The sequence below is a fragment of the Lutjanus erythropterus genome, chromosome 8 (assembly GCF_056507025.1).
Source record: "Lutjanus erythropterus isolate fLutEry1 chromosome 8, fLutEry1.hap2, whole genome shotgun sequence".
NCBI classification, from domain to species: domain Eukaryota; kingdom Metazoa; phylum Chordata; class Actinopteri; order Lutjaniformes; family Lutjanidae; genus Lutjanus; species Lutjanus erythropterus.
Window position 1 is genome coordinate 17,080,288 of NC_139324.1, and position 143,128 is coordinate 17,223,415.

At 39.7% G+C, this 143,128-nt stretch overlaps 8 protein-coding genes across 12 annotated transcripts in view; 7 read left to right on the forward strand and 1 right to left on the reverse strand.

The window, feature by feature from the left end:
- Positions 1-12,141: 12,141 nt before the first annotated feature.
- Positions 12,142-40,328, forward strand: aff3 (AF4/FMR2 family, member 3). The gene is made up of 19 exons (XM_084724731.1): positions 12,142-12,576; positions 16,552-16,596; positions 23,711-23,785; positions 24,401-24,434; positions 24,546-24,603; positions 26,103-26,154; positions 27,606-27,640; positions 27,808-28,000; positions 31,817-33,805; positions 33,950-34,074; positions 35,226-35,388; positions 35,481-35,584; positions 35,711-35,774; positions 37,136-37,272; positions 37,395-37,466; positions 37,584-37,677; positions 37,809-37,858; positions 38,822-39,027; positions 39,451-40,328. The coding sequence occupies exons 1-19, from the start codon at positions 12,505-12,507 to the stop codon at positions 39,570-39,572; spliced, it is 3,690 nt and encodes a 1,229-aa protein (XP_084580857.1). The 5' UTR covers positions 12,142-12,504; the 3' UTR covers positions 39,573-40,328.
- Positions 40,329-44,422: 4,094 nt separating this feature from the next.
- rev1 (REV1 DNA directed polymerase) lies at positions 44,423-60,090 on the forward strand. The gene is made up of 22 exons (XM_084724732.1): positions 44,423-44,733; positions 46,196-46,271; positions 47,193-47,325; positions 47,665-47,833; positions 48,750-49,259; positions 49,763-50,577; positions 51,591-51,689; positions 51,806-51,922; positions 52,056-52,182; positions 52,273-52,401; positions 52,493-52,647; positions 52,724-52,843; positions 53,065-53,285; positions 53,387-53,559; positions 55,240-55,469; positions 55,558-55,751; positions 55,842-56,126; positions 56,744-56,843; positions 56,926-57,131; positions 57,242-57,392; positions 58,201-58,303; positions 58,407-60,090. Exons 2-22 carry the CDS (start codon positions 46,206-46,208, stop codon positions 58,516-58,518), a joined length of 4,215 nt encoding a protein of 1,404 aa, XP_084580858.1. The 5' UTR covers positions 44,423-44,733; positions 46,196-46,205; the 3' UTR covers positions 58,519-60,090.
- Positions 60,091-61,004: 914 nt separating this feature from the next.
- On the forward strand, positions 61,005-64,860 carry txndc9 (thioredoxin domain containing 9). Of its 2 annotated transcripts, none has more exons than XM_084724733.1 (5): positions 61,005-61,096; positions 62,427-62,625; positions 63,215-63,333; positions 64,251-64,505; positions 64,615-64,860. In XM_084724733.1, the coding sequence occupies exons 2-5, from the start codon at positions 62,452-62,454 to the stop codon at positions 64,733-64,735; spliced, it is 669 nt and encodes a 222-aa protein (XP_084580859.1). In that variant the 5' UTR covers positions 61,005-61,096; positions 62,427-62,451; the 3' UTR covers positions 64,736-64,860. The 2 variants fall into 2 exon arrangements, with proteins under 2 accessions (XP_084580859.1, XP_084580860.1); XM_084724734.1 differs by having other exon boundaries at positions 61,017-61,070.
- A 2,186-nt stretch (positions 64,861-67,046) lies between these two features.
- mrpl30 (mitochondrial ribosomal protein L30) lies at positions 67,047-69,355 on the reverse strand. The gene is made up of 5 exons (XM_084724737.1): positions 69,053-69,355; positions 68,381-68,467; positions 68,100-68,246; positions 67,487-67,560; positions 67,047-67,264 (listed from the first exon to the last, which is right to left on the reverse strand). Exons 1-5 carry the CDS (start codon positions 69,092-69,094, stop codon positions 67,132-67,134), a joined length of 483 nt encoding a protein of 160 aa, XP_084580863.1. The 5' UTR covers positions 69,095-69,355; the 3' UTR covers positions 67,047-67,131.
- Positions 69,356-69,711: 356 nt separating this feature from the next.
- On the forward strand, positions 69,712-73,992 carry mitd1 (MIT, microtubule interacting and transport, domain containing 1). 2 transcript variants are annotated; one of them, XM_084724735.1, is made up of 7 exons: positions 69,712-70,110; positions 70,209-70,313; positions 71,177-71,313; positions 71,929-72,015; positions 72,107-72,219; positions 72,342-72,402; positions 73,465-73,992. In XM_084724735.1, exons 1-7 carry the CDS (start codon positions 69,966-69,968, stop codon positions 73,558-73,560), a joined length of 744 nt encoding a protein of 247 aa, XP_084580861.1. In that variant the 5' UTR covers positions 69,712-69,965; the 3' UTR covers positions 73,561-73,992. The 2 variants fall into 2 exon arrangements, with proteins under 2 accessions (XP_084580861.1, XP_084580862.1); XM_084724736.1 differs by having other exon boundaries at positions 69,726-70,110; positions 70,212-70,313.
- A 2,809-nt stretch (positions 73,993-76,801) lies between these two features.
- On the forward strand, positions 76,802-90,974 carry cracdla (cracd like a). 3 transcript variants are annotated; one of them, XM_084724739.1, is made up of 10 exons: positions 76,802-77,019; positions 80,735-80,794; positions 82,589-82,733; positions 82,843-82,978; positions 83,068-83,229; positions 85,583-85,825; positions 86,425-87,583; positions 88,695-89,671; positions 90,246-90,366; positions 90,454-90,974. In XM_084724739.1, the coding sequence occupies exons 2-10, from the start codon at positions 80,746-80,748 to the stop codon at positions 90,648-90,650; spliced, it is 3,189 nt and encodes a 1,062-aa protein (XP_084580865.1). In that variant the 5' UTR covers positions 76,802-77,019; positions 80,735-80,745; the 3' UTR covers positions 90,651-90,974. The 3 variants fall into 3 exon arrangements, 2 of the variants coding, with proteins under 2 accessions (XP_084580865.1, XP_084580864.1); XR_014771306.1 differs by lacking the exon at positions 76,802-77,019 and having other exon boundaries at positions 80,544-80,794; positions 88,695-89,678; positions 90,454-90,590; XM_084724738.1 differs by lacking the exon at positions 76,802-77,019 and having other exon boundaries at positions 80,550-80,794.
- Positions 90,975-92,004: 1,030 nt separating this feature from the next.
- On the forward strand, positions 92,005-96,992 carry creg2 (cellular repressor of E1A-stimulated genes 2). Its single transcript, XM_084724740.1, has 4 exons — positions 92,005-92,515; positions 95,288-95,457; positions 96,277-96,390; positions 96,514-96,992. Exons 1-4 carry the CDS (start codon positions 92,084-92,086, stop codon positions 96,653-96,655), a joined length of 858 nt encoding a protein of 285 aa, XP_084580866.1. The 5' UTR covers positions 92,005-92,083; the 3' UTR covers positions 96,656-96,992.
- A 1,781-nt stretch (positions 96,993-98,773) lies between these two features.
- mgat4a (alpha-1,3-mannosyl-glycoprotein 4-beta-N-acetylglucosaminyltransferase A) overlaps positions 98,774-143,128 on the forward strand; it is a 47,440-nt gene continuing 3,085 nt past the window's right edge. Inside the window, exons 1-16 of the mRNA XM_084724743.1 lie at positions 98,774-99,317; positions 116,135-116,302; positions 119,109-119,249; positions 131,631-131,764; positions 131,871-131,917; positions 132,008-132,121; positions 134,017-134,092; positions 135,647-135,761; positions 136,286-136,416; positions 137,111-137,218; positions 137,310-137,384; positions 138,545-138,663; positions 141,012-141,090; positions 141,405-141,465; positions 142,639-142,751; positions 143,085-143,128. The exon at positions 143,085-143,128 is cut by the window's right edge and continues 3,085 nt beyond it. Coding sequence (XP_084580869.1) covers positions 99,224-99,317; positions 116,135-116,302; positions 119,109-119,249; positions 131,631-131,764; positions 131,871-131,917; positions 132,008-132,121; positions 134,017-134,092; positions 135,647-135,761; positions 136,286-136,416; positions 137,111-137,218; positions 137,310-137,384; positions 138,545-138,663; positions 141,012-141,090; positions 141,405-141,465; positions 142,639-142,751; positions 143,085-143,111 — 1,602 coding nt within the window. The 5' untranslated portion in view covers positions 98,774-99,223 and the 3' untranslated portion in view covers positions 143,112-143,128. The remainder of the gene's footprint in view (positions 99,318-116,134; positions 116,303-119,108; positions 119,250-131,630; positions 131,765-131,870; positions 131,918-132,007; positions 132,122-134,016; positions 134,093-135,646; positions 135,762-136,285; positions 136,417-137,110; positions 137,219-137,309; positions 137,385-138,544; positions 138,664-141,011; positions 141,091-141,404; positions 141,466-142,638; positions 142,752-143,084) is intronic.

Sequence of the window (143,128 nt, forward strand, 5' to 3'; positions counted from 1 at the left end):
TTCCAAACAGTACATGTTCCCTCACAAAAAAGCAGCAAGCACAAGTTAAACCTGCCTCTTTGAAGTCCTAGAGCAGCTCTAATCCTCCATCTTGCAGTCCAGAACAGGGTAAATATGACTATTGTTAAGACAGTTTAAAAAGGTGTTTCAGTTTGGGACTAGTTATGGGCCTTCTAATGTTTTTTTCATTTTATCTGATAAATAATGTTATTATTAATGCTTGTTTATTAATTTGCCTCCGGTCTGCTGTCATTTTGACAGCGTGGGCTTCAGGCAAAACAAGTTGAGTGTCCCTGGTTTACAGAATGTTAAGGCTGTTTCAAAAAATTAGCCAAAGTGATTGAGAAAAGCTGGAAATAATTAGCTATTATTTTGTAGTTGTTCAACATGAAGATGCACAAATCATTAACCAGCTAAAATATGAAAATAAAAGCCAAAAACAATAGTAAAGAATAGAATAATAAAATAGAACAATAAAGAAATGAAATGAAGGAGAATAAAATATTAATACAATTTAAAAAATACAGAAATTCAGATATCTGATATTTGTTTTATTTAAATTCTTTATGAAGAGACACATTTTCTTATTCAGCTTTCTTTTCTTTTCTTCAGAATGCCTCTGAAAAGTTGGTGATATTGAGCTGAGCATGTGGCATCCAAAGGCCTTTTGAATAGTGTCCAGATTTCAAAGTGACCTGTCAGACATTATCAAATTCAGGCAGATTTCTTTGATTAATTTAACTAATTCTTGATTCTTATTTTATTTGGGGTTGTCAAATTTACATTTGGACAAGAAAAACTAGCCTTTTGACTAAATCTGTCAACTTTACAGTAATCTGCACTGTCCCCAGGAATCACTTACTTTAAATGAATTAACCCCACACACCTGTCACCTATTCTTCCTGACAACCAATCACTTACCGGTTTTCGAGTAGTCGGCCCACGTCTCTTCCTCGAACAATGAAGGTAAAAGTCACATCATCGTGTCTGAACGCCGGTTAGTCCTCCGAAAAGTTCAGATATCTCGGGAACCAATAATCTCCCTCCACGGCACGGTGAGTCGGCAAAAGCTAGGTCCTCATTTCTGCCTTTTTTCTTCTTTCACAAACTTTTGGGGTTTGATTTTCTGTTTGAGAGAGAGCTGAACTGAACAATTGTGAAATCTCGAAGGGAACCCTTGATTTGTGAAACTCGCGAGATTTGCGTGTATGTTTCTTCATTGTGCACATTGTACGAGCCAAGTTGGTTTTAAATGTTAGAATGCTATCGTTAAATACATTTTCTAGGTTTAACGACAGAAAACACTCGGTTATGGTTTTGAAAAAAAACATGGTTTGGGTTCAAATGGTCACTCTCGCGAGATCTTTCGTGGATCTGGGGTTCTCTTATCGGATTCTGATTAGGCCTCCTTGTCCAGTGAACTTGCAGACAAACTGGCACCTGGGGTTAACTGTGACAGTAGGTGCGCAGAATCGATCAGCGGTGATCGCCGCATAATGCATGCTGGTTAGATTTGTGTCCGACTTGATCCCGACTTGCTCTGACGTCATGCACACGTGGGCAACGGTAAACTCACGAGATCGAGGCGGCCGCAGTTTATAGAGCCAGGCGCCACAGCTGCTTTTCACCGACTACAAGCGCCTGGCTGTCGCCGGATTGATGAGCTGTCAGGCTCTGATTGGCTCTTAATTTTGACAACAAACACCACGTGTTGTATATAAATCTAATTTTCTGTGTAACTGTAATATTTAAAGCTGGATATATTAGTCTCATGTTATGCAATGAATTAATCTGTCAACAAGCAGATATCTTGTGGCTCAAAATAATAATTAAGTTTATATATATATATATGTGTGTGTGTGTGTGTGTGTGTGTGTGTGTGTATATGTGACTTATCAAAAGAACAGTTTCAAAGTGCTTTAAAAGGCAGATAAAAGAACAAATGTTCCACGTAACTGTTTCTACTTCAGTCAACGATCAAGAACACACTTTATTGCTTCAGCTATGAACGTGGTCTTCAAACTTCAGATAACCTACAGGTGAACTAACAGGATGTAACTGTCTCTTCCTGTATGCTCTCTGAAGTTTGCTGGAAACTGTCCGACTTGACTGCAGCTTTTAGTCTCCCCCTGCTGCTGCGGCCGCCTGATCTCGTCTAGTCTCCAGGCGAGGCGCAGTTCATCTCGAACAAGCCTAATGTCTGAGATTTTGCTTTGAGAGATGCATTATTAGTTTATTTGATATGTTTTAGGTTATACTCTATTTTACTATGTGTGGAAACAACTGAAACTCTCTGAAACAACTGAGATCTCTAATTAACTTTGTTGGGGATATGATTTTAGATAAAAACTAAACTGAACCACTAAACCTTTCCCACAGATCCTAATTTGATGTGTTTCAGTGAAGAGGTTTTGCTCAGGCCAAATTTTGATATACATTTGATATAGTTCTTTTTGCTTTTTATTGCTGAAACCCAGAAAAGTGGCGTTTTTCTGTTGAACTCTTAAGAGTTTCAGATAATATTTATTTTGGACTTTCATGAAAATGAAAATTGTAGTCCTTTAGTGGATGCCATGATGGGTTGTAGTCCTTGCTGCAGCCATTGAGAAGGGATATGTCTCCCCTCTTTGACACGACCTCTCATGACATCACAAAGTTTAGGAGTGAGTCAGCACAAAATATAGTCACAGCAATCCTGTGTAATGAAGAGTAATTAATACCTTGTAAATACATATACAGGAGTATGAGCAGCTGTTGCAAAAACGTTTTCCAGCTCAACAAAATATTGGAATATTTTAGCCAAAAATCCTTCTGTGAATCCAGAATTCAGGTTATTGCTGATGTGATAGAAAAATATTTTTTCTAAAAAGAATTTGACCGAAATTAAATGGAGTTCCTGAAAACTGCACACAGCACAAATATGAGCCACTGAGATACCATCCTTGACATATAAAACTGAATACTGACCTTTCAAAACCCTGAACCTGACTGCTTATAAAATGTACAGCAGAATGAACAAAATATCTACTTTTTGAAGTGAACTGGTACATTTAGTTTTTCCTGCTCATCAAGCTAGTGCCATAAGAAATTCATAAATAAAACAGAAAAATAAAAATAGTTGTATGCTGCCTCTCCAATGTCTCCACCTCGTATTTAAAGCCAGTTTTGACCCTTTGAGGCTGCTGTAGCTGATCAGTGTGGAGCGTTGAAGTCAGTAACGCGCTGCGTTAGTCTGCAGATATTAGCTTGTTTCCACAGAGGAAATGTCATTTATTTGTCATTTGAAGTCAAATAGATCAGTTTGTTTAGAAAATATTACCTTGGTTGCAGTGCTAATTTCAGTTAACATGTTAATGGTAGTGTGTGGATGTGTTAGCATCAAGCAAAGCAATAATACACACTGAAAACACAAGGTGATGCCAGAAGGATGACATTTTCATTCCATATTCTCAGGTTTCATTCCTTACATTGAGACTTTCATTCCACATATTCAAAGTGTGTGTGTGTGTGTGTGTGTGTGTGTGCAAACATTCAGTCTGTACTGTACTATGGGCTTGAAATTAAGTATGCTGCATGACTTTTGAGTTTTACTTGGATAGTTATAAAATGTAGCTTTCCTTACGTAATATTATTGTAATATCTTGACATATCGTTAAATGCGTTTGAAATAACTGCATGGCGAAGGTTGATGTTTCACCAAACCAGAGGTTGTTACATTAACTTAGGTTTACTTGTTCAAATCTGCCTGAAACTCAAACCCAAGAGGACATTAGCCGTTTTGAATATCGTGGTCAATTTTGACATTGTACATGTGTTGTTGTTTTTTTAACAAACTACTCTTACATAAATAACCTGATTGACTTCAAAACGAGAAAAGAGAAAAGTTTGTGATTAAAAGTTATTTAAAGATTTGGTCAGCGTTGAACGGTGTGGCGGTGCCATGGTGTTGAGTTTTGATGTCTTGCCATTAGACAGGAAATTGCTGTAACTTTGCTGTTATTGGACCAGTCTGCACCAAACTTCCCATGTTCGTTGAGAGTGCTGGCCTGAATATATGTACATGGCTGATCAGGAGTCATAGTCATAGCACCTGATACTGGAGGTGTCATCGAATCCCTTCCTGCGACGTCTGAAGTGCGTGACAATTCAATTCCTCGTCGACCTCTGAACTCAGTGGGGGCTGCTGCTGATCTCGGTGGGTGCTGCTGATCTTGGGTGGAGGGGGCAGAGGTGCTGATGACCTCAGTCAGGGCTGACGACCTCCCTGGGGTTGCCCCCTCATGTGGCTCCTGCCGCCCTTTTTTGTTGGCTGCGTGCCAACCGCCATCTACTGCAGTAGGTAATACACTGACTATGAATATGTACCTCATATAACCCCACTTCAGAAAATCTGAGCTATACCTTTAAAGGGACTGTTCACCCCAAAATGACAAATACATGTTTTTCCTTAGGCCTTTAATGCTACTCATCCATCTAAATAGTTTTGGTGTGAGTTGCAGAGTTTTGGAGATATCAGCTGTAGGCAAATATAATGGAATTAAATGGCACTCTGCTTGTGGTGCTCAAAGCACCAAAGAAGTACATTTGAAATATTGTGTTTTTTCTCCCTTGTGTCATGCTTACCCACACTGACTTTGGTCACCTCAGAACACGAATAATGAGCACACAAACAGAAATTTAAATTCAGTTTAATTAGTCAAGAAAAAACAGCTTGAGATCAAAAACTAAAAAAGGTTTGAAGTGCCACTCAGTTCAGTCTTCAAAGTCAAGAGGTGAAGAGGAGAGATGAAGGAGAAATGGTTGATTCCACCCAGCTTTGTAATGCAGAGTTCAGTCGTGGGCTGCAAGAAGGAAATGTGCCTCATCAGTGTTGTTTCCACATGTGGTTCAGTCTGATGAGGTGACAGTGCTGCTGTAACTTTCACATCCCAACTGGCTCACAGTCGTCCTGTTCTGATCTGCAGAGAGAGACAGAGAGAGAGAGGAAAATGTAAAACAGCTCCAGGTCACTCTGTGTAGTTTTAGAGGTTCAATAAAAACATATCATCAGCTTTGTGTCCACTAATTGCGGTAAGTTAGACAGAAAAGTTATTTGTCTATAAATAAATGGTAATGTGATTTGCATAAAGGAAAACCATTTTTATTCTCTTTTGGCAAAACGCACTGAATACAATTTGTATTATTTTAAAGACAAATAGTGTAACTTTAAGTGTGATCCAAGACTGACAGTATCTGAAAGTAAGCTGCGTTTTTGGAAAATCTTTGTTCAGATATGGCAATATTCTGAATTTGATACAGGTCATATAAACAGCATATTCTGGTTGGATATTCTGATTAAGACATGTGGAATATGCTGGTATTATTCTGATTTTAGGAGCATTCTCTGGAAAACTTTGAAAAGGTACTATTTTGACAGAAAAAAGTGGCCATAATCAGAGTATACACAGCTGTATGACTCATAAACAGACACTTACTCATTCAGAGAACATTCAGCATTAATTTGAACTCAAAACTTAAAAGTTCAATGAATTGATTAAATAAATAAAAATTTTGTGAATAAAAAGTCTTATATATATATATATAATATATGTATATAATTATTCCAGTTATTAATTTATAGTATTAAAATTAATACACTAATGCCTCTTGAAGCAGTTGAATTAGTGTTGTGATAAAAAGTGCTGATTATTACTGTAATAACAATTACAGCACATTGGTATTGCAATTAGATTTACAGTAATCATATCGTGAAATGTATTTACAGCAACTTACCAGCTAATTGCTGCCAGTAAGTTACTGAAAATTTTACAGCTTTCTTGTTACAGTCCTATCTTGAATAACTAGGTCAGGATTTTCTGGAAAAGTAGATCGCTTTTGAGTTTTTCCAAGTATATTTTTGGGGACTTTGAGCACCAAAAGGCAGACATCTCTATGGCTGATCTCTCCAAAATTTTGCAACTCATCTCAAAACAATCTAGATAGATGACTAGCACTACTACAGGCCGGAGGAAAAAAAATATTTTGGAACGAACTGCTCCTTTAATATTTTTAAATGCAGATATGTTGACCTGCATAATAGTGAGAAATGAGTGAAAACTGGCAACGAAGAAGTTATAGCATATAACCAGAAGTTTTAACTTATAAGTTAATCATTAAAGAAGCTTTAAATTAGAGCTTTTATAAGCCTTAATCATGAGTACGTTATTAAAAATGGGTCACAAATTGCCTACCTTTCCCTCTCTACCTGCAGGAATCTGGAATACCCACAGGATCTCCATGGTAACCAAAGCAAGCTGCAGACAACGTAGCCCAGGCCCACTCGTTCTCTCCCAGCACCTCTCCATCTCCATCGTTTAGGCTGTGTGTGTGTGTGTGTGTTGTCAGGAGGGCTGACTCTGGAGGCCAGTGGTGTTCTAAACAGGCAGCGTCGAGGGATGCCGTTGTGCCTTTGAGGTCCTGTCGCCATGGGTCTGTAACCAAGGGTGCTCTCTGTGTGGCTGTGGAGACTGGCCCCAGGCATCTCTTCTCCCTCCATTCCCAGCTCATCCGTGTATACATTTCCACTCTACTCCACAGGAAAACACTGCTCCTCCTATTCGCCTCCTGTCAGTGGACACTTTATTAGGTACACCTGTACAATTTAATGCAGTCCATCACAACTGTTTTGCCCTCAAGTCAATTTTTATAATTCACTTCTTTGACACCACAGAGACATTGATCCAAATATATGTTTTAGCATTGAAATCCTACTTGGCAGTGGTACTGCACTGCTTCTGGTTTCTTTGACAGTAAACTAAATATCTCGTATACAAAACAAGATATGTGTGGACATCATTTTGGGCTTTGGGAAGCGCTAATCAACATTTTATAGACCAAGCAATGACTCAGTTTTCAAATTCTCAGAGGCCTCCCCTCTGATAAAGCTTAGAAAAATGTCATCCCTTAATATCATGACCCCACAGACATACAAGAATTGAGCAAACCAAGGCAAGTAAACTATCTCGTCACGTAGACACTCAACAGATGAGCCAAGATAGAATAATACTGCTGATTGTCGTAGCATTTTTTTCTCTTCCATTTACTGATCTGTTTGGGGCCCTCAGACGTTCATCTCCAACTGTGAAAACCTCTAGATTAATCGATAAAATAATAGATTTATCGACGATTAAAATAATCATTAGTTGCCTTCCTAATTCTGACCCCCTCATGTATATAAATAGGCAGGACAAAAAATTAGACACACTTTTCTTATTATCACTTATGGCAAAGGACAGCATCAAGTCCTCACATTAGAGAAACTGTAACCAGTAAATGTTTGGCATTTTTGCCAGGCTTACAGTGTTTATAAAAAGTATTCCCTCCCTTGGATGTTATCCCCTTTTATTGCTTTTATAAATGGAATCATAGTCAATATAATTTGGCTTTTTTGACCAAAAAAATTACAAAAAAAACCCTCTTTAATCTCAAAGTGAAAACAGATTTCAATTCAATTTAATAAAATTATGTAATGTAAAATAAGTGGTTGCATAAATATTCACCCCCTTCAACTCAGTATTTAGTAGATCAACCTTTGGCTGCAATCACAGCACTGAGTCTGTGGGGATAGGTGTCAATCAGGCTGCAGTTTTACTCCATTCTTCTTTGCAAAACTGCTCAAGCTTTGTCACGTTGCACAGGGATCGTGCTTGAACAGCCCTTTTTAAGTCCTGCCACAAATTCTCTATTGGACTGAGGTCTGGGCTTCACCTTGTTGTCTTTAAACCATTTCTGTGTAGCTTTCACTGTGTGCTTCGTGCTTCTTGTCTTGCTGGAAAATAAATCTTCTCCCAAGTCGTAGTTCTCCTGCAGACTGAATCAGATTGTCCTCAAGGATTTCCTTATATTTATCTGCATTCATTTGAGCCTCTACCTTTATAAGCCTTCCAGGGCCTGCTGTCGAGAAGCATTGCCACCACCGTGCTTCACAGTGGGAATGGTGTGTTCTTGGTGATGTGAAGTGTTGGTGGCAAACATACTGTCTAGAGTGATGGCCACAAAACTCCATTTTGGTCTCATCAGACCAAAGAACCCTCTTCCACTTGTCCTTGGAGTCTTCCACATGCCTTTGGGTGCCTCATGCCTCTAGTTGAGATTTAATGAGCTTTCCTCAACAGTGGCTTTCTCTTTGCCACTTTCCCATAAAGTTTTGACTGGTGAAGAACCTAGGTAATAGGCTCTGAGTGCTTGGAGTGTTATTTTGTCTTCATGGTGTAATTGTAGCCAGGAATATTGATGAATCAGTGACTGGACCTTTCAGACACAGGCGTCTTTACTACAATCACTTCAGACACAACATGTAACCGAGCGTCCCACTACTCGACAGTCCGTGCTGATCCGTGCCAACTGAAGATGGAATATATATATATTGGAATGACACAGACTTGCTGCTGAACGACTGTGAGCCAGATTAAATGCAATTTACCTGAACCAGTGAAGAAGAAGAAAGCCCTTGTTGAAACAATGCACTTACCTGTATGCACACCTCAAGTCTGACTCCCCAAGGCTCAGTCCCCCCCCCCTTGTGGTAGGACTACATGAAAAATGTTAGTTTAGTTCAACTCATTGATTTAAGCTGATATGATTGTGTGTATATGAATCGATCAACTGATAAGATAACTTGAAGAAACTTGATTAGCTTACTTGAACTTAATGAACTGCAAGTAGTACTTAAAATCATGAACATGTTTAAATGTTGTGATAGTACTTATTTATTTATATTGTTTGGATGTTTTGCCTTGATTTACTTCAAGTGATTTTTTTGTTTAAGTTTTCAATACAGCCAGTAAATCTCAGCTCTGTGTATTTCATTAATTTTCACCCAGCTCTTTAGTTGAACCCATACTAACCCAACTCTACTTGTTGCATTTACTTAACTCTATATTATAATCTATTTACTTTATTTTTTCTAAGTATTACTAATATACATATTAAGTACTTCATCATAAGTGCTACAGCTGCATTCAGATGATTTCCATTTCACTAATTGTGAGACTAATATCACCGATTGGTTGGACCTCTGTTGAATCAGGTCAGTCACTTTAAAGGGGGTGAATATTTATGCAGTCACCTATTTTGCATGATATATTTTTTATTAATTGACATTCTCTCTATTTTTTGAACTGCTCTAACAAGTAATTTAAGTTTTTTTTTTTATATAGTTTGGTTGTTCACAATGTGTTCCTGCTGTCTTTGTATCAATTTAAATGCCATGCAATGAACTAATTCCAGTATCTAAAATGTGAGAATTTTGTTTGTTTGTTATCAGTCAATGACAATCCTTACTAAGCGAGAACGTCTCATTTCAGGGTCTTATTGACACTTGTACAAGTCAATGCACATTAAACAAAAGAAATATACTGCAGAGTGTTAATGAAACTTCCCTTTGAAAAACGGAAACACAAAAGCCACAGACACAAACATGCACTCACACAAACACACAGAGACAGACTAGGACAATGTGATAAAGTGGCCTCTAGATTGCCCTTCCAGTGGACAAAATGTGATAAAGTGCCCTCTTTTTTTTGCCCCTGCCCTTCAGCATGAGTCCACCAGTGTGCCAAACCCATAAAAAAAAGTTAAACAAAATTTTGTCTCCATAACTCTCTTAAACTTAATCTCGAAGCATCACAGTGTCACACAGTTGTCTGGGGCTGCCCCTGTGCTCAGTCTTTGACAGCTGCCATAAACAAATAAGGGACAGTGTGGTCTCAGGGGTTTCAGGTCCAACCAAATTACAGATATAATCAATTGAAAATGCTCCTCTCTCTTTCTTCTGTTTTACAAGGGAGTTGCTGGTTATGAGGAAGATTGTCCCTCAAATCAATGCAGTAAATGTTCTCCTTGTGTCCCAAACCGGGGAGACGGCTCATATTTTATCATGACACGGTTCAAAATCCCTGCAACCCAGAGTCACTTTAAAGGCCAGAATGCATTAATGAGCACAATAATAGATGGACTAGACAAGCACACAAGGCCAAGATGTAGGAAGGAGACATGATCAGACATTTACTGTAGAGGGATGTGTAACCTACAGCAGGAGCTACCAACATTAATATTGTCATTGATCCACAATATGCTCTCAGTCACATTACTGTTGCAAGTTGGAATAGAATTACATTATATATTTTTCCTTTAGATGAGAGGGACACAATACAGTCAGTGAAACTTGTAAACAAAATAGTCACCTAAGTCAATCTTTTAGCAGAGAAGTAAGAAAGTAAATTAAATTTCAATCCTTGTTCTGGAGATTTTTGGCCTTAATGACTTTGCTCAGTTGACCTGAACTGTACATAGATGTCTATGTTGACTCATTCTTGGTCTTGGAAACAGCAGTTGACAAAATAAAATCAACCAAAGGTCCACTCACTTGCTTGTTCTGACAAACATGTTTAAACGGGGATTTTGAGAAACCATTTCTAAGTCCCACGCTGGCTCCTGGACCTCATTTGGAACTACTGACTCATACAACACAGCAGACCTCAATAAATATGCTCTACCAGGTCGGGTTAGTGAAGGACAACAGATGTAGCTGTAACAGGCATACAAGGTGCTCTACTTAGGTTTTGTAAAAGTCTTTCCACCAATATATGGGAAGTGCGGCATGTTTACTTTGTTAATGTTATATCTGAAAGGATGTTTACATGTGTCACATTTGGATACAGTACCATAGACTACATGTTTGCACACTTTCCATGTTGTTTTCTCTTTCCTCTGTAAAGTGTTTTATAAGGCCATGTGCGCTGGGTCATCTTGGCTGTCCGAATATTGTGAAGTATGTAAAAAATAAGATAATTTGTTAAGTTGTTATAAAAAAATATGTTTCTGTAAATATTGTCTTTTAATTGCCAAATAAGGTGGGGCTAATGTGCATGCAAAATAATGTTTTAGTTAAAAAAGATTAAAAAAAAATAATAATAATGATTTTCTGAAGATGCACTCCACTGCTTCCTTGTTGCATTCTGTTTAAAGCTGCTCTAATCATTTTTTTTACAGTAACAATAATAGCCGATCACTGATGTAAAAGATGTTGCTGATCAGTGTTGTTGACTCTCACCAATGTCATTGTGCCATTTTTTCCAGCAACAGCAGCTAATATCTCTGATAAAGCAAATCTAATCTACCTGTTGAACACCAAACAAAGTTAGCGACCAGCTGGTTAGCATAACGGTGCATTTATGTTAGCAGCTAAAAAGTCAGGTAGCTTACTTCTCTTAGGACCAAAGCTAATAGGAAAGTGAATACTGAATTATTTGATGTTGTGGTGTATGAGGTAGGCCTGCTTACTGATAGTAAGTCACCTGCAGTAGATGGCGATCAGCACACACCCTGTTTGTTGAAGCAGAGGAGAGAGGAGGTGTCCAAAATACATTTTGCTGATGACCCTGTCCACAGCAGTGCGTTGTTTAGCTACAGTGTTGACTTGTAGGGTGAGCGATATAACGTAAAATTTATACCATGTTTTTATGGGGATGATATTATATCATAATATAATAAAAATAACAAGGCATACTCCACTTTTAATCTTAATATCTGAATATCTTAACAAAAATACTTTAAAAAACACGTGATGGTGCCCTCATATAAGGTCGGGTTTACGAGGAGAGTCCATATGAACGCCGCCCAGTTGTCATATTCACAACATTGTGTACCGCAAGTTTTCTGAAAGCTCTGAGTTTACAGCGATTTAGGTAGAAATAAATTATTTCATTTCCAATATGGATGTGTATCTAGATGTTACTAATAGAATTTGCATGCAAAATACACATAACCCCACAACCAATGCACAAAAAATTAATCTTCAACATTTAAAAGTAGCCAAATTCCACAGAAAAAAAGTCTTGGATGGCCCCACCCCCAGTCAACCGCCACTGTACAATGACTATGGATCAGTTCCCTATAAACACCAGTTCATATAATCCAAACTTTGCCTTTAATGTATTTTAATGTTGCTCAGTTTCTCTTATACTGTGCATACTATAAGCAATTGTTTCCTGACATGTCAGATCAGGTGATGAAATGCTGCGTTTACAGCTCAGTGATGCCCCCAAGTGGAAAATAAATCCATTAATGCAGGTTTAAGGGCCCCATAATTCATAGCTTCGCCCCTGTAATTTAGACTGAATATGATAAAACTTAATAATTTCGTGTCGATGCATTTTTACAGCTGTGACGGTTGTATTGTACAAACTGCGCTTTTGAAAAGATCTGAACCAGTTGAACATCCACAGGGCCACCGTGAGTCGTGATCCCTCTGCACGAGCTGCGTGCGTGTGTCATCTCTGACGTTGCCGGCCCGCCTACATCACCCATCACCCTCTGACTGCCTCCCTCCTCAGTGACACACACACAGACACACACATACACACACAGTTAGGCTCTCCCACAGCTGAAGAAGAGCCGGTCTGCTCCCACAGCGACTCCTCACTGGTATGGACACCGGAGGAGAGCACTGACCATCCAGGAACCATGCCTACTGTCCTCGGTGGCAAAGGGAAACTTTCCGTCGTCTGTTTTCTTCTCAGATGCGCTTATTCTCAGGTGAGAGGCTGCAAATTTTGCAAACAGAGCACACTTATACAAAGAATTAAGTGTTATGATCATTTTTGTGCGTATAAAGAATCGTAGGTGGGTCACAAAAAGCCTGAGTGCGTGTTTGGATGTTGTTCTTGTACAAGATTCATGTCATCAGTTTGTACATAGAGTACCTGCAGGTTATTCACCGCTCTATCATCTGAACTCTGGAATAAAATGAGAGTTATGTCCTGTGGATTTGCGCCCCAATTCATGTAGATTCAGTTTGCAGATTTTCCTTAAAGGCACGAAATACAGATAGAGGTGCTGACACTTTAAGAAAGTATAAGGCAGTAGTCTAGTTGGGTTGCATGCTGCGTTTTGCATGTGTTTTGATGGTAGGGGTGTAAGAAAGTATACACTCGAGTATCACGATATGTTTTGAGATATTGTATTGATTCTCAAAAACACTGTATCGTGATATTGTGATACAACATACATGGATACAGAGATTTGTGGGAATGGTTCATGAATACATAAAAAAGTTTATGCATGTGGTGGTGTGTTCTGTAAGTCATGACAATCTTCCTAGAATTAGCCCAAAAATAGCAATATATACATGGCTTACAGAATTGCAATATATCGCAAAATACTGACTCATAATGATCTGTGATAAGTACCATATTGCCAGATTCTTGTCAATAGACTTGTCAATAGTCTTATGTGTCTGTTCACTGAAAGATTGAGTGAGTCTTTGTATGTCCTTTGTGCACAAGATTAGTGCATGTTTCAAGCAACATTTGCAATCTTCTCTGCATGTTATTGTAAAGAATAACCCTTCTTTCATCTGAATAATAAAATAAAATGAGGGGGTAATTCCTAAGAGTTACTAATTTTGTGCCTTCATAAAGATTCAGTTTGCAGATTAAAGGTGTTTTCACATTTTTCAAGGCACTAAATACAGAATGAGGTGGTGAATGGAGCCCAAAAATGAGCATAGCTTCAGTAATTGCTGCTACTTTAAGAATGTAACAGGTGTTTAGTTGTCTAGTTGGCTTGCATGCTGCTTGTTGCAGGTGTTATGATGGGTTGTGGTTTGTTTGACCCCAAGGGACTTCTCTCATCTGGGTGTTGCACCAGAGCTGTAGCCTGTGATGTTTAGTTTAGATGAATGTGTGAAACACATTGCACATGATAATATATACACTAATGGACCTGTAAACTGAGGAAGAGCCAGGCCTGACTTTATCCTGTGCACCGCCACAGGGAAGTAAAATACTGTCTGTCTGTGTTTATGTTTTTCATTTAATGCCCACGGCCTCATAACCGCCTTGTGGCTCTGACAATCAGACAGTTTTCACACACACTGTTTTCCATCCGCAGGCTCAGAGTGCAGCCACTCAGACACTGACCTCAGTGAGTCATGCATGCAAGAAGAGACACACTCACACACACGCTTGCATGCACGCTCCACCACACACACATTTTCTAACTGTGCATTCTTACACTGCACAGATGGCACCGACATACTGGGGCATAGAAGAAAGAAACAAATCACCAAAATGAAAATGGGATATAAGCTGTTAAGTTTAAGACATCAAAGGTCAGCTCACAAAGCAGAAGTTGTTAAAAATAAATAAATAAAACAAAGCTGTTGCTGCTGGTCATTAGACTGACATTACGTCTCCATGTCTGTTTATTACTTTCTTATCAAACCTGCTCTGTTTGGTGAACCTAAGACACTTGATTATATCGTTGGTAACAGTGTTTCTTTTCTGAAGGCCACTGTTTTCAACAACATCGATACATCGTCCATCACATTGTTTTACTGTGGACATTGGCATATGCCAATTTGGTAAAAATCGCCCAACCCACCAAGGTGCCCTTTAGAAGCTGTATGAGATGCTACCAGAAATCCTTATAACAAGTGAATAATGGCTGCAGTTTGGGTAGGTTTTGGCAATAAAACTACATGGGTAGGTTTTGGAAAAAGATCATGTTTTGGGTGAAAATAAGTTATGTCACACTAGGTACATCACATGACCACATGACCTTAAAACTTTCTATAGTTCTCTCTTTGTGTGCCTCATCCAACCACCCCACCTCCTCCATAAACTGACTTCCTCACTCCAACCGGGGATTTCCACCGGATGTGGTTTGTGATGTTGCGTGTGCACCGCGGTTTGGTTCCGTCAACAACTGCAATTCCCACTAGCAGCATTTCAGATGCGTTTCAGCAGCGGATAAGCAAGCTATGTAGTTAAATCGTTTATTTTCTGTCTGTCTGTAAGATTGTGAGTCTGCACAGGGTCTTTTATTTTGAAAATTAACCGGATTCTGCCTTTTCCGTGCCTGACTTCCTACCCGTTCGACCTGCTCTGTGCTAATTGACGTGGCATCCGTCAAAACTCGGTGTGTATTCTCCACAGAGCGGAATGCGGAGCAGCTTCTGGGAAGCGTCTGAAATGCACCGCAGCGCTTCTGGTGGAAACGCAAGCATTGTCTAGAATTGCTGCGAATTGGTCTGAGTGCCGCGGCGCAGCCTGCCGCACCTGGTGGAAATTAGGGGTTACCCCTAATTTTAATAATTTTCAAAAAAGAAGACACGTGCAGACTTACGATCATAAAGACAGACAGAAAATAAACTATTTTACTACGTAGCCTGCTTATCCATGGTAGAAGCACAAAGAGCAAGGAAAGAGGACTTAATTAACAAAATCAGGTGCAGGTAAACATCAGATGAGCAAAACGCTCCACTGCTGAAACGCTGCTAGGGTGAATTGCAGTCACTCGTATGACGGAACAAAACCGCGGCACATGTCACAAAGCCGCGTCTGGTGGAAATCCCCAGTTATGCTATGTCAAAAGCCCAGTGCAGCATATACAGCTGCTAAAGGGTATCTTATGTTTCTGAATGAGAACGGGCTGTGTACAGGCGGGGGTGAGGAGGGTGTGATGAGGTGTTTGCAAGCTCACCACTTGATGCCGCTAGATCCTACAGCACTGGTCCTTTAAATTTCATGTAGAGAAACAGTTTAAGTGGTAATGATGAGGTCCATGTAGATACACAGAACAATGACAAAGTGAAACAAATACGAAGCCTTACAAATATAATGAATGTGATTACTATTACAAATAAGAACCTAAAAATATATATTTTTTGCTACTAATTTGTGCAGTGGGTTCATCTGTTTTCACACAAAACTCACAGTCAGAATGAAACTCAGTCACTCCCACACAAACAGAAAGGACCTACACACAGTTGCACAAATGGGGAAGTGTGAGTAATGTAAAGTATTTGTCCTTTATCTTAATGGTTGAGCAACATGGTTCTCTGCTCTCATGCCATGAATTTGAATTGTTAGCTGAAATGTGAAAAGAACAGGGGGAACGTTACGGAGAGAGAGAGAGAGCAGGGGGTGGGATGGGGGGGTCGCCTAACACGGATGGAAACAGAAAGTTGCTTGCAACAGAATTAGCATCCCTCTGATCATCTGCAGCTGTGATTTCAAAGATATGAGTCATCATCAACGAGCTTCAACCTCCTCACAACTCTCACAATTACTCTGTGTGTGTGTGTGTGTGAGACTGTAAGGTTTACTGTAAAGTGCCACACCGTGTTGTGACTGTTGCTGCAAAAAGGCGGGAAGCAGAGTGCAGAAGGTGACTTTTCTTTATGCTGTAATGTGAAAGTTCACATCTTGAGCAATGACTGGTGAAAGATATGAATGAGTCTGTGTGCCGCTTGTGTGTCTACATGTGCACGGCTGTGTTTGCTGTTGAATGTGTGTAGCTGTGTGCACAATGTGAATGTTAGACGAGATACGCGCTGCACTTTACTGTAGTTTTGATGCTCAAATATGGTTTGCGTGCACAGTCAAAAACAGCCCTTTCTTCGTGTGGTGCTGGTTGATAACTGTCAACCATTCTGACGTGCAACAAATCTACCTTTCTGTGACTTTCTCCTCATTTACCATCACCCGTCTCCTTCTCTTTGCACAGGTAACAAGAAGCCAACACAGCAGCTGTGCCAAAGATATTCTGGAGGTAAGGACTTACATGTGTAATAATTCATGTTCATCCCTATGGAGTCATATTGTGGGTGTTATTTTCTGCTTTTTAAAGGTATAAAATCAAGTCTCAGCAATACTGCCTGCCCACAGTACATAAAATAATATGTCAGACCAGTAAACCTAAAATTTAAATTTAAATCTAAATCCATCATGTCAGATAAATTTTCATCAGTAATGGTGATTGTTTTACAATGATGACAACAACCCTCAAGATCTCATGCTACTTCATAACAATAATATTTTGTCTTTTGTTATTATTTTGACGTAAGAGACCCCTAGCAGCAGAACTTACATATTGTACGCTTAAAGGATCTTTTTCCAGGTTTGAGCCATTTGAAACAGTCATTACTACATGACTAATATGTTGAGTATTTATTAGTCAGTTAGTAATTTACTCTGTAGACCGAAGCACTGTGACGTTGCACTGACAGCAGCCAATCACAACAGGCGCATCATTTGAATTGTGGAAATAACACACTGGTCCAACGTATCGTATCTGACACTCCCACTGTGCTTATTTTATGTACTGTGTTGACTTGCTTGCATCTCTGATAACCACCCAACAGTGATATTGCACCTCTGGTCAGAGTAACTGCTAGTTTGGGTAAACAGATAAATTTACTTTAGTCAAGGTAATGTGGTATGAAAGCATAAAACATGCATTTTGCATGAATGAGCTGTATAAATGTTGTAATAACATCATGAAAAAGAAAACATTGAAGTTGTTGCTGCCATTAAATTGTATGTACACACAGTTTCTTAACCAAGAAGTTATAAACATGTAATTAGTTCTATAAAATGTCAGAAAAAAGTGAATAAGTTTCCCAGAATCCAAGTTGTCTTTTTCAAATGTTTTGTTTTTTCTGTCCCACAGTCCAAAGGATGTTCAATTTGAAATAATACACAGAAAGGTATAAAATTTGAGAATTTATCCTGTTGACAATGCTATAATACAGAGAAAATCAGCAAATCCTCACTTTGGAGTAGCAGGAACCTGAGAATGTATGAGTTTTACTTGAGAAAAAATTAATGATCACTATTAATTGATCATTAAAATAGTTGCATGTTAATGATCTGTTGATTGACCATTCAATTAATCAATTAATCAGCTCTAATCTCACAGATATCTCAGTCTGAGCTCAGTTGTTTTTACGTATTATTTGTGTGGAGGTTTTTGTATCACAAATGATCACTACTCTCTGCATCCTGTCACACACTAGTGTGGGACAGGTAGCAGGAGTGGAAGAGCAGAATCAAAATACAGAACGTGGGGTGGGGAAGGGTGGGAGGAAGATAGCAACACATAATGTTCCACCTGGGGGACCTTGTTGTTGTTGGAGGAGGAAAGGGGTGAGGGCTGGTGCTGTGTCCTTGGTGACTGAGGGAGGAGAGATAATGAAGTGAAAGGATGAGCAGAGAAAGGAAACACTTGCCCTCCAGGGCTTACTGTACAGGGTGGGAAGAGGAGATGAGGAAGAGAAAAGCTGTAGAGTCGCCTGCCAGATTCATAAAAATGTGTCATCTCAGGAGCGTCTTTGGATGTTAGTGAATGAATTAAATGAATTAATATCTGCTGGGGGGGGGACATTCCCTTGAGAAGACAAAGATAGATAACACTTTCATGTCCGTACACTAAATATGAAACTGCAGCTGGAAGCTGGTTGGCTTAGCTTAGCAGTAAGACTTAGCAAGTGACCGCCCATAAAACCACAGTGTGTCATTTCTATACCTGAGTTTGTGTAAGCATTTAAAAAGTTAATAATAAAATATTTATTAATGTGCTTTAGAGGTTCTAGTTGGCAGATTTTGTTACCTTCAGACAGAGCCGGGCTAGCTGTTACCCTTGTTTCAAGTTTTTATGCGCAACTAAAATCTGCTGGCTGTGGGTTCATATTCTATATGCAAACATGAGAGTGGTGTCAGTCCTCTTATCTAAATCATATAAATAGATCAATTTCCATAATACTCTCTCATCAAGATTTAGATGAGATGATTGATACCACTCACATGTCTGTAGCCTACACTAAATGTCAAGTGACAGCTAGTGGCCAGTTAGCATAGCTTACTCAACTGTGCCCGGCCAATAGACTGGCACATAAACCCTCGTAAAACCCCAATGTGTCATTTTTACCCTTCAGTTTCTGTAAACATTGAAAAAAGGGACTAAGTGTAACATGTTAATGAGTTTATTTTAGGTTTTAGTAAGTAGATTTTGTTACCCCAAGACAGAGCCAGGCTAGCTGTTCCCCGTTTTAAATTTTTATGCTAATCGAAGAGCTGCTGGCTGTAGGTTCATATTTAAAATACAGACATCAGAGTGGTATCAATCATCTCATCTAAATCATCTAGAGTGATTATTTTCCATTGGGAAATACACATTATAATCAGTAGGCTACCACTCACACATCTGTAGCCTATGCTAAATATAAAGCTACAGCCAGTATGTGTGTGCGTCGCTTAGCTAAAAAGCCACTGTGCCCAGCCAAGAAATAGTCTGGCACACAACCTCCTGTGTCAATTTTACGCTTCAGTTTTTATATACATTCAAAAAAGCTAAATATAAGATCACATTTTTGAAGAAAATGCTCAAGGGGCTCAACAGAGATCTTGATAGTAAATTGAGGTGGATCGCCTTAGTAAGGTGGGTAGTTTCAGCAGTGTATAAGTTACTGTCCCTCACCTCTTCTATCAAGCATCAATGGGGGAGGGACTTGGTTGTAAAAGTGGTCCATAGGACGTATATCACGCCACATAGATTACAGAAAATTGATCACTCCCTTTCAAATATATATTGCTGTGGTGAGGCAGGGACACTTATACATGTGTTGTGGCACTGCTGCCCAGTGACAGATTTTTAGGATAAGGTAATATTAAGTTTGTCTTCTGTATCGGATATGAAAATACGTCAGTGCCCATTAATCTGAGTCTTAGGCACAAGGAATTTGGTTAAAAGACTTTATGGATTATTATCAATGGGTAGCTTCAGACCTTTTTGAATATGACCATGGAGATGATGGACACTGCATCTTTTTAAGATCGTATCTTGAAAAAATGGTATATGAACTTTACTGTATTTTAACAAACTGTGATGGAAGCAGAGAAGGATGATAGATACAGAGATCAGCTGACTCCAGACTGTAATCTGATGTTTTCACATCACACACGATGAAGAAAGGCATTAAAACAGCTCGAAAAATATTAGACTCATGTAGGCTGATACTGATCAGCAGATAGTTGGTGTGAAAATGGAGCTATCGTGGCTTCACAGGCTTCACAGTGGCACACGGAGCGGCGCCATCAGCAACCAACACTCACTCAGTCCAGCTAACCAGCTGCTGGTTTAATGTACAGACATGAGGGTGGTGTCAATCATTTCATCTAAAGCCACTAGAAAATACACTTTCTCAGCAAGATTTAGGTGACATGACAGACACCACTCACATGTCTGTAGCGAACAGTAAACGTAAAGTTACGGCCAGGTTGCGTAGCTGAGCTAAAAAGCCACTTTGGCTGGCCAAGAAATAGTCTGGCACATAACCCCAGTGTCATTTTTATGCTTCAATTTCTGTATACATTTAAAAAGCTAAATAAAAAATGTTTATTATTTTTTTTAGCTGCTTTCACACATGCTGGAAATAATCCATATGGTTTATGCAAAGGTTGCTGCCGGCAGAACATGCAGGAGTAGGAATGTAATGATGGCTGTTTTTGTGTTGATATCAAGACAAACTTAACTTGGCACATGTCCCACCATGCCTTTGCCATCCAGGGAAAAAAATAATGCTGCCCAGCAGAAGAGACACTTTGTGGACATGCGGTGCGCTGCTTGCAAGACACACACGTCCTAATTCTTCTCATTGAATGCGATGCATTAAAACATGAATTCAAAAAATATTAGACTCATGTAGGCTGATACTGATCAGCAGATAGTCTGCATGAAAACGAAACTATCAGTGGCTTCACAGGTAAGCAGCAGCACACCACACAGTGTCTTTGACAACCCCACTTACGTGCTCCAGACACTGCCTTGCTCTATTCACACATGCAGCTCACCTGAATTTAGGCCTAAGGAGCTGGCAGGTTTAAGTCCAGGCCACACATACAGCTCCTCTGGGTAGTTTCTCGATAATTGCAGAGTTGCAGTTTATGTGAGAACTGGGTTTTAGAGTTTTTATTAGGCATGTTTTGTTTCCTTCAGATAAATCCAGGCTAGCTCTCCCTCCTGTTTCAAGCTAGCCAGCTGCTGGCTGTAGGTTCATATTCAGTGTACAGACTTGAGAGTGGTATCTGCCTTCTCATCTAACTTGGCAAGACAGCAAATAAGCATATTTCCTAAAATGTCAAGCTATTTCTTTGACTCAAACTATACGTTTAGATCCTGACAGCAGTGCTTGAGCTCTGATCTGCACTCAGCCCACAGACACACACACATACTCACGCAAATCCTCAGACATCCGAGCTGATAAAACATGGCCTTTTCCAGAGCTTGTTTATTGTTTCAGCAGTCAGACAACCTCGGGCCCTCCCTCGCTCCGTGGTCATCACACACATGTACATTACACAATGATGCTTCCACACAATGACGCTGAGGAACCGGATCTTGGTAACATGGCAAACGAATGGTACAAAATCAGGCCATTTTGTCAGCAGTCATGAGGCCTGGTTTGTCTGAGTGTGACTGTGGGCAATCTAATCAGCAGAGATTATAATCAGAGCAGGAGCAAAGACAGTGTACTGTGGATGCAGAGCTCGCTCCGTGTGGCTGGTTTCCTCTCAAGTATGCTGCAGAGCGAACAAATAAGAAATCGGGTAAATTCTCATAATAGTCCAGGTGTATCATCATGTATAATCAACACAGACTCTTCTATCCTCCTTCAGGGTGAGACGTGCACACAGTTTGACACTGACACTGTCACTCAGCTGTGAGCATCCACCACATGTATTTGAAATTTGGAACGATTTGTAATTTATCATGTTTTAGTAAACACTAAAATAGTAAATATCTTTGGTTAATGCAAAAGTGTTCAGAGCATGCAGTCTGTATTATCCTCCCTTCTTATTTAATTTAATCTGCATCAAAAACACAGTAACAGACAATCATATTGATTGTGAGATAGCAGACATAATTTTTCTCGAATATTTATTATCATATGTTGGCATTTTAGGAGTTTGTTAAAGGAAGAGAAAAATGCACAGTCTTGTGACTTTTTTGTGCATTTTTCTGCAAAAAAAAAAAATGCTTTGTTGTCCGGAACAGTGTTCAACTTAATTAGCAAACATCAGTACCAAGATAATTATTGCTTATTGGAGCAGTGAGTTTGATTTACTTGCAACTCGATCCACTCAGGAACATCCATACTGTGTTTTCAAAGTTACAAGTATAGTTTATCAACGTGCACCATCTACTGACGGGCATATGTAATATTTTCAATTTATTCAGTCTGACCAGATGCAGGGATAATATGAATCACAACTGGACATAAAAAATAATGACCACAGGGGTGGATATTAAAAGCAGAGAGAGGGAAATCCCTCTTTTGTAGGGACTAATGCAGGTTACAACCTAATACCATATTTTACATATTACAATTCTTTGTGAGAAAAAAATTGATATGCCATATTGATTTATTGAGCAGTTTTACTTTAATCTGTTGTTGTTTCTGCATGTATGACAGACAACAACTCGGCAGGTTGTCTACCAAAACTTTAGTTGACTTTCTGAATCGCAGTTCCAACTTAAGGGGGGGCGTTCACTTGAATTTTACCGGTCGGAAAATCATCTGATTCTGATCGTCTGATTATTCACCACATTATACACCACATTAGTGCAGTGTAATTGTACAGTATGTTCAATACATTTATTTTGGCATGGCTATTAGATTAGATTAGATTAGAAATCAAGAAATGCAAGGAAAACTTCATATGCAAGAGATTACAACCAGCAATCTGTATTCTTCTTTTAGAAATGAGGAAAATTAATAATCAGTTGCCAAATTTGTCCATGAATAATTTTCAGTTTAAAGTTCACATAGTTTAGTTTATACCTATAAACTCCTGTTCAGTCCCTGCTGGATGATGTTTTAGCTGTCATAACAGCTGACATACTGTCTGTCACACACTCAGCAAAGGACCTGCAGACTGAGAGTTGACTGTGTAGGTGCCGTATCAGTGTTTCCTGCAGCTGCTGAGGGTTGATGGCTGGATACTACTTTTAGTTCCTTCCTTCTGACATCTTCCCAAACAATTTAACTCTCCGTAATTTCTGCCTCCATAATGACTGTTGTGCCCTATGAGTGTACTGTGATTTTAACTGTTGCACTGGGTACTGACGATCACTTGTTGTGGCCCGAGCCACCTGACGTCTTTTATGTTCATTTCCCCGGGGCTGCCTTACAAGCAACAAATGTTTTGATGAGCTGTCTTGTGTTCTGGTTCAGTGATTGAGCACCTCTGAGATTGCCACCTTTGAAAAGCTAAGCTGAAAACAGTCTAGTCATAGTCAGACCGATCCTCTTGAAATGCAAAATCATGCCTTTTTAAAAAGCTCACTAGATCACATTGCAGCCCGTGCTGTGTAATTGGTTCACAAACATAACAAATGAAGCTTTAGTTACTGTAGTGATACAGTGGCTGCTCTGGAGCACATAAACAAACTGATTTTCCAGAAGAGAAAACAACTGTGAAACATAATAAATAGATAAAACATATATAGCTGACACATGAGATGCCTGAAAACGCTACAGCAAGAGATCAGTCAAACTAAGTGACTGAGCAGAAAAGCACACACACCCCCACAAACCATGTAACACACATATCTCAGCTTACAGCCAACACCAGACACTGACTAGACTAACCCATATTTATACCCAGTCACACGCCCCCTGGTGGGGAGAAACAGGGCTGATAATGAGAGTCAGCTGTCTGCACTGTATGTGTGGAAATGAGAGATACAAATTACTCCTAAATGAAAGAAAAATTAGAGAAGGTTCCAATGACAGATTTAGGATGCCAGGAGTTTCTGTATGTGGACACCATCAATCACACTGGCGTCTCACAATTCACCTTTGACCCCTTCTTCTGTTGCACAGGACATGACTCAGTCCTGGCCGTCCCAGCAAGCCTTAGGGGGTGACCAGGCCCAACGAATCCTCTACAGCTCGAAGGTATGAGTGAGTGTGCGTGATGTATATGTGTTTGTTTAGCTTTGATAATTAAAAAGGCATGACCACTGACATTTTTAAAAAGATGGTTTGGATTATTTGAAGTTGGATTGTATGAGGTAGTTATCATTAGTCAGTGTAAAGTACATGGTGGTCAATATGTGCCCAGTTTGGAGAATCAGAGATGAGTACAGACACGGAGGCTAAACAGTAAACTTCTGTATGCAGGGTCAGCAGCTAAAGGTATTTTAATCACCTAAAAGTCAGTCAGTAGTTGTTTCAATTTGAGGGGCGGTTTACATAATTTTTTCCAGTCAGGAACTAATTTTTCCGATTACTTTGACATTACATGAATGCAGGATTACATACCTGAATCCCCAAAGCAAACTGTTGGAGTTTGAGCTGCACTGTGAGTAATAGAGGCACCAGGTTTTTACAAGGAAGAAAAATGCATGTAATAGAATGATAATATCTCTGATTCTGCTATGTAGATTTTGATCCTTTATTCTCAAATGTCTGCCGTGACTCTGACAATGTTATATTGAAGTGCAATGCTGACTATGTGGAGCACTAATTTATCTGAATGTTTGCTCACTTTTGTTCTCCCTCTTTCCCAAGGAAGCAAAACTACCAAGTACCCAGCAAAGGCAAAGTATGTGTTCACTGACTAATAAATTTGTTTATGTGATAAGTTCAGTCATGTAATTGGTTCTCTATTAATATCTGTTTTACTGCCTGGTTTCTTTTTCTCTCTGTCTGTAAGGTCGGGGAGATGTTCAGCTGCGAATGACCCGTCACCCTCACGTGGCACCTCACAAATCGTAAGTCGGACACGAGGAAACACGATCCAGAGAAGGTCATCAAACCTGAGCTGCTGCTGTGGCGCACACACAGACCATATAATATATCACACGTTTTTTCTCAACAGCTTCTGTGAAAATAAATACGAATCATGAACGCTGTCATCTGTACAGCCACAGGAAAAAGCATCAGTGATGATGAAAAATAGAGTAAATGGAATATAGAGTCAGTCAACACAGTGTTTCAGGCCGCATAACAGAGGTCAGGGTCAAAGGTCAGTCAACATTCTTGAATGCTGTCAGTGGAGACTGATGTGTTCCTGTTTGTTACCTCTTTACATCCTCTTTTTAGTGTGAAACACATGTTCAGTGTTGTAAGCCAGCTGCATGTTCCACATTGCCACTCTGTCTTTATTATGTAACACACACAGCAGTTTTATGATATTTCTGAAACTTCTGAGGGCGGCATGGTGGTGCAGTGGTTAGCACTGCCGCCTCACAGCAAGAAGGTCCTGAGTTCGAATCCCCCAAGCTCACTTCTGTGCAGAGTTTGCATGTTCTCCTTGTGTCTGCATGGGTTCTCTCCGGCTTCTTCCCACAGTCCAAAGACATGCGTGCTAGGTTAATAGGTGGTGGGTAGGTGTGAGTGGTTGTCTGTCTATGTGTCAGCCCTGCGATGAACTGGCGACTTGTCCAGGGTGAACCCCACCTCTCGCCCAGTGTCAGCTAGGATAGGCTCCAGCAGTTACAGAAAATGAATGGATGGTGGTAGGCCCCAGACAAACCCTAAACAAGGGTGCAAGGTGTGAGAAATAGCATATTAATATGGTCAGCTTCGGTCAGATGTCACAGGAGGTCAGGAATTTATATTTGCACTCAATTGTTGGTTTGGTATATTCTTCAAATGTCAAGACCTCACACAAAGTGATCACAAGGAGAAGATGACTCAATAGACTGCATTTATTGCATTAAAATAAGCTGTGTAACCTGTGACATTTGCAAAACACGAGCATAGCATGAACACAGTGTCTATTATTCATTGCAGTAACGTCACACAGAGGCCCTCACAAATGCAAAACATTGGTTTCCAAATGAATGGAAATTTGCCATTATTTTTGGCCTAAAAGAGAAAGATTCTTTTGGCCTGGTTGGAGTTCCCACCGGCCTGTACGATTCTAGTCAAAACACTGGTTATTCCTTATTTTACTGTGTTTGACAATTATGAAAAGCACTATTCTCAGGCAGACTTAAAAATGTTGAAAACTATTGACTCAGCTCTCTGACACACTGGATTAGTATCAGTGCCAGTGCTTTTCTTTAAACATATCAGGTATCACCCTTGATGTGACAGATTCACGTTAAATACAGTTTCTTCATCAGTGTCATTGCATAAAATGATCCTAATGAGTTCTACACAGCACAGTGATATATATAATGTGTGAAAAAGAGAAGAAGAAGTTAGATTGCTTCATCTACTGACAGTGTGTAATTCTTCTAACTGTGTGTTTCTTTGCTTACAGCATGCTTGCTGATGACCTGAAGCTGAGCAGCGATGATGATGACATTCAAAGGGTAGGTGACACTGAGATCAGATCACTGCATTTCAAAGTGCTATGAAGACAACATTTGCATATTGTTAAACATGTCTTTATTAATAATAGTTATTAATAAGAACATTAATATTTGTATAATTGTTTAGTTAGTTAGTTAGTTCGGCTGTTCATATATCAGACCATTAAATTTAAAAAAGACCTTCTTCAGGATTAACTGTAGGCTTGATGTTTTGTTTTTGTATATGCGTTACCGGAAGATGCATGTTTTGTAAAATAGTTTTGGCATGACACAAGAATATAAAAACAAACTAGTTTGACCTAAGCTGGACGTGTCTTCATGTTATTGTTCATACTTGACGATGTAGAAAGATGGTCAGAGTGGGTGTGAGAGGACAGAAATAGAAGTGAATGAGGAAACAAAACTGAGAGCATGACCGGAGTGTTTGGCAGCTCCTGCTGAAGGATGCCTTTTCTTCTGGTGTGTGAGCACCCATACTAGGGGTGTGTATCTCACTGACTGAGATGATTCAATACGTATCTCGATACATGTACAACGATACAATATATTTTATAAATCTTCAAGTGGCCAATGATTCGGTTCGATACGATTCAGCTCTGTCATGATACGATGCAGTTCAAGACAATGCAATGGGTCAGTCTTTACATTTTGATTCAACTAATGCTACATTTGTAGAGTGCTGTTAGTTGCAAAAAATCCTGATAGCTTTACTAAATATAATAACAGTAGAGACAGAGAGAAGGAGACATTACAGTGATGTTTATATCTTATTATGAGTCTCGTGTAAATGAGATGAGATAAATGAGAAACTTTAAAACTGTTTAAAATATCAGTATTTTTGCAGTAAGATGATGTGCTGCTGTGTTTAATATACAGAGTGCTGTGGTTTTGATTAGTGTGGAGGAACAGTGAAGTGTTACCTGCTCTCACAGTGACATGACGTCTCTATGGGTCAGACTCGTGTCTCTGTTCTCCGCTGTCAGACACATTTTGCATAAATGATCTGCAGCGGCATTTCTCATCTTTGTCATAAAACCCAAACTTATTCTACACTTGAGCGTTATGAAAGTTCGGTGGTGCAATGTCACTTCTGTCGCTGTTTTCAGCGCCGTCTGTTTTGAGCAAATGAAGAGGAGACACAGGAGAGGGAGGAGGGAGCGCTTGTTTTTGTGAGCGCGGCAGCAGGCATCCAGCGAGAGCAGTGCAGGCAGAGACAGGAGGAAAGAGAAGACGGAGGAAAGTTACAGTGGCAGCTCCCTGATCCCAAAATTAAACGTATGCGCATCCTAATGAGATCTATCAATTTGTTTCCGATTCATGTTCAGCGCCACGTCAAAAAGCCTCGACTATCCCTTTAAGACGTCAAGCAGCAGAAGTAACATATCAAGTGTAGCAAGTTGTTCACTGCACTTCTGTTGTGGATGATAAGTTTCTGTTTTGTGTTCCTGAAGGCAACTCATGAATCATCTTCCTGGGATGGACACAGGTACTCAGTTATTAAGATCATGTTTACACATTGTAGATATGAGTTTTGTGTGTTTGTCTGTAAACATTAAGCTCAGCTGTGTGAATAACAACAGTGAGTTTCTGCTCCGTTCGGCTGTGTACCGACACTGACCCCTCTCTGATGTTTGTGTCTGTGTTGACTGACAGCCTGTCAGCACAGCGAGCGCACACACATGGCAGGAGGGTGAGACATTCCAGCTCGGACTCCTCCGGTTCAGACTGCTCTGCTGAGTCGGGCAGCAGCAGCCTTCACTCCCGGAGCCCCAGCCGGAGCCCAGAAGTTCACCCAGATCCTCCTTCTCCTGCCAACACGCAGCCACCGTGCAGCGGCAGCAAGGAGGTACCAGCAAGGCTGAGCAACAGCCTCCGTCTTCTCTGTCCATGTCTTGCTTGTCTGTCTCTTCCTCTGGTTGTGTGCCCTCGGGTAACTTCTTGACAGGGAGTGGTGACCTGCAGGCAGTCAACGGCAGGTGTGGGGAGGGAGAGAGGAATGAGGAATGCATGTGAGCTGCAGAGGAGGAGGAGGAGGAAGAGGATGGGTTGGGGGGGGGGGGCAGAGGTTGCTTTGGGAATTAGTGCCTGGGTGTCATGTCAACAGGCTCAGACTTAAAGATGAAAATCCCTCAGGACGTGGAAGTCATCAAGACCCGAGTTCTTACACTGTAAAAATAAACAACTTGTTTCAACTTAAAAAGTTAGTGCTCGGGCTGCTTTAAACAAACTGAATTAGAAAGACAAGTTGAGGTAATTTTGTAATGATTCAAATCAAATAGTTAAATAAACATTATATTAATTCAGTTGTACTTGAGAAAACATCTTCAGTAAGCTTAAGATTTTAAGTTGAACCAACAACTTTTCCATCACACTGAAAAAACATTCATAACATTTAACATTTATCGTAATTTAATTATGATTTAATTCAAGACTATCATCATGCATTCGTAAACTTTACAGGCTGCTGTTGCTGTTGCATTCCTCTGTGTGCAATGACACGCCTAAAACCACAAAAGCTGAAACTCGTTCACCAACCACTCGTTTCACCGTCTCTCATCGATTAACCACTGGCACATGTTGTCTCAATTTATTTATTAAAATGCACAGTGAATGCAAAAGGAAAAACAAACAAACAAACAAAAAACCCTGACTGCTCAACTGAAAGAACCGACTGACTGAGAGGTCTCTGACTAATTATTAGAATCTTTGACTTTCTGGGGGCGGCTATAAATCAACCATGACTTATCTTAAAGCATATTTGAGACACAGAGCAAGTTTTCATGAATGTTTTCTTCAAACTATAAAAAAAAGAAGGGTCCAAGGAGAGTTTTAACTCTCAGAGAATGCATGTGTGGAAGTCTGATACTATGCTGATCATGTTTCTTTAGAAACTTGATTTAATGGGTTGATTGAACTCTGTACATTACATTCATTCAACTCATCATTTGAAGTCAAAACAGTTCACCTCTGAAATCAGTACTAGAAATTCTAAGTTAAATTAACTTGAAAGAATAAAACTTTATTATATACTACATTAAGTTAACAAGACAAAAATAGAATATTCGATTAAATTCCTGCAGGATTTTTTAGATCTAAAACTAAAGCTATCTTCTCTTTCAAAACAGCAGTGCACACAGACACATGGGCTACTTGAATATCATTATTTGAGATAAATATTGCATGGGTGTAGAGCATGGTAGATATGATGGGTGGTGGAGGTGTGAGGTATTGTGGGAGTTAGTTTGAGACTTTGTGTTCTGCTATGTGGGGAATGAAGGGGAAACCTGCTCCTCTTTTATGAATGGAAGGCCCTGTACGACCCAGTTGACCGTATTACTAAACATGCACTTCATCGGGCCCCTATAGAGAGGGTGGGAGTGGAGTGTGTGTTTGGGATGGGGGGCAGGGTGGGGAAGGGGTGCACACCATGTGTTTTTCATTTACGTGGACTGTTTAAATGTCTCCCAGGGAAGAGATGGGGGTTGGAGTTATGGAAGCAGCAAACCCAGAGTTCCAGGTAGTGAGAAAAAGAGGGCGGGACAGAAAGAGAAGGAGGGAGGGCAGCCGAGACGGTACAAGAGATGCAGTGTCTTCTCTGGAAAGAGGGAGAGGGATGTGGGGAGGGTGGGGGGGTTCACTGTTTGACTTGAGGAGTAGAGGTTTAATTTAGCCCCTGGTCAGCAAAGAAGAGAGGAAAACAGAACAGGAGAGAGGGAAAGAAGTTTGCTCTCCAGCCGTGAGTATCCTCTTCGTCTTTATACACTTGAGTTAAAACTCAAGCTTTCTCTTGTGCTCATTCTTACGGTTACCAAGCCAGTTGTTAAGCAAACATCAAGTGAGTCATTTGGCATAATTGGTTTGAGCTTCTGTAAGCACAGATGTGGACTGTGAGACTGTGTGTAGAAAGTAGGCTATCGGAAAGAGGTTATAATGTCACTAATTTCACTTTTTAGACATGAGTCATGATCCGGATTCGTCATTTGGAGTTTGAGTTGTTTTAATAGCAGCTGAGTCAGTGAGGTATTTGTTGTGTGCAGTGAATGTTTAGATGGTTTTATGACAGTGTAACAGTGTTGTGGTATGTGCACACACACACACACACACACACACACACACACACACACACACACACACACACACACACACAAATATGTGTCATTCCTCTCATAGCTGAATGTAAGGCTGAGTGATCCTGCTGTCTCTGCTTGCACCTAGTTTCACCTCTTTTCATCTGGTTTTATCTCTTAAAACTGGTATATAAAAAGATGTGTCCAGTGATGGAATGTAACAAAATACATTTAGTCACGTACTACACGTAAGTACATTTTTAGGATACTTAACTAGTGTATTTCCATTTTCTGTTCCATTTTCATACTTCCACTTCACTACATTTATGTTTATATTTAGCGAGTTAAGATTTTTCACTTTTTAAACTATGATGCATATTTTTCCTGCAAAAATGTCCATCTTAATAAATCATTTTAGTAGCAATGTAACAATACCAAAAACTGAAGATGCAATAGTACCACAACAAAAAGTCCATAATACACTATTATTGCAATAATGATCAACACAGAAAAATCATGACTTCATATATAGTATATGACTTGGTGAAAATATTGCAGTAAAAAAAATGCCAAGTATATATTAATACATAAGTACTAATAAAGGCAGTACTAATATCCCAATAAGTAATATGTACGGGAATGTGACAATTTCTACTGTGATATTACATAATCAATTATTTTATTTCATTATTTTTATTTAATTTTATAAAAGGACTGCTACTGCCAGAAAACACTTTAAGTTAAAAGGAAAAACATATTATACATGAAAAAATGATGTACACATCAGATTTATTATTAAATAAGTATTTTTCTTTCAAGTATTTTAATATTGCAATAAATATCAATGTAAATAAATATCATTGTGTATTATCACAGCTTGAGTGTTTGTTATTGTTACATCCCTAGTAATAATAGTCCAATAATATAATCCATATATAACTGCAAAATGAACCATTCTTCTATAGCTTTACTTTTGATATTTTAAGTTTAACACAGAAATATGTCATGATATGGAAGCTAGATACCCTCCAAATACCATTTCATCTGGACGTTAAGAAAACTATGTAGAATTGACTCTTCCTAAGTCCCGCCCCTTTTGCTCTGTGCTCCAGTGACAGTTGAGCAAGCTTGGTTCCTTGGTCAACTTTCTCCTTTCCAGTTTCCTATATTTAGATATATTTGTTGAATAGGAAACCAGAATTTTAAGATGGTTAAAAGACATTGCTGGAGGACCTTTAAAAGCCTCATATATTCACATCTTAACTAACTAGTTAGCCACTCTACATTGATCATTTGCTAGATAGTTAGCTAGTATTTTCCTAGCATTTGTTAGCTAGCAGTTAGTTTTGCTGACATTAGTCAACTTAGGATTTGACCCTGTACATCGCATTTACAGGAAAAGGAGTTGACTGAAATACCAAGTTTGCTCAACTGTTACTGGAGCGCAGAACAGAAGGGGTGGGATGTAGGAAGGGTCAGCACTTCCACCATCTTCCATGTATATATGTAAAGCCTCACCATGAGCAAAGATTCATTTGAAATTCATCTAGTTTATATTTTACATGTGTTTCTCTCTCCCTCTGTGCTCTCTGAAGATTGATCACCCCTCTGTAGCCCAGTGGCAGTTGGATAAATGGCTGAAGAAAACCCACAGAAAATCTGCCAACAGTGAACAGAATCCTTCCCAGAACATTCAGGGACGCCTCCCCTCTCCACCCACCCAACGAGCCCCATCTCCAGCCAGGTCCTGGGACAGCAATCAGGAATACAGCCCTAGCCAAAGCCCTATTCCCAGCCCACAGTTTCATTACAGCCACAACAACAGTCCCTTACCTAGTCCTGGTTACAGCTACTGCCCTAGCCCCAGCCCTTTCACCAGCACCTGCCCAAGTCCCAGCCCTAGTCCGAGGCACAGCCCGATCCCCAGTCCAGTTCCAAGTGTTTGCCCCAGTCCATGTGGAAGTCCGAGAGCCAGTCGTAGCCCAAGCCCTATACCTAGAGACCCTCCAAGAAGTCCTAGCCCCAGCCTACCTGCTCCCTCTAGGTCTCGTCACTACCCTGAGGGTCAGAACCAAACACAACCTGGTCCAACGGCCAATCCCCACAGGGGAAAGGTTAGGTCATGGATTGCCCCATTGCCTAACAAGCCTACAAACACTACTCATCTTAGGCCAACTCATCAGCACAAGCCCAAGGCTCGACCCTTACCGAATCAAGACCAAAGCAAACCCAAGGCACCTGCTGGTTTGAACGCTAATCAGAGTCACAGCCACAAATCTAGACCCAAGCCTAACTTTCATCCAAGTTCTAAACATCTTTCTGAGGCCCCCAAATCCAAACACACAGCACATTTTGAGCAAATCCAGAGTAGCAGACCAACCAACCAGAAGTCCACCCATAAGCCCAGGCCTTCGTTGCAGTCTAGCTCACAACACAGCCCCGCAAGAGCAAAGCACTTAGCTCCAACTGGTCGTGAAACAAACCCTGGTCATACTGCTCATCCCCAATCTACTTCTAAAGCTGCTACCCTTCCTAATCCTGGGTTGAACTCTAGATCAAACCCTAGTCTAAAACCGAGAGCTACAGCGCCAGCTCCTGTGCATGTTAACCATACAAAGGCATCACAGAAGAAAACCCAGGAGGTGGAACACAGAGGAGATCATCTGACCCACACAGAGGGGAGAAAAACAGAGAGAAAAGAAGAGAGACATAGGGAGAAACAGAGAGGGAAAGAAAGGGAGAGAAAGGAAGACAGGAGGCTGGCGGAGGAGCAGCTACTGAGACGTCCCTGGATCCAGAGTTCAGGAGAATCAGAGGAAGAGGAGGAGGAGGAAGAGGAGGAGGAGGAGGGAGTGATAGAGAGGCAGAGGAAGAGAGAGGAGACAGCAAGAGGTGAGAACAGCAGAAGGAGAGAGCAGCAGCAACACAGACGCGAATGGCAAACAGTCCAGGCCAAACAGAGACTGCCTACCAACAGCAAGCAGCCCTGCCTTCAAGACGACCCACACCACCATCAGGGGAGGACAAAAAAGGGCGGCAGAAGTGAGGAGGAGAGAGACCCTTCACCTCCTCCTCCGTCACGGTCTCCATCTCCTCATAGATCATCCTGCTCGTCCTCTTCTTCCTCCTCCTCTAATTCAGATTCGGAATCTGAATATCAGGTGCCAGTCACCAAAGTCCCAGCGGACTCTACCTCCCACAAGAGACTCACCAAGAGAGGGCAAGAAGGCCAGGGCACAACTAACGAAGCCAACAGGCCGAAGGTGGTGCACCCCAGAGGACCCAGTTCCAGTAATCCAAGTGAGGGGCAGCAGCAGAGTGAGGGGAAGCAAAAACTCTACACCCTGGTCCCATTTGGGCGTGGTGAAAAGGCCACAGCATACTCCCAGCGAGGGCTCAGAAATCTTGTGGTGCAGATAGACCTCTGTCTTCTCAAAAGGGTCCCGGACAGCACTACTAGCTCCCCTGTTAAAAAACCGTCCTCTTCCTCCTCCTCTTCTTCCACCAAGGAGAAGCACAGAGAGGCTATGAAACACCTGTATGTCCCTGAGGCTGTGACGAAAGATGGCAAAAGGAAACGCAAGGTAGACAACACGTATACTTGCTTTTCTTCTCTGTTTAGTTTGATGCATATCTGTACGCATTTCCATGCATGATTATGAGGCAGGAAGCATCGATATAGCCTTGGTCTTCAAAGCATGCATATGTGTGTGTTTGTGTGTGACCAGCTGGAGAACGGTGTATCGCACAGAGAAAGTAAGAGGAGTATTCCTTCTACAACTGACCTCTCAGGCCGCACAGAGTCTTCTCACACAGCTGAGCGCAACTTTGTCACTGAGACCACACACAACGGGTAAGAAAACACCAAACACAACACTTTGTCTTAGTTATACTGTATTCAGTATAAAGTAAGTGACTGATTAAAATCCTTAATTGATCATTAATATACATTGAGCCCCTCTAGCCAGAGATGCCCTACATACAGAGACCATCAATAGATAAAAACCTTTTTGGCTGGCAGTTTCTAAACATCAATCATTTCATTTGAAAAGGCAGATCAATCACAAAACAATATATAACAATATTAATCTACAAAGATTCCAATATGCAGTTATGCTAAAATACAATTCTCATCCCTAATTCCTCAATTGACCTTCACTAAGCCTTCTTCAAACAGCATCTGTCCAGTTCAAGTTCCTATTCCTATTGTGATTACTCAACCTAGTCCTATGATGAATACTAAAACTGACTCCCATCCCACGGGAATCCTGTGTCTTACTGGATTTTTGAAAAATGCCACCCTCTATTGTTCACTGGTAGCTTATTCCACAGAATGGCAGCTGAGTGCAGGAAGGTGTCCTTCCCAATACAGCTCTTGAACTTGGAGAGAGCAAGTTGTATTCCCTCTTGTGGCATAATTATGGTATTCCCTAATTCTGGTTAAGTATTTGCACAGGTACTTTTGGACATCATTATAAATAGATAGACACATTTTAATCTGAAAAATTCTCTCTTCCACTCTCAGCCTTCTGAGCTGAAAAGAGACGTGTCCTAGATTGAAGTTTAAATATCAATCAAGGGCCTTATTAAACTGTACCTTTGATTTGATAGAGCAAATAGCCTCAGTTTTATCAAGATGAATGACAGTTTATTGTCAGATAACCATCTACTAACATGAAGTAATTCTGAGCTCAGGACTTTTTCAACCTCTGATTTATCTTTGTGAGATTCCAACAATGCAGAATCATCTGCATGATGAAAAAAGTCAGAACAACTGGCCTGAAACACTTTCATCAAGGACCTCACATTTTAGGAGTTTTTGTGTGGACAGAGTCCCATCCACATCCACCATTTAATTCCTGCCTCCCTACAAATTAATCCACTTTATGGCTAAGTAGTTAAATCCAAATGGTCTTAACTTGGTTAGCAGAATTTAGATTTACATCCCATATTATGAATGTTTATGTCAGTGTGCATAATGCATGTGGGTGTGTGTACTTGCAGGTACTTGGAGGAGTACTTGGACAGCAAGAGACCATTGTCTCCCCTGTCTCCACCGTCCAAAAGCCCAGAGTCCTCCAAGTCTCCCTCTAAGACAAAGACTTCAGAGCAGCATCATGTCCCTGTCCACAAAAACAGAGACAAGAATAGAGATTCTGCTGTAAAGGTAAAACAAGAAAAATACTTGTTTAGATAATACCAACCTCATTGCTTGCTATGTTTTGACTTATTTCACTTCTTTTTGACCTGTACACTCAGCCCAAGATGGAGGTGGAATGTGTAAAAGTGTCAAAACAGCCCCAACCACCATCTGACTCCTGGGGCCCTGCAGGACACAGAGGGACTGTGGCAAACCATGAAACGTGAGCAATCATACAATGATACTACTCCTACTACAGATACAGACTCACAGGACACCTGAGTATTGGGATTTGCTGATGATCTAAAACACTGAAAGACTGTGACTGTGTTTCTGTCCATCATCCTAGTCCACACCATGCTGAGTACTACTTACATGAGGCTAAAAGGATGAAGCACCGTGCAGACGCAATGGTGAGTCCTTGATCTTTGTCATTGAAGAAATACTCAGACATTTTGGAAAATACAAGTATTTACTTTCTTGCTTAAAGGAGAGGACTGGTAAGGAAATTTCACCACTATTTATGTGGATGTCCAGTCGGTGTTGATGGTAAATGTTGCCAACTGAGGCAATATATTCCTCAGTGCTATTATATTGACAAAGAAAGCTCGGGGTGCCCTGGCAGGTCAGTTCATAGAGACACAGACTGGACATTCACATTGAAGGTGGTCAGTTTTCCCTTTAAAAAGAAGTGAGAAGTAAGGAGTACGATGATAAGTTTGTCCATGTGTTTAGTCAGTAAGTAAACAAACAGCATATTTGCATATTTGTTCCCAGGGAAGATATAATGTGCTTCATGATACTACTGTATGGACTGTATGTACTATGTACATTAAGTGAACACCCTTTGTTAAATTACCAAAGATTTTTCATATTGAAAAAGCGAGTAAGTTTAAAATAGAGAAGTAACAAAAGGTAGATTTTTTTTAATTAAGTAGGGGTAAACAACTAAAGAGTAAAACTACACACATTCAAAGGCACACAGAGGTAGCAGACTGAAAAAAACACAATGATATTAATTAGTGATTTAGTTATTTTTAATATATGTTTTCTTGAGCATCAACAAATGGTTTGAGTTCCGGGACTGAGAATAAATGTTCCAAGTAACATTGCTAACACAAGTCTTGTTTTCAAAACATGGGAATAAATAATTTCCAGTTTCACAAAAACTAAAAAAAGTAGGACTTATCAACACATTGGATGACCACCTATTCAACCACTTCATGCCTCTCCTGTCCCCAAACCTGCTGCCCTTTCACCATCCCCAGAGTCAGAGTCTCGGTCAGAGCTGCTGTAAATCACCTCAGCACTGTGACATTATTCCCTGTCGTCAAACCATCGGCTTCATAGGCTGTGTGAAATCTGGCCGTGTTCACTAGAATGCGGCTTAGCCCAGTTAATTTTCCCACCTGACCAGTTCTGACGCTCATTCATTCAACTCTCCCTGCTAGCATTACCCACTGGGTCCTCTGAGGCCCCAGGCCTGAAAACCTCTTCCTCCCGTCGGTCCAAAGCACCTGTGCTAATGGCGTAAAAACAAACACCAATGCTCCCCCAGTACAGTTACGTGCAAGTGCCCCATGTTGTTGGTGACTTCGGTGTTACAAGAGAAAAGGTCCATCTTGCTACCGTCACCCTAATACTTTCACCATGGCCCTACTGACAGGGCACAGCTTCCAACTAGAGTTGCTGTGGGGACTCCTCTCATGGTTTGGTTGGCTATTAGGGGCCAGCCCTACTTTGCTTATGTTGGAATGTTTTTTTCTTTTTTCAGGTGGACAAGCTGGGGAAGGCTGTGAATTACATTGACGCTGCTCTGTCCTTCATGGAATGTGGGAAAGCAATGGAAGAGGGGCCACTCGAGGCCAAGTCTCCTTATACAATGTACTCGGAGACAGTGGAGCTTATTAGGTGAGTTATGCAAGAACAGACACAAATAATTTGGATTTGGACATAGAGACAAGCAGACACTTACAGACACAGATACATATACGTGAGCTGGACCTCGATTATTAACAGTCCTGTGTCTTAAGGTATGCAATGAGGCTTAAGAGCCACTCCGGCCCTGGGGCAAGACAGGAAGACAAACAGCTGGCGGTTCTGTGGTGCGTATGTCATCTCCTCTGTTTATTTCACATCTATCATCATGCTGAAGGACCTGCATTTTGGGAATGATTTGTGGTCTGTCTGACTCTTTTTGACTTGTGCTTGTGTGCTCACAGTTTCCGATGCCTTGCTCTCCTTTACTGGCAAATGTTTCGTTTGAAGAAGGACCATGCACTGAAATACTCCAAAGTTCTGCTGGACTACTTCAAGGTTTGTGTCAAAACAACAAGTATGGTGTACCATTTGCAGGAAACTAGTGTTTCAATTTCTGGACAGTTGTTTGTAGAATGTAAATATTTGGATTTTGATGACTTTTAGCCTTGTTTATTGTGTCATTACAGAGTTCTCCCAAAGTGCCTTCTATACCACCCTGCTGGAATGACTCTGGGAAGTAGGTGGATAATAACTTCATATTACAGCCTCTCTGAGTAAAGCCTCTGGAAATTTGGCTTGAACTAGTAAAAATGTATATGTGATATCAAAGAGTGCCTCATTGTCAGCACAGAAATCTGTCTAGGTCTACTGTTGGTTAGTCTGTTTGTGTTATTGTGAAACTTTATTTATTTTAACACATTAGTTAACTAACGTTACTTGCTGTAGATCGCGGTAGTGGTAGACCAGCAACTTCCATGTTTTGAGGTAAAATTACCGTTCTTGTCAAACATAAAAGCTTTGATTCCCCGTAGTTGAGATGGCAGACTCAAACAGACAGATTTGAATGAGATAACTGATGCATACTTTTAAAGGACTGGTTCATGGAATTAATTGTGCAGTTGTCGCAGTAAATGTCTGATCATCACCATGGTCAACTGACCCTTCCTAAGCCACACGCCTTTTAGCTCTGTGCTCCAATAACAGCTATGGAAGCTTGGTACCAGGTGGTACATCTGTCAGCTTTCTCCTGTCACATTTTATGTTAGCTAGTTAGTATGTGTTGGTAAAGTGCTTGCTAACCAGCTAGCTAGTGATTAATATAGATTAGTTAGCAAGTTAGCTAGCATTTTGCTAACACTGGCTTTTAGATATAACTAGTGAGCTATGATTCCTGTAGTCTTGTCTTCAAAATTATGTTTCCTTTTTAACATAGACGAGCCTAGCACATAACACATCTAATGCTACATCTAATGGAACTCACAAACTTGTGGTTATGACATGGGAAATCGAGCACACAACTCATGAAATCAAAACCTTTAGAAAATTTTCACTTTTGAGGAAGTGAATACCATTAGACTGATTTCTCATTCTTTTCAGGCTATAGCAGATTTGAGTTTTCAGTTAATTAAGTTGCTTTCAGCAGCCCTGAACCTTGACTGACCGCCATCACTCTGTTCTGTGTTGTGTTTTTAACTCTCAGGGGTACAGGAGGACCCCCCTCTTCTCTCTCACCCAATGCCAAACACATCAGACAGGGTTCACACGGGGGCAGCGCCCTCCCCTCTCTCATAAGCATTCCCCAACGTATCCACCAGATGGCAGCAAACCACCTGAACATCACCAACAGTGTCCTGTACAGCTATGAGTACTGGGAGGTGGCAGACAACCTTGCAAAGGAGAATAAAGGTACGAAAGCCTCTCTAAGCATCATTGACACATCCAGTGTGTGAGATGTGAAAAATCTTTTGTTTACATGTAAACATGAAAATAAGCCACATATGTAAAATGAATGCTTCATCTGCCAATGACAGCAGAGATTTTAAATAGATGGTTTGGATTATTTGAAGAAAGATTGTTGGTGTACTGATAGTCAGTATATTAACTACAGTAAATGGCAGTCAGCACACCCACAGTTTTTAGAAGAGGGCATCAACATGAAAGCTTTACTTTGCCATCAGAGGGCCTTTTCTGTCGAGAAACCACTGTTATGTAAGACAAATATAGCTTTTTTCCAAAACAACCAAGCCAAATATGCAAAATCTCTTCCACACTACCTCATACGACCCCAAAAACTCCCTTTAAGACCACTGTCTTCCTTTTTCATTACAGAGTTCTTCAACTACTTGAATACTTTGTCTGGGCCATTGACTCTTCACAGTACCATTGGTCATGCAGTCCAATACACCAGACAGGCTCTTCAGTGGATACGCATTAGTGCCAAACTTAACTAACAAGGAGAGGATTTACTTCTACCTGCCCACTGGATCTCCAGGCCTTATTTAAAACAGACAAAACTCTGGATCTCTATGCAGCTGAGAGGACAGCACTGATACCTACTTTGCTGTGTGAAATGGAGTTGGACAAAAACCCATAGAGCCTGATTATCCTCATAGGATGCTGGAGGGCTCACCATCCGGGTCTTACTGTGTGCAGATTCTTCTGGAAGAGCCATCTTTCTCACAGATGAACTACATGCGCCTTCTTCTTCAACATTGGATTAATCTGAAGAGTTGTAGGGTGCTTTGGATTTGAAGTCTCTAATCATTTGCCAAATGTCCCATGGTGAGAGAAACAGGACTCGTTTGTATTCGGTTGTATGTGTAATTTCATGTGTGAAGCCTTTTTCATACTTTGGAATTAATCATTATCCAGCAGATTGTTTCTCTGGGGCCAAAACAGGAGAAGATGCTAAGAAAAAAACAACCAGTCATATACCACTTTCTGCAAAGTAGGAAACTGCATCTTTTTCTAATGAAGGTTTTAAGGACTCTTCTTTTTTAAATCTCTGATATTTCCACTTGTATGTGTTTTTACTGTGCAATATTTGATGGATTTTCTGTTTTTAGGAAAAGAAAAACATGAAAAAAAAATGTTGGTAAATCTAAATGCCAACATTCAAGGTCCCTTTTTATGCAAAAATGTATTTTTTGTCCCTGTTTTGAGTGTGGGATTATGTAATTAAATGAATAATGAAGTTGAAGGGGTCAGTCAGACTTCTTCTTGGTATGTTTACTTTGGGTTTGGGTCAGAAGGAGGTTTTTATAGCATGAGTCACACAGGTAACATAGCATCACTATCGACGTGATGATCCTCTATGTCTTCATTTTGATTATTTTTGTTTTACAAGGTCATTTATGGGTTAAGACTTTCTTCAAACCACTAGCACATGAAACCCTCTCAAAATTTTCTGAATGACGGTAATCAAACTAAAAAAAAGATGTTTTGTTTCACTCCACGAAAGGGTTAACCTGACAATCAAACTGAACTGCCCTTTCACTTTCTTTCATTTTCATGGTTCCAAGCAATGCAACAAACCCTAACCCTACCCAATTTCACCCCTCATACCTAAACCCACTCAGCCAAAACGACCTAAAGCAGTGAAGACAACAAGTACTAACGAGTCAGAGTCAGAGTTGGGCAAGTAATGACTTTGCTCTCCTGGGAAAAAAAATGCTTCCTGTTTCCTCTACTTAGATATGCTGTTTGCTAGGTTTGGGGGATATATCATCATATTTTAAGTTAGCGAGGTAATCTACATCGATCATTAGCAAGCTAGTTAGTTAGTAAATGTAACTAGACAGCTTGAATCCATTATTATGAACTGGATACTGGACACAAAGATGGTGCATGTGCCGTCCAATGAGAATTGCTTGTCTGTGGGGCCACTGCACAGTAGTGTTTCTCCTGCAGACCCCACCCGCAACTTCGTGCTCGTCCCATAGACTTTACATTATCATGTCACAGATTTTTAAATCACTTTTATCAGCTTTTTTACAAATATAAAACCTCAACCTTGCAGTTTGACGTGTCCTGTCAACAGTAAAGACGTCTCTTATAATAATGGCTTACGGGGAAATGCTTTTAGGACTGAGGGGGAATTTTTCACTGCAATACTGTAAGTGGACACTGGGAGAAAATGGAAGCAAGGCTGAGCGGCAATTCCCCATCTACATCATATTATACATCTATGCTAGATACCCAACTATTTTTGTAGCTTAGATAGCTAATTAACTAGCCTACTGTTTTGCTAACATTAGCTAACTAAGTAACCAATTATGTAGATTAGCTAGTTAGTTAGTAAGTGTTTTTTAACATTAGCCAACTCAAGATGTGACGATATATACTGTATGTTGCTTTTACGGGTCCTGCAGCAACATCTTTTAACCATATTCAGTACTTGGTTTTCTAGAACGAGTCCAGCATAGCATTTCTCAATACAGGGAACAGGAGCTGACCAAGGTACCAAAAAGGGGCGAGACTTAGGAAGGGTCAACTGTACAGTTAATGAGTTGTATGATACTGGTATTGTTATGCATTGAGAGAAATATCCACAGATAGAAAAGGGTTCCCTGGGAACCACTGCAGTACACTCATATTTGACATTCTGACTTTTGCATAATTTCTAGTGATCATTTTTGTGTATGTGGATGTCCCAGCATACACAAAATGATCCTGTGTCCTCAGATGACTGCAGCAAAGCCCTTACATTACATTGCGCAGCTTTCTCACTTGGGCTTGGAAACATACTCACCCCTCAGTGTTTGAGAGACGCTCCTGAGCATGTCCCTGAATATCCTGCTCTTATTGTCTCACACTGTTTTATTTCATGACAGGAGACATATTATATATAATTATATATTATGTTGATGCACGTGTCTTGGAGCAGAGGATCCTATATACGTTCTTCCTCTTTTTCTCTGGTCTGATCAGTAACACACACACACACACACACACACACACACACACGATGACTGAGTCAGACTCATTAGTCGGTCCAGTTGTGCAGAGATCTCTTGTCTCTCTCGACTCTCACACACATCAGTCTCTGCTCTGACTCTCCATCACTGGTGCAAGTACTTCCTGCTGCACCAACACAGAAAGTCGCGCATGAAACTTCAGCATCTGATGTCTGGTACCATAGCAACAGAGAACAACCAATAAGGGGGCTCTTCGGGACACGACAAGCCTTGGGTCAATAGCATCCTGGTTTCTTTGATTCTGTGAAATTGGGTCTGTTGCAAACTAATCCAGCGCCAGACTATGGACATTTTTTTATCTTTCCCTGCACTATGACCTACTTTATTCCACTGTCATCAACTTAGAGATGACAGCTATATATATATACTTAATGTAGGCCAATAGATTTGAAGTCAAGTATCCCAAAAAGCCAATAGATTGTGTCTGTTGGCAGTGACATAGAGAGCCGCAGTAGACACATACAGATGTCCTGTTTTGACTCTTCTTTGTGACTGTACCGGGTTGTCTGAGGTGAGCCGTTACGCTCCTAGCTCGTTCAATCCACACGTGCCTCTGCGTCACGGCCGTTAGTGCCGCTGTGTTTGTGTGTGTGTGTGTGTGTGTGTGTGTGCCGGGCCGTCTGAGGACAACCGAGCTGTGAGCCAGACAGTACACACACACACACACAACGAAAAAAAAACCCTAGACTGCTCCTGATCGACTGTCTACCGCAGGAAAAGCAGGCAGTGTGGGCGCACACAAACCCTTCTAATTTAAGCCACAGTCAGATACACATTTTTCAGGGTGAACGGCCTGTCAGACCGCGATGACAAACGGTTACTTCAACGTCTCAGGGCTCCTCACACCAACGGCTCTCTTGTTCCTGTCGAGCCCCGTGAGTAAATTAGTGTGAAAGTCTCAGTGTGGGCGGTTTAAAACTGTACAGGGCGTCCAAGGAGAGCCACCAAACAGTCATTTCAGGTGAAATGCGCTGGGTTGCCCGCACAGTGGCAGCATTACAGCACAACTTGAAGCTAAAAACAAGAAGCCGGGGATAAGCTGGGTCAAGCTAGCTGAGAAAAGCTACAACAGAACCGGAAGCAGCACCTATTGTGTTGTGTAAAATAAAATACAGTTTTTACCAGACAGAATGAGTTAGATTTCTGGACTAGCTATGGGGAATGGTCAGACCAAACTGATGATACAAAGAATATGCACAAAAATTCTGATTATAATTTTTAAATATTATTTGAACCTCACATTTTAATTATGCTGGGGTGGGTTGAGATAAAAATTCATGGGGTTGAGACTTTAAGGGGTGGTAAAAAATAAATATATGCCAATAAATACAACAAATAATCACAAAAGAAAGTGATCACTTGCTTGGAAGAAGCTCTCAGTGAAGATATTTTAACTCAAAAACGATGATGATTCCTTGAACAGGAATCTCTAAAGGTGGCATTAAAAATTAAATAAATAAATATAATAAATAAATAGTACTACTATTCCTACTACTAGTCTACTACTACTGCTACTAACAATATTATTACTACTACTACTACTAATAATAATAATAAACCTCAGGCATTTTTCCAAAGACATGTCTTTTTATTGACCATTCGTCAAGTCTTTGGTACATTTCCAACCAAGCAAAGTTATGTGTTGGTTACTTGTATTATGTAGAAATAGTATTTACCAACATAAATTACATATTAATCTATATAATTTAATCTACACCAACACTATGTAGGAATGTTAGCCAGCCTTGAACCAGACAAATATTCAGAGTGCATATTTTCATTTACTCTGGCACATACAGTGGTGTTGATATTAATGCAACACAATACAATGCAGTACCACACGATATGATTCACATTTGGGAAGTCTGGCGATGCCAGGCTTTACTAGATGTTAAAATTCTAGAGAAATATCTCATCATGCATGATGATTAATGTTTTATTTTAAATCCACAATAAAAGTTTAATCATTTTTAACAAGAATAATTTAAAGAGTCACAATGAATTTGATCAGAGAGAGATAAAGATCATTGACAGTAAATGTCCTTGACAAACCTGGTTATCCAGGCCGGGTTCCAGTTGAGTTCATCAGGGCAGGTGCTGACTGGTTAGAAGAAAGCTAACTAACATCTGATGACTTAACATTATTTGCTGTGGTTTACTGCTAGGAGGACAAAATCCTTTCTATGTGTATTTGTTTGTTCCGTAAGGAATCACAGCTCTGTGACATCACACTGACACACACTTCCATGTATTCGTTTGTCATGGAATCTTTTATTTTGAAATTCCTCTCCGGAACTTGTACGTTCGGCGGTGCTCGCTTGATTCTCGTTGAGAAAAGGGAAAGCAAATGGATCAAGCGGTAGAAATGGAGAGCAGAAGGACTGGGAGGGTGAGCGAAAATGTTGAAGAGACATGGCGTGGCTGCACAACAAAATAATTGGATCTCAGTTCACAGAAAGGAGTTCCCCGAAGAACAAATTCAAGGTTGAGGAGTCGAGCTAACCGCCTGGAGGATTTTCATTTCGCTTTGCTTTGCTCTTACCTCGTAATCAGTGCGCTCTCACACAACGTTAGTGTTGGGCATTATCTGCAGAGAGAAGTCTGTGGCTAACAACCCAGTCTGACAGGATAAAAGGTAAAAGCAAGTCACTTCTGTTGGCGAACAATCACTCAGGACTGTTGTTTGTTTACAGCCATGATTAACACCGCGCTGAAGTTACACAGTCATGTACTGTCTCCATTGTTTGGTGGCTAATTTTGCCAGCATTGTTAGCGGGTGCATGCAACACACTTATACTCGTATTTTTTGCTTGCTTAAACTGGCATGATGTTACAGTCGTGTCATGGCGCAGCGACATGCATCATTAACTAGCTAAGCATCGTTTAGAGTTGCTAGGCTAATGTTAGCTGCTTGCACGAAAAATGTGTCAAAGTGCCACATGGGGCTCTGTTGTAACCTTATGCTACCTGTCAATAGCAGGGGACCTGTCCGGACATGCCCTTGGCCACTGACACAGGGCTCGTACCATTACCTAAACATGTTGGCTGGATTCATCTTAATAATAAATTCTTAGTAACCTTAAATGTCATTTGTTAACATTGCCACTGCTTGTATGTGTCATTTGAAACTACACACAAAACTTTACTCAGGAATTGACTTCAAAACACCACGATCTAATATTATTTATGTTATAAATAAGTTGACAATGAAGATTATTGATACAGATTTATCTGATTGTTAGCGTTACCATTCCGCATTAAGGATCTATGGGAAATTATTCGTGACCATCATACTGGGACTGTGCACTGGCAAGAATCTGGATATACCATATGCATCACGATATGGGGTTAGGAATACACTGCAGTATGTTGTGACACTGAGAGCAAAGTGATATAATAATTTTTATTAACACCACCCTGGACATAAAACTTTTTATGCAGTCTTATTAGACAAGACAGGTAACACTGCTACCTTGTGGGGTTTAACAACAACATAAAATGAATCATTTCCAGGAATCTTTGCATGTATAATATCACCAGAGCTGCAAAGATGAGCCCATTGAAAGAAAATTAGTTGCCAACAATTTTCATCACTGTTATTTCAGTCATTTTTCAAGGTTTCAAACATTTGCAGGTTCCAGCTTCTTAAATGTAGTAATTCGCTGCCTGTCTGTCATTTATGATAGCAGATAAAGAGTCTTTGCGTTCTGAACTCTTGGTTGGACAAAAGAAGCAATCTGAAGATGTATCTTTTGGCACTCGGATGAACATTTTACATTTTTTTGACATTTTACAGACTAATCAATTAACTGTGAAAAAACAATCTGCACATTAATTGTGAATGAAAATAATTGTTTGTTACATTAATAGATATCACGATACAGCAGATGAATCAGTATCATACAAAATAATATTGCGGCACTAAAGTGTATCAATATTTTTTTGCGTTCCAAAAAGACACATTAATCCATTTCTTCTGTAAATACTTATAAATTAACTAATGAATTAATTAAGCATTAGACTGTGTGCAGTCTGGTGTTTGAAGACAGCTTTGACTTGCGTGATTGATGAATGCTTCCTCCTCATGTTCTTTCAAGGTAGCTCATTATGAGTCGAGATGGGTGGATGAAGAAGAAAGCCAATGCCAGTGGTGACAATGGTTGGGCTGACAGGGTGAGTGTGTATCTGTTATCTCATCACAATTAACAATATGTGGAAGAAGTTATACCAGTATGAGGATATGCCTGCCCTAAAAGGAAAACAGTTGCAAATATGACTGATGGAGAACTGTAACCTTAAAGGAACAGTCCACCTCAAAATTAAAAATGCATGCTTTTCCTCTTGCCTATAGTGCTATTTATCCATACAGATTGTTTTGGTGCATGTTGCCAACTTTTGGAGATCAGCTGTAGAGATGAGATCAGAAGAACATGACAGCAATGTCCCTTTTTTAGAAATCATGACCTGTATGCTCAAGATAATCCACACATCTTGTTGTAATCAGTTTTGTGTAGGAACTGTTTTCTTTCTACTGAATTACACCCACCAGCTCCGTCACTGCCCTGAAGGAAGTGTGCATCTACTCACAGGCCTCACTTCCATGAGAAGATGTACACTTCCTTCTGCACAGTGATCCGGTTGGCAGGTGTAGTTTGGTAAATTAAGAGTAAAATGTACTTTTACATGCGCTTTGTGCTCCTGGAAAGCTGTGATAAACATTTGACATTTGACATTTTATAGACTACATTGTTAATCGTGAAAATAATCTGCAGATTAAGCAATAATAATTGTCAGTTAGAAAGCAATGCAGCAATTTATTTTTCAAAATATAAACGTAATGGACTGTTTAAAGTCTGTTTTTTTATACATGTAAATAGCAGTGCTGCTTGGAGCCAGATGGTATAGATACTGTTCCCTGTCATAAGAGAGAATTGTAATATTGTATCATTTAGATATATCACCACATGTAATATGCATATGTGACATGTACAGATTCCCTAGTTGACCGTTTTAGCACCTGGGTTCTGCAGTCACAGTTGTCGTGAATGACTTTCTAATACTTTGTTCTGTTACTCTTCTCCTTCTTGTGTGTAGGGTGGCTATATGGCTGCCAAAGTCTCTAAGCTGGACGAGCAGTTTAAAATTGATGCCCCTAGAGAAAAACAGAAGGAAGGGTCATGCTCCAGCATTTTCAGTGGAGTGGCCATCTATGTCAACGGATACACAGGTAACACCATGCTGTAGTGCATCCATTTTTTTTTTACACTTGACTAGTTTGTCTTTCTGTTTTTCCTCACAATTCAGTCAGTCCTCAACAGCTTGAAGAACTGAATGTAAATGTTCTCCAAGAATGTCCCAGAGGAGCATAAGGAGAAAACCACACATTCTGCATACATTATTTTTTCTCTGTAATTTGATCTGTTTTTTCCCCCTCAGCTGAAATGATTATTTCATTTTCAAGATGTTAGATGAAACCTAAGCTTTACAGAACCTCATTATCAATATTATAGTATTATTTAATATTATAAAAGCCCTACAATCATTTCTGTGTCCTGTTTGTGAACAGAGCCAAGTGCAGATGAGCTCCGCAGGCTGATGATGCTCCATGGTGGCCAGTTCCACGTCTACTACTCTCGCTCCAAGACCACCCACATCATTGCCAATAACTTGCCCAACAGCAAAATTCAGGAGCTCAAAGGAGAAAAGGTCATCAGGCCAGAGTGGATTACTGACAGGTGGGTTCAGTTGAGCATGTAAACTTTGTATAGCAGCGAAGTAATGCTACATAAACTCTGTAATATCACAATTAAAAAGTCCACAATATGGTATTTAAAGTGGTATTAAAAAACAGAGTAAAGGATGACTTGAAAAACTTTCTCTATTAATAATAAATGAGGTATGTACAGTGTTTTTGCATTTCCTTTCACCTTAAGGTCCTACCTTAAGTAGCCAGCCGTGACTAGAGATGTAACTGATTCGACATAATATCAGTATTGAGCTGAGATTTTGATGTAATGTTGGTGTGTAGTATGCTAAACAGTGTGAAATGAGACCTGAAAAGTATTTTTCACTTTTACTCTGCATTTGCATGTAACCCAAAGAATAGAAGTTCCAATTTGCTGTGTCAACCCACAGCTGGAGTGCAGTACTGTACTGGACACCTCACTCATGGTGTAACGATAAACCAGCACCAAAATGACAAAAAGTAACATTTGAATCTTGGAACATAAAATAGCAAACGTAAACTCTCAGTAACACATAATGGGAAATTATACAAATGAAAGCTGCCTCTCAGCCTATCAGCTACACACATGAATGTCACAGGCCACAATCCAACAGCATCTGTAAATGGTTGAAATTACAGTACACAAATTACACAAGCTTTCCAGATTGAGGTTCGGCTGGTTTGGCTTTGAATTTTGTATATACAATTACAAAACAAAAACAATGTGTCAGTCAGCAGCAGTCCTTTAATAAAACAAATTAAATAATATCACAGTAGATGTCTTTACAGTCCAGCATAGCATCAAGACATTTTTAATTCCAATATTTGATATATTGATACATCTCTATTCCATGAACATGCTGACATATATTGTTCAATATTACCTGAAAGTTGTTGTGTTAACTTTGTCATTTGTTTAAAAACAGTGTCAAGGCTGGGCGTCTGCTGCCCTACCTACAGTACCAGCTGTATGCTAAACAGAAAGGTCCACTCTTCCCTGGCATGACTTTGCGGCCGTCCTCAGAGATTGCAGGACCCAGCCGTGAGCTGCTTCAGTCGAGCGTCCACCAAAAGCTTCATCTGCCCCAGCGCAGCGTTCAGCACTCTGTTCCCAACCATGAGCAGTCTTTATCCAGCTGCAAGAACAACTCCACCCCTCACCCCAGCCACAGTCGACCTTACCAAGGCAACATCCAACCTCAGTCCATCCCTCAAAGCCCTGCAGCTCCCTTCATTAACCCCCAACCAAGCCACTTAGCATCTAGTCACCTCAGTATAGACCCCAGGCACAAAATCCACCCTCTGTCTAACCCACACAAGTCTTCACCGTCTACTCTTCAAACACCTCATACTGATCTCCAGCACCAGAGAGCAGGCCAACCTGAACCTCAGAACACTTCTTGCAACAGCAGCTGCAACGAAGTGGAATTAAAAATGTGAGTATCCAACCTTTTTTATTGATTGATTGAATTTTTTTTAACCTTTAATGGTTCAGTGTGTGAAATATATGGGAGGTTATTGCCAGAATATGGCAGAAAGGGAATATGATATTCATAAGTATATTTCCAATAGTGTATAATCACCTGAAAATAACAATCCTTGTTTTCATTACTTCAGAATGAGCCTTTTATATATCTACAGAGGGCACAGGTCTGCCTCACCTCACCCATGAGTTTGCTTAAGTGCTGCTTAGTGCAAAACTATGCCCATCTAGAATGAAATGCCAAGTTTTTATGGAGTCCCCTTTCTCAAGAGGTTCATGAGGGGTAACTTTTGACACTGAGCAGGGCCCTCTTGTTGTATTGCTTAACATCCATGTAAAGAATACATGGAAGTATTTGGGCAATGATTACATTGTTTGAAACTGGCATAAATGAACCTGGGAACATCCTGTTATAGTAATTCTCACTAAATAAGACGTCCCTTCTTTACCTCACAGAAACGGATTATTGCAGACCTCATTGGACGTGATGAGCCATTCAAAAATGAATGAAATGCAAGAGTGTGCCAAAGAAGATCCTCTCCTGCAGGTGGTGAATGAAGCACCCCTGACCAATGGACACACTCACCTTGTTAATGGTGCCTTAAAGCCAGAGGATCTGTCCCCTGTTACAGACGAACCCTCTGTTGACATAGAACTGTCTGAGTGCAGAGTCAAGAATTCAGAGAATGAACCTCAGAGTCCTTCAGTGCAGTTTCAGACCAAACCTGACCCATACGAGTTTCCCCACAGTCCTCCAAAGCAGTCCAAGCACTCTCCTCTCTTTCAAGAGCAGCCGAGCTCACAAGGAGCCAGTGAGCAGAGACATAAACCTCCACCTCCTACGTACCAGGAGGTTGTAAAGGCCACCGAAAGCCAACTACTCCCAAAACAGCTCCAGCCATCCTGTCACGTTGATTCAAATCCAGAGAAGACTCCTCTTTCAACTGCATCTTGCTCTGGTTCACATACTCCGATTCGACTGAACGGAAGCCACCACAATGCCTTTTCATCCGACTCAGCCTCACGAAACACAACCACTGATAAGTCATCAACATCATCTAAGTCTTCAACACAGCTGCTGGCACAGACCGGTGGTTTGATCTCTGAGTTCTACTCTCACTCACGTTTACACCAGATCTCCACATGGAGGACCGGTTTCTCTGAGTATGTCAATGAACTGAACAGTAAACGAAAAGCAGCAGGGGCCACCTTCTTTCCTGGAAAAGAGCGACTGAGGAAATCTGTGTCCCAACACTCTGCAGACAGTCGAGGTAGGAAAGAGATGGTCACTTTGTTGCTTTTCCCTGTAAAATCCAGCTTGCTGTATGTCCTTTTTTTTCCTCTGTGGAAGAGGGATATACTGTGCCGCTTAAAAATGGGAAGTATAAGTGAGCAAGTACTTATACGGCCTGAAGAGGTAGTTCCAATTTTTTGATGTGGGATTTTATGAAGCAGGGAGGACTACCAGCACGGAAACTGAGCAGTGCAGTGCTGCAGACAGGGTCAGCAACAAAATTTATTTTAAACATTTAACAACAATCATTAATATTTTAAGTGTTTGCTATTTTTAGAATGTTGTCACCACTTGACCTATCAGATAATCTCCTTTTCCAATTCTAAACTGTCATTATATATAATTCAAATGCTGCTCTGTCTTGCTCAACCAGACAATCAGTCATTTTTCCTTGAAGAACACAGGAGTTAATCTTCTACCGCTGCCTGATTTGTTACTTTGTTTGTGTTATTGTGTGTCTTTGATGAATCTGAACTAAACGTTTAAAACACTGAAGTCACACAATAACCTAAGCTAACTAACTGATTGAGGCAGCGATAGACCAGCAGCTCCTGTGTTCTACAAGCTAAAATGATTTTGGTATGGTCTGGTTTTGCAAAAGGAGTTTGGTTGCTTTGGAGAGAGTGATCTTAGGTTGGTAAGGTAAAACAGTGAAAATATTCTAAATAAAGCGTACACTTAAACTGATAACTTCTTCCGTGGACATTTTTGAAGTGGCTAAAATATGTTTTGCTGCTGATCCTGTCCACAGCAGTAAATTTGCGTAGCTTCATACGCCGGTACTTTTGCTGCTTTTCCACACTGGGGATGTGTTGACCACCATCTACTGTAGGTAATAGACTGAATACAATCTGACTTCAGATTATCTGAACTATTTCTTTAAACTGGATTTCTGGGGATGCGTGTATCATTGGATGCTGTGTTGATGTCACTATGTGATATGGAAAACTTTTGTCTAATGATCTGATATGTATTTATTTGTGTGGTCAGGTACATTGGCATCTGCAAGTGTTAAATCTTGCATTCTTCATGTGGACATGGACTGTTTCTTTGTATCTGTGGGGATTCGAAATCGCCCAGAGCTCAAAGGTAGGACACCCTTTGTTTGGTTAAATTGTGAGCCAGTGAGTGAAACATGTTCAATGTAATGTCTCACACATCCAGTCAGTGCTCCTGGTTGAGGTCATGGTATTTCTCACTCACAGGTAAGCCTGTAGCTGTGACCAGTAACCGTGGAGAGGGGAAAGTGCCCCACAGGGCTGGGGCCAACCCTCAGCTGGAGCTGCAGTACTACCAGAGGAAACAAACTCATCCTCAGCCTGGTGAGATTTCATGAAATCATGAGTTGTTCAGCTCTATAGAGTGTGCTAACTTTGTTTTTCACAGGCCTGGCTCAGTGTATTTCCTGTACTTCCCGATCTTACTTTATTGTCACATACTTGTCCTACACCTCAGAGAGACCAGACGAGGATCTATACAGAACTCCCTCACAAGAGAGTCCTGACTCCCACACCAACGGGATGGACCAGGACGCTGCTGCTCTCTCAATGGCAGAGATTGCATCCTGTAGTTATGAGGCTAGGTGAGGACACACTTTCATGCTTTAATAAACAACACAAATATTTGTATTCTGTACTAACCTCAAAGTTAATAAATCGTTTGTCTATCACAGACAGGCGGGTGTGAGGAATGGGATGTTTTTCGGCAAAGCAAAACAGCTGTGTCCCTCACTGCAGTCTGTCCCGTATGATTTTGAGGCCTATAAAGAGGTGGCTCTCACCATGTATGAGACGCTGGCAGGGTAAGAAGAACTTTGTTTTCAATTTTTCACTCACTACCCCTATATGCAAAATTACCTGAAGAACACCTTCTCTTTTACTTGTTCTTTGTAGTTACACCCATGACATCGAAGCTCTGAGCTGTGATGAAGTGTTGATCGACGGCTCTGCTCTGGTAGCGGAGTTGGGCATTAGTCCAGAAGATCTGGCCAAAGCGATCAGAGCCGACATCAAGGAGAAAACGAGATGCTGTGCTTCAGTGGGCATGGGTGAGCCTCGTACTGTAAAATTGATCATAATAGTGTTGCTATTTTACAAACTCAAACTGACGGCTCATCTTTTCAGGCTCCAACATCCTGCTGGCTCGACTGGCGACCCGTAAAGCCAAGCCAGATGGGCAGTACTTCTTAAAGTCTGAGGAAGTGGATGATTTTATCAGGGACCTGCCTGTGACCAGCCTGCCAGGTAGACACAGCACCACCTGCTGGATAGTTTGGATTATTCAAAGTGGGGTTGTATTAGGTACTTATCCATAGTCAGTGTATTGCCTGCAGTAGATACCGGGCAGCATGCCCCTAGTTTGGAAAAGCAGGGAAAAGTACTTGCACAGAAGTTATTTTAGCCACCCACAAAAAACGTAACAAAAAAAATGAACATGATTCAATATTCTTATTTATTTATTTCAGGTGTTGGACCTGTTATGGGCAGAAAAATGGCTGCTATGGGCGTGAGGTCATGTGGGGACCTCCAGCAGGTGTCTCTGTCTCAGCTGCAAAAGAAGTTTGGACCCCGGACTGGACAGACTCTGTTCCGCTTCTGCAGGGGGCTCGATGACCGGCCTGTCCGCTATGAGAAGGAAAGGAAGTCTGTCTCAGCTGAGATGAACTACAACATTCGTTTTACCAGGGTTAGACCTACTTTCTGTCACATGTGCTATATCTTCTTTCTCATCCTCCCTGTCTGTCATCTGTCTCTCTCTAAACCTCTTGCCCCTCCCACTGTTACCAGGTTGATGAGGCAGAGTGTTTCCTGACTAACTTGTCCATGGAGGTGCAGAAACGTTTGCAAGAAGCAGGGTTGCGGGGTCGCAGAGTCACCCTCAAGGTCATGGTTCGCAAGGTTGGGGCCCCCCTGGAACCAGCTAAATACGGTGGCCATGGCATATGTGATAACCTAGCCAGGTAAGGAGTCTGTTATCCTTACATGTTACAAGTGAGTGACAATGCCATCTTTCTCTTGTTCATCCATGCCATCAGTTTCCATCAACATATTTTAGGTGCATTTTGAAGAATCATATAGCAAGTGGGATATGCTAAAGCTAGTTAAATATTTTAATTTATAGACCAAACATGTACAGTAGATGTGTTTGCATAAGAGCCCAAGGTGTATGAATGCCACAGACAACAAAGTAAATGTTGTGTTGCAATATTTTTAAATAAATGATACAGACAACAAATACGCTTGCCAAAGTAATTGAATCAGTACATCTGTATGGGAAGGACAGGGAAAATTAGGCAAAGGGTCCAGTTTCTTCCTACCACAAATAGTGGTAGACAGTTCAGTTATGTTTTGGGATTTGATGGTAGCTCGCCATAAAAGTAACCAGTTGATCCAAGTACTCCTGGGAATGGAAAAAAGCCTGACCTATAACGCGTTACATGAAATACCTAACATTTATAATCTCAAAATTACAAGTTCTGCATTTGTTTTGTACATGTTCTCATTAATACAGATTCAGTCAACCTTAAGCTTTAAGTAAATGCATCTGTTGTTAATGCTTAACAATAAAAAACAACAATCTCTTATTCACACAAACTAGATAAACCACAGGACTGAAATTAAAAAGCCCTCAAATGGTTAAATGCATCACATAATCTGCATAGTTAAAAATAAGGCTTAATTGGCAGCTGCCTAAATTGGCAGTTTCCTAATGGGACTCTTGTTAAGTGGCTACCTCAAAGCTAGTGGGCGTGGCACTTACAGATTTAAACAACTGAAACCCTAGTGGCAGATGTCTGATAACAAAGTGACAGTAATAACATACATCAGTAATGACTCACCACTTAATGTAAAAAGTTCTAAGAAAAGAAATCTATTGAGAATAGACAGCGTTCAGTCCTTTGTTTGTCAAGCTGACTGGTCAGAGTGGAGAAGGAGGGGGTCATCCTAGCTGAATCTGGATATTTATGTTTTGGGAGTGGTCCAATATTGGCTGATGAAGATAGATAGAAGAGTTCACTTTTAATCTGAGTTACAATGGTATTATAAAAGGTTGATGGAAAAAATGTAAACTTCCTCAATTTTGCAAAAGGTTTTTACGCTTGCTTGAAGCGGCTTTTGCCTTTTTCAAAATGGGAGCTTAATGGGAGATGGAACCACCTTATTCAAAGAATTTCTGACAAAGTGAACTTTTACCTCACATGAATGATATGTTGTTTCCACCCAGAGAGAAGAAGTAGAAGCTGTTTCTGCTGTTGATGTTGACTGTCCCATGAAAGAATAATTACAGCTTTCCCAACTGACAAAAATTCTTGTAGACGACGGTTTTGTTTCTTCCCCTTCTTCTTCCTCTTTGAGGTTAATTGGTGGTTGGCAAAAAACTGTTTTTGTTTTTGGTTTGTGACCTCTACTTCTTCTACTCTATTTATTAACAAAGCTTATATTGCCAACTTCTGACGGACTCTAAACTTTGTGTAAATTAGCTTATTTCCTCCAAACAAGTTGATGGAAGCACATTAATTTCTTTCCCTTTTTCTTTTTTGCAACATTTCTAAAATTCACTTCAAATTTATTTGATAATTCGATGTAAACACAGCTATTGCCTCTTTGTAGACTCTCTTATCTGCCTCCTCTCTGGTCAGGACTGTGATGCTCACTCAGTCCACTGACAGTGGTCAGTTGATCGCTGCTGCCGTCATCAAGCTGTTCCACGCCATGAAGTTGCAGGTTCAGGACCTGAGAGGAGTTGGCATCCAGGTTCAGCTTCTTGAAGGGAATCACTCGGCCCAGCAGAACTCTACAGGCCCCCAGACACGCTCCATCAAAGACATGCTGCTGGACAAGGGATCAAGAGTGACATCAAGCAGCAGAGGTGAGTTTTCTTTGAGTTTCTTTGTGTTTCACTTAATAATCTTTGTTGTCGTCTGTAAGATCAGCTGAGTTTGAGGTCGATGTTACAGACGCTGCTGACAACAACACACATCAGGAAAAGTATTCCTCAACCACAGCCCCATCATCTGGCCCCTCGCCACATCCTCTGTCCCCTCCTGAGCCCGTCCCAGGGACGAGCAGAGACCAGCAGACATGCAGACAAACTCCAAAACGCTCTCGAGCACGTCTCAACCTCAGTATTGAGGTCCCCTCCCCATCACAGGTGAGGACGTGAAGGAAATGTCTGATTGATTAACCCAGAGCTGAACAATTAAATGTTTTCATCAACTTGCGTTTCTTTATGATATCCAAGGTGGATCGTTCTGTGTTGGAGGCCTTACCCGCAGAGCTGAGAGAACAGGTGGAGCAGTCATGGACCAATCGTGATGCGAGACCAAGTAACTGTCAGTCTCCCAGTCCACAGCCCTGTGCTCCTCTTCCACAGCCTCCCTCTCTGAAGTCTCATCCAGCGTCCCCTCCTTGTCCTCCTACGTCTGCTCCTGCACTGTACACTCCACCTGTCGGCACACTGGTTCTGCAGATTCCAAACCAGCCAGACAGTCCGGGGATTGTACTGGAACTACCAAACTTCTCACAGGTAGGGATGCAACGGTTTGGGCTTTTGATAAAGTGGTCATTTTATTTTATAACATACAAAAAAGAAAATTCACATAGGGTTTTCATTATTAAAGGTTTTACCATAGATGCCATTTTATTACCTTCTTCAAATTGGTTAAAGAGTGTTATGTATTTGTCTTTTACTCTATAGCAGGTGACACTTTATAGAAATGGGAAAGAGGAAACAGGAATTAATTTGCGATTTGACAGCCCTGTAACAGCTGGAAGAAAATTTGACTGTGTTCATTCCCTTATGTGACAAACATCTCCAAATGCACAGTAGGGTGCAGATTCCAAATGTCATCTTTAAAATATCTTCTGATAGGAAGTTCATTAAAATCGCCTTAATATGTACACTGGAAAAATCAGTTGTTCATATAAGATCTTATCGCCAGTCGGCACAAGCCTAATCAATATTCTTCAGACATGTTTACAATATATCTGTGATTGTGTCATCTGTCCACACTGTCATTTTACTATTGGAACTGCAAAAGCTTTTCTCCACATGTGCATATCAGTCCTAAATAATGCAAAGCTGATTTCATTGTTTGTGACTGATGTTCAGCTTCTCTTTGTTTTACTGCTTTGTGGCTGCAGGTTGATCCAGACGTATTTGCTGCGCTTCCCAAAGAACTCCAGGAAGAACTGAAATCTGCCTACAACCGTGTAACAAATGTCCAGCCCCAGGCAAAAATATGTAAGTCATAAAATAATTTTTTTTTAGTTATCAGTCTGCATATGATCTTAATCTCATTGTTTCCCTCTTGCTTTCTCATCAGTGGAGCAGAAGAATCCACTGTTGCAGCTAAAACAGTCAGGAGTTGGAATTGGTATTGGCCGAGTGAAGCGGCGCTACAAGAGAAAAAATGCAGTGAGCCCTGTTAAAAAAGGTCCCTCCCCTGTGAAGAGACGTCAGATGACGAACAGCCCAGCCAAAACCCTACCACCTCCTGTAAGATCACGGGAGCCATTGAACACAGTAAAGGTGAGCCAATTCGGTTTCACACATGAAATGAGGCATGTTTGGTGGTAACATGTGAAGATAGATAGTTTATGGCAGTTTGGAACTTGTTTTCATATGTTTTCCTTTCCCAGACTGAAAATGGTCCCTCCACATCGACCTCAAAACCAGACATCCCAGAGACTTTCTCCAAATTTGTTCCTCGCCCTGCTCCAGCGTTGGCTGGAGCCTGTGACCTGACGGATATTAAAACACTCCTACGGGAGTGGGTCACTACCGTTACAGGTATACAGTGAAGAACAGCTCTTTTTTAAATAGACAAGCTACTAGTAGTGTCACAATTTGACTTAGAATTTTAAGGTCATGATTATATTTGATTTTTGATTATTTTTTTTTTTTTGCACTGATGTTTATACCATTATTAGACAATAGTTTTAATTTGCAACAATCAACTGATTAATGGTTTTTATTACCTTTACATTTTCAAATTTTTCTTTGAAAAGAAAGTCTAAGAGTCTAAATGGTGTGATTTAACAGACGGGAAGCCACACTATGTCAACTTTGGAGTGTCATGTTTTTTTCTTTGGACACACACCAGATGCTGCAAGTAGACAGGGATGAAAGGAAAAAAAAATTCTGGTAGAATCACAGATTCAGCAATTTTGTTTGATTATTGAAACTGAGAGCTATTTTTTCCCATTTTCAATTTCATATTGAAACTATGACCCATACAAGAATTACATGCAACCATTAATAGTGACCACAGTTTTTTTCTTAATTAACTCAGAAATCACAGGCCACAAAAACATGGCATAGTTTGTTGAGAAAGTGTACATGTATGAAGAACACCATCCCTTCATCTCCTCTGTTAGAAGAGTAGCATAGGTCCTTTTTGTGTGGGTTGTTAATCTGGCAGTAAATGTACAATAAAGGCTGCAGCTTCTGGAAGCCAAAGCCCCTGTGTGTCTGTTGTTTCCCAACTGCTGGAATAGTTTTGCTACAACGATCAGCTTCACCTGTGTGGAGGGAGTAGAATGTAATTATTTGTGGGGTTGCAAAAATGCATTTTTAATGGCCTCTTACTTTTTGTTAGACCCAATGGAGGAGGACATTCTGCAGGTGGTGAAATACTGCACTGATCTGATTGACGATAAAGACCTGGAGAAGTTGTATTTGATTATAAAATATATGAAAAGGTAAGAATTCTGCAATTCAGCCCCCTCTGTTCCTCTACCACTCCCCTCTTTTTTTGTGTTTTCACTTATCCCTCATGTTGCATATTTGATCTGTTCTCTGCAGGCTCATGCAGCAGTCGGTGGAGTCAGTTTGGAGTATGGCTTTTGACTTCATCCTAGACAACGTGCAGGTGGTTGTGCAGCAGACTTATGGTAGCACCCTGAAGATAGCATGAAGACGGAGGGAGGTTTACTGTTTTCACTGTGTGTTACTGTTACACCACCACACTTCGTTTCTTTTCACACAATTGTGGCATCTAAATGATCTTTTTCCTCCTTTTAAACTGTGACAACACTGCAGCACGTTCTCAGTGGCCTCCTGAGACACAGATAATGACTTCACACACCGCACAGGACATTATTTTCTGTGCTTGTTCTTCGATGGACAGATAACACTAACTGCAAATTCATCATTTTTTCATGTGGAGTTGTTTTCTAAACAATGCTAAGACTTGTTTTCAAACACAAAATTTTATATAAAGACTTTTGCAGGCAGTGCTTAACTATTTCTTACACATGCAGTCCAAGCCAGGCCTTGTAAGATTTTAAATTTCTCTCTTCCTTGTGAGTGTTTTCCATCTGACAGAGCAGTTGACTTTTAAATAATGTTACACAGGCACATTTTGGTCTTTATTTTTATTTCATTTATGCAGGTAAAATCAGTCTAAGTTCAAAATATCTTATTTTTCATCAGTGTTTCTTTGGTGCTCCACACCTCTTGTACTGACCTGTGAAATATCTACAACTGCTGTGTCATTAAAAAAAAGCAAACAAAATATAGTCTGCTGCATACAGTAGTATCTTTTTCTCTTTGTCTCTTGCAAAAAAAAGTGCCAAACCCTGTTATATTATAGTATGTAAATAATGTTTTTAAAGACACTTGTTAAAGGTTTTAAAAGAAAAGATGTAAGTGGAGGGTTTACCTCTTGTATTGTTTACATGTAGTGAATTCTTAGTAACTGTCTTTAAATTGTAAATCTTCTCACTCTTAAATAGTTTGTAGGTGTTCAATGGTTCAAACGTGGAAATCAGAAGCTGGCCAAAGCACTTCATATGAGGTTAACTGTTGATTCTCAGTAGCACTCTTGACTCGGGAGGATGCTGAAGGGGGTTATGGCAATCAATAAGTAGCCTATGCATATCTTTTTTTCACTAACAAGTGAGATGTCCCTTCAAGATAATGTAACATTTCATACAGCCTTTGTATCTGAAGTAAATCTTGGTTTTCTAGTGTGTTTCCAGCCAAGTTACCACTTTCACAAAACTGAATATTGAAATAATGCTGGATTTGCATAGGAACAGGTGAGCTGATTTTTAAATCTGAAACCCGTCGTATGTACTTGTGTACATACTTTAGAGACATTTGTATGGCTCGTGGCTACATCATTGTATTTCTGTGAAGTTTTATGATTGTCTACTCGGCAGATGCGGCTGGCTGGCTGGCTTGTGATCTCACCATGCAAGACATAATGTGTGTGGTTGAAAAGTTTGTTTAAAACGGTATCTCTATATGCAAACCAAATCAATCTGTCCTTTTTTCTTTTTAACTTGTTGGAAATGAATGTAATTCAGAATGTGCAAGTCTCCACTCACTTTCAAGATGTTTGCTTCTCTTCACCTGTCATATCTTGCCAGAAGTTAAAATTGGCCAGTCTTGGCTTCTCCAAACTGGCTTGTGCCTGAAGACCTGAAGCTGTGAACTTGTTTGTAAGTTTTCTAAATCTTGGTAATAAACTGTAAACTCTGTATTAACTTATTTTTCTTTGTCATCTTTAAAGCTACATCCTGACTAGTAGAAGGGTGTCCAATCAAGTTAAGGCTTGTCCTGAAAACAGTCTCTTTGATGGGGGAAAATATATATATATAATACAATATAATATAATACTTTGACACTCAAAAGTTCATTTAGGTTTTGTAAAGTACCAATATTTTGATACCTTTTCAACATCACGTTTAAAATGATACAGAATCCATTAATTGTAGTATAGAGAGTGAACCTTTTAACTGAAGCTTTTAAAAAATATTCAAGTGCTCATTCAACACCTCCATTCAGTTGCACCGTAGCTAACTTTTTCTGTACCAGCACTGTTAATGAAAAAAGAAAAGAATTATTCTACGTTGTGTACCGGGGACTTTTTTTCTTAGTGTCAAAAGAGGTATTTAGCATCATTTTTTAAATACCAGTGATGTTTCAAAGGTTAAAATTCTCATATGATGACTCTAATATCAACATATTTTTCCCTTCTTTTTAATTTTTTTTGCAGTGTGCTTGCAAGCATGGAATACACAATAAACACACTGTATGGTCAAGATACCTGTGATACCCAGCTGCAGTTTATCATTTTTTTGCATATATTTTGTAGTGCAATAGTTCATATTTTATATTGTTATACTTCTATTTTTCTTGTCACCCAAGTTGGAATAAGTCCTAATTTTCTAACATTATTTTATTGTTTATTCTAGTTAAATACAAACAGATCTGTATCAATCGTAAGGTTTTGTTTTCAGCACGTAAAATAAATGCTTCAGATTTGAAGTCGATATTTTTAAATGAATCAGCACAGCCTAAAAGGATTGTTTGCCTTTGAATATGGAATTCTGCAAATAAAATATATATGTATGTTTTTTTTAATTTAGCCTAGATGTAGTTTGTCTGACGTCAGTGGGCCTACTGTGATGTCACATCCGCTGCAAGCGTTTTGCTTTTCGCGCACGGACAGAAGTGTCGGTGAGGATCTGACTTTAATTCATCAGGTAACCTGCCTGTGTAACGGCAGTGTGTTTATAACTTATGATCTTATATGATATCATGATCACACGCGTTGATGAGGATCTTTTTTAATATCCGCGCGAGTGTTACCATTTATGAAACTCGCAGAGCTAATGTTAGCTAGCTTAGCAGCAGGCTAACATAAGGACCAGTGTTGTCTAGATTTTTCCCTGATTACGGGCGAAAGTTTGTAGCTCGCCACCGTTACATCCGTCGGTTAATTGTTGTGTATTAATTAGCTGCACATGTCAGGAAAATGTCGGAACAATAAGCAACCATAGCAAAGTATGTCAACGCAGCTAAGCTAACAGTGGCTAACAACCGGTGAAAACAAGGTGTGCCCTGTTACTGTGGCTTTGTCTTTACTGTTTACGCGCTGCTCAGTCTGACAGTTGTGTGCAGTGTAACATTGGGAAAATAACCATATAGCTTATTTGTTACAGTGTGCAAATGTCAGTGAGTTGCCACTTTTTCGATAAACCTTTCCAGATCAAATTTAATCCAGTGCAACAGCTGTGGGATAAAATCATACCTTTATGATGGTGTGGTAGTTATGTTCAGTATTTACTGGTACTTTCTGTGTGAGTTGGGTGCGACCGATACCGACATTAGGGAGTAAAAAAAGTTCTGATATCGATATACTGACCAATGCCATACCTAAAATGTGGTTATCAAACCTTTGTGACAAAGATATATGAAGAAGGCAAGATATTTTGCACTTGCAACATTTTACTGTCCAGAATGACATCAGGGCACTGAAAGTCAACTTTTACTGGTGTTTATAATCATTTTAAATAAATCTAAATAAAAAAAAAAATACACAAATTGAGAAAAATGTTCATATTAAACTTGAATTAAGAAAAGAGATCAAATATACAATAAAAGTCAACATATCACCCAGGCACTAACTCAGACCAGTGCTTCACATAGCAAAATTAAAACAATATAGAAAAACAATAAATAAAAATTTAGCAAGAATAAAAATTACAACAATAAAACAATAAAAATGTTAAAAATCAATTAGTAAAACTCACTAGAATAAAAAAAATGCCACTATTAACAAAACTATTATAAAAACCGATAACTGAAACTTATAAAGTAAGGATAAAACATTACTCCAAACTAAAAGCCAGATTAAAACAAAATGTACATTTTTCTGTGGTGAAAAATCCTTGAAAGTCAGCCATTTTTTTTTTCTCCGATGCAGTGCTGTGGCATGTTCTGGCAGATAAAGACAAGAGGTCATCTGGTGTCTTTTCATTAACTTGTGTGCTGTCATGTGTCATGTCTCATCTTACATGATCTGTTCTTCAGAGAGTGTCACACTGAGCAGACAACCATGGCCAACCAGTCACTGGATATCATAGCAAAGGTTGTGGAGCAGTCAACCAAGCTGGTGGAGGAGAAGCTGGATGCACAGTTGAGGGAACTGAATGAAATGGATGAAGACGATTTGGAAAGACTGAAGGAGAGGCGATTAGAGGCACTTAAAAAAGCCCAGAAACAGAAGCAGGTATGTTTGATGTTTTCTTTTAACTTGTTGTCTGATACGTTGAATTGTATTATCTTACTGCAGAAGACTCATCAAGCAGATTATACTTTTAACAGCAAATGCAACATTTACAAAAGCGACCACTGCAAAAAATATTTAATGTATCAATGCAACTTCTTTAACCAGCACGTATCTCCAAGCCTGCTAAGGGGAGTGATAATTGTCTATTGTGTTTCTTGAAAGAGTTTTGTTATTATGTGACAGCCTGATTTTGAATTCTGTCATTTTTTAAACATTTTAACAAAAGTATGTTTTCATTGATTGTGAGTTATATACTTGTGGTGTTTTTTCAGTTCAGCAAAGAAAAAGGGGTTTTAGAAAACAGTTTTGCAATAGAAAATTAAGGAAAAGTAATTTAGTTTTACAAGAGATTTTTTTTAGTTTGTCTATACATCCTAGTGGATTTTTCATGGGAGAACTGGTTTGCCACTGTTCACATCCCAAATCAGGTAACAAAAGAGATCGAATGTTCTCATGCAATGTAAAAGCCAGTTTTTCCACTCTTTGAGATTCATTGTTCTGCTACTCATCTGGGTGCTCTGTTTTTAAGGAGTGGTTGTCTAAAGGCCATGGAGAGTACAGAGAAGTCCCAAGTGAGAAAGATTTTTTCGGCGAAGTCAAGGAGAGCAAAAATGTTGTCTGCCACTTCTACAGAAATTCCACCTTCAGGTAAGACCAGGCATAGAATTAAGTACTTTTTTAGGGCAAGGCCAGTTTGGCCGTCAGTTAATACAAATTTTGGGGGGAATCACGGACAAAATGTAGGAAGTAATAATTACCTTTAAGAAATGTGACATGTTACCAATTCCTCACATGTCTGCCAAAACTCAGAAATCTAGAAACACCAGATAAAATGTGTCATATGTCAGACAGTCTTCTTGTCAATTCAGCATCAATATAATCCAGAGAGAGAGAGAGAGAGAGAGAGAGAATGCACTGGAAAAATCCTGATCTTCACTCAATTTTTTTCATATCAGTGACATATTATACAGATAGACATGGTCAATACTCTATCAAAAGATCTTTTTCTCTGTCTATTTTTGCTGAGAACCGCATCATGCAGAACAAACAGAAGACAAATCTGTAGATGAAGCATTGCTGCAGCCATGGATGAGCTGAGAAAAAAATGTGGTCCGAAATCAAGACGTTCTGTGACACAAAGGCTGCTCTGGCAGGCAGTATGATCACGAGTATAACAGTTTAAAATGAGGCTATTTGGTTATGGTATAATTCCTGCCCTGTAAGTCAAAGCTCATATTTATCTGAATATACCTACCTACCACCATAAATGGAGTAACAGGTGTATTGACAAAAGTAATTTAGTGTTAAAAAGATAAAGTGGTCAGTCAGTCAACAGAACATGAACCTGCAGCAGTACTGATAATCAGTTCATGTTCTGTATCAAACAACACAAGCAATTGTAAGGCATCACTTTAAGCTGGTCAATTTTTTTATACTAAATGATTTGAAAAAATAGTCAGTAATGAAACTAATCTTGAGCTGGAGTTCATTTTTTAATTTCAGTACCTAGAGTGCGTTGCCATCAGACTGCTGAAGCTCTTCTGTCCTCTGTCCCCTTCATGTAGGTGTAAGATCCTCGACAAACACTTGGCCATTTTGGCAAAGAAGCACGTTGAGACCAAGTTCATCAAACTGAACGTGGAAAAGGCTCCGTTTCTGACAGAGAGGCTGCGGATCAAGGTTATTCCCACACTGGCCCTGCTATTAGACGGAAAAACAAAGGACTATGTGGTTGGATTCACTGACCTGGGAAACACAGACGAGTTTCCCACAGAGATGCTTGAGTGGCGACTCGGCTGTGCAGATGTTATTAACTACAGGTGAGACATTCAGGAGGCTCCCTCCTCACAGCTTCAGTATCAGAGTCGTGCTGATAAAAACATTACGTACATTGATTTAAACGTCACTTTTTTTTCTCTCCTTTTCTAGTGGTAACCTGATGGAGCCTCCTACAGTGACACAGAGGTCCACCACAAAGTTCACAAAGGTGGAGAAGAAAACTATCAGAGGGCGAGGTTACGACTCAGACTCTGATTCTGAAGACGACTGAGAAACACTGACAGCCATCTGGTTTTCTCTCTCAGGGCTACCTCATCAAAAGTCTAGCAGACAGCCCGCTTTCATTTCTTCTCTCATCTCAGTGACTCACCATTCATTACAAACTTCCATCTTTTAATGTTTCATTCTCAAATTAAATTATTTATAAAAACAGTTAGCATTTTAGGCTTTGCTCAGACTGCAGGCAAATCAGATTTGTTTCCTTAATCAGATCTTTAAGACAGACTGTCTGCACTGTATTTGTTAGTGATCAGATTTGTGTGTCCAGACATCACCAACCAACCTATCTGCATGGGTTGCTGTAGTAACAACATCGACGTATTTAACTGCATCCGTTTGCTGGTGATGCAGCTTTCCAGCGTGGAAGCAGTGCCAGCAGACAGTTCATTTCAGCGTGGGTGCACAGACTGTTTTCCTCCATACTGCTCTGCTAGTAGCAGCATCCACCCCGCTCAGCCGTTCTGATGCATTTCCGTCACACTGGATTTGCCGCTGTTGTTATGTTGGGAGTGAAACAGAAGCTTAAAATCCTATTTGAGCGTCCAAGTTGAGACACATCTGTAGAAATCTGATTGGAATTGAATTTCAAGCCCCCTCTAAATGTGGTTTCAATCCAGTTTGCAAAAATGGCATTTCATGTATTTTTTTTTTTTTTTTTTGGTGTCAAAACTTTCTGAAATCAATCTGGATACAGTCTGGATATACCAAAAAACAGATCTGGGCTGGCAGCCTGAACAAAGCCTCAGGTTCAGCTAGAGGTGCATAAGATTTAGCAGTTATGAATATTAATTTAATTGCCAGTTATTTTGATAATTGATTAATTGTTTTGAATCATTTTTTCATTAAAACAGTCAATTTTTTCTGATTTCGGCTTCTTAAATGAACATTTTCTGGTTTCGTAGTCCGCCATTACAGTAGACTGAATGTCTCTGTGTTGTGGACAAAACAAGACATTTGAGGACGTTACCTTGGGCTTTGGGAAACACTGAACATTTTTCACAATTTTCTGACATTTTATAGACCAAACAATGAATCAAGAAAATAATCAACAGATTAATTAATGAAAATAAATGGTTAGTCGCAGTCCTAATTTGAGCCTTATTTAATGAATTGTCTGCCAAGTTTTATATTTAAAGAAGTAATTCAAGAACAAGGAAGCATCAAATTGTGGAGGATAGAGAACATGTCACTGAGCCATTGCACCAGTCATATAATATCATCTAGCTCTTAGTTTTACTGTGTTGTTGATTTTGTCTCTTCATTGGCTAAATCCTTAAACCTTTGTCTTAGATTCTCATTCTGTTTATTTCATGTTTCCTTGTAACCCTGAGTCTGATGTGATGATGCATGAGTGCCAAGATCATCTTTTAGCATCAGAATACATTTTTACACATTTCCTTGTAGCAAGAGTTTGACTTGACTAATGCAGACTTAATAAAAAGTATAAAAGGAATTTAAGTGTGTGCCCATGTGATTTTGTGCAGCTCTTTATAAAGTTAGGGTACTTGTAAGAGATGGATGTAGCAGCATTCTGAGTTTTAGGTGCTAGTACGGGTGAAAACACTTGATCCTACAATTCCCATAAAGGAACACAGTGACATTTCTTTGTTGGACCCTTCCTCCCTGGCAAACAGTCTTGTGTAAAGTTGGTGGAGTGCCCCTTTAATGTTAAATAGGGCTTGTATCACATTGATGCACCCACACAGATCTCTATAATGATTGTGACTGATTTCAGATCTGCTCACATTAAGGTTGGCCGGGGCTTTGAGGGGAACTGTGTGCTTCACGACAGTGTAAAGGGCAGTGAGAGGAAGTGAGGAGGAGCGTCTCACACCATTTAATCTGTTGTCTGTGGCGGTGAAAAGACTCCTCAAACACTGCTGGCTCTCTGTAGTTTCATCTGCAGTGTCACTCTAAAGCTGCAGTTAAATGGCTTGATTGATTAACCGATTGGACTGCACGTTTTGCATCATTTTGAAAGATTTCTTATTTCCATACAGTATGTACTGGGGCAGCCTCAAAGCAAGAAGGTCCAAACCTTCCCCTTCAAAGGAATAAGCAGGGGCCAGTATTGCTTTTGGCAGACTGACTGAAGTGAGAGAGAACGTGTCTGCAAAAAAAACCAAAAAAAAGAAAAAACATGAAGATGATAGTCATTTCAAAAGGTCTTTAATTTATGTTGAGTTTTTAGAAGTCATGTTTAACAAGTAATCTGAACCATCACCTGTCATTATACCGTCACAGAAAACAGATTACAGATTTTCAGTTGTAACAAAATAACAAAATGGACAAAATAAACAGTTTTCTCAGTGCAGCAGAATCTCAGTGGAGCACAGGATTTTCCATGATATTTCTGAACAAATGAGCTGATATGATTGAAATCAAGAGCTAAGATTCAATAGCCTTGGGGTCTACAGGTTGGAGTAGGCGACGAACAATCAGCTCTCCGTTGCTGTTAATGTAAGTGTCCGCCATGTCCTGTTCAGCAGGGAGTCCGTAGGGAGTCTTCAGTGGCTGGATCCTGAAAATCAAACAGTCTCTTCAAATGTTCCTTCAATAAATACCCATTAAAGCTATTTGTCTGGTCAATGAATGTTATGAAGATAAATCCTCTCGTATAACTCAAATTGTAAATCTACCTCTGTTTAGATTTTCTTTTGCTGTATGCTTTGGTGATTTACAGAGACTTGACAGGCACGATATAGGACAGATACGTTACCAACATTTTGTATGTTCAACTTACCTGACGAGGTGCTTGACAAATTTCAGTTGGCTATTGACTGCAGGTGTATTTTTGTGAATCACAGGTACGTGTGCCTAAATGCAAAAAAAAAAAAAATCAAGACTGAGTGTTACACATCCAATTGAATTTTGCCTCTAGAAAATATAAAAATAAATGGTCTTCATGCCTTTATAATGGACAGATGCTATGCCTGCTTGAGGCGATATAATCACTGCTAACCATCTTAAAGGGACAGAAGTGGGGTTGTATGAGGCACTTATCCATCGTCAGTATATTACCAACACAAGATCAGCATGCGGAAGCAGCAAGAGCATCAGTGTAGGGATATTAGCAATGTAGTGCTGTGGACAGGGTCAGCAGTAAAACATATTTTAGCCACCTAATAAAAACAAATCAATATCTGATATTAATTTTTTAGGTGGCTAAAATGTAACCTTAGATATAACACACAAACTTTGCTTAGCTTCTTACAGCAGAACTCATCTCTGCTTCTTCAAACCAAGATTTTCCTTTCCTTTTCCTTCCCATTGTCAAATTATCTTCGGTTAACTTTACAGCATTACAGAGGAGGCAACCAATGTGTTGTGGGCTTGGAACAGAACAAACATCTTACCTTTTCAAGCCCAAGGTGTTTCACCATCTCCTTCTCCCAGTACGGTCTTCGCATCACACTTTTAACTCGTGTCACTATGTGTAGTTTATGAGGTTGGTCTGGATCACCTCCATACTTCTCATGATCTTTTGATCTTTCTGCAAAAAGCTGTGAAAAAAAACACATAGTAGTAATTTTAATCATTTACATCTGGACTCCTACGTCCTCCTAAGTCCTACGTAATTTAATTTACTAATATGAACCCTGTAAGCAAAATATAAACAAAATGCTTTGATTCCTACCTCTGGTGGGATTCTTGCTTTGTGAAATTTGCTGCGTACAGGCACAAACCACAGGCAGGGTGACAAATGTGTTGTTCCTGTCAGGATCTGTAAAAAGAATCATAATCAGCTTTACTTGCCAAGGGTGTGTACACACATAAAAGGAATTTGACATACACACATACAAACAAACGTAGACAAACAGCGAGGAGACAAAATTAAAAGCAAAGCATTGTAGTATACAGCAATATAAATGCAGGCAGATTTGTTTTCTAATAGCACACAGTATGCCGATTTTGCTATAATGTTAATACTGTGGATTACAGTTGTTCCACCATTGTATGTGTGTGTGTGTGTGTGTGTGTGTGTGTGTCTTTAAAAGTAGAAAATAATTAAAAACAATCTGCATTATCTTCTGTGGGGAAAAGTTTTCATATCGGAGCATACTGGATAACATTCACGCCGATACAGGTATGGACCGATAATATCAGCCGCCAAATATATCTGCCTGGCTTTTAAATTCAAATATAATATAATTTAGCAACTATATTTCAAGACAAAAAAAGACAGTACATTCTCACATCTAGCTACTAAATGTCTTCCCCGTGTAGACATTTGAATTGAGATGTTAACTTAAAACTACAAGAAACATTTATTTGTTTGACAGTTCAAGTTTGAAAGCAATGTGCTTACCTTGACTGATAAAGAGCTCAAACCGCGACAGACAACCGACATGTTTTATTTTTGTGTAAAGTCACCGTAAAACTAGTCATGCACGCCAAGGTTACAGCCGTGCCAATCGCAGAATAAACGCGTGGATCAAACTTAACTGTCCGTTATGAAAACAACAAACAAATGTAAATATTTTCACATCATATTGACCAATTTTACACGTATAACATAAATATAAGAGCCGAAAAACAACGACAAATGGACTATCACGTTAGTATCATGTTAGGTTAGTTGCCCCCATGGATGTCTGCAACGGAAGAAGCGTTGTGTCTCGCGGGGAACCCTAGATTAGCGAAGATCTCGCGATATTTAGAAGCGTTCGTTTGTCACTGCAACGTGTACTTTGTACAAAGTAATTGTGGTTTATAAAGTGACAACAGTATGGTTAAAATCTTGGTAGGTTAAGGACAGAAAACGTTTGGTTACGGGTCATGGTTTCGGTTCAAATGAGCACTCTCGCGAGATCTTTTGCCAGTCTGGGGTTCCCTCCTAGATATCTTCATTCACCGGAAGTGCAAAGGAGTTACATTGAAACTGCACCGATATGAAAAACATTGCTTCCTCAAGGTTCCTAGAGTTATTTTAGAATGTTGAGATTTAAAAAAAGAGAAGCATACTCTTTCAGTATAATAATGTTTTATTGAAACATCGATGCGTTAGCTGTATGCTTTTGTTTAAACTACACCCGACTAAGAACCGTGGACTACTATTCAATCATTAAGTTGCTCCGGGAGTTATTTTTGTGGCGCACCTGAGTAGCTATCAAGTTAGGAAGGTGGTACCACTTCTTTCAGTAACTTTCCTGGCGGTAAATAAGCATGAATACACTGCTGGTTTTCTAGATTTTCTAAAAAGACGAAGGCTAGACGGAACAATGACACAGAATCATGTGTCAGGGATGGAGACGTCCGCCATCTCCGTCCTGAAGCGGGCAGTGGAGCTGGACCAGAGCGGCCGCTTCCAGGAGTCTCTGGTCTGCTACCAGGAGGGCATCCAGCTGCTCATAGACGTGTTGAAAGGTCTCTGTCTCCCTCCTTCAGACATATCCACACACAGTAGAGACCAGCGTGATAAAGACATTAACCATGGCTTATACTTGTTTCTTTTCTCTTGTCAGCAGCTGTGAAAGATGACTCAAAGAGAGGGCACTACAGGGATAAGATCAAGGGCTACATGGACCGAGCAGAGCAAATCAAAGCTCATGTGAACCAGATGAAAGAAGGTAATTAACACAAAACTCAAGGCTCAATAACAGATTCTGTGGGACAAGAACTGGGGGCCCCAGAATTTGGCTTAATAGATATTTATTTAGTATTATTACACAGCTCTGTTAAATACTCGATTATGTGCCATGTAATAAGCAGTATAATGTACAGTAAGTAGGTTGTTATTGTGAAATAAATCCAGCCAGGGTCATTCAAGATCCCTCTGTTTAGCATCCTGCAGTATATTTTGCAATAATGACCCGCTCACTGTACATTATCCCTTACATATTTTAACCATTTATATTTTGGCACCCTTGTGTCTACAAACATGTTATCAAAGCAGGTAGTAATGTAGGGTCTGCTTCAAGGTCCTTAACATGCCAGCTGATAATCAATCAACAGCACAATTAATAACTAAAAATGGTAGTTTCTGAAAGCCTTGAGACAAGTTTTCATTTACAAGTTTACTACGTCAGTTGATATTACCTACGTTACATGCTGCATGTTGTTTGATAAATTTGTGTTTAATGAAATGACCACAAACTAAGTGACATGCAGAAAATCTGAGGTGATTTAGTATTCCAGGGAGAACGGTCGAGCTGCAGTCTCAAAGACACACTTTACACCATGACACACTCATTTCACTTTACTGTATAACCATAATGTGCCTACTTTTCCCTGTTTTGAGGTTTATCATACAGTAGGCATGTTCTGACCTGCTTGATCCGAGGGGAGAAATGCAGACTCATTTTTGGCTAAAATGAGTTGAGCAAACATGTGCGTGTTTGAGCTAAATATGGGATTTTATTTTTGCACGCTGCTGTTGTGCTTACCTCTGATTCTTATTTCTTGTTTCTTTCTGTGTTCCCTTTCCTGTCAGATGGGAAATACCATGAGCAGATAAGAATAGCAGAGGATGCTACTGGTTACAGTTATGAGGCTCTTTTCAAGCCATACATCAGCAGTTTACTCACAGAGGTCTGGGTAGAAGATCCATACATACGGCACATCCACCAAGTAAGACCTTTGTTTTCATCTTTATATATATATATTTTTTTTCTTTTTCTTTCTTTTTTTTTTTTTTTTTTTTACAAAACATTAAGAACTCTGTACCCATATATTGATATTTATATATGGATACTGAATTTAATCTCAACTAGTGTTGTCAAAAACATTAATAAATATTGATACGGAATATTTAAAATGCTTTCAATACTTATTTTTTGCAGTATTGATAGACAGATACTAGCAGTAGCACTTTCTCACTGTCACTTCTCTCTGATAGCGAGTTGACACATTCACACACTGCAGCGGTGCCACATAGTCCGGTCTCCTCTGACTCACCTCATATTGCTGTCTTCATCTCGTCAGTCGTCTCATTTGCTACAGATGAATACTTGTTGTCATGTTATAGCCTTGTAGTTTCTGTAAAAATCTAAAATTTTTAGCTCTTAATATTGAGATAATTTTTCCTCATGGTATTGAAAATGGTATTGAATATAGATATTTTTCAAGGTATTGTATCAAATTTAGAAGAACCAGTAAGGTGAAAACACTGATCTCAACATAAAACTTCACTAAACTCACCCTAATATGTCAAGCAAACCCCTCCCCCTCTTCTCTCCACTTCAGTTGTACAACTTCCTGCGGTTCTGTGAGATGCTGCTAAAAGCGTCCTGCAAGGTGACAAAGATCCATCTCCTCACGACACAGGAGGAAGTAGGTTATTGAACTAATGAGGTCACACTATGTAAGTAGCGAACTGTGTTATGTTCAGTTTTGTTTCACTGCCATTCATACTGTCCTGCAGACAGACGGTGGTCAACAGAGCAGCGCTCTGGCTGAGGTGAAAGAGAGTCTCGGTGCTCAGGGAGTGACTCTGGATCTGCAGTACTCCTCCACCATACATGACAGGGAGATCAGGTACAGACGCAACTCATACATAGAGGATTTCATACCAAACCTGCTTACAGTATTTCACATTACACTTTCTAAGAGTGTGGCTTTATTTCGTGGCAGTAACCTAAAATTAATTGCATCTTCAGGTTTGACAATGGTTGGATCATCAAGATAGGACGAGGGCTGGATTACTTCAAGAGACCGAAGGTGAGACTTCACACTTCTTTGCCACTAGCTTTATTGAAAGTCCACCAAAAGTGCTGGTTTTTGCCACAGACATGCTCAGATTGTGCATCTAAGTGTCACACAACTGGGGATCGTCTGATACTGTCCTCTCATTCTCGTACTCATAAAACTACTCTGATACCACGTCATGAAAAGTAGCTGCTCGACACAAGCAAACATCTCAAGATCCAACACCATGCAGAGTTCAAGGCATTTGGTGATACCTACCCTCTTTTTTGGTCACATCGTCATTATCAGTGAGACTCATTGTCCTCAACATCATCCACTAATGACCGCAGCGACTTTGGAAACTGTCTATAAAATTCCATGTAAGTCCATGTAAAAACTGAAATAAATGCACAGAATGCACCTGTAAACTGCATCCCTACTCACAACATTATGGAATGGATCCTATAGAGAAAGACCTTTTTGGTAAAGAGTAAGATCCTTTTTTTTTTTAACCAGAAGCAATTATTGCTCTCACCAAAGCCACCAGCCAGACTCTGTGTTCAGAAACATTATCGTTGTCATCATCATCTTCATTCAAACTCAACAGAAACAGAAAAAAAAAATCTTTCCACTGTTCCAACAATCACTAACTCTGGTTTGTTCAAAATAAACATTTTATTTACCACATTAGAATAAAATAAATCGGGAGAGAAGCAAGAAGCAAAAAATCTTTGAACATGTTTGTTATTTTAAGTGTCTGACAGCATTAACAATGTGAACCTGTCCGTGGCAAAAACAAGCTTGTTTAGTGGATTTACTTTGATGGTGCACAGTTGTCCTGGAGGCGTTACGGTGCAGTTCAGTTTTACCTCTGATGGTTGCAGCGCTCTCCTTCAATACTGGATCAGCTTCAAAAACTGTTGACTCTATTGGTCACTTAGACTCAAAAACATTGGAAAATACACTCAGGGTTGATAAATACTAAAGTTACCCTTTAATATTCATCTTTATCTATTGCTGCCAGTGTCAGAATTACAGTGCTTAATGTATCTGAGTCAACGTGTTGTAAGAAGTGTTATTTTTTTTTTCTTCCAGGGACGATTCTCTATTGGATATTGTGACTATGACCTCAGGCAGTGCCAGGAGACCACTGTAGACATTTTTCACACCCAACACACAAAAACACTATGAGATTCATAAAGATTCAGTTCCCTTTTTTCCCCTATCTTGGCTGACTTAATTTACTTACCTGTCCTCAAAACAACACGACTGCTGTGTTGTTGGATTTGCCTTAACAGGTGCATGCAGGTCATCGACCTCATAACAAGAGTATAACAACAATTTTTGTCAGACGGTTTACAAAATGATTTTTGTCACACATTTCAACCAAAATGTATGATGAATTTCATATTTCGTCAGTCTTATGCCAAATTTTTTTTAGTTTTTGTCTTTGCCTTACTTTTAATTGTTCTATTCTATGACTTTTTAAAACTTTTCTATAAATGGGTGGTCTGTGATTGTTTACAGGAAGATGCTTTTCAGGGTGTGATACCGCCATCTGGTGGAAATTTAAATTAATACATTTTAAAATTATATTAAAAGTGCTTTTATAATATCAGAAAATGTCTGTTTTATCACTTTTTAAAGTCAGCACCTCACATTAATACATATCACAACATGTATTAAGTTGCCAGCCTGTTATTACATTGAGTTTTTGGCCCCATTTTCTGTGTAGCTCTCTTGTGGAGCATCTCAAGCTCTCTTGGGGGCCCCCTGGTGGCCTCTCGGGCCCTAAGTAGAAGCTTAGTTCATTTATTCCTTGGGCGGCTCTGAAGGTCAGACTGTGGCAGCAGTGATCTGATGTATGTCACATGTTCAGGGTTTAATGACAAAAATATTTTACCCATAAAATCACAATCATGGGGAAAAAATGCGTCCCTCATTAAATTTTCATGGGAAACTGTTTGTTTGAATGAGCGGTCACCCGCATGAGTTCAAACAGCACTGTGATCGGATTATCTATCGGCCTTAATCTCGATATGCACAGTCCTCATCTGGGCTCTGAGAGGGAGAAATTATAATCCATCAGCGCAGAGCATGAACCGGAGATGACCATAACTGTAACACACGTAGGTACCTTTGTTTACTTTTTGCAAAAAGCAATCAATCCTGTAAATATGCAGAGCATTTCTATATTTAAAGACAGCTTTCATATGAGATAACAAATCATCTGAAATCACTTTATTAAATCAGATAAACTTGCATACATATTGTCCCTGATAAGAGACAATAAATCCATGAGTGGGGTCATTAAACAAAACCACATTCCAGACTCTTACATCACTGTGGTCTGTTAACATGTCTCGTGTGTTTGGTTGCATGTAATCCAGATGTCACCGGCGGGGTTTATATTCTGCATGAAGAGTTAAGGATTTATGATGGTGATGAGGAGCCTCATAAGAGAAGCTGACACGCACACACACACACAGACACAAAAAATATGGATGCAAAGGTTTGCTCTCCTCTTCCTGTGGCCCTCCCTCTCGCTCATTGTAGCCCAGTGGCCTACATACTGCTTCCATCTCTGAATACTCTGAATACTATCCTGTGTGAAATGTGCAAAAAGTTGTATTCGCTAATGCAACACAAGTATCATTTCACTGATTAAACGTGTGTGAGATAGCTTTGTCTTGTTTTTATTTTATTTTTTTTTACCAGTGTCTCTGACAGAGTCACTTTTCATTGTTTTTAAATTATTTAGTAATGGAAATTATGTCCTTAAAAGTCCATTATGTAAGATTGGTGGGGATTTGTTGGGAGAAAATTGCAGAAATTGAATATAATATTCATAAATATGTTTTCAGTAGTGTATAATCACCTGAAAATAAGAACCATTGCATTTTTGTTAACTTAGAATTAGGTGTTTGTATCTACAGAGGTTCCAGGTCCTTTTCCACATAAGCCACAATGTTGAACAAGAACAAACAAACCAAATCAGTGGTGAGCAGGAATTTGTGATGCATCCTACGACTGGGTATTGATACTTAACACTTTTATGGTATTGATTGAAATTTTCCAGTAGCAAATAATATCAAAACTTCTCCAGTAAAATAATACCTACATTCAGTCCTTTTGGTACCCAGATTTAGAATAAAATGACTATAAGTTGTATGATTTTGCTCACAGCCAATCACGTAAAGCATTCAGTGTAATGTGACGTGTGATTGGCCGTTTGGTGGTGAAGTTGGGCACTGTGTATTTGGTTCAGCATGCTGAGACGGCGCCAAAATGTTCAAAAGTACAGAAGTACAAAAGGAGGTATCAGATGAAGTAATCTGTTTTTATTGGCATCACTTTAAGGATACTGGTATTGGTAACTGTACCATATTTTTTAAACAATACCCAACCTAATATATCCTGCAATAAATCATGCATTAAATCGTAATGAGACTTGCATATGATTTGTACTCTTATTGTAATGTTTATAGTGGAGATATAAAAGAAACATGGTCCTTGGCAGCAATCGAACCAGGGACACTGCAGTTAAAAGGTAAACACCTGAACCACTGAAACACCAGGCTGCCCTATTAAAAGAGTGTGAGGTGAAAATTGACAATCATGTGAATGTAAAAGTTATTTTTTCTTTTCTTTTTATTGCTCTAGACCCTCTTGTGAGTCAAATACAACGTTTGGATGAATGAATTGAATGAGTGACACGTGGACATGAAAATGCAAAAATTCACACATCCCTATATAATGAATATATAATGATGTAAAAAATTCATTTTAGCTCTGATCAGTGACAGACTCAGGCTGTTTGTTTAAAATCAAAAGGGCACCAGCTGTTTGTGGTGTGATATATGACACTTGTATTACATTTTCTCCAGAGGGCACTCATTAGTGCACTGGATCATGTTTTATCCACTGGTAGGGCACCCTAGAGGGCATTTATCAAGTTTTATCTTCCAAAAGGGCACTGTTTTTTCTCTGAACCTGTCTCTCCTGCGTCCACCAGTAGCTCCAACATCTGGTACATTTGGATTTGAACTCTGGACCTCACCAGGGGGGAGATGGCTAATTCCTGGTTGTTGTTTTTTTTTTTTTTTTTTTGTAATTTTTAACTTTCTAAGACAGATTTACACACACATAGGCTCCCCTCTATGATCACCCAGGGGTGTAAGCAACCCGGTGTAATGTGTAAACAGTTCTATGAGCCGTAATTCAAGCATGTCTGTCCTCTTTCCAACTGGAGCTTTATTTTTTTCCCTCTACTCTCATTTCTGGGCCTAAAATCAGGTTAGCGTTTTATAAGGAGCTTAGCGCAGAGGGCCACAGTGTGCCACTAATGTAATAGAGTATCTCTCCCTCTCTCCCACCCTCTCCCTCTCTCTCATTCTCCTCTGTCCTCTTTTCTCTTTGTGCATTTGCTTACCCTGTCATGAAGTGTCCTTCTCTCTCTCTCTCTTTCTCTTTCTCTCTGCCTGTTTTTCTCTCTCCTTCCCTCGCTTCCCTCCCTCTGCATCTCCCTCCGTCTGCAGATGTGGACGACGACAGCCTGAGGTTTAAACATTAGGACAGGGACACAGCTGAGACAAGACAACTCGGCTTAGAGAGGAGGACAAAGAGGGGGAAGAGGAGCAGAGACGTTGGGTAAGTTCACTTATTTATGCACTAAATGGTGTGAGTGTGTGTGTGTGTGTGTGTGTGTGTATGTGTGTGTGTGAGTGAATGCATGTGTGTGTGTTTTAACAGGTTTTCACATTGAGAAGGACAAGTACTTTCTCTGGGAATGTCAGGTGAATTGTGTGCTGCAGTATGTGCCATGGGAAGTTGGTGATTAAGCATTTGTTGTGGATTATGGTGTTGTGAAATCTTACAAGGATCTCTCTGCAATGTCAATAATCCACGGGATTATCCTCTGTTTCTGTTGGGGCTGTAGTCGGGCTCACAGGATGGCAAAACTCTGAGGTGCGGCCTGACTCATGAGCACTTTGGTTTCATGCAGGGCTGAGGTCGTAAATCCACGCACAAGTTGAAATATATTTGTAGGGCAAGAGGTTAAAATGGCACTGAAGTTAAATATGACAACTTTTTTCTGTCGTAGTTATTCCTATATTATTATTCTTATATTGTTTTCAATAGTCAGAGAAGGATACACATTGTCTGCCCTGGCTTAAGTTCTGGAATCCCTTGTGAGTGAAAAGCTGAAAGACTTCTTATCTATTTATGATATTTTATCAAAACTTTCAATTGGGTTTTAAGAAAAAACACAGCACAACTAGAGCAACCTTAATATGATTTTATTGAATCACTAACATACAACATTGTGCAACCCTTTTCATTGACTTATCAAAGGCTTTTGATATTGTGGATCATGCCATATTGAAGCAAGGACTTACCAGTATAGGTCTGTCAGAACAAACTGTCAGACAGAGCTCAGTGTCTGTAGCTGTTCCCTTCTAGCTCCCTCAGTGTACTCAAGGGTGTGCCCCCGGGGTTGGTCCTGGGACTGTTATTCATTATATATACCAACTGTCTTGCTCAGAATATTTAAATCACAGAATTCCACTTTTATGCAGATGATACTGTGATTTATTGCTCTGCATCTACACCAAACAGGACCCTTGATCAACTTCAGCTTGCTTTTAATACTGTACAATGCATGCTGTGCGATTTAAAATGTGATGATTTTGAATGCGGACAAAACTAAAGTTGTGATGCATTCAAATGCAAAATATAAATCTTAAATTTCTACAGCTATCACTGCCCTGCAGGGCTCTGAGACTCTCTCTCACACATCAGTGATTCAGCCTCAAATTCAGTGATCAGGATTTTCTCACAATTTTACATATTATCTTTAAACTCCCCTACTAGGGCTGCTCCTGGCTAGGGATTTTCCTAGTCCAGGGAGACCAGAAGTCATCAGTTTTAGTTATTATTTGAATAGCTATATTAATTTCATTATTTAAATATATATGACAGGGGCACAAAGTGAGCCGGCTGTTAAATGCTAAGAACAACAGGGGTAATGATTTGGAATGTGTCAGAACAACCAGCGAGGTATAACCTGGTTTAAAACACAGGAACAATTAACTCCTGACATCACAAAAACAAATACTGTGGACTTATCAGCACTATGGATGACCTCTACTTACAAATTAAGTCACTAAGTTACAAACTCACTCCTCGACTGCTCCATGCCTCCTGTCCACACCTGAACCTGCGGTGTCTTCATCGTCCTTGAAGTCAGAGTCCAGTTGAAGCCACTGTAACATTAAATTCCCTCACATACTGTGTTCCTTGTCAAACTGGCTTCCATTGATCATAGAGGTTGTATCCCATAGGACTGCCAACTTAGCTAACTTGCCAGTGGTAGCTACAGCGCAGTTAATAGCAGTGTGCCAGAAAAAAAGGTCTGAGTTGCAACAATCGCATGACTAACGGCAGGGTACAGCTCCCAAGTGAAAACATAGTCGACTAAAAGCCTGATGTACTACAGGTTTGCATGTGTAACAATGTGTGTAAACTTCATATCACCTGCAAACAAATGTGCAAACTGATCTACTAACAGCGCGCACCAAGGATTGTCTTTCAAATGCACAAAACAGCACTCACTGTCCATTTAGTATGTTTACCTCAATGAATACGCTATATGCGGCATTTCTACCCTAGTGTGCAAAATACAGAGAGGAGAAAATACAAATAGGTTGATTTAGCACATGCTCTGCGATTTACCAAGCCTGAAAATAATTTGCAGTGACTGTGACTGCATCTGTATTCAATATGTTTGAAACGGAAGGTGCTAATTGGCCCAGTGGTGCGCACAGATGGCTGTTGTTGTGGTGAGGAGGGAACGCTCTGATTCAAAGTAATTTCTCATGAGCTGTTTGGGGACTGCATTTATTTTTATTTGCATTCAATAATCCTTAATGCAGAAAAATACCACGATTAAACCTACATTTATTGCAGCCTTTTTGCAGTCAAATGAAACTGAACAACAGTTTAGTCAAATATTAGGGTGCAGGTCTTCCCCCTACATTGAAAAGATGAGCTCTGCTAACTTCCCACATCAGAGATTTGAAGTGGCCAATCAGGATATCTTCGAGGTGGGAGGCTGCTAGTTCAGGCAGGGCATGCTAGGTGGTTACTAGCCTGTGAGTATAGAGCACACATTTACTAATTACTCTTTTCTTCTATTGTATTGTATTGTCATTCAGTAAGCTTTGCAGAGCAAGTAATATCTGATCATATTTTGATTACTTACTTTGGGGAATTTTGCAAGAAACACCAAGACAGATTCTTTAATCAAGCTGCTGGTCACAGGGAACACAAATGCACGTTGCTAGACCCGACATATCACGTGTCTTACTTACATTAAACCAAAGACTGTGATTATACTAGATTAATTGTTGCACAGTTGTTTCTTCTATTTGAACTATGTGTCTTATTACTTGCTTAGATTTAATTGAAATACTGCCCATCTCTCTCAATAGGGTGTGCTGGTACTGTGAGAGCAGGCTGGTGATACAAGAGGTGCAGTGTGGACTTTGCATGTTTATCCATAACCTGACACATCTTGTCTTATCAGGCGCCCATGCTGCACAGGATCATGCTCTGTTGACAACACTTCCTTGGCTACACAGGGAGAGAAAATGGTGTACGCATATTATCTCTAACAGAACACTAGCTGCAGGGTATGGTGCAAAATAAAGTCTGTAAAACAACAGAAACAAGTTCCCTGCACTGAATCTTGCATCCAGTAACACATCAACCCAGTCCGGATGTTTGTCATTCAAGTGTTGCATAAGTAAAACTGCCTGAGAGCAAGATTTTAGCTTTTGTTTGGTTCACAAAACATGATACAATATCAGGGCCGCACTGCTTTGTGTGATATTTATATTTATTCCTTCAAGTGCAATGTGATTAGAAATCTTAATACTTCCTCTATGTGGTACATTGTTTCTTGAAGACACTGCATTTAATGAGTTTTCTGCTGCCTGTAATCCTCTTGCAAAGGCTTCTTTAATTATATTTCGTTGATCATAAGGACGGAGCTTCCTCAACACACCCCGCCTCACTCCAGTAAGGTTTGTCCTGTTCCTGATAATGCCAATAAACCTTTGAACCTTAAGTCCAGTGTCACATCTTCAGGCTATCACACAAATGCATTACGTGTATGTGCACGCCTGCCAGAGAACAGAGAACACACCACGGGCATAATCACACCACGTTAGGTGTCCTCAGCATGTGACAGCAGCCTCTACGAAGTGGATGCCTGAGGTTTTTTTTTGTTGTCACAGTCGTTTCTCATTATCGGTGCCTTTCCTCAAACATTTTCCTGTCGTCTGCTCTGCACATCTTTCAGGGATCAGGTCGATGGAGTCTTTCTATGGAGATACAGAAGAAAGCAGTGAGGACATTCCAGGTGAGATTATCTGACGTGTAACTTTACATTTGTCAGCCTAATACTGAAACACGTGACTAGCAAACATCAAGGAACATTTATTGTCAATAGTAGATCGTAATCTTCAACAGTTATTTCAAATCGCTGTGCTATGGCACACAGGTGTGCTGTGAGGAAGACCACATGTGACATGGGAATTTTTGACATACAAACATTATTACTGCAATATACAACTATACAAAAAGTTACAATTAAAATCTTATTTTGTTATATCAGTATTTTGTATGCACTCATTTCCCAATACTCTAAGTAAAAAAAAATGCTTTAAAAACTTTGTCAAAGCAAATCCCAGTTTTCAGTGTTTGTGCTGTTGCCAGATGATGGGAATTTTGACATATGTGTTGACATGTGACATATCAACGGTCCTGATTGATTGACACTTTATTTTTTTCCTCACCTGGACTCCAGACACTCTGATTGGCTAGTATTCGCTGTGTCTGTTGATTTGGTTGGTTATTGAGGCTATTTTGCATGGATATGAATACAGACGGGCATTTTGACTTGCCCTATAATACCTTGGGCACAAAAGGTTTGAAGACCACTGATCTCCAGCACAAGTTGACATATGTCTTTTGTAACAATGACTGCTTTTACAACCCCATGATTGTCCTGGTATTGATCATATTGAGGATATGATGTTTAGATAGAGCCTGATTACTCATTTTCCTGTATGCATGACTCTAACAGTATCCATGTTTCTGGTCATCTGTCTGCAGCTGTACCTTGATCTCTCACCATCTCATCCAGCCTCTTCTGTACCAAACAAGAATGTTAAGATACCAGGATAAGGTGCTTACACACCACCTTATCCTGGTATCTGTCGGAGTACTCCAGATAGCACATCCAGGTTTCTTAAAACCAGGATATGATGTTTACATGTGCAAACATAACCAGGATACTCCAAACTTGTGCTTGGTTTTTAACGTGAGTTTGTCCCAAGTTTGTTACCATGATTACTCTTCTCTCACATCATTCTTTAATGCCTCTAAACAGAATTATTGTCAGTTGTTAGCTGGCTGAGCTTACACACTTAGTCAGCCTGCATTAACTAGTTTCTCCAAAATGGACAACAAAAAGAAAAAGAAAACCAAACTGAACAGAAGATGAGAATGTTGTTCTCCTTGAAGCATAAATGCAAAATTCAAAGTAAATTCAGCCAAGCAGCCATAACAAATACACACAAGCAGAAGTGTCAAAAACCTAACTGCCAAAACCAACCGATCTTACTGTGAAATGAAACGTAGATGAAGTAACTAACATAGTGTCCAGTGAGTTTTGTCTGTCCTGAATATATCTCCTCCTCCTCTTCTATCACCATAAATTCAGCCATTGTCTTATGTTCCACAAATTATTTCACTTTTCAGGGACTGTTATGGATAACTTGAAATTTTCCAAGGAAAATGGTTACTAAGGACCTTCTAGCAACGCATAAGGAAATACTGCAGTAGCTAAGGGCAAACCCTTAGAGATGAAAGAGTTTTCCCTTACAACACCATAAGGAAATCCTTATGGGGATTTTATGCAACCTGTCTTTCCCTAAGGAATCCTCCGATGAAAATGAGAAATTAATGTAAGTGGTTTTATGCAGCTGTGCGCTTAACCAGGATACTCATGGACATGTATAACAGAACAGAAACTGAAGAGATCGTCAGAGAATATATAAGGTGAAAAGAGGAGATTGTGTGAGTTCTGCGGGTGTGTGTGCGTGTGTGAGCTGCTGTGACCTGGATCTGTCTCCATCTCAATCTCTGTTAGGACGGAAAAAGTCCAAGCTCAAATCTCTGAAAACTCGCCTGTTTGGGAGGAGTAAAAGAGCAGGTGAAGAGGGAAATGCCAAACTCAGCCAGTCGGCCAGTGACATAACAGCAGGAAAGGGACTCGGATCAGAGGAAGATTTGGCGTGAGTGTCTACATGACAGTAAACGTTTGCTTTACAGCTCTGCTTCTATTCTTACTTCTAGTCTGTGTCTTCACCTCTCCTCTGTTTTTTCCCCCTCCTGCTACCACAGATGCTCCGAGGGTACGATGGGATCTCGGGCATTGTCCCACGACAGCATCTTCCTGGCTGATCAGGTCCTGACAGACCTTGAACCAGCCAGGGTCTTATCCCAGGAGAATGTTCACAGCAAGATCAAAGCTCTGCAGGTAGAGCCTTTTATTCTTGGCATTTTGTTGGGACTGGGTTTTTGTAAATGCAGTTCTTTAAAAAGAGCACTTGTGCTTTGGTGTTATAGATGAAACTTCAGCAGCAGAAGTTGCATTTGGGGCCACCACCTCTGGTTCTCCCAGTCAGACGTCCAGAAGATCTAGAAAGCTGCTCCAAGGATGACAGTCTTCCCCACAGCTCCCCTGAGATCTCAGGAGGGGACGCCACAACCCAGGGAGCCCTCGGCAAGGTGATTAATTATCCCACTTAAGAGTATTTGAGTACAGACACATAAGCTCGGTAAACTAGCTTAATTTTTCACCAACCCTTTTGGTTCAATTCCATCCAAATGCCAAACCGTCTCCAGGAGTCATAGGTGTTTTAGTTTAGCTGGGACAGAAAGTGAAGAAGAGAGCAAGTAGCATCCTCTGAGGGTGTAGCAACATTCATCCAACCACCTTACCTAAGACTGCTTGGCAGTCTCGCGAGTTTACTTATGTGAGTGTGTCCATGTGCTGTCTCAGCTTTTTCGGGATTCAAGTCTGAGAGCAGAATTTCGATTTAGTTTAGTTTATGGATCAAAAACTAAACATGTCTCTTTCCACAAGATAATCGAAAGATCTTGTTAATGAGCAGTTTAATGTATTAACTATTTTCTTTCTACTGAACTAGAACAGCCAACTAGGGCTGGGCAGCGTCTTAAAACTGTCAGCCCATCAACTGCAGTTGCCAATATATTTGCACAGGTGTGTGTGCACCCCAACAGAGTTTCAGCGGTGAGATCTGTGCTAGTGATGAGTTTGCTACATCATGTAGGGTGCACACATTTGCTACATCCAAATAATAAACAAAATAAACTCGCAAAATGTCAAGAAAGTAATTATTCTAAAACCTATTTTCCAAATTAAACAGGAAGATACAACCGCACACATTCTGAATCCAGGTTTCTCTCTTTTACCAAACTAAGACGAGTTTAACTGCTTTGTAAGTCACCGTAAAACACACTTCATCCGAACTCAACAGAAAAACAAAATAAAACTCACCAGAACTTTCTTTGTTTGTCTTTCCACTGTTCCAACAATCACTGACTCTGGTTTGGTTGAAATAAATCCTTAATTCACTGTGTCAGATGTGAAAATATTCTTGTTCTCCAGGCTGTTTTGCTCTCATTTGTTCTTCAGCTCAGTGGGTGTGTACTGTGCTGCTGAATCAGTCTGTCCCTAATTTAGCAAAACACTAGACTCTCAAAACACTCAATAGAGTGCAGATCTCTGCCAGGGAACCTGAAAAGAATATTTGTAGTTAACCACGTTGTAATTACCAACATTTTTGAATTGCCAACATTTTGATTAGTAATTTAACCGTAATTTACTGGCTTTTTTTCAGTAACTGTAATGGATTATAGTTCCATGGATTTTGTCATTTAATTACAGGTAACTTGTTACATGCAACTAGTTACTCTGCAGCACTGCTAGTATCCTATTAGACATTTAAGTGAAATTTTGTCATAAGTATCAAATAAATTCTTCAGTTATGGCCAAAAATGTGTTTTGTGAGGTCACTGTGACTTTGACCTTTGTCCTTTGACCACCAATAATCAGTTCATCTTTAAGATATTGCATTTTCAAGAATAAGATAACCTTATACATAATGCCTGTGGCCACAGCTGTCACCAGTGTGTAGCCATAAAAAGTTTTTCAAGGTTTTTTTTTTTTTAATTGTGAGTTACAGAGGTCCTTCAGCTTATATATCACCAACTGTTTCACCATGCAGAAGGTGCATTACTCACGCAGGAGAGGTTACAGTTCAAGAGGAGGACGATGCCATGTATGTCTAAATTCTGCACTGTTGCAATCACAAGCCTCTTGTCCATGAGTAGATGCATGTTTCATTCTACGTGGTGATCAGGTTGGCGTGTGTAATTTGGTCAAAAGACAACCATCAAAGCCTCAGTCCTTCTCTTAACATTTTCTGTTTCCTACCCTGTCTGCAGCACCTCTCTGCACCAACCAAGCTCATTTACTCAAACTTAAGACGTACATGTAAAAAAAGGGGGCACAAATATATCGTTTAATTTTTTTTTAAAGGCACAGTAATCCCTAAATAACTGTTCACTAGTGTTTTAGGAAACATTACTAAATAGTAAATAATGCATTTGTCGGAGAGATTAATATGCACTGAGTATTTACAGCAGCAGGAGGGCGTGTGTGGGAATGACTCAAAATAAACTATCACTGTTCACGGTCATGAAAGAACACTTCACCCTGTGCAACAGTGTGGCTCATGGCTGTGTTTAATAATAGTTGGATAACCATGGAGGAATGAACTATATCAGGCTTTGGCTAGACAGGAAATATTTGTTAGTACGAGGAATTCTGTTGGTTTTGATGTTTTCAGGGGATTTATTTACTATAAGAAACACACAATATAACAGCCTTTTTCTGTAAAGTCAGGGATGTTACAGACAGTCATCTATTATAAAAGATAAATACAATCAATGAATGTCTCAATAATACAAAAAAGACTGCCTTTTTATGTCCTCATGTTCATCCTGTATGTGCAGTGTTATATTATGGTTCTCTTTTTTTCTGACCATCTCCCAGCCATTCTCTCATCCACTGTCAACCATCCCCAAACCTGCACCAACCAAATCTGTGCCCCTGCCCCCATCTCATCCTTTGCCTCTTTCTGTCACCTCCAATTCGTCTTCTTCTGTTGTTGAGCCCCCATCGGACTTCAGCTCTCCAGCCCAGTTCACCCCCTGCCTGGATACCTCTGCTGCACGCCATCGGATGTCTGTCAAGCCCAGAAACCAGAGGGCCAGCACCAAGAAGAGACTCGCTGCAGTAAGTGAACATACTTATTTTTCCAGAGAAAAAAAAGGTAACACCTGCACACGTCCCCTCTCAGATAAATTGGCATTAAGCATGTTAGATCTCAGAGAAGAGGAGGGGAGAGAAAGCTTTTATATCTTCACTCTCCAAACTCTCACACCTACAACGTAAAGGTCTGAAGCAAGAGTTTGAGATAAAACATTTATTTTAAAATAAAATTAGTCATAATATTTTGATAATTATGTGAATATTTGTTCTAGACACTGATGCACATATTTGTACAATGCTGTTTATATATTTATACATATATATATATATATATATATATATATATATATATATATATATATATATATATATATATATATATATATATAGAGAGAGAGAGAGAGAGGTGTGTGTGTGTGTATACACATATATGGAGTTAAGGTGCAGAGTTTATCTTTTTTCCTGTTTCTGTATTCCTGTTTCCTTTTTACACTGTTTCTGATTGCCTTGCACCTATATGATGCGCGTATAATTGCCTTACCTCTGCTTGTTTGTGAGGACAAACATGCACAAAACCCTTCATGTACTTCCCTTACCTTCTTTCTGCCTCATTGTTTTCACAGACTCACTCTTGTTCTCTCCTACAAACCCTAAACAACACTGACCACCCTGAGTCTGTGAGAGAAGAAGAGCAGCAGGTCAACACTCAAGAGGAGGTGACATTGGAGACACAGCAATCAGAGGCCATCGTTCCTATTACATCCCAGCTTCTTCCTTCAAAATCTCCAGAGGTGGTACCAGTCACACCAGAAGAAACATCCAAATCATCAAGCCAAACTTTTCCCCAACAAGACCAAGCTCTCCCTGGAAGAGTTCCCTCTGTGCCCTCTCAGGTACTTCGAATTAAGCCTCACAGACCAGCAAATTCAATGCCCAGTGAACGGCCACACTCGTCCTTTATACTGTCAGAACTGAAGGACAAAAGAGAGGGGGGCTTTGAGATAAATCTAACATCTCATGACAAGAGAAATATCCCAAACAAGGCTGGAATGACTGAAGTCTCCTCCAACCAGCCCCCCACTGCCTTCGGCTCAGTGGTGGCATTAAGGTCTTCCTCTGTTCAACAGCAGGGTCAAGATGAGACAGAAAGCACAAGAGGAATAAAGAGACCCACCCCAGGATCTGGGTCCTTCCATTTCTCCATCACCACTGCCAAAAACCGAGATGTAGAAAGACCCCGATCAGGCAGTTTTGTGGGAGTGCTGGAGCAAACTGAGGCCAGGCATAGGATGGAAGATAAACCCTTTTCAAGCATGAAGGAAAAGCCAGAACTGAGAGACTTACAGCCAAGAGGAGGCCCATTTGTTGTGGGAAGACTTAGACAAGAGGGAGCTCTACACAAAAGCTCAGTTCTTTCCTGGGAGAGGAGGGACAGCCTCAAAAAGGTGGAACCATCTAAAAATGTAACCACAGATACAGGTACTACCGAGGAGGGTTTGGTGGAGATCAGCAAGGAGGTGGTGGAGGAGGCAGCGGAAGCACAGGAGGTTGAGCCGGACGAAGGAAAGACAGCCTTTGGTGTTAAACTGCGCTCCACATCTCAGTCATTTAGATTTCGGTCTGATGACTCTTCTAACCATAACTCAAAGCCACAAGTATGCGAGGAGCAAAGTGACAAACAAAAAAGACAGGAAATAAGCGATAATACCAGCTCCATCTGTAAAAAGCTGTCAACAAACATCTCTGGTGTGCCATCCACTTCTGGAGACCTCCGAGTGACAGGTGAGTGTTTGAGAAATCTTTGTAATTCCACCGTGTAGGAGATGTTTAATCTCACATTCACGGAGGATTGTAACAATACCAAAACCTAAGGTACAATAATATCATGATAAAAAGTCAACAATGGGATATTTAGCACTATATTAAACGGATAGTTCAGATTATTTTAAATGGGGTTGTATGAGGAACTTATCTACTTACAGTAGATGGCTGTAGGTACGCCCCAGTTTGGAGGCACAGAGAGTGGAACCAGCATGGAAGCCAAGCAATGAACTGTTGTGGACAGGGTCAGCAGCAAAAAAGGTCTACTTGCACAAAAGGTCCATTTAAGAAAAATTAATGTTATACCGCTGTTATACAAGCAAATTATCGCTCTCTCTAAACCAACCAAACTCCACAAGGAAGAGGCCTACCTCACAGAAGACGGGGGTTGCTGGTTCACCACTGCCTCAATCGATTAGTCTGTTTGTGCTATTGTGTGACTAAAACACAACAGTCGCAAAATAACACAAACTAACTAACAGGCCGAGGCAGTGGTAGACCAGCAACTCCTGTATTCTGCAAAATAAAATTGCGGATTTCACAGATGGAATTTGGCTGGTTTGGACAGAGTGATATTTAACTTATATAATGGTGGTTCCCAATCAGAAAAGACTATCTGACAGCAAGACAAAGCTGTGAAAATATTCTAAATATAGTAAACACTTAAACTGATTTTTTTTTTTTTTTTTTAGGTAGTCCTTTTTTAAGTGACTGAAATATATTTTGTTGCTGACCCTGTCCACAGCAGTTCATTACTTAGCTTCTGTGCTGGTACTCCAATCTGCTTCTTCAAACTGGGGGCCTGCCGACCACCAAATACTGTAAGTAACACACTGACTATTGATACAAACTACACCTTTAACTTGAAGTTAACTGTTTATGAATCCTATACTGTGTTACAATGTCTTTTTCAGTTGCCTATAAGGTTAAACATTGCACAAATGCACACTGGAATTTTCACATAGTAAATAATCACTCTAGAGTGATATGATCACAGGAGACCTTTGTACTTTAACAGACTAACTTTAACAGAGCTGCCAAGTGTGTCTAACTTAAGTGTGTCACTCCTTAGATACAGCCCCATCTGGCGTTTCCCCTCCAGTCAAGCATAACCTGCCATTGACCTGGGATCCTCACATGATGCCAACAGAAGTCCAAACAACCTCCTCAAACCTCAAAGAAGTCGAAACTGCCCCTGCAGCACCTCAGGAGCCCCAGCCTGCCCTCCAAACTGCTCCCCAACCGGCCCCTTCTGAGGTGTCCTGGATGACCTTAGCTATGGAAAAGACGAGAAGTCTCCAACAGCTTTTTACAAGTAGATTTCCCAGAGATTTTACAAGTGCACAGACAGCCGCTCGACCACAAACACACATACAGACAATGAATCAAACTGAGACACAGACTGGGACACAAATACTGACACAGACTGTAAAAATACAACAAAGTACAACACCAATAGAGGCTGACAATCCACCATCAACAGATGCAGTCAAAACAGAAACAGTGCAAAGTAGAAGTCAAGCACACGCTGTTAAACCATCGCTAGTGGCAGTGCAACAGAAGACGTCAACCATCCCTCCCGTTCAGTTAAACACCTGTAGAGAACCGCATACATCAAAACAATCCAATGAACCCCGGTCACACCTAAACACAACTCAGTCTGCCTCACAGTCTGCGTCTGTGCAGTCCAACCCACAGACCACTCAGGCTCCCTCACAACCTTGTGTACAAACAGAGACCTCAGCTCAGATTGCACAAGGGTGTATCACCCAGTCTCTTGCACAGTCTTACCTGTCTTCAGGCCAGAAGCAACCACCCTGGAGCAATCAAAATCTCAAATCTACAACCTCAGTTCCTACTGCAGTTTCTACCACCTCATCAGCTCCAGCTCCTACTCCAGTTTCTGCAGGGGAAAGAGAGGCCACTGTGCAGGAAAAAGAAGGTGCACCACTGTCAGTAAGACGGCCAGTTTGGGCTGGGTCAGTAAGCGAGAAGGCTGCTTTTTTGGAGAAACGGGCAGAATGCACCACTCCATCTGGAGCCAAGGGGGTTTGTGGTACTTCTTTGTAACTGTCTTTCATACTGCGTTTGACTGTAAATCAGTTAAAGGATCAGGCTGCTGATATTCCATATTTTCCTGTTGTAAACAAATCCCATGAAAAGTCAAAAGGCAAGAGTGAGATAGTCAGTATCTCAATATTTTCTGACTTTCCTCACCTGTCCAACGTGTCTGAACTCCATTTGTTTCTTCTGAAGATGAGTAAATAAATGAGTTAGCTTGTTAGCTAGCATTTTGCTGACATGAGCTTTCAGATTTGTTTTGATGTTTTTGTCTGACATTTTGCTCAAATTAATTTTCTTAAGATGTGACTATATATTTATGGGATTTAACCCCACCCCCCCAGCAACCTGCCGGGTATCAAGCTTGCTCATCTGTTATTGAAGCACAGAGGGGAAATGGGCAGGGCCAGTTCTTGATCAGTTCCTTGTTAGTTTGGGTCTTTTCATGGGATTTGTTGACAATGAATCAAACATAAAATACCATTAGATCTGTTCTTTAACTACTGTTTTTTAGACTGACAATTTATCCTGAGCAAATGATCTAACTCGTCATTTTCCTCAGGTGGAATTAAAGAAAGCTCAAACAGAGGCACAGGCACCAGGTGAACCCCCTGCCTCAGCCAAAACCACACCTCTAAGCAAAGACACAAAGCCAGAGGGAAGACAAGGAGTAAAACCTGCAGGTGTGTTCACACACATCAGTTACAACTGTGGCAACTGCCATGCAGTATCTCCGTGTGCAGCAACATGACACAGCTTTTTTCTTTCAGAGTCGGGTCTGGCCAAAGTTCCAGACAGGCCTCGAGAGGACAGATGGCTGCGGAAAAATGTGCCGTCATCTTCATCACCCTCGTCGTCACCCCCAACGCCATCAGCTTTGCAGTCCATGTCTGAAAGTGGCCAGCCATCCTGGATGGAACTGGCAAAAAGGAAGTCAATGGCCTGGAGTGATAAGTCCATGGACTGAGAGGGAAAACAGACAGATAGACAGACATTCACAACAGCCCTGCAGACAAATACAAACTGTTATATTGAATTTCTGGGGAGTCTGTCAAAAAGGTGTTGATTCAACTCTGCTGAGGCTGTTGTGTTTGTACATTGAATTTTATTCAATTATAAAGTGTTAATGGTATCTTGAGAGACAGACAGAGAGAATATATTGAAAAGTTCATTATAACCCCTCCCCAACACAAGCACTTCAAGATAAATGGTATTTCTGAATAATGTTTAATGTGATTCAGCTTGTCACTGCTGTTAATATCTATATTAAACAATAAATTTTCTAATATTATGTTTGTGTGTTTGTCAAGTGTTTTAATGTAAGATAGGAAAGGAAAGGAGAAGATATTAAATGACTCATATAATTGACTTCATGACAACATCAGAAGATATATAAATATTTAACTAGTTATCATGAGGGAATAAAGAGTGAATGTGGAACAAGACAAAATACAACTAGCATTTGTTCAAGGCCCTGTGTGAAGAGTGTGGGTCAAGACCTCTGACTTTGTTGTCCCAGTCAAACACTATACAATTAGCACATAGCACATTTTTCAAAAGCTAACACGCAGTTTTCAAAACACAATCAAAACAATGGCAAATTTTGTGTATTTTTGCAATAACCATAACTGAAATATATTGGAAATCTTAGCAGAATATTTACAGTAAATTAAATTATAATCCTAATAATAAAGCCTACCTGGGTGTCCTGTTTTCAGTCTTGTTGCCAGATAAAAGAGGGCAATAGAGAGTAATGAGCAATATGAGTGATTATAATTCACATTTTCGGTAATTATATCACAGCCCTGGAATTTCAAGAGTTTGTCATTTTTCACAAGTTAATTAATTAGGTTTCCTACACATTTTCAAGCACTTTTCCAATACTTTTCAAGCTTTTCCAGCACATTACAGTTGTGGTAAATTACATATTCATGTACATACACTCAAAATGAAAGAACTTCAATTATTTGTCACTTTAAAATAAGGTGTTACTGTGCTATTTAAACAAACAAAAGTATGCTTCACTTGAAAAAGTTTTTATAACTTCAATGTCAGTGTGTTGTGAGTGACAGTCTATGTTTTGTCACCAGTGTTATGGTTGAACAGGCTTATCTTAAGAAATGTATTTGACGTGTTTTGGTAGATTGAGGGAATTTTGGAAATGAGATTAAATGTTTGACATGTTATTAATACAGACTGGATGAAGAGTTTTCAAAAAGTGGCTTCACTTTTTGCCGACACCTGTAATGTAATGTAAAAACTGTAATTGTATTGATTATAAAGTAAATGTCCCAGGTCTGTCAGTAGGGGTCGCTGTAAGCCTCGTGTTTCGAAAACACATACACGTGAGGTTGTAAACAGAGAGTGGATGAGGGGCGGCCATTGTCCGAGCTCAATGATATGAAGGCCCCTTACTTTCCCCTGGCAGTGTTTGCCAGTGTCCTGTGTCTCTGTCAGGGCTACACCCTGAGGAGCTCCGTGTCCTGGGTGGTCTCCTCCAATGACGTGGTGGAGGACGCGGACCTGTCGGAGGAGGTCGCCCCGGCGCTGCTGGTGGACAGTGCGGGGCTGTGGAAGCAGGCGTACCCGTCTTCCAACGTCCTCGGAGACGGTGTGGAGAGCCCCGGAGAGCTAGTCAAGCCGGAGGACGACAACGTGGCCCAGCTGTCCTCTCGTCTGTTCTCGTATCGGCTGGAGAAGGTGAAGAAGTCCTCCAGCAGCGGTCCTCCTCCTCCTCCTCCTCCTCCTCACCAGGAGACCGCCAGGACTGCCAGATACATAGCGCACTACAGTGACTGGGGACACCTGGCCACCATTTCAACTCAAGACAAGGTAACACACGCAGGACAGGACAGGGGGGATGGTCCTAAATGTAATATGTAGTGTCTTCTGTGGACAGAGACGTCCTAATTAATGTGTCAGTACATTTCAGTGTTTAAAACAGGACTACAAGCGGAGCAACAGGCTCATAATGGACTAAATTGACATTGAGAGACTGTAGATTTTTAGAAATACTGATGTCCAGAGCTGAAAAGTTAGAGTGCATTTACTTAAATACTGTACTTTTACAAGTTTGAGGTAGTTGCAGTTTACTTGAGTAGTTCCACCTAATGCAACTACTTATATGGCACTAAGTAACTATTTATTTTATGAGACTCATCTATAGTTACTTTGATTTTGTTTATTTTCATCTACTCCTTATACACTTCATATTTTGTTTATTTTTATTTGATGCTCTATTGTTGTTATTATATTACTGTAACAAGAATTTTCCATTTTGATTATTGCTATCTTATCTTGTGCAGTATTATCAACTCATGATATATTATTAATTAGGGATGTAACAACATAAAGATTGTCACGATAAAAAATGCCTTGATACCATACCAGACTTTGACAATATGTGCCGCCACGTTTCACAGTTATTTAATTTAATTTATTATTTCTATTTTGTTTTAGAAATGGACTAGTACTGACTGCTGCATTGTTTTTGTTTTGCAGTTGTTAAGTTAAGTCAGATTGAATTAATATAAGTCCAATATCACAAATAAAAATTTGTCTCAGGGAGCTTTACACTCTCTATAGTGTGTGACATCCTGTGTCCTTTAGACCAGTCATTCCCAAAGACTGGGTTTGGACCCACAGGTGGGTCACAGGAGATTTTATTTGGCTCCCCAAATAAAAGAGATAAAAGAGACCATAGAAGAAATTCTGCTGATTTAAGATTTATATCTGCATTACACCTTTTATAAAGCAAATGTGGATATTGTTTAAGTGATGAGAAGAAAAAAACAAGAGCTACTTAATTCTTCCTAAATGCACTTATTTTTATTTTATTTATGAGGTAGACTAAAATGTCCTAGATTGTTTTCCTGATGAGAGGAAGTATAAACAATGAGATGACTTGTTAATTCAGCCTAAATGCATTTCTGATTTCTGAAGTTTAAACATTTGTATATGTTTTTATTTAAATGTCAAGATAATATAAGGTGATACAGACATGGCAGTAAAAATGGACAGGAATGTTCATTTATGCATGAATGAATCCATCCCCGAATTTATTGATAAGGCTTATTGTGCACAACAGTTTGTAATTTTAAAAAGTGGATCCTCAAGAAAAAAGACCACAAACTAATTACAAATTAAAATTATATATTAAAATTAAAAGTATATATTGTACATACATAATTCAAACATTCAAACAAAGGACATTTTACCAAGTCGTTGTTTTTCGTTGTTCAGAATATCAGATCATGTACATTTTATCGCGGTATTATTGCGCCTTGATTTTTTTGGTGTCATTGCATCCCAAATCCACAGTCCTGCACACCCACACATTTGTTTTCAGTTATATGGCTGCTGTGGTGGGTGTTGTGCAAAGCTACATTATGTTGGGATTTACAGAAGGTCACCATGTTCTAATGAGAATGATTAAGTTGTAATTTGTCCCACAATAAAACTAACAAGAAAGGCCCTGAAGTCCCAAACAATTTTTTCTCTTCTTGCACATGATATTAACTTTGTGCACAAATTATCATCTGCTGCATAAAAAAACAGAAAATCACCTTTCAAGACCTTGGCAGCTCCATAATTTAACCACTATGAAAGGGACTATTTGCTGGTAATAGACCTTTTTCCACAGCAGCCAGTTTGACATTAAATGAAATAGAAGGCTGAACTCAGGTGTTATACAAATAAATTGTTACCTTCGAGTCAGTTCAAACAGAGTCAGGGCGCATTTGATGTTCATGTTGGCTCACTGGAAAGGCCATGCGGCACTAAATGCAACAGGACCATTTCTGATTTGGATGTTGTATTTATCAATCACTGACTGTCTTTTATTTCCCCAAGTGGTCAAAGTTTAAAGCATTCTCCACATTGTGAGATTAAATTCTGGAGGGGAAATAGACATACTGAACCCTTTACATGTTGAGCAGTTTTTTTTGGACAAAAATTAAAATTTAAATGCACTGAATTAAAAAAAAGTGGATCCAGCGAATAAAAGACTAGTTCAGTTCAACAGAGTTTAGGACATGAACTAAGTGGTATACACAGCTGGTAACTACCAACCAGTCTTTATAGAAATTTATTATAGAATTACATTTTTTTTTTTACTTTTTAGTTTTTATGAATCTGATACTTTACATAATGCAATAAAAATATACACAAATAAATAATTGAGAAAATTATCTACAGATTAGTCTGTAATGTAACATAAATTAGTATTAGTTGCAGCTCTAGACCCTAGGGTGACTACAGAGGTTCACTTAGGTTCACTTCAGGATGGAAGCAGCTCCAGATTTTGTAATATAACACAGTAACAGACAGGTCTCATTCTCACATTTCTGGCAGGGGGTGCAAATTGCCAATGTTTACAGGTAGGGATCACACCAAACCACAGAAAGAACATAAATATTCATGTCCTCTCTAATTCACGTTCTATTGTGGCTGGTCTCAATATTCATTTCATAGCTTCACCAGTCCTGCATTTGGGTATACTTGCATGTTTGCAAATCTTTCAGTTTGTTTTTACAATTAAAAAAAGATTATAGTGACTCCCCTCCATAACAAGATGTCTTTGGTAATATCCTGCTTTTTGCTCAGATCAAAGGTCTCCCCTTTGGGAACATCTTCTCAGTGAGTGATGGACCGCTGGGCAACAGCACTGGAGTCATCTATTTCTATGTGACTCCGATGGACAACACTGTATCAGATCTGAAAAGTAATCCCTATGCCTCCCTCACGTTCTCAGAGGCTGAGGGAGAATTTTGCAGGTAAGCCCCAATTTTTAATGTACTCCCACTGGCAGGATAATCTGCTAAAAGGTCTCAAGGAAAAAGGTGAACTGCTGGGCCGTCATTAACCATCCAGTCTCTCCCACATTGTTGGTAATATGTAATGTTTTTCTCTGCTGCAATACTACCTGGCCACAAGGTTTGCTGTGTAGTAATTTGACTAAATTAATTATTTAAGCAATATATGATAAAATAAAGCAGGACCAGCTTGAAGGACTCCATTAGTCAAGGCTGCATGATTATATCGATAGATATTGCAATGGCGATATGATTCGCAATTGGTTGGAATGATCATTTTTGCATCACAATTTTCATTTTTACTGAACAAAATAAACCATTAAAATCATGATGATGTGACATTCGTTGGGGTCTGTACCAAACAAACATGTTTTCTGACATCTGGAGAACAAGATTTGTATGCCAGGGCATCTCTACCATTCTGCAGCACTTCATTATAATGCTGTTTCTTCTCACAGTTTTCCTGTATCAAAAAATTGCAGCTGCTATGATTTGAATAGTGCACTTGGCCATATTGTGATTTGAATATTTTGATTAACTGTGCAGCCCGAATGCAAGCTGGCATTGTGCTTTAGTACTGCCTATTTTAAAACAACATATATGTACAGTTGGTACAAATCAGCTGGCACACAGTGAGCTTTTTGGGTCCCTGGACAGTTGCCAGCTGAATTAAATGACTGCCAGTCAGTGAGAGACTCAGAACAGCTAAAACACCTATGTTGTAACACCTATGTGGGTGTGTGTGTGTTATAATGGTAACATGGTCTTCTGTGTTTGAAGGCAAATGGTGTATGATCCAGAAGATCCAAGATGTGCTCGGCTCACACTAACAGGGAAGATGGTGGAGGTGGCCCCAGAGGAGCTCGCATTTGCTAAAGAAGCAATGTTCTCAAGGTAATACGGCTAATGGAAGACGTAGCAGAGTATGAATACATGTTGGCTTCCTTGAAACCTGAAAATGAGGGAAAATGAAAATATTTGGGTCATGTTTTTTATGTATTGCTCTTGTTTTTGTAGACATCCTGTGATGGCAAAGTGGCCAGTGGGACACAAGTGGTTCTTCATGAAGCTGGAGTTGGTCCAGGTCTGGCTGCAGGACTGGGTCGGAGGCACATCACTCATTCCTCTGGAGGAGTACTTTAAAGCAACGCCTTTCTAAGAAAATATCCCTTCCTCTGCATCATGTCAGCCTTTGCAGATCACCTCTGCTGTCTACACCAGAGATATGGTGCCAGAAGAATATTTTTTAAAAATACTGTTGCTATTTTAATTTATGGAAGTGAATAGTCTTCACTTTTTTCTCTTTTACCCCTCAAGTTGAAAATCAGTTAAAAAGTCAATTAAAGTCAATAAGCTAGTTAAACTCAATGGTCACAGTCATCGCTGCTGCATTATGTGTATAATTTAATACATTCTTTATTAACACTGATTTTGACATTTTATGGGTTTGCATTAAAACGTGTGCTGTTTGAGAAATAAATGAATGTTGGCACACATTTATTGTGCATATTTTTCTTTAAAGAAAACAATGTATTCGATGAGCATTCAAACTTTTTAAGTGAATTGTAATGTCAGCACTTCTGCATGGTTTCTCATTTTGAGACAAAAAACGTGAATGAAGGTTGATTGTGGTTCTTTAAAAAAACAGGTTCATGGTAGGACCAGGTTCTTACTGGTTTATTATGGAGTGCTGCTGGCTTTAAACACTCTTAATTTGGCCACTAGAGGACGCGCTGTCTTCTTGTAGAGTGAAGAGTCGCAGCTCCTTTCTTAAAAACAAGTCTGTTTCAAAAGGCTTCTGAATGCCACACTGACATCAGAAAGTAAGCACAATTTTCAGTTTAACTCTATAATTTAAGGTATTTCCGCCAATACACACAGATAGAAATGTACATCTTATACTGCTTCTAAGATCACTAATAAATATATCTGTCATCACCTCTTATACACAACATCACTTTAACAAATTTAAGTAACACTTGTCATAAATAGTGTTTTTCTCACGCTATGCGGGGGTATAAATTGATAAGTACGTTTCTTTACATAAGGCGTGAGTTAGTGGTTAAAAACGCGAGTCACAACAGGAAAAGACTTGCGGAAAGAAAATCGCTCTTGAACGGTCGTGTCAAAAAGGTGTCAAAAAGGAAATCCCATGCCTCGCGGGTGATAAGTTATAAACAAATCAAGATATTTCCCTTGTTCTAACCAAGCGTAGTTGTCCATAAAATAACCCACATCGTTATCAAATTTTATTACGCATAATTTGTTTGTATAACAGGCACAATTAAGATATAACACATACAAATCTCGCGAGAGTCTTGAGTTCCAGTCTTAGACACCACCGCTGCTTCTCAAGCGCCAGGTGCCAAATATCGCGCGAGCATGCAGCACATTACTTACGTTTGAATGAAACCATTAAGGAACATTAACTCAAAAGTCACCAATGTGTGAATGACAAAATGCTATCCCTTCAACAGACAGAAGATCCCAGCAGTGTTATGTATTCCACGGGGGATAATAGGAGGTTCGGTTTTTGTAAGCAACACGCTTTTATTTTTTAAATTCATCTGTTGCCAGTTGAAGCGGAATCAAGGTTGCCAGGTATGTGTAACAAACCAGCCAAATAACAACTGAAAATCATCAAAAAGAAAAAACAACTAAACGGCGAGTAAAACCATTGCAATACCAGGCTGACACCGGAACTCGAACTACGCCCATACAAAAACCATTAACACAACATCATAACTCCATAAATATTACATGTGCCAGAATCAAAAGCAATTTCCTTAAAACAGTTCTTTCACTGAGTCCTAAATCACGTATTACCATAAATAAAATGGTAAACTAACCTGTTGCTGTTTCTTTTCGGGTTCTGTCTCTTTCTCTCTCCTCCTGTCACTTGCCTGGACAATATAAATGTACTAATTTTCACTTCATTTGAATTTACTGTAGTTTATGCAATACCTTATTGCAACTCAGACACCTTATCATGTTACTTGACTACATTTTAATCAACCTTAAACTTAACCTTAAAGTAAATAAGTGTGTTTATGCATTTGTGTGTATGTACTGATCTGGCATGGAGTCAGTTTGATAGGCTTTAGGTATAAACATATAATTTCATTGAAAATACGGATCTTATAGGTCTGTCTGCGGATGAAAAAAAATATCCGCGGTAACACTTTTAAAAGTAGCCCAGTTCCGCGGGAAAACGCGGACCTGGCAACCCTAAGCGGAATCAACGTGATTTGAGGCGTTGCCTTTCGGCCACCGTCAGAGAGCGAACAGCCTATCCCAGAGGATCAGCCGTCACACACTCGAAATGCCTTCTGCATGTAACTTGTAGCTAACGTCTCCCTGGCTATAAAAAAAACTACAATGGGTTGTATCGGCAGCTAGCTTGCGCTATCTTAACCGACCATGTAAGCTGTCTTGTTGTAGACGGCAGTTGACTCGTGACTGATCGCCGTAGCGGTTACAGGAGGAGCCAGTTGCAGCCCTCCGAACAACGACAAGGAAAGACGCACCGAGCACTCCCCTCCCAGCGCAGAAGTCTGTGCTCTGTCCTGTAAACTAGACCGTTTTTTTTGCCGTTTGACGCTCCCATATGCCTGCGCCTACACCCGTCTCGACACCCTGAAGGCAGAGAGGAGAGGAGGGAGGGAGGCAACGGCAGCTCCGGGGTCCCCGCCGACACTCAGCCGAGGAGAGGCATCGCTGAAATGAGATGAGGCTCAGAAATGGAACTGTGGCCACTGCGATTATTTTCTTCACGTCTTTCCTCAGCCTGTCCTGGTACACAGCGTGGCAGAATGGCAAAGGTAGGCTGAACACCACGGTCGCCACACAAATATATAGGGTATGGATGGCTTTTAGAAGAAGCGACAGTTGTAAGGCCTGATTAACAAACTGGCAGACATGAAGCTGACGTGCTGGCTCCACCAGCGCGTCGTAGGACAGCAGGTGTTGCCGCCGTTCACTTCGGACCCATCCTGTTCCTATCTAGTAGATTGATGTTAACAGCCAACGTGCCACACTGTCGTGCTGCAGCGTGCATGATTAAAGGGATATCTATCGTTATAACTGTCTTTTCCAAATTCTTTCTTCTGTATTGATTTTTAAGTATTATATCTGATAACCTATGCATTTTAACAGTTTGACAGCATGGCAGATCTGTAGTCACCCCTTATCTCCCCTCGCAGCTCATCTCCACATTGTCTGTTTCCATTCAGTAACAATCAGTTAGGGATAATTTAGCATTCCCCTTTAGTTTAAAGCACGAAGCAGCACAATTTGCAACAATTCTTGATTCAAAAAATATTCAGTGCCCTTTACCTTTCTGCAGACAAGTTTAAAGGGACAGTTCATCCCAGAATAAAATTAAAAAAAAATGAAGCATATTTTTCCTCTCACCTGTAGTGCTATTTATCCATCTAGATAGTTTTGGTGTGAGTTGCAGAGTTTTGGAGCCATCAGCTGTAGATGTCTGCCCTCTCTCGAATCAGGACTGGACTCAACCCAAAGAAAACTTGGTTGACTGAAGTTCTACCTACTCCTCAACCAGTCAATTTGTTGATACTTGGTAGCCTAAATGGGTGCTAATCATGAATTTCTGAAGTTTGACCATTTCTTTTACACACAGTAGCTAGGTACAAGGCATGTTTATCAGGTAAATTCAGGGCAGCATTAGGGGTATGCTATATTGTATCATTCATGATATATCGTAATAATTTTTCACGCTAAAAAAATTGTATTGTCAACATTACAACTTGTGGGGAGAGGGATGCCCCTCCATTACACGCAGCAACAAAAAGGGTGGTTGAAAGCGAAAGTAACATTGCTGCCAGCTCCACAGTCTAGAAGATAGTTCCAAAAAGGGGGGTGACTTTAGTAGTTGATCACAAAAGATCAGGTTTACAATAAATCATGGTAATATTTAAGAAGTGCAAGAAGATTGTAACAACAAAAGGGGGCAACACATCAAACTAATTTCATCACCTCAAGCAGAAGTATCTGGTTGATTAAGAGCACAGCTATTGTGAGTTCTAAACCATAAATATTTCTCACTATATTGTCATATTGTCAGGAATATAATTATTGCAGAAATGCCCTGTATAATTGTAATTTAGGGTGATATCACTCATCCTTATGTTACAAACAGCAGGATGAATATGTCTCCTATCGACGTTTGCCTGAATCCATCGTGACTGTTTTTTTTTTTTTTTTTTTTTTGCCAATTTTTGAGGAAATATTTGTCATTTTATTATGCTAAAGTAATAGTCTGCAGAGTGACAGCCACTGCTCTGCAACGCGCTCTTTATTAAAATAACACCAGCAACTGTCCAACCAATGAGAATTTGGTCAGACAAGAGCATAACGACCAACCAATTTACCGGCAGAAAGTGTCAGCCTTATTGTGAATGTAATGGAACTGGATAGCTCTTGGCTTGTGTCACTCAAGCCCAAAAAAACCCCACATTTGAGCGCGTTCATTTCCATAAATAGATGCACTTTTCCTTGTGCATGGTGATATGGTTCACAAGTGTAGTTCAGTAGAAAGAAATTCTACATGAAACTGCTCACAACCAGGTATGTGGATTATCTTGAGTAACAGGGTCATCATTTCTAGAAAGAGACAATGCTGGTATTGTGTTTTGGGTTTTTTTGCATTTTGAGCACTGCAAGCTGAGTGCCATCTACTTCCTTTGTATTCAAGAGAGAGCAGACATCTGTAATGCTGATATATCCAGAACTCAGCAGCTCTCACCAAAACAGTCTACAGGCATGAGGAAAAACATGTTTTTCTTTCGAATTTTGGGTGAACTGTGTCTTTATGGTCTTTCATCTGAACATTAACCATATTTTTACACATCCTGTCAGACATCTGGGCTCAGGCTTATTACACAAGTGTGTCTGTGTTTCACCAGTATGCAAGGGCCAGCACCTGGCACTTGCAAGTGTTAAACCAATCCATGTGGGGAGGGTTATGAGCCTTAGTGACTTATTATCAGCAGAGTGTAAATAATTGCAGCCTTTAGATAAATTCCAAACCAAGGGTTCATGTTGTGATTACTGTGGAGCTTATCAGCTTGATGAAATATTTTCCTTTAAATGGAGTCCAGTGAGTGCCACCACTAGAGCCAGCTAGAGACTGGTCCATGGCTTGATGACAGTGGTAGTGTGATAAGCAAAGGTCAAATCAAGTGGTGATGGTCTGTGTTCTGTCTACTAGACCTGTTGATACAATACATTAAGTCTGTAGTCAGGGATACTGAGCGTAGACCCTTGTGTTGTCACAAGATATAAACATGATAACATTGGCTTGTAGTTTTCTATAAGCTGGAAACAAGTACCCTTTTATCTGTACTTCACAGTTGTTTCTACAGTTGATTATATGCACAGCTTTTAAAGCATGAATGAAGCATATGCAAAAACCCAATCCTATCTTTACTCCACTGTGTTTTGACCACCTCAACCTACTAGTATTTCAGCACTGTGCTTCTTAATGACAGCCAGGCTCTACAGTATAAGCATTTGGCTCAATTTTTGTGTCAGATGCATGTTTTATCAGCATTTAGGTAAACAGAAGTACCATAAGTATGTTGCGCACATACCACAAATACAAAAAGGCTGCAAAGGATTTCTGTACTTCTTTGTTTGTTTGTCAGCAAGCTTCCTCTTGCGACATTAGTGTTGACAAATTGGAGAATATGCTTCTTAATTTGAGCATGTTTTGCTTATTTGCAGGATTTCTTTCCTACACGCTGCCTATATGTAATCAAAGATGTGTTCTCCATTTCTTTACCTTTTGTCTGTTTTCTTCCATTCTATTAAGCCGCAGTGCATTGAGCAACATACAGTATTGAGCAGCACACCTATTTGTTTAATCGAAGGTTAATTTCAGTTTGGACTACAAAACCTGTCAGATGGTAATGTCCTGGGGGTAAATGGGTGCGAGCAGTAATGAAGATCCCTTTTCGGTTTTCTACCAAAAGCTGTGGTATTGATTTATACCATAAACATTGGGCAGCATTAGTCTGTGTGAAGGCCAATGACACAAATAGCTCTCATTCTTTGTTGAAATGCTGCATTCTTTGTGCACAACATTATCACAGTGTCTTTACTTGGCCAGTGGAACAAATGAAAGAGATGCAGTTAGATCTACGCACTAGACGTGTCTTTCTAAGGGTTCAAATAAAATGCATTGTCCTTACATACTTGCAGGAAATTAATTTTGTCACTTCACTTCAATTTGCCTGACTTTGAATATACTAATACAGTGGTTCCCAAACCCTTTCTGGCAAGCCCCCCTTTCAGAAGCTGAAAAAAGTTTGCGCCCCCGCACCCACAGTTTTTTAACCAAATATTAATAATAATTGGGAATGGTACTGATCAAAAAAAAAGGATTCAAACATTGAATTTTAAATGAAGGTTAGCAGGATATACTCACCAGACACTTGTTTATTTTCCCCACATAGATCATACTCATTCAATTTTGTTTCATTCTTTATGTCTCCCTCGGTCTTCTGCACTCCCCTATGCCTGCAGTGGCTCTGGCGCCTTCCCTCCAGTTTGGATATTATAATATTTCATTATGTCAATTCCAGGACACATAAAACACTGATGAGTGTGTTGTCTTTAAGTATATAGGCTCTACCTGTATCATCAACATCACAAGCTTTATTCATGTACTTTACCTTGTATTGCACTGGCTCCTTGCTTCCCTGTGTTGGTTCTTATCTTAACATGATGATGTTTTAATACAGATTTTTCTCTCTCTCCTTTTTTTAAACATATGAGCCTCTTTGATGTCCCATATCATCTCTCCCTGCGGTTATAGATGGCTTCTTCTCTTGATGCTGCCCAGCGTGGGTGTTTAGAGTGTACTTGGCTTCAGGCATTGAGTCATTGTGAAAATGGAATTTTCAGACCCTGTTCTAGTAGTTGTGCATAGAAAACATACATGTATTTAGGCTCAAGGATGCACTGTATGATGCACTTATTGTAGGGAATAAGACACGGCAGGCGTTTTTTGTTTGTGGGGCTATTAGGGTGGAGAGGTAATCTTAGGCAAAGTTTTTATTTTTTATTTTTTCCCCTGACTCTTTGCTTCCGACAGCCCGTCTTGTTCCTGGTCACTTGACTGCTGTGAATGAGAGCTGTGCCAGTCAGCTGTCCAAACACTCCATGTTGAATGACTCTCCAGAATGTGTACTTCTCTGTCAGAGTCTCCCCCATCCCCCAGTGAGAGACTGCTCTCTGGTATCTCTGTGGTCGTATCTCACATAGACCTTCACAATGAATATGAGTAATAATGTTGGGGTTTGAAGTAGAGTTAGGACAAAAAATGCATGTATTGTCATGTATAGTGCAAAATGTTAGTGATACACTTGCAACAAGTATAAGTGTTTAAAAGTTGTAATAAGTATGAGTATGAGTTTAAAACACAAAAAAGTTAACTAAAATGGTCAATAAAATGTGAAGAAATAACAGTTTTGACATTATGTCAAAGACATCTTTATACTGTGTTGCAGCAATATCTACTGAAGTTAGCATGCTAACCAGCCCCAGTCCTGTCCTGTCACGTAATACCAGTTTTTGGTCCAAGAAGCTACAGTCTGAAAATATAGCTCATCCCCCCCCCCACATTTGCTATGTTCCACAAGCTCTCTTAGTTTTGATAAAGGAAATATTCTCGCATGTATTTTTTTTTATTAAACAGCAAAATACAACTATAGGCCATCTGAATTCAAGTTTCTCATTTTACCAAACTATAACTAGCTTAATTACCTTGCTAACTCATAGTAAAACACCAATTACTTAATTAAAATTTGACAAATATAAAATAAAACTCGATATGAAAATATTCTGGCTCTACATGTTGCCAACCTCCCTCTTACTCCTTCTTCATGCCCCACAGGTGGCCAATTTATACATAATGCACTTTTAAACAAATTGGTGCTCTAAATGCATTTTGAATTCACCCCTTCTTGGTGTCATCTCGTATTTGTGCTTACTGCACAAATAATAGTAAAGTGTAAATGCATTTGCGCCGCAGCAGCATACAATTAAAAGTGAGCAGCAGGGAAAAGCAGATTAGACAGGTACAGTCTTAATATCACTTTTCACAGTGATGGGTCAAACAAGCTTGATAAAGACTACGCCATGTACAGGAATAGCCTCCTGACCATAAATTACACTTGTGACAGCACAAACATGCTTTACTGACTTTGTTTGTGGTCAACACTGTGTGAAGAAAGTAGTGCTATACTACCGTAACCACAGTATGCCACCACAAGTTGCTTTTAAAGACGATTCTCCGGGTTTAAATGTGTTTTCTTTCTCCTTCAGGCACAGTTAGTTAAGTGCTTTGCTTGTTTCATTTGGGGAGTCTCATTAAGATCAAGATCTCTTACAAGAGTGTTTTGCAAACTAATTATATATACACAATATCAACAATAACAAGATGACTAAGTAGAACTTTGAAATCCCTTAGAGGAACAAGTGTCTCTGACTTCAGTTTGTTTTGCAGTTCATTACAGTTATAAGATCTCTCCCCCAGTTCAGAGATGGTATGAGGAACTTTTTAAAGCAAACCTGAACTGGTATCTGATGTCATGGTTGTGTGTTTTTTTTTTTTTTTTTGCAGTAAACTTGACTAAGGACATGTCTTGGCTTCTTATATCTCAATAGAATGAAAATAGAGGTATGTTGATGCCTTCCAGATGTAGATGATGGTGTCCATCCAACTTTAAATCAAATGCCTCTGTGTTGAATAACATTCAATGATTTATAGGTAGTATCAGCATAAGGGATATATCATAATTTAGTATAAATAGTATAGTGAATTATATAATGCTTTTCCTGTTGTTAAATGAGAAACAAGCTCTATTCTAGTTTATGAATCCAATTTGAATCTCTAGTTTTAGATAAGTTATAAAAATCATTTGTTGCAGATGTTTTCGCATGTGATGTACTGCTATAGTTGTTGTGAGTACTATATTAATAGGTTCTCTGACATTTCCAGCCCCAGTTTGAGACAGCTCTGAGGTACTTGTGGCTCTAGCAGTTTTGTTGAGATCATTACCAGGCACACTCTTCCTTTGTGCGAATGTGACTTCCTTCTTGCCTTCTTTGAGCCCGTGCATTCCCCTTCCTCTGTGTTTAAAGGCATGGTTTTCTTTCATCGTCATCATCAAACACAATGGGCCAAAAATAGCTCAAGTGATTGCAGTGACGGTGGTAGGCCAGATACATGGTTTATTAGTTAGAATGGGAGCGAATATGGCCTGCACATTGTGTTTTTTCATTTTTAGTGTCTGTGAAAGTGTGCGTGTGTGTATACATTGGGTTTGTGTGCTCTGTGAGGTAGGGCAGTCTGCCAGACAAATCCTAAGTGGCCTGGAAGGAAGAAGAGAGTAGAAAGGCCAAATCTTAAAAGAGAGAGGATGAGAAGAGCCCGAGGTGGGCTGTATGATGGAGAGAAAGTATGGGAGTGCTGACAAGGCAGTGAGACAGTGGGATTAGTTCTTTTTTCCTGTGTTTTGTACCCTGCTTAGCCACACACACATACCCACTGTCTGTCTAAACAGGAACAGGCATCTTCAGCTGTTAGGGAATTAACAATTGTTGTTTCCCTCCTCATGCTTCTGCTCACTTCCTGTATCCCACACTGCTATTCATTCATTCTCTGTCTCTACTTCTGGACAAAATTCCCCAACGGCACACATTTTCCCCTCAGTGTCGGGGAGAAGAGATGATTATTGTTGGGTTCTAACTAGGGTATAAAAATGGGTAGTGAAAGTTCAAACTTTACCAGCCACTCAATAGATGACCATTGTTTGGCTGGTGGAAGAAGCAAGTGGGTGGTGCTAATTTTGTTCCCTGACACTAAATGTTCTTTGTTGATTAATCTGTGGCATAAGCTTGCTGTATATACAAGGACCTGTCTGTGCAGTTTGTCTGCATGGATATGGTAGTGCTCTTGCATATCTGCAAGCATCGTGACACGCATGTTTAAGGGGACGATCTGTTCATTCATCATAAACAAGGAGTTTACAAGTTAGGGGCCAGATATCCAGTGCTTAACAAATTTATTAGACCACTTGTCATAAAAACGGGAAAACATAAATATTTTAGAAATCTTTCAAAAGCTTGTTTAAAACTAAAAATGTTATTGTTATTTATTTGGCAAATAACATATAATAAATGCACGCATAATAACCAAAAAACTTAATATTTTGTATGGCCCCCTTTGGCTTTGATAGCAGCTTGCATTCTTTCTGGCATTGTTTTTATGTACTTTTCGACGGTCTCTTTTGTTATTGAGTTCCAAATAGTTTCTAGCTGTTCCCATAGACTTGCTTTAGATTAAACTTTTGTGCGATCAATCTTTGATCCTACTAAATCCCAAATTTGTTGAATAGGATTCAAATCTGGACTTTGACCTGGCCTGACACTTTTGAGATCTACATCTTGTGCATTTTTATATGGTTTCAGACTAAGACAATTTACAACTAAATTTTATTTCCACTGAGATTATGTCACTAAATTGCCTGTGCATTGTCTGGTTTATTTGTTAACATCATTACCTGGATTAGATGTAAAAAAAAAAAATCCTGCATCATAGGCAGCTAGTAACTTGGCTCATTTCTAATTTGGCATTGTTTGTTACTAACTTGGTCTTAGTTTAGGCAGTCTTGACTACAGCACTGGTTTCGACTTTAAAATCTGTATTTGTAGTGGACTCGGAGCGCTGAATCCCACTGGATGTCATTAAACAATAGATTGGCGACATCTCTGAAAGTGGAGTTTTTCCAAAAGAGAGTGATAGCCCTGGCAGATAGTAGCATTACAGGAGCCAAGTGGAGCCAGAGGAGTGGAAGTAAGGAGAGTGGGGCCATGCTCTTAGCTCAGTGCTGTCAGACAGCATGCTCTGCCACAAAGAAGCACAGCAGGCTGCAGGAGCTTATCGTGACTTGTAGCTCAGTAGAGGAAGAAGAGTGGGTGGAGGTCAGCAGAAACAGTGACTCCATAGTAAGGAAGCAAATTAGAAATCTAGGTTGGAAATTTGCCAAGAGGGCAAATGTTCGTCTGGCCTCTGATGCTACTCTACTTTACCCCACAACCCTTTCAGTTTACATTAAAAGTGAAGTGAAAGGGTTGTGGTCTATTGCAAAGACAGAAAAGGACAGAATGGGATAAAGGTGTGCATTTTGTCTTTCTGCAAACTACATGGAACCGTTCAGGGAGTATCACTCGCCTACTCATGGATCGACTTGCACTTCTCTTCAGGGAAATACCACAAAAAATCAATACTACTACTCTGTGCGTGTGCAGTTCAAGTGTGCTGGTGTTTTTGGCTGTATGAAGATAAGTATTGCATGATTTATGGCAGGGGTGATTTGTCGATGTAACCAAAATTACAAAAAATACGTTGATTTACATATCATGCGTCGACGCGTTGTTATGAACTGTAGCACCCAGTCAGAGCATAGATTCACCTAGAGAGCAAGCTGCAGAGAGCAGGCCTCGCCGCAATCATCTAAAGTATGGTCTTTAAACAGAGATGCAACAGTTTGGTTCTATTTAGCTCCACAAACTGGACATGACTTATCACAGCAGGACAAACTGCTCTGCATGAGAGCTGGAAGTGAAGAACCAAGGGATCTATCCTCCTCCTGCAGCTGCAGCTGCATCGTCCTGTTTACTTTCTGTCAGCACTTAAACACAACTTATGAGAATTATCAACATGTGTAACATGTTTCTGTTTGTAGAAGTAAGATAGATTTTGTTGATGTTTCTTCATCATCCTGGTGTTAAAAGTGATGTCTGCATCATCATTTTTTTCAGCTCAGTGAAGGGTTTATAGTGATTAGTTATTAAATTAATATGTCTCATAGCTCCTTTATATTTGAGTCTATTAAATGGGGTGGAAATAAGACTAATTTTAAAATATGCCACTATTATCATTATTCTAACGTGACATTCTAATGAGACAAGTTTTTGATATGTATTTCAGGTATATTAATTGTTATATTACTGAATCATAAAAAATAATAATTGGATGAATCAATAAATGAATCAAGCGATTAATCAAAAACTAATTGATGGATTAATCATTGAAAAAATAATCATTAGGTGCAGCCCTACTGTGATTGAGAGCTGGCAAGAATATTTAGTCAACAAAGCTTATCTTGTATTAACCACTAACACTTAAAGTAACATATTGATCCGACCTTTTGTGTCCAATGGATATGACTCACAGTACAGTATGATTCTTCATTTGACTCTGGCCAGAATGCAGTAAGTCCATAAGTCATGTCAGATTAATGTTGGAGCATCTGGGAACTTTAAGATCTGCTCCCTAAATAATCACAAAACAGCATGTTATAACCATTCCTGTTTTAATCCTGTTAATCTCATGTTTATGTTATGCACCATCTGCTCGACTTAAGAAATAGCATCCTTAAATACTTTGTGTTACACATAGCAGTTGCAGTGTAGAACCAAGTGGCTAGCAGGTGTGCCACTTGAGGTATTCATGCATAACTCATATGGACATGTTTTGCATGCATCTTATTCCTGTATCTGTCTGGAGGGTGAAAACTGTTGCTGCAAGTCCATAACAAAAGGCTCAATAACTTGGCATCTTTTCAGCAAGTTTAAGGTGTGTTAAAGTTGTTAAGGTTGCTGATTTTACCATATAATGTGAATAACAGCTGAAGTGCTTTTGAGGTAAATTGGATTTCTGTTAGTACACAGAGACAGCCTGCTGAGATTGAAATTAGGGAAAAATGTTTTGTTCGTTAAGGGGACTTCTGGCAAAGTGCCCTGTTCACAGTTTAAATAGTGTGCATTTAAAGGATGAAGGACAAAGTGTTGTTAGTGTGAATGCAGGATAATAATTTTGGCCTATATATGTGTATATATTAGGGCTGTCAAAGTTAATACGTTAATAACGTGTTATTCTGGAAAAATTTGTCATTGTTTTTGGTTAATGTATTTTATTTAATAAAGTTACATTTAAATTACACTTTAAACACTTGAAAAATATCCCTTTAAGGTACATTTTAAACAAATAAAAATGTGTGATTAATTACAATTTAACAACAATTAACTACACACATTGTTTATATAATTTGAGTTAACTGACCCCTTTAAAACAATTTCCTCTGAACAGCTGGTGTTGAATCATCTGTGCTTCTAGTGGAAAAAATAGCTTTGTTCTTATTTCAAGGAGAATTAATCTCAAAAGAGGCATTAACAAAAACGTAAAAGAGCTGCTGTTGTAACATTAAGCAATTAAAAATTGTGCTTATACCTATCTACAGTATTTTAAAGTAATAAAGAACAAACACATTGAAAACATTGGTGAGGTGTGATTTCTTTTTTCAAGTAGAAACTAAATGTGTTGAATACAGTAGATGACAAACTGTAAAAGAAGTTTTTCCAGCACTGCTTGCTGTCTAGTGTATACTGCAAGCATGAATTTCATGTTTATTTGTTTAGACAATATTTGTGTTTGATTGTCACATCGAGCATTTGTGTATTTTGAAATGAAAGTGAAAATGTGCTGTAAAAGTGCTCCAACAGGGACTTTTGTGTAATATGTATCCTGCCACACCTATATCGCTCATGCAAACAAACTGCATAAGTCCCTCATCAGCACTCATGAACCCACAGTCAGCAGCATGCATCAGCAAGGGAGAACGAGGTCAAGGACAAGATCACTGTGAGGGCTTTTGATGAGCTAATAGATTGACTGATAAAACTCTTAACACTCTGGTGAGTTCAGGGTTTGATTTCTGTGAAGTATTTATCATGCTAAGATCATCCTTGTCCTCTCAAACTGTGAATTTCAGAGGACTGTAGTTTGAAGATCTATGTAACCAAGTCTCTGTCCACAGTCTGTCACTCTCTCTCTCTCTCTCTCTCTCTCTCTCTCTCTCTGACATCCAGTCTTCACATGATGAAATACCATTACTGAGGTCAAAGTGAGTAAGCACAGTGTCACAGCAAATACAAAACAAATACAACAAGCATGTTGTATGAATCAAACATTGTTTATAAAGGAGAGCTTTGAATTTTCAAATGAGAGACTGGATGAGTTACATGTAACTCTTTCATGAACACTTAAACATTTGTTGGTCATAATGCCTCTGTTCCTCTTTCCTGGTAAAACATACCAAACAGATGAGAGGCTTACAGTAAGACATTACTAAATACAAATTTCTTCTGAATTCTTGAAGAAATCTACAGTCACATCTGTTCTCAGTTGAAACATCAGCCTAAAACGGAGACAATCATTATATTCAAGCTTCTCATCTGTCTATGTTCAACTATATAGCTGGAGCCACTTAACTGTTTTAAGTTAGTGAACTTGGAACAAAATTTGGTTGCTCATATTTAATTTGGTATCAAGTTGCAGAACAAGTTTGAATAGGTGCTAAATAGGAATGAAAGCAAACCAGTCTTTGTCATGTGTCTAAGTCATTGTTTCCACCTTTGCCTCCACTTCATAACTGTTTTTGTCTTTTTAATGGAAAATTAAAAGACCACTGATCAGCTCATTTAATCGACTGCAGCATCCCCACCTGCAACTGAACTCTTGGTAGGATGAAACATTAACTCAGATCTGCCAAATGAAAGATTTTATAAGGAATTAAGGATGATAAAGTTTTGGGTTTTTTTTCCAGTCGGTGCAGATGAAGGATTATTACCTGCTTCTCATTGCAGATACCAATAATTTCACATTCTGGTATTTTTATAAAAATTTCATATCACCTGTAGTGTATGCAAAACTGAAGGTGAGATTGGTATGGGGCGTAAAAATAACTGATATCCCATAGTTTTGACTGAATGAGTTCTAATTGAGATCACAATTACAACAAAACCTTTATTTTTGCTGGTAAAGTACATAGAAAAATTCACAAATATACCTTTGCTTTTATAGAGAGTTTTGCCAAAGAAATAAAATTAAAAAGGTTGGACATATTTATCATGTATCCCCAAAATGGCATGTCTCCTTTCTGCCAGAAGAAGTATGTGTTTGCACACTTGACTGTGAGTAAGTCTGAGGTCTTGAGTCTGTTCATTTTAGAGTTTAGCTGTTGAATGTCCATTACATATTTGACTACCTATTCTACCCACTTATCTCATTATTGAGTCAAATAAACTGAGCAAATAAATCAACGATGACACGTCAAGGCAAAATATCACACCAGAGGAGAGCAATGGGTATGGGGAAACAAGGCAAGAAAGGAGGGGAGGGAAGACAAAAGTGAATGTCAGGATGGTAAGTGTAGAAAGTTAGATAAGTTTAGGGCAGATAAATTTGAAAAACGCTATCAAGTTCCAAGGATGTTCTTCAAAAAAAGAGGTTGAATGCAACCGGAAGGAAAGAGGGAGGTTGTCAGCTTCAGAAGCAGAGCATAGCCACTTAGCCCTTCCCCCACTACTCATGGTTCTTGAGAGGAGAGAAGAATAATGAGATTGTGTGGATATACTCCAGACCTCAGGTAGGTATAATTGTTTAATGCATTTTGTGTACCCACTCAGTCACCCAGTGGCTGTATACCAGTAGAGCAGGTTCACCATTCACCCTATTACTTGGATTTTATGTTGATACTACTTGATTTGAAGTATATGAAGAGTGACATTTAACTGAAATGTCAAGAGACCTGTGTAAACAGCTGTTCAGGTAATAATGGGCGGCACTTCCTTGAAAGCAAATGTGGTATTATGCAATACACGCAAAAGACTTTCACGGTCTGTTACATCTATGCATGGAAAATGTATAGCTACATTGAAACTGTATCTAATTCTTGTTTCTGTTCCTGTGATGCTCTGTGTCTTTGTTTCTTTGCGCAGTGGGTTTAGAGGTGTGGTTTCAACTCAACAGGCCTGCAGTCCGACAATCAAAGGACTGATGTGAAGATGAAAGTCTGTTTTATTTTGAAGCTGCCCTTTTCATGAGGTTTGGGCCAAATGACAGCATCTGTCTGTGTGTCTTAGAGATCAACATTCAGGAGGAACAACATGGTTCTGTGTGGACGAGGAGCTAGGGCAGAGTGGATGGACAATAGCTCAGTCAGAGAGGGAGTGATGGGGAGAGGAAGATAAAGGGAGTATGGGTTTTGTTGTGATGGAGGGCTCTCTGAAAGGGCACCATAAGTCTACCCGCAGAGGAAGATCAGAGATGGGCCAAGCCCTCAGCCCCACCCAACACACACACACACACACACACACACACACACACACACACACACACACACACACACACACACACACACACACACAGACACAGACATAGACATACTGGAGGTGTTCTTTGTATTCTCCAGGGCTGTACCCGAGTTATAATTTTGTCAGACAATTTGGATTTGGCTGTTGAATATGAATATTTGATCCTTTTTGTTCATAGACCAGAGGTGCCAAACTCAATTTCATCCTGGGACACATCAGCATAATGGTTTCCTCCAAAGGGCCGAAGTGTAAATGTAAGACTAGTTGGGCTTCACCTAATGATTAGTTTTAAATGTTTAATCTAATGATTATTTTTGCAATTAGACATAACAATTCATTGACTTGAAATAACTATTAAAAATGTGTAAGAAATATTTCAATATTTTATTCAATCATAATCCTGAAAAACACATAAAGCACATTAGAATAATGATAATCGGGGCATATTTTGAAGTTGGTCTAATTTCCACACTATGTAATAGACTCCATGTCAGATACCTGATCAGAAAATACTGGACCTCAAATTCAAAAGTAGCTGTGACGCATATTGATTTGATCACTAATCACTGTGTCGACCTGTCCAGCTGTTCCCTGTTCAGTATTTTTACATAAATACTTGACTTAAAACTTTAACTGGTTACAACATGGATTTGTTTGATCACTGCAGTAAAACGCAGGTAAGATGATCACAGGCGCTGTACTGTATTTTTGCATCAGTGTGGGGCAAGAAAATTAATTGAAAACAATTACAGACTGTTACATTAGTTTTAGCCATTTCTCACTCATACATGGTTGTTAAAGCAACAAAGTATACGGCCGTATAAGACTGTTAAATGACACATGGTGTAAGTAAACAGCAGTGGTGCACAAATTACTTTTGACATGTGAGTGATGAAGAAACATTTAGAAAATGTATCTTATGTGACTTCTAACAGCAACACGTTACACATTAATAATCCTAATGTATTGTGCTTGGGTGCTGACAGAAAGTAAACAGGATGGGTGTTATGTGCCACAGTGTCTGTGTGGTGCTGTGCTCTCCTCTGCCCAGGTTCTGCCCCTCCCCCCCTTGCAGATTGCAGTGATTGGCATCAGGTGCAGCTGCTCTGCAATCAGGACCTGGTGCTTAAAAGCCTGGAGAGTGCAGCCAGTCAGGGCCAGTGGGCCATTCGGCAGACTAAAGTCTGCTAGTCTGTAGTTTAATCCTGCAGCAGCAGGTTAGACCAGTGTTTCCCGACCCTGGTCCTCAGGGCCCACTGTCCTGCATGTTTTAGATGTTTCCCTGCTCCAACACACCTGATTCAAATGATCAGGTTGTTGTTAGGCTTCTGCAGAGGCTTGATGATGAGGTGATCATGTGAATCAGGTGTGTTGGAGCAGGGAAACATCTAAAACATGCAGGACAGTGGGACCTGAGGACCAGGGTTGGGGAACACTGGGTTAGACTACTCATGGCGGTCGACAAGTGCTTCGTTAGCGCTTTCAGCTAGTGAAGTCACTTGTCTTTGTGTTTCATGTGCCTTGTTTACCTCCGTGGTTGGCAAGGGCACCCGCCTGGGCGCCCCCATGTGCTTTGCTAGTCCCGCCACCTAGCAAAGGAACTCATTGTCTGTGTTGTGTTCTTGTTAGCCTCCCTGGCTAGCATGGACACTTGTCTTTTGTGTGTTTGTTGTTTAATTTAGTAGGTTAAGTCAACCCTTTTGTTAGTTTAATTAGGTAACTTAATTTGATATACTTTATTAATAAAAGAACTGTTGTTTACATCTTTGACTCAGTTCTCCTTCCTTCCTTTTTCTCCCGGGTAAATTTATTTAATGTTGCACCCCTCATCCCCTAGCCCAACTTGGGGTCATAACACTGGTGCTGCTGTCTTGCTGCCCCCTCCCCCTTTTTCCGTCACACTGATGGAAATCGGCCTCCATATCTGTCTTCATCTCTTGTGGTTGTTGACTGTAGTTGTCACTGCTTTGACAAACAATATGTCAGTGTTCAAGTTCGCTCTCTGGTGTGGTGTAAAACATTCTCAATTTTTTATAAAATGTTGTTAGATATCAGTTACCATGGCCATTCAAATTAATACAAAAACATGAATGTGCACCATTTAGTAGGAGTATCAGTATATAGACTGACCTGCCAGCACCCCCCCTCTAAAAACATTTAGGGACAAATTACTGAAATTTAACTTCTCAGTTTGGTTAAAGACATAACTGGAAACCCTAAAATAGAAAAAAACGCAGCAAGACTTTGTGACCCACCCACTGCTTTGAAAAGCAGTCTTGTGACAAGTGCTGTAAATCGCACTTGATCGGAAAAGGTAACTCTCTTCCCTCTACGAGCAGTTTGTCTTGAAGTTCCTGCCAAACTGCTTCTGTAAACCTGTCTTGTCTTCACTAAGCAGCCCCCAGCTGTGAATGCTTTCAACCCTATGAATGTATGTTAAAAAAAACAAAACAAAAAAAAAAACAAAAAAAAAAAAACATGTATCTTCAGGTGTTCACATTTAGGGTACAAAATAAAGAAAAAAAGGTATCCCTTATCCGGCCACGGTCCAAGTTACAAGAGATTAGTATTTGGTGTGGATCCAAATGGAGCAATTTTTAAAAAGATTTCTTGCCTTTGTAAAATAGGTCATGTTTGAAAATTTCTTCTTCCTATTAACAACTAAGTTACTTGAATAGAAACAGTCTAATACAGGTGAATGTTCATTACATCATTATCAGTATTTTGATGCAGATCTAAACTTGGATGCACATTAAAATTCTCTCAACATTTTTTCTTATTAAAAGAACTCATTAAGTGCTCTGCACAGCACTAGCAGAGGTGATGTCTTGTCATTTTAATTCTAGTAACTGTATGCTGTTGCTTCTTGCTACATTGGCTTTTTTAAAGGTATTCACCACCCTCAAATAGTTTACCTTGTGACATACTGTTAGGGCTGGAAGATATGGCTTATAAATATCTCAATATTTTTGCGCTATCCTGCTATAGAGGATGTATATCTTGATAAATACATTTTCTTTAAAATAACATACTGTTAGGGGTGGATGAAATGGCTCATAAAACCTATGAAAGTGTCTTTATGAAGATGAGGCAGTGAAATGTGAACATCATATAGCCCACATTATGTTACAGTCAGATTTACAAAATCTCAACCACACTGATGGATTGGACTAATCCAAATATTCAGTGTTTAATAGCATTGGATCTGCCCAGTGGTTGCCCTAATTTTCTAAGATGTTTTTACTTTGTGGCTAAAGCCTGCTGTCCCTGGAACTAACAGTGGTCATTTGTGGTAGACGTTTTATTTTAAATTACTGGAACTTAATACAGTGCATGTTGTCACCCGCTAATGTACCCTACTTTGCTTTTTTTGTTTTTTGTTTTCTTATAGAGAAGCTGATAGCATACCAGAGGGAGTTCCATGCCTTGAAAGAGCGCCTTCGTGTGGCAGAGCACAGGACGCTGCAGCGCTCGTCTGAGCTCAACAACATTCTCGAGCAGTTCAGGCGCGCCATCGCTGAGACTAACAGCAGCAAAGATGCCCTCACAAACTTCTCAGGTAATTGATGCGTACAGACTAGGGGTGCAACAGATCACAAAATTCATGGTTTGGATAGTATCACAGTTTAGAGTCACACATCTGATAATTTTTCAATCTTTTGATCAATTTCTATGATGATAAGCTAACACAGTTTTCCAGTTCCACCACTGAAAATGCCTAAGGTCTGTGTGAGACAACACAGATGCACTGGTGTTGTCTTTGTACTGCAGCTTTGCATCAAAAACCCAGGAATTATTACTTTAAAAAAGCAAAGAAAAGCTGTATTTTACACAATGATGGTTACATTTAGTCAGCAAATCACATGTGGGCCAAACTGTGGTGTCATTATACCCCTAATACAAACACACACTCATGAACTCCAACTGAGCTTTTATACTGTTCATGTTCTACAAGGAGTTTGATATACAGGCATCAGTGTTAGACTGTTTCATAACCAGTTTCAGTGGTTTTCAAAGTGGGAGGTGGGCCTACCCAGGGGTGGTCCATACAGTTTCAGGAGAGTCAATGGAAGTGAAAAACATTACATTAGTTATTACATTAGATATGAAAAGGAGATCACATTAAAAAGCCTAAATATAGTTTATGTGGTTAAAGAGATGGTTCAGAGGGTAATTTTACTGGTTTTCCCACTTCCCCAGAATCAGAAACTAATACAAAATAAAAAAAAATGAATTACTGCCTTTGGACAGACATGTATTGAATATAGTCTGATGCTATGTAAGGCTGCAATATTAGGCTAGCTTGACTCTGTTGTTGAGTGCATATGGGATCAGATTGAGAAAGGGAGAGCCACACACCAAAACGCTCCTGTTTAAAGTATTTACTTGAATGACGTTTTGAATTCTGGGCTCTCCTGAGAAGGAAGTGTGTACTGAGGAGGAGCCTGGAGCTTGAAATGGCACATAAATAAATACTTTAAACAGGAGCTTTAGGAGGTGCAGATTTCTCTTTCTCTATTCTGGTAGTTTTTGTGATCCAGCACCCATCCCATTGGTTTTATGGACGATCATGATCACACAGGCATTCAGGAATTGAGCGAAACTAAACCAGTAAACTAAGGGGGGGGGGGGGGGGGATGCGTTCTTCCAGGCTTTGTCTTAATGGAGTCCCACAGTCTCAGACTTTGAAAAGCCATGCTCTATATATTTTTACATACGCAAACAGGATAATCGGTGAGAAGATTGTCTATTTTTATGTATTTATGCTTAATGCCTGCTACTGGGATGAATTCTCCTTGAAATTGGATGAAACAGTTTAGCAGTGAGCAGTTTGCTCTTTGAGCATGCACACTCAAAGAGTCTATATTGACATTTTATTACGCATAGTAACATTACTTAGTTAAAAAAAAAACACACAGCCTCTAAAATCAACACAATTTTGAAGTTCCTTGTGGTAGTGTGAAGTAAACTTTTTTTCCAGTCATTTGTGTGCAACAGACATGATCACCTGTTGAATAGGATAAATTAAAAACATGGAGTGATCCTGTGACGGGATTTTTTTTTTCTGCTTTTAGAAATTTCCAGACATTGTGACACAGTATTATTAAGAAGACACAAACTTATTAGTTCAAAGAAAATGCTTAGAGCTATGTCATTTCTAATTAAAATAAAATAAAATGAAACTGACTTTGTCCATAGTCATTTTGAGTGACAGAATGCTGACAGGCCTCTTTTGTTAAATCTGTTTCTCTCACTCCTCAACACCACTGTGTGGGTTTTAAAATCCAGTTGGTTGAAACACATCAGTCACAAGACAATTTCACTGCTTAGCACAGCACATTAAAATCACATCTAATTCACATTAAAAATGTAAAAGTCTAGTTTGCAGTTTTATTTTTAAGCTTATGTTGCACACTGTATGCCAAATTTAAAATGAAAAGCCCATTTAATATTCAGTTTCATTAACTTGGCAGTGCTGTGCTTTTGAAACTGAAAATTATGTCAGTTTAGTCTGAGAATTTAAATTCTGGCAGTTGTTATGGTTTTCCAGACATTTTGAGATATTTTTTGTCACGCTTATACAAATGGAAAATGAAAACTCAATTTGGTTACATGATTTTTGTCTCATTATTGGTGACAGTACTAGTACAAAACCTCAAGACACCACACTGTATGGTAGAAGTCAAAAGCATAGATGGGTTCTGCAGCCAGTAAGTAGGGATGGGTATTGAGAGCTGGTACTTAATTGTCACCATTTCCTGAATGGTTGGTACCGAAATATTGATAAGCTTCTGACACAGCTCTTAATTTGCTGTGACACAGCTATTAGCGGCTGTGCGGTGGAGAGAGCCATTTGTCGGTGAATAATTGCCACAACTCCTCAAGACCCAAGCCAAGTTTCTGTGTCTTGCATGCTGCTGAATGGGGTTAGCTCCAAAGTTAGCAACAACTTAGACTTTAGAGTGGACTAGCTATGCTCATTTTAGTGGCAAGCTGTTCCTCCTTTCCTCAAGAAATGACCACAGCCCTTAACCCCAGTTACCTGTTACCCCAGTTAAAGGACTGTTGAATTTTATTACATCTTTGCATTTTCATGTCTTTATTTTTTGAATCAAATTATGGAAAGTGGTATAGATAGAGTATCCATAAACAGTATCGGTATGAATAATATCCTAATGATACCCATCCCTACCAGTGAGTATCCATATTCTCAGAAAGAGGTCTGATTTCCTTCTGTGAGTAAGTCGGTGTATAGTTAAAGATTTTATCCTGTGATTCTGAAGTCATAGCTTCACTGTTCTACCCGATCACCTTAGTGTCTGAGAAGAGGACACTATTAAATGTTTCCCTGTGTCTGTTTCCAGATGAGACACAGAAATTACTGAAGGAGCTTGCGAATAGGAAGCCTCTCCAGGTGCCAAATATCTACCACCACCTGCCTCACCTTCTCAACAATGAAGGCAGCCTGCACCCTGCTGTGCAAGTTGGTCTCGGCCGCACAGGAGGTGAGAAGCATATGCAAGCACACTACTAACTCACTACAATGTTAATTTCCTTGAAGGATGAGTTTTTTTCCTCTAGAATATGTATGCTTCTATTCCTACGCAAACAGCAGTAAAATCTCCAGAGATCCTCATTACACCAGGGAGAGAATCAAGTCTCAACAAGTTTTCATTTCATGACTAGTTCACAACAAGTATCCCCTCTGGACTGGGCTTTTGCAGTAGGATCATTCTGAAGAACACGCAGAGTTGAAGATAATAATAGTGTATGTACAGTATAATTCCCTATATACTTTACACATTATGTGTCTTACCTCATAGCTTGATCGAATAGGGATTTCCTTTCAAATCTCTCTCCCACTTTGTTATTCTGACACATACTTGCGCTTAGTGTGTTCGAATGCTTTCCTTTGTTCTCTTTACTTGAACCTGAGAGGTACACTGTAACATTTTGAAAAGTGCTATGCAAAGAAGGTTTACGTTAAAAACATAAACTTAATATTAGATTATAGAATTGTAATAGAGCTGTACCGAATAGTTTGAAGCTTCATTCATAACTAGGGGTGGAAGAAAATATGGAGTATTGTGATATTATATTTTGTGATTCTCAAGTGATTCTCAAAACTTGTAATGTGATTCTTACAAAGATTTGTGGCATAGGTTCATTTTCTGTCGTTTAAACCCCCTGGCCACTAGATAGCAGTGATGTCAGTCTTCACTGCTCTGATAAGCTAAAATAACAACCATTTGGGGGCCTTTTAGCTCAGGTGGCCTGGTAGCTCAGGTGGTGGAGCATTTGCCCCAATGTGCGGAGGCCGCGAGTCCTCAGCAGTGGCTGTCATTTTCACTCCTGCCTGCGGCCCTTTGCTGCATGCCATTCTGCCACCCTCTCTCCCTCTTTCCTGGTGTATCTTCAGCTGTCCTATGGATTAAAGACGCAAAATCTGACATTTCCACCTGCTTTATCTACAGTTGTAATTGTTTCACACAACCACAATGTGCTTGTTATATTCATAGCAAAGTATTAGAAATTGTCAAGATATTGTTGTCATAGAAACGAAACCCATGAACAGCTTTTTTGTTTCCCTCTCACCACATGCTTCATCAGTGCTCCTCACTGCCCTGCCAGTGCTTTTCTACCAGAGAAAAATGCTACATGGTGGTTTAATTTTTACTTTTTTGCAGTGATGATTTCATAAAATATGACAACAGACATTCAAAGATTTATGTCAGTAGAAGCTTCCAATATAAAAAAAAAAAAAAAAAAAAAAAAAAGGGGGGGGGGCTTTCGGTAAAGCCATAAAAGCGTTAAAGGCATTCCACAATAAATCCAGCAGTGTGATTCTTTAGTTGGTAGGTAGTTTTCTACAGTGAAGACAACAACACCAAATACTTCAAAAGTCACAAAAGTGGCACATATCCTCTTAAAGCTGCTGTCTGTCGTTGGCCTCCCCTCTCATGTGGATTATTCCTCTCCTGTTTCACCCTCTCCTATTAACTCCCATTTTCAGCAACTCCATTTTTATTTTTAAAAATCTCTTCCTTTCACCCCTCAAGCAGCAGCAGCATCCAGCCTGTGACCTCTGCCGTATCATGTTCTCTCTAAGAGGATTACTTATCTGGCATTGCGACTGTGATACGTGGAGTGACTTTGGGGCACAAGTTCAGGGGCTGTACAGCTCAAATGATGTTCCCAAATTCCTAATGACAGTGACTGAGGGGAAGAACAGAGGCCCTAGACAAATTAGAGGAAAGGAAGAGGGGGACCAGTCTGGAACAAACAGGAGTTTCTCATCCCTGGCTCGTAGCCTGCTTTGATCAGTGAGTACAAGGTATTCCCACAGGAAACAAGAAAAAAAAAGCGCAGCCTGTCATTGCCATCCCTTACTCATTGCCAGTCTGTCTGGTCTTATGACAGGTGGGCAGGTATCTGTTACCCACACACAAGGGTTTACGAGTCTTTTAGGATTTCTCTTAGAAATTCTAGAGAGAATGCCAAGGTACTGATAATGCAGAATTTGTTGCTGCCTGCTGCTGTGTTCTCACCAACTTCCCACTTTTTAGTCCAGTTGTGTCCACTGGAATACACAGCCAAGCTGAGGCCACTGCTACTATGAAGTGTTTATTAGGGATGCACCAATCAACCAGCCAGAGACCAGAACCGGCCATTTTTCAGTGTGACCGGTCCTGACCAATGACCGGCTGGTCAACATCACATATCCGATTCTGTGCCCGTCATTGTCACACATGTGTTCTGCACAGCGGTCACGTCATGCGCGCAACAGACAATCTGACCGTGATATCACACCCACCACAGCGCTGATCACAGCTACACACACTCAGACACATGATTGCATGAAGTTGGTGTCAGCGACAGATTCCAAGAACAGGATAAAGACAAGACAGTCTTCAACGAGACAGAGCAGCTGACAATGTCGCAGAACAGTCGTAAACTTTGTAGCTCTTCAGGCTAATGTTAGCCAGCAGCAGACTGCTGTTCACAGAGGGACAGTTAAAATCTCACCTCCTGTTCTGGCTGAAGAATAAACAACCTGTGTTGATGTGTCTCCTCAAACATTTTGTCATCCAGACTTGTTTAACTTCCGTGTCTGTTTTTCTCATGGCAAAGTTTTACTATAGAAAACTGTTACCGCGTCTGTCTCGAGTTTGTTTACATCTACTTCCACATGAGATCACATGGAATCACATCCTGCAAAATCCTATGCGAGATCGCTTTCCCCCTATGCATGATCTTATTATAAAAATATAATAAGACCTGGCTGTAACCTGGGGGCCTTTTGAGAAAATATAAAATAGTATTTAATGAATATTTAATAGTCAGTGTCTTATTATGAACATCCAATTGAATTTTTACAAGAAAAGTTGCAAAAATGTTTGCGAATGCTGTCAATTATAGTTCTTAGAAAGACTGAAAATCGGAACCGGACAAAATCGTAATCAGCAGGTCAGACCCTTAAAAATAATCGTAATTGGCTAAGAAAATTGAAATCAGTGCATCTCTAGTGAGATGTTTTTTCCCTCGATCACCCATGCATGCCCTGTGACATATTTGACAAGCCACTGGCAGTTTTTGCCGCAAGGCCACAATAGTGCCTTTAACCTTGCCCACTGTTTTCTTTGTCCAGCTCTGTCTTTCATTTTTTACTCCTGCCTTGTTTCTCTGCTGGCCTAAGCATATCTGACATTGGGATATTTATAGCTGTGCAAATTAGGACATCATCCCACTTTAAATTGAACAAGGATTATGGGAAAAACAGTTAAGAACCTCTGAGACTGAAATGATTGAAGTAGGGCCAGACTGAGGCCCTTTTAGTCAGAAACCAATGAAAGAACATTATTGTAAACACAGCTTTGCTTGTTCCAAACACATGTACTCTTGAGGAAAAAATTATGTTAGACCCCTATGAAATTGAAAGTTTTTTTTCAAAATTTTCCCATGTGTTTTTTTAACAGAACAAGGAATTTTCAACATAATATTTTTAAACATACTAGTTTTCTGTAGAAAGCAGAAATTATTTCCATTTGCACACAATAACACAAACCACTGTGGTGCAATTATGTACTTTAACTTTGTAATGCTCAAAACTTGTAAAATCAGGCTAAAACTGAGGGTTATCTTCCAATTTACACACAACATAAAAACTTCAGTAAAGGTTTGAGTTGTCACTTGAGAAAGCATCATATCAAAAAGAAAAGAAATCAGTTTAGATTTGAGAAAAAGAATTGTTGATGCTCACAACGCAGGAGAAGGATATACAAAGTTATCACAGCATTGCCAAGTGTCAAGAACTGGAGTGAAAAGTTTCATCAAGAAACTCAAAGAGAGCCACAGAGTACAGAACAAGTCTGACAGAGGTAGGAAGCGAAAGATTTCAAAGACTCTGGAAAGAAAACTAGTGAGAGATGTGTCTAAAGACCACAGAACAACTGCCAAGTCAGTGATGAATGACTTTGCCAAGTTGGGAATTGTAGTCTCAAAGAAGACACTAGAGGCCTGCACAGGAATGGACTGGGAGGTTGCAGACTAAGAAATACTCCACAGAAGAAACACCTTCAAGCCAGACTGAAGTATGCTAAGGACAACCTGGAGAAAGATTATGCATACTGGAAGCGTGTCCTTTGGTCAGATGAGATGAAACCAGAGCTCTTTGGCCATAGAGATGTTGTTTATGTTTGGAGAAAGAAGGGAGAGACGTATAACCCAAAAAAACACCGTCCTCACAGTGAAACACTGGTGGGAGTATTATGCTGTGAGAATGCTTCAGTGTGTCTGGAACTGGGAATCTCGTTAAGGTGGAAGGAATCACAAAGAAAGAAGGATATGTGAAGATTTTGAAAGAAAACCTCAAGCAGTTAGCAGCAAAACTGGGTCTGGGTCGTTGCTTTGTCTTCCAACACAACAACGACCCAAAACATACATCACTCCTGGTGAAGAACTACCTCCAGAAGACCAAAGTGAACATTTTTGACTGGCCTGCACAAAGCCCTGACTTGAATCTCATTGAAAATCTGTGGGGTGAACTGAAGACCAAAGTCCATGCCAGAAGACCATCAAATCTGGAGGAGCTTGAGAGATTCACCAAAGAAGAATGAGCTGGGATTCCTCAGGAGACGTGTCTGAGACTTGATGAAAACTACAACAAACAAATGCAGGCTGTTATCCAGCAAAAAGGACATACAACTGACTATTAGCATCAGGGGAGCTAATAATTTTGACCCTGGTAGTTATTGTTTTTTGTGAAATAATTTTGTTTCTGTGTGCAAAGTAGAATAATGTAAGCATCCAAAATAAAACTATGATGTTTGGAAAAGCTGTATTAAAAAATGCCTTGCTCTGTTTAACAGCACTTGGAGCTAATAATTTCGTCCTCATCTGTATAGCCTTTGGGAACCCCTGGTCTTGCCAACTTGTGCCTTTTACACACAGTTGTTACTTATTTTGTTGCCAAGCAACACCAGCATTTACGCTGGCCACCTATTAAACATGGAACAAGCAACAGTTAACACCCACCCCCTTCCTCCCTCTTTGGAATTCCTTGCACTGCAGTATTTGTTGCTGCTGACTCTTCTGTTGGCTTAAGGAGATTGTAGACAGTCATGTGTCTGCACTAATACGCATGGTGCCAGCTGCTGCTTTCTTCTTATTGCAAAGAATCCCACTGCAGGGGCCTAACACATGTGGTGGTGATCGGTGCCTTTAAGCATGCACGCCCCTGTGTCACACACACACACACACACACACACACACACACACACACACACACACCAGTCAGCTCAGGGAATATCTATGCCAGGTTTTAAAACCTAAATGCTGTGCATTTACTCACCCAGCTAGTCAGCTATCACTCCAAAGAGTCATGGCCGACTAGCTTGCCAACTCCTGGTAATGAGCCAAAAGAAAAGGTCTGTTTGTAGTGTACCCAGTCTACAGGTCCAGACTATCCTACAACATCATCCTCCAGATTCACACAGTTTTGCTCAGATCTCACCGCTTTCCATGCAGATGGCCCTACTAGGGCTGCGACTAACTATTCTTTTCATGATTGATTGATGTGGTGATTATTTTATAGATTAATCATTTAGTATATATATATATATATAAAATGTTGTCTGAAAAAATTGCAAAAAATAATCATTACAATTTCCCAGAATCCAAATCAAAATTTGTAATAGTCTAAAATCCAAAGACTCTTCATTTTCTATCTTAAATGAAAAAGAAAACCAGCAAATCCTCACATTTAGAAGCTAGAACTAGCAAATGTGTGACTGTTTTGCTTGAGAAATCATGATTATCAAAATAGTTGGGAATTGATCGATTTATGGTTGCAGCTCTAGTTGCTGCTTTCCAGAAGCAGTTCCCAGTGCAGTGACAAGAAAATGATCCCTCACCAGCATCCTACTCATTACTGCCAATTGCAACAGTGTTTTTTTGCTTTTGTTCAGGAAAAAAAAGCATGATGAACAACCGAAATATTTATTGAGAGCTCAGTTGGGTGATATGTTAAAATGTCCCATCTGGCCATCGTCAGCCCATCCATCGCCGATTGGCGATCTATCTCTGCAGGCTGTTTACCTCTCACTCCTCATCCAGCTAAGCACACTCATGGTCTGGCTGAGTGGGTTTGTACTGTGCTGCTGGATTAGAGTGCGTTGTGGACCAGTGCATCACTCTGCATACCATTACATTAGCAAAATTAAATGGCGAATATCACCCCAAAAAGACCAGCCAGTGAAGGATTCATTGTTGACAAGTGATATATATGTTCAATATATTCGTCCCGACCCTAATTTAAAGTAATACAAACCTCATATTTGCATATTTTGTTGCTCCTTTCTCTGCTTGATAACCATATTATAATTCTTGTTTCTTATATTATTGCTTGTACACTGTCAGGAGAGTGTTCAACATGGCACAGAAACCTTTGATTCTGCTGATTTCTCAGTCGGTCTGAATGGCAGAAGTTGCAACCTCAGTTCATTAATCAACATAATCTTATCAACAAGATCTAATCAGAAACTAATTATCTTCAGTGGCAGCTCTGGAGGTTTTTTAACACACTCAGACTCACTCCAACACCTGTCTCCTAGCACAGGTCAGCCCCTGTGTTAGTTATCAATTTTGGCTGCATTGCCAAACATCACTGAATTTCCCTTGAATTTCAAAGCAACACTGTGTTTTGTTTCAGAGTGATTGTCCAGCTGCACTGCTGCAATGCAACACTGAAGAAAAAAATAGAGCATGGTTCTGTTTTTTCAGCTGCAAGCAGTAACAGATAATAGTAGCAGAGTTTTGCATGGCACAACTCTGTGTGGTGCATCTCACCTGCAAATGTCATGCCCACATGTTGTTTGTATAGGAATATAATAATATATGTAATATAAACTATCAAGCTTTTCTTATCAATTCCCAAGACATAGGTGTTTTGCAGACAGCATGTCTTATGCATGTGTGGCCTCCATCTATATTCACCCTACACATACAAGTTCTGAGGTTTGCACCATTGACCATGTTTTTTTCATGAGATATTGTGAATTTCCTTATTTAGTTGGTGAAACAGTGTGCAGTATTGTACATAACCAGAACAAATATTACAAGCAGTATAGTGACTGTTTCTGCTAAGGTTCTGTCTATACATGACTATTGAATATTGCAACTCGTATAATGAGGAGTAGGATTTATGATGTCTCTGACTGGTTATTGATGGTAATGCATTTTTTTAATTAATTAATTTTTTTTAACCAGGCCTCTAGGGGTGTAACAATTCACTCATGCATCTGATACATTGGACTTAAATGTCTAAGATCCGAGTGCGTCAGTGCAGATGGCCTGTATCGATAAAAAGCTGAACATGATTCAGAAACAAATCGATGCAGCATTCGCATATCAATACATCTTATGAGGACACGCATGTTTCATTTTTGGCATCAGGGAGCTGCCACTGTAACTTTCCACCGTTTTCTCTCTCGTCCTCCCTCTGCCTGCACTGCTCTCGCTGGACGTCTGCTGCCGCAATCACACAAAGCAAGCGCTCCTCCCTCCCTTTTAAAGTTTGTTCACAGATTCTCATTGAGGCTTCAGGATCTCATTTACACGCAAGACTCATAAGATGTTAACACCACTGTAATGTCTCTATCTGTCTCTACTGTTACTATAATTAGTAAAACTATCAGGATGTCTTTTTGCAACTAATAGCACTAAATGAACCATTAATTGAATCAAAATATATTCTTGTATTGCATCATATCGTATCGTATCATATCGTGACAGACCTGAATCGTATCAAACTGAATCGTCGGCCATTTAAAAATTTTAAGATATATCGTATCATTGAGCATGTATCGAGATACGAATCGACTCAGTGTCGATTGTTTTAGTGTGAATTATAGAGTTTTACAGGTATTCGCCTTAGAGATGTCAATCGGCTCTCCATTATAATGGCACTAAATGGCACTTGGCTTGCGGTGATGTATAAATACCACTACAAGAGGAAAAATATGTCATTTTGATTTGGGATGGACTATCCCTTTAAGTGACAAGATTATATACATCTGATGTACTATACATAGAATGTAAGATGTGACAACTTTTACAAAACTGAAAAATACTTGATTTTTGATGGTGATCTCTTAGATTAAAGTAGGTTTGTTTATAAGGGGTATCACACACACACACACACACACACACACACACACACACACACACACACACACACACACAGACACACAGACACACACACAGACACACACACACACACACACAGTCGCTCAAGCTTTGTAAGTAGGGTACACCGATCCGATAATCAGCATTGTTGTTGCTCCAACACTGGCCAAAATCTCTGTAACTGTAACTGTAATCTCATATGATTAATTGCAATGCTTGACTGAACTTTGAGTGACATGCCGTGAACATGATGGGACATGTTTATGACATGTCAACATGCAGATAGATGTGTCACAAGTAACACGGGTGAGCAGCATGTGTCACATGAACTGTAGCTAGAACATGAGTGAGACCCGTCAGTGGTGCTGTCATCATGTCGGCGGTGTGGAGTTATTTTAAGCTCAAGGAAGTGTGATTTATTTAAATTTCATTTTACATGTTTGAATATTGACCAATTAAAATGCTGCTTAGAGTTCTGAACACTCTTGAATAAAAAGAAGCAGCTGTATTGCATAACTGAGTCATATTTTGGGCTGTGTATTTCTTCCCTCATGGGAGCAGAATATTTTTTCCACAGTTTGAGCATGATATCTAAGTATCCATACAAATGTATTATTAACCGCTTAGAGAGGGAAAAATACACTATTGGATCAGTATCGCTCGGCAGATACTCAAGGTTGCTGTATTGGACATGAAAAGGTGGTACTGAGCATCCTTATTTGTAAGACCTTAAAAGTTTAAACACTTTAAAAAAGGCTTAGTTGTTTTTTTTTTTTTTTGTTTTTTTTTTTTTAATCATTAATATAGATCGCTCAGGATACCCTCCATCCCCAGCATAACACCTCTTTTTCTGAGGACAACACTGTTGGTATTTACTTTGAAAAAGAAAAAGAAAATTATTAACTTTTTAATGGTTCTTTTTATTTAAATTTAATTTAATATTTTAACATTTACTCATATGTAGTTATAAATAATCGTTTTATGGTTCCTTTTATTAGTTAGGCTTACATTTGACTCATCAATTTGTTTAAGGTTTGTTAGTTATGTGACTTTTCAAAGTGAGTGTTATGTGCCTGAACACACTTCAAGCCATGATCCAATAATGTCAGTACTTGACATAAACTAAAATCCTAATTAATGTGTGGCTACTTTCCCTAATCGGGAAAAGAAAAACATTTACATGCTTTGTTTAAGCGAAACATCAAGCAACATTTTGCTGGACATAACAAACAACCAAACACCAGCTCCCTTTATGTGCATAGCATGCCAAGTCTGTTCTTTTCACTGATGTGACAGAGAAGCGGACAGAAATGTAGATTGTTTTGCTTTTTTTTCATAAAGGAGATGAAAGGACGGCAGAGTGAAGCGGGCAGGCTGATCAAGGGACGAGAGGAGGGGCAGTCGTGGAGACGGTCCTGCTCGCACTGCACTTGCATGCAATATCACTCATTCACTGTCTGCCACCCTCCCTTATTCTGTCACTCTCTGTCTCCTTTTCTTCCTCCCACATTCTCCTTTCATCCTCGACCTACTTTCTTGGTGGTGGTGGGTGTCGCTATACGACACGGAGCTCAGTGTGAGAAACACAAAGCAAAACTGGGACAGATTCTCCACGCTGCACAGATCACTCTGGAGGATTGTGCCCTTTCTCAAGTCCACTGCGCTGCTCACTCATTCTGCACCTCAAGTTTGTTTTGTGCCTCTGTTGGGGCCCCTTGTGCCCCCACATCAGCTCAATTTAGCATGCTTTCCCTTTTAAACAGTACATACACACAAACATAGACACATTAGCCCCAGTCCATCTACTTCACAATCCTTACTGTCCCTATAGGGGAAGTTGTTTGTAACTTCCATTAATGCAACACTTAACATGCCTTTCTTTTCTCTGGGAAAGCATTGCACATTTTATGCAAAACATTAAAAAAACTGCTGTCTGTATTAGTGCTGTGAAGACTGGTAAAAAAGAAAAATCATATTGCTATTATTTTGACAGACTTAAATTTGATAATATTTAGATTAATTGTGCAGTCCTGTTCTGTAGATTGTGACCATTGTGGATTTGAATTCAGTAATGGGAAAGTACATGTATGGAGGAAGAGAAAGCTAAACATGAAGAAGAGGGCACACAGGCTAATAGGCAATTTCATCCTGCTGTCTTGACTTATTTTCCTTAGCATGAGGAAAACATTGATTCGGTGTTGGATATCCAGCCTGATAACTTGTTCATCCTCACATTTGCTGTCACGCCAGTGTGGACTTGCTGTACACTCTTTGTGCTCTCTTACTACCTCACCCTCTCTTTCCCTATTGAAAGTGAGCCTTGTTTCCTAGTGAGTAAAATGAACTGTTTTTATGTCTGTAACAGTCTGTTTCAGTCTGGTTAGACTACTAGTTTCAAGGGATCTCTCCATACCAAAGAAGAGGCTGTCTGTCTAGCTGCAGCCACTCCAGGCCTCATACAATAGAAGCAACAAGGAGATGACAATAGCCTCTCTCTTTTACTCTCTTTCCCTGTCTCACTGTTGTCTGACTTCATTAGCCTGTCCTCAGTTGACTGTAATACTATTCGAGTCGTGACTTGGCTCAGAGGTTATTAATAGCCTTATGTTTAGTTGATTGACAGAATTTATTAATGGTAATTTTGATTAATTGTTTTGTCATGTATCAAGCAAAAAACAGCTGTTTCCAGTTTTTCACAATATAGGATCTTGTTGTACCTTTGGGATTTTGAACTATCCATCACACAAAATAAACAGCTTAAATATCTTGGTTAGGACTTGTAACTTTTTGAGGTTTTTATGGATTAATTTCTAATCAATTAATTGAAATAAAACATATAAATCAGTAATAACTGGGGATGTAACAATACCAAAAACTCAAAGTACAGTAATATTGCAATAAAATTTCCATGATATATTTATCACGATATGAACAAATAAAAACCCACATGTTGGAAAAAAAATGTTAAATAGTAAGTCTGATGTGTACAGTGTTTTATATTAATATAAAATGTGTTTTTTCTTTTCACTTAAAGTGCTCTGCTTTCCGTCTTTAATAGAATAAAAGTAGCCAGCTGTGACCCGTATGTATGTTTGTATGTATGTATGTACAATGGCAAAACAGAACAGAACAAAATAGTCCTTTTATAAAATAAAATAATAAACTGAAATATTTCACCATGTTATATCACAGCAGATATCATCACAATCCGATAAGGTATCAAGACATTTTTTATTGCAATATTTGATATATTATTACATTCTGGGTAATAAGATTAGTTGGTGATCCTTGTTGAAACTCTCAGTTCTGTTATTGAGTTTATGTCTCTGTGCAGGCAACAGCTGTGGGAGGAAGTATTATGTTTTAGGGGCGTTCATCTGTTTGTCCTATTTTTGTGAGCTCAATATCTGAACAACAGTTCAAGGGGATTTCTTCAAACTTCAGCTCCCTATTAGTCCTCTGTAGTCCTCTTGTAGGCCTCTAAGTGAAGACAGCATGTTTTGTCACTGGACATTATTCACTGGAATATTACATGTCAGTGTATTGATAACTTCCATTTTGGCAAAAAAATACACATGATACCTTTTACAAAATTCCTTCAAAGTCTTCCCTACACACATCAAATAAGTCATGCTCACAGTAACATGGATGTAAACAGTAACTTGACTGATTGGTGGACATTACAACCATGAGGCGGTAATTCTAGTTTCTCACTGCTGTTGACTTTGGCCTGGCTGGCTTTGTTTGTTTTAGCTGGTAGAAAAACCTCATAAATTAATTAGCAATGCTTTGCAGATCTCAGGATAAAGAATAACATTGAGCAAATGTCAGCCATGATGAATATGTTACCTCTGTTTAAAGTCCAAACGTTGTTGCCCCATGATGATGATTCATTGTGCTCACTCAAAGATTTTATGTTTCAGAATAAATTACTTTACCCACATTGTGTCAGATTGTTGTTAAAAGACATGCAGCATGATAGTGAAAAAGCATTATAAACCACCTCCATCAGTCATCCCTCCCACTGCCATCTGTCAGTTTGGCCATGAATTTCTGTTCTTGCAGATCTCGGCTGGTGTAATTAGCTGTTGTCGTACAGCAAAGATGATTTGGTTTTGGATCAACTTTGGATTACATTGCCAGCCCTGCAGCCTTTGACACTTCTGCTCTCACCTCACACCCTTCTCTTGTCTTCTTCTCAGTTACCATGGTGATGGGGATCCCCACAGTGAAGCGGAAGGTGAAGTCTTATCTGTCAGAAACACTGCGCTCACTAATAGACAAGCTGTCACCAGAAGAGAAGCTTGACTGTGTCATTATTGTCTTTGTTGGGGAGGTGAGATCTTGTATTCATAGAGTATGAGTCATAGCACGACGCTTCTGCATGATAAATTCAAAAATATCTGTGTGGCTGATGTGTCTTCCTTGTCTGATCTCTGCAGACTGATGTGGACTATGTTCACAGTGTGGTTGCTGGCCTGGAGAAAGAGTGAGTACATTTTAAAGGTGGATGTTACCCAAAGAAAAGTGTGGTATCTGTAGCACATTTATTGATCACCAATGACCTCCTTTTGTTCAGGTTTTCTACAGAGCTGAGTTCAGGCTTGCTGGAGGTGATCTCTCCACCGGCCGCCTATTACCCTGACCTCACCAACCTCAAAGAGACTTTTGGAGACTCCAAAGAGAGAGTCAGGTAAGTAAGCAAGTCACACACCGTGGGCATGACATCTGTGTTGTCTTAGAGTTCAGCGCTCTGACATTTAATTAGGACAAACTGCGATAGGAATCATTATGGAAATTGTGGAGAAGCCAGCCCTGAGAGAAATGAAATGCAGGAGAGCTGTGATGAGGAGTGCAGAAAAAAAAAGTAGAAGGATGAGTCAGGGGGAAAGTGGGAGGGAGGGAGTGAGCGAGCAAGTGAGAGCTTTTAGGTAGACTGCCTCGGCACTTAGTATTCCACAGGCATTTCTCAAAGTCAGATCAAGGTCATCAGCAGCAGCACCCTCTATCTCTTTCTTTCTGTAGTGCTCCCTCTGATTATCCCCCGTACTTATCTTCTCTTTATAGTCATCTACCAACTGGCTTCATTAGAAATCTGTTTATGCTGCAGTTTGAGCTGACTGCTTACAGTATGTACTCAGATAGAAGCCTGTAGGCCCAGAGGACCGTTGTATGTGTTAAGCTGGTATGTAGGTGTTTGTGAGCACAGTTGCTTCTGATGGCAATCTGAACAGTTAGTTCTAATCTTTTTCAGCATGGACCTAACATGGCACAGAAGTGTTATATTTTAGACACTTCTTTTACGTGTGTGTGTGTGTGTGTGTGTGAATGCATCCAGTTGAATGGTATAGGTAAAAGGTTCATTATATTCCCTCCCTGCTGAAGCTGCAGCAACACTCAACCACCTGAATGAGTATAAGAGCACGTGCATCCATGCCCTCATATTTGTGGTGTGTGTTCACCTGACTCAGAAAAATATATATGTGTGTGTAGCTTCTCACACCTGCCCCGTGGGAAGCATCATGAACACCTGCAGCTCTTGGTGAGGTGCCATGAGGCAGACTGTAACAAGGGCAGATCATTCAGATCAAACAATTAGTGTGACAGCAGTTGGTTTATAAATTATTCAGACAGAGTCTGCTGTTGTATCATTTGGTGTACCTGGGACTACCAGATTTGCACAGTTTAGCTTTTTGCATTTGAAGTAGTGTGTCTGACATGTTTTCTTCAGTTGAAATGTCCCTGAAGATACAGATGGACTCAGAGGTTGCATTGTCTTTTTCTTTGTCCGTCATTTTGACAGACAGGGTGGGAAAAAGGCTGTCATAATCTATTACCTGTCATTAGGACCTGAGGACCAAGGTGCCAAGGATCCCAATTGTTCTTGTCGCTGGAGCTGCTAGGAACCAATTGTTTTAGTGGAGATTATTATTCTTCCCATTTTTGATGGTCTTGAGACACCGGAATAGTCACAAAAATAGGCACAGGTGTCAGAACTGATGAAAATTTCTGCAGTGATTGGGTGTGGGCAATATACAATACAAACTTACAGTTTATGCTTTTATAAGGGCATGGAGAGAAAAGATGAACAGAAATACCATGTAATCACTTTTTACGTCAGCATCACATGAAGCAGATGGATGATTTTATTTTCCTTGCAGTGATAACACAGGGCACTAAAACACTAAGATATGAATGTGAATGATGGAAACACGAATGAGTCTTTGACCGTGGGATTTTCTGATACTGCAAGCATTTGCTGCAGCGCTGTTTCTGAACCACTGGCGTGGCTACACCCATCCGTAGTTGTCACAGACATGCTCCTGTGCCTCTAGTATGTAGTTCTTCAACACACAGTTTGCATGTGGGTCTGAGGGGAATCTTTGATTTTTTAAGAACAGATTTGTTTACTTCTGCAATGTACTTTGTTTAACAGTATTGCATGCATATTACTTAATGTTACAGCCTCAGTGTGTGAATCTGTCAAATAATGGATGGCCTTTCCTTCATTGTTAAAAGAAATCAGTTAGTGAACCTATGGATGGACTTTTCATGTGTGTGTTTAATTATGCTGTCTTCTTTGTTTAGATGGAGGACCAAGCAGAATCTGGACTATTCCTTCCTCATGATGTATGCTGTGAGCAAAGGGGTTTATTATGTCCAGGTATGTTGTTGGGGAAAAAAAAGTTTACCTTGGCAACTTGTTTGAGTGCATTTTAAGAGGGAATCTGTACACAGTTACCAAGAGTGAAAGCCTGTTACTAGCCTAACACTGCTTTACTTTTAGTTTGAAGCTTGTTTTACCAAATTAAAACATGGCAAGTACTTCAAGCAAATGTGTGCTGTTGCAGTCATTCATCAGAGCCTGTGTTTTCTTTTTTTGTTTGTTTTTTTTTTTCCCCCAGACCAGAGCCAGTTTCACTTATTCTGAGCCTAATCCTCTTAGACTTGTACAGCTCTTATCTGTCATCTTGGCTAAACTAGGTGTCCAATTGGGGAATGTTTATATAAATGTTTACTTTCAGCAGATTTGAAGTGCCAACACCAGACATTCACGGTTTAGTTTCACTGTGTTGTTAATCTCCAATCTTTCTGTCTAATGCATGGGGTGTGTCATTTCCATTCTCTGCTCTCACCTGAAGGGAAGAGGTATTGCCTGTCCGACATGTACTGCTATTCTAATTTAGTGTAGTAATTCTAATGTGTTTTCCTATCTCAGTTCAGAGTGTCGCCCTCGTAGGAACCCCCGCCTCTCCCTCCTGCCTCTCAGCCCCGTAATTAACAATAGACCCTGACTCATAAAATGATAGTTGGGATTATTTGATTGAAGTGGGGTTGTATGAGGTGGTGTATTAGCTGCAGTAGATGGTGGTTGGCAAGCCTCTAGTTTGAGGAAACAGAGAGGTGCACCAGCACGGAAGCTGAGCAATGTCCTGCTGTGGACAGGGTCATTAACAAAAGGTATATTAGCCATTTAAAGAAAAGTTGACCTAAAAAGTAAAAAATTAATATCAGTTTAAGTATATGCTATATTTAGAATATTTTCAATACTCTACCGTCAGACAGTCTTTTCTAATGTGAAAGTGCTGTTTTGTGAGCCAAATATCACTCTCTCCAAACAAGCCAAACTCGAAGGCAAAACCTCGCAGAACCTGATTTGCCTGCTTATCGCTGCCTTGGTCTGTTAATTTGTTTATGTGTGTCTCTTTGGTAAATTTGAACTAACATTTTAAAACATCAAAGTCACACAGTAACACAAACTAATAAACAGATTGAGACAGCCATAAAGCAATTCCAGTGTTCTGCAAGGTAAAATGACTGATTTTGCCTATTGAGTTTGGTTGGTTTGGTGGGATGATATTTAACAGCAGTTTTCCATCAGAGAAGGCTGACTGATGGCAAAGTAAAGCGGTGAAAATATTCAAAATGTAGAGTACACTGAAACTGATATAGTTTTTGGTTTTTTTTTGTGTTGTTTTTCTTAGGTGGACATTTTTTAAATGGCTGAAATATGTTTTGTTCCTATCACAGCAGTTCATTGGTTAGCTTCTGTGCTGGTACGTCTCTTTGCTTCTCTAAACTAGGGGCATGTCGACCAGCATCTGGTAATACACTAACTATGGATAAATACCTCATACAACTCTACATCAAATAATCCAAACTATCGCTTCAAGGTAGGTTTCTTTTGTCTTACGTTTTGGTCTTTCTGTGCCTTCAGCTGGAGGATGACATTGTGGCAAAGCCCAACTACTTTGCCACTATGAAGAACTTTGCCCTGCAGCTTTCGTCGGAGGACTGGATGATCCTGGAGTTCTCTCAGCTGGGCTTCATCGGTATGATCCATTAAGCGTGTGATCAATACTCTGTATTTATCAGTTCCCTGTCTGAAGTCTGTCTGCATTGTCAGCTGATGGCACATCCAAACAATGGCATCCCTGGCTAAATGACCTCCCTAAAGTGGTTATTAACTCATCATCTTTGCTCAGGATCTTCAAATCCACTTGCCTTTTAGGATTTATGAGAAACATTAAAATGCACCGTGGACGGATCTGGAGCTGTCAGTTAAGAAAAGATGGAAATTATATTGATCACCGTAGGAACTGGGTCATTGTAACATAATATGATTTGGCAGGGAACAGCAAATCCAGATACTACACTTACTACAAAATGTAAATGAGGAATGGTTATATTTTTAGTCCAAGTGAAACTGTTACAACTTATTTTTCTTGTTTTGTTTATGTTCAAATTAATGGTGTAATCATCCTGTTAGAAATGATCAGTTGTTATGGATGCTGAATGCTTCTGTGCAGAATCAGTGAGTGTCTCTAAACCCCCCTTATTCTGTATTTTCCGAAAGGAAAAATGTTCCAGGCTCCAGACCTAAACCTCATTGTTGAGTTCATCTTCATGTTCTACAAGGAGAAGCCCATCGACTGGCTGCTGGACCACATTCTCTGGGTCAAAGTCTGCAATCCTGAGAAAGATGCGGTATGCATGGTGGTTACTGTATAGATATGAATGACACTGACTGTTCACATGAACAAAATATTCCTATTTGTGCCCTTATTCTGAAAAAAGAGAATATTCCTGAAGTTGTTTATGTTGCTAATGAAAAATAGTATTCCACTAGTATTAAGGTTTACATGCAGCTGTGCACACTCTGATTGTGTAAAAGTGGAATGGCTGAAGCTGCTTCTGCCATTTTCTTTGCATTAAAATAATATTTCTTTCTAAATTTTCGACTGGTTTTGATCTTGTATGACTGTGCAAACACACCCTACCTGTCTCATTCTTTCAGTCACCTTCTTGATAAGGTTGGTGATATTTATACACAACCATAAACTGCAAACTGTTTTCTAGTTGTTGTTTTTTTTTACAGCACACAGGCAAGTAGGCAAGAAGCTGTGTGTCGCAAAAAGTTGTAAAAACCCTAAATGAGACACGTATTCTGAATGTGCTGCATCCATGTGCAAAGAATGCTCCTAAAACCTTAATTGGTAAATGCTACTATTCAGAATAAGTCCAAAGTCAGGATATCCAAACAGAATATGCTGTTTATATGATCTGTATCAAATTCATAATATTGTCACATTCTGTTAAAGTAGAAACTTAGTGTGGATGTACATGTTGTCCCTGTAAAGGGAATGTGTCTCATCATTCCTCCCTTTTCCTTTTTTTAAAGAAACACTGCGAGCGACAGAAGTCCAGCCTACGTGTGCGCTTCAGACCTTCCCTCTTCCAACATGTGGGACTCCATTCTTCTCTGGCTGGAAAGATCCAAAAGCTCACAGTGAGTCTCCCGCCCTCACACTGGTTTATTTGCAGCAGCAAAGGCTTCTTCCTGTGTAGAAATGTTTGTTTCCCCTCTCTGTGTCCTGTAGGACAAGGACTTCCTGAAGCCGCTGCTCCACAAGATGCACGTCAACCCCCCAGCTGAGGTTTCCACTTCAATGAAGGTATCCTGGCAGGGTTCCCATAAAATACATTTATCTCAGGATCTTTACTGTGTTAATTCAGGGCAAAGTTATACAGTTTATATTTGTTGTTTTGTATTTTTCATTAGTTTGTTTATTTATTTGATTTTTAATTTTTGTTTTTCAACTCTGCTTAGTTTCCAGTGTGGATTGGCCCATTCCAGTTTGTTTCTTTATTGTTTAAAAATGTTTAGTTTTAGTTTAGTTTTTAGCAGTACTCAGTATTAGTTTATTTATTTTTTTATTAGAATATGTGGGGTGTTTGTCAGGGGTTCCAAGAGATAAGAAGTTCAGAATAGATATTACAATACAAACAACACTGTGAACATAAATGACTCAGTCATGTAGACACTGGTTGTGTTTACAAATTTGACCAAATTGGCAAAGACTTAAGACATGTCGTGTATATTTTTATTTTTGGCTTTTCACCTAGTCTTATTTTTATATCAGGTCACTAAAATATTTTTTCCAAACCAATTTTACGTAAGATTTTTGTTCACTATAATAACCTTGGTTCAGGGTTGCCCAAACTCAAAAAAAGTGTTTTTTTTTCCTAACTCATGTCACATAGATCATGAGGCCTTGAATATAACATGACTCATTGAAATGGATTAAGAAATATAAATGTTACACTCCTTTTATCCAGTAAAAAACTCAACTAACCCATTTACTTGTATTTGTTCACAGAACAGACCAGTATAGCAATGATGTTGACGTGCAATCCAAAGGCCAATTCAGGGTCTATGTATATATATCTATGGTATTAGCATCCCAATTTCCCTTAAATAACTGGCTTTAGGCACCAAGTGTCACTCTGCTCGCAGTGCCATTGCTCCTTAGCTCAGGGAAGACAAACTTACAGAGAACAAATGGGGCTGGAGCACAACGATTAATTTACACCCTTTAATTGTGCAAATAGGCTAACGTTTCAACATGAAGACATGGTAGTGTTGAAACATTAGTCTGTTTGCACAATTAAAGGATGTAAATTAATCAGCCTGCTCCAGCCCATTTTGTTTTTTCTTCTCTGGATATTTACCTTACCTTACCTTAGCATGGGCCACACTTTGGGTAGCCCTTGTTAAATTTCTGTCCACCAACTTCAAAATCAGTCTTCAACAGGAGTGTATTGTGTCTCACAGGTGTATCAGGGTCACACACTAGAGAAGACGTACCTGGGAGAGGACTTCTTCTGGGCTATTACTCCTACTGCAGGAGACTACGTTCTTTTCAAGTTTGACAGACCTGTTAGCATTGAGAGGTATGTGTTGTTTGTGATGTATTTTTATGCACACCCTCTTACTGTTTGTAGTCATAATAACAATATATGTTGGGCTGTTCCTTGCATGCTCACTGTTTAATTTTAACACAACCTGTTCACATGCAGGTACATTCAAAAATCTGCTTTTTCACCTATTTCCGCCTGCTGTCCAACAGTGATTCAGGTTTAGTGTGTGTGTGTGTGCGTGCGTGCGTGCATCCGTGCGTGTGTGCACATGTGTCTCTAGGGATCAGCGTGAGCTAATGAGAGTGCTCTAAAATAAGCAACCTCAGGCCGGCCTCCTACTCTCTGTGGAGCTGATGTAGAGAGGCAGCAGGAAAGAGAATATAAAGAGAGCTGATAGCAAGACTGACGGCTTGGATCAGAGCCGACCTGAAAAGGATGGATGTTAACATTTGGTCATGTGGAGATTCATTTTATGGTGATGAATGTATTCCACCGTTCTTGTAAAGATAATGCTAATACAGCAAGACAAGTGTGTGAGGCTGTCCGTCACTCAGCCAGTAAGTGGCAGTGAGTGGGAAAAGGGCCATTTAGTGTTCCACTGTCTGACTCTGAAGTGTTCTGTCTGCTTTTGAATGACACCAATTACACTGAGACTCTTCTGCCACGCTGATTAGACAACATCTTGTAAGCAGTTGTTTAAGAAATACAACATTTCTTTCTGATCCGTCACTGCCTCCGTCTCTGGAGGCAGCCTACGCTCTGGCTGTTTAACGTTTAAGCCAGTACAGTGAACCTGTAGCAACTAAAGGAAACAAAAGTCGGTGAGAGTCTAAGGTTGGGTCTGTTACCATGTCCTCACAAAGAATTCACTGAGATCTGAAAAAATCATTTGTGCATGTTATAAGTATAAGTCATATTTTTGTATTTTAAAACGAAGTTCATGTAACTTATAGTTTATGCATGCCTAGAAAGTAAGCAAGGCTCACATGTCTTGAGCAAAGATGGATGATTTACAGTGGATGATGACAGTTCTGACTCTTCAAATACTTGTTGCTTTTATTGAGCCGTTGCCCTAAGAATTCAAATTGAATTCTTTGACGTAATGTTTCAAATCAGATAATATTCATATAGCTGATATTTACTGATTATAATTTCATTATAGGAATAATAAATAATAGGTATGCATGTTATTGAATTTTTGATTCTTGATATGCTGTTTTCTAACTTGTTTGGGTCACTTTCCAATACTGATATATGCACACATTTTTTCAACTTAATTGCAGAAAACATCTTGTGTGGTAAAAATATTACTGTCTTCTCTTATCACTGCTGATAGGTTTTTATGTTTCTGCACCAGAGACGGCCGAGGCCAAAGGCATTATGTTTTCGGGTTGTCCATTCCATTCTTGTAAAAGTGAATGATAGTACAAGAACATGTTTATGGAATTTCTTCAGACTTGACTCAAATGTCCACTTGCATGCAATGATGAGCTGACTAGATTTTGGTGGTCAAATGTCAATTTCACTGTGATCTTCCAAACACATTTTTTTTTTTTGCCATAGCTCAAGAATTCATACATTAATTATGACAGAATTTTACACAAATTTCTAATAGGATCACATGGTGAGATGATGACATTTTATGTCTAAAAAGGTCAAAGGTCAGTCCTCTGTACTCCTCTCTAAAATTAGTCTCAAAGTTAAGATGGTATGTTTCTCACTGGTCGTTGTAATGGTTGGGATGGCGGCTCTTAAGATGGGCGATTAAATTTGTAGTGTTGAAGGAATGCGATGTGGCTCCTCCTCACATGACCAGTGCTGAGAAATCATTGCAAATAGATGATGTTTTGATATTATTGTGCATCCCTAATATATAATAACTTAACAATATTTATCACAGATCCCTAAAAACAACATCATCTCAGATAAAAAAGAGGAATGCCTGATGGTGTATTTCTTTGAATCCTGCCAACCTTGAATTCCAAATCCAAGTGAAGCTCATTTTCCTCACTGTGCCCATGCTTTGTGAATTCAAATCAACCTGCAGTTGCTCTGAGATCTACTGAGCTTGGCTAAAAAGGCAGAGACGCTGGAATTTTTAATGTTCAAAACCGGTAGCTATGACCTGAATATAAGATCTGAGAAGCATAAGCTTTGAAATTTTGATCAACTGCATCCCTCTCAAAGTTAAGCCCTGATCACACAAGGGCTGTATATGCTTTAGCATTTTACAATTCTTCATTTAATGGACATAACTTAGCTAACTCACCTAATGTAAAGGGACTTGATAGACTGCGTTTGTCTGTGTGGCAGCTACCAAAATGCAAGAATGTTTATCTATGGGTGTAAATATTAAAATGAATGCTTGATTTGTTTGGCAGGTTCCTATTTCGCAGCGGAAACCAGGAGCACCCAGGGGACAAGATTGAGAACACCACAGTGGAAATACTGCCTGTCTCGGTATGGAAACCCTCCACACACACACACACACATACACAGACTGTCACCCCTCTGTGGTGTGATGTGCAAACGGTTTTGATTAGATTACACTGAGCGCTTGCTCTTAGGACGAAGCATATTGATTATCGACAGGAATGTGAGCGTGACTGAATCGTTTGCTCTGCCAGAGGCGATACATTCTGACACTGTGATTCACACTTGCAGTGTGTTCACAGATGCTAACATCTGTTATGCTGCTTAAGTGTGCCGCACGGAAGTGAATATCAAAAAATGTCATTTATTTTCACATATTTTACATTTACTTTTTATTTTAGGACACTGGATTACAGACCAAAGAGAAGTACAAGCGAACTGAAGATCGCTTTTACAGAATCGGTAAGGAACTTGACAGTTTCCTACTGCTGTGTGTGCGTGTGTGTGTGTGCATACAGACACACTAAAACATCATGATCAGATTACACACTTACACAGAGGGTGCCTACAGTGATAGACAGTGATAGACAGTGTATAAAAAACTGTGTGAAATATTCTCAGTCACAGCCTTTTTCTTTATCACTTCCAATTTTCATCTCAAGTTTTCTGCTCTTGTTGTAGTCATTTTCTCATCTTTTCCTTTGTTGCCTTCACTGGACTACTTTTTTTTTCTAATTAGCTCTTTGTTTCTCTGCTTTATTGTGATATACTCCTTGGAGATGTGGTTTATTTTTTTATTTAAAAAAAAAGTTAATATTCTTCCAGTGAGTTGGTTAATGGTGCCAAGTTATGATTTACACTTGTGTTTTTTGTCTCACATGGGTACCTAAGTTAGTGGTGATTTTGGCAGTTCACTTTCCTGTCATATAAAAACATCTATAGAGAAGTTTATTAGTGGATAGCCCCTTGAGATGAGCCATCTCGTTTTCAAGGAAGTCCAACAGTACTTACTTCAACAGTATAGTACTTCATATTAAGGCTACAACTAATGATTATTATTAAAAAACTAAAAGGTGCTCATCATAATTCCCTAGTCCCCACCTTGAGGTCTTCGAATGGCTTCTTTTGTCCAACCAACAGTTCCAAAATCTAAAGATTACCATACATGAGACAGAAAAGCAGTAAATCCTTACACTTAAGATGGAACCACCAAATATTTGACAGTTTTGCTTGAAAAATTACTGATATCATGAATCACTCACCAAAATATAGTAGGCAACTAATTTTCTTTCAAACGATTAATTGACTAATCATTGACTAATCTGCCTCGTATGTGCTTTTGTGTGTATGTGTGCTCAACAGGTTTGGGTAGTACATGTAATTGGGATTATGTAAGAAAATTACAAAAAATAAGTAACTGTAATCAACCCAGATTAAATTTTTTTTAAAAAATGTGTAATTACATTATAGTTACATTGTCGAGGATTGATTAATTTACATTTTTATGTATAATGTGTTTGAAATATGTTAATTTTAAAATCAGGAAATGCATTTATTTAAACTGAAATGTGTGAAGAGAAAAAAGAATATTGTAGCACTCAAGTTTTTGTGGCTGCCTGTTGCTTAAACACACAGGTCATTTTGAGAAGGGTGTGGCAGAAGGGGCTGTAGATCCTTCCTTCAATCCTATCGTGGCGCTTCGGCTTTCGGTTCTCAAGGACTCGGCTGTGTGGGCCATCCTCAGTGAAGTAAGTCACACACCTCACCTGTGAAAGGCATGATTTGGATTTTTTGAAGTGAGATTGTATGAAGCACTTACGGATAGTCGGTGTATTACCCACAGTAGATGGCAGTACATTGCTTAGCTTCCTGCGCTGATGGTCCTGCTGCCTCCCAAACTGGTGGCATGTTACTTGCCATCTACTCTAGGTAATACACTGACTGTCAGTAGGTACCTCATGTAACCCCGCTTCAAAAATCCTGAATTATCCTTTTAATCTCCTGTGCAATCAGACATTAAATACCACTCCTCCTTGTTTTTATCCATTAACACATGTTGCTGCTCTGCTCTCCCCCTGCAGATACATATAAAGAGGATAGCTGGCTGACTCTTTTGGAGCGGGAA

Excerpts from the sequence above, each read along its gene's own strand:
- aff3 (XM_084724731.1), top strand. The coding sequence starts at position 12,505 with ATGCCTACTGTCCTCGGTGGCAAAGGGAAACTTTCCGTCGTCTGTTTT. Across the intron at positions 12,577-16,551 it reads TCAGATGCGCTTATTCTCAG|GTAACAAGAAGCCAACACAG; the intron begins GTGAGAGGCTGC and ends CTCTTTGCACAG. Across the intron at positions 35,585-35,710 it reads ACTGTGGCAAACCATGAAAC|TCCACACCATGCTGAGTACT; the intron begins GTGAGCAATCAT and ends CCATCATCCTAG.
- rev1 (XM_084724732.1), top strand. The coding sequence starts at position 46,206 with ATGAGTCGAGATGGGTGGATGAAGAAGAAAGCCAATGCCAGTGGTGAC. Across the intron at positions 52,844-53,064 it reads GCCTGTGACCAGCCTGCCAG|GTGTTGGACCTGTTATGGGC; the intron begins GTAGACACAGCA and ends TATTTATTTCAG. Across the intron at positions 57,393-58,200 it reads GTGGGTCACTACCGTTACAG|ACCCAATGGAGGAGGACATT; the intron begins GTATACAGTGAA and ends ACTTTTTGTTAG.
- txndc9 (XM_084724733.1), top strand. The coding sequence starts at position 62,452 with ATGGCCAACCAGTCACTGGATATCATAGCAAAGGTTGTGGAGCAGTCA. Across the intron at positions 62,626-63,214 it reads AAGCCCAGAAACAGAAGCAG|GAGTGGTTGTCTAAAGGCCA; the intron begins GTATGTTTGATG and ends TCTGTTTTTAAG. Across the intron at positions 64,506-64,614 it reads GCAGATGTTATTAACTACAG|TGGTAACCTGATGGAGCCTC; the intron begins GTGAGACATTCA and ends CTCCTTTTCTAG.
- mrpl30 (XM_084724737.1), bottom strand. The coding sequence starts at position 69,094 with ATGTCGGTTGTCTGTCGCGGTTTGAGCTCTTTATCAGTCAAG. Across the intron at positions 67,561-68,099 it reads AACACCTTGGGCTTGAAAAG|GCACACGTACCTGTGATTCA; the intron begins GTAAGATGTTTG and ends TTTTGCATTTAG. Across the intron at positions 67,265-67,486 it reads TTTGTCAAGCACCTCGTCAG|GATCCAGCCACTGAAGACTC; the intron begins GTAAGTTGAACA and ends TTTGATTTTCAG.
- mitd1 (XM_084724735.1), top strand. The coding sequence starts at position 69,966 with ATGACACAGAATCATGTGTCAGGGATGGAGACGTCCGCCATCTCCGTC. Across the intron at positions 71,314-71,928 it reads ACATACGGCACATCCACCAA|TTGTACAACTTCCTGCGGTT; the intron begins GTAAGACCTTTG and ends TCTCCACTTCAG. Across the intron at positions 72,403-73,464 it reads ATTACTTCAAGAGACCGAAG|GGACGATTCTCTATTGGATA; the intron begins GTGAGACTTCAC and ends TTTTTCTTCCAG.
- cracdla (XM_084724738.1), top strand. The coding sequence starts at position 80,641 with ATGCCTGAGGTTTTTTTTTGTTGTCACAGTCGTTTCTCATTATCGGTG. Across the intron at positions 83,230-85,582 it reads CCCAGGGAGCCCTCGGCAAG|CCATTCTCTCATCCACTGTC; the intron begins GTGATTAATTAT and ends ACCATCTCCCAG. Across the intron at positions 90,367-90,453 it reads ACAAGGAGTAAAACCTGCAG|AGTCGGGTCTGGCCAAAGTT; the intron begins GTGTGTTCACAC and ends TTTTTCTTTCAG.
- creg2 (XM_084724740.1), top strand. The coding sequence starts at position 92,084 with ATGAAGGCCCCTTACTTTCCCCTGGCAGTGTTTGCCAGTGTCCTGTGT. Across the intron at positions 95,458-96,276 it reads GCTGAGGGAGAATTTTGCAG|GCAAATGGTGTATGATCCAG; the intron begins GTAAGCCCCAAT and ends CTGTGTTTGAAG. Across the intron at positions 96,391-96,513 it reads AAAGAAGCAATGTTCTCAAG|ACATCCTGTGATGGCAAAGT; the intron begins GTAATACGGCTA and ends TTGTTTTTGTAG.